The sequence below is a fragment of the Ovis canadensis genome, chromosome 17 (assembly GCF_042477335.2).
Source record: "Ovis canadensis isolate MfBH-ARS-UI-01 breed Bighorn chromosome 17, ARS-UI_OviCan_v2, whole genome shotgun sequence".
Classification (NCBI taxonomy): Eukaryota; Metazoa; Chordata; class Mammalia; order Artiodactyla; family Bovidae; genus Ovis; species Ovis canadensis.
Window position 1 is genome coordinate 49,791,183 of NC_091261.1, and position 144,179 is coordinate 49,935,361.

The 144,179-nt window shown below is 39.5% G+C and overlaps 1 pseudogene; it reads right to left on the reverse strand.

Annotated features, from left to right (window-relative positions):
* Positions 1–44,054: 44,054 nt before the first annotated feature.
* Positions 44,055–45,040, reverse strand: LOC138422510 (guanine nucleotide-binding protein subunit beta-5 pseudogene; annotated as a pseudogene).
* Positions 45,041–144,179: the final 99,139 nt, after the last annotated feature.

The following is a 144,179-nucleotide window of genomic DNA, read 5'->3' on the forward strand; positions in this document are numbered from 1 at the left end:
TCAGCTGTGAAGCCATCTGGACTTGGGGTTTTGTTTGCTGGAAGATTTCTGATTACAGTTTCAATTTCCGTGCTTGTGATGGGTCTGTTAAGATTTTCTATTTCTTCCTGGATCAGTTTTAGAAAGTTGTACTTTTCTAAGAACTTGTCCATTTCTTCCAAGTTGTCCATTTTATTGGCATATAATTGCTGTTAGTAGTGCTGGGAGGGATTGGGGGCAGGAGGAGAAGGGGACGACAGAGGATGAGATGGCTGGATGGCATCATGGACTCAATGAACATGAGTCTGAGTGAACTCTGGAAGATGGTGATGAACAGGGAGGCCTGGTGTGCTGTGATTCATGGGGTCGCAAAGAGTCGGACACGACTGAGCGACTGAACTGAACTGAACTGAGTCTCTTATGATCCTTTGTATTTCTGTGTTGCCTGTTGTGATCTCTCCATTTTCATTTCTAATTTTATTGATTTGATTTTTCTCCCTTTGTTTCTTGATGAGTCTGGCTAATGGTTTGTCAATTTTATTTATCCTCTCAAAGAACCAGCTTTTGGCTTTGTTGATTTTTGCTATGGTCTCTTTTGTTTCTTTTGCATTTATTTCTGCCCTAATTTTTAAGATTTCTTTCCTTCTGCTAATCCTGGGGTTCTTCATTTCTTCCTTTTCTGGTTGGTTTAGGTGTAGAGTTAGGTTATTTATTTGACTTTTTTCTTGTTTCTTGATGTATGCCTGTATTGCTATGAACCTTCCCCTTAGCACTGCTTTTACAGTTTCCCACGGGTTTTGGGTTGCTGTGTTTTCATTTTCTTTCGTTTCTATGCATATTTTTATTTATTTTTTTTCTTCTGTGATTTGTTGGTTATTCAGCAGCATGTTGTTCAGCCTCCATATGTTGGAATTTTTAATAGTTTTTCTCCTGTAATTGAGATCTAATCTTACTGCATTATGGTCAGAAAAGATGCTTGGAATGATTTCAATTTTTTTGAATTTACCAAGGCTTGATTTATGGCCCAGGATGTGATCTATCCTGGGAGAAGTTTCCGTGTGCACTGGAGAAAAAGGTGAAATTCATTGTTTTGGGCTGGAACGTCCTATAGATATCAATTATATCTAACTGGTCTATTGTATCATTTAAAGTTTGTGTTTCCTTGTTAATTTTCTGTTTAGTTGATCTATCCATAGGTGTAAGTGAGGTATTAAAGTCTCCCACTATTACTGTGTTATTGTTAATTTCCCCTTTCATACTTGTTAGCATTTGTCTTACATATTGAGGTGCTCCTATGTTGGGTGCATATATATTTATAATTGTTATGTCTTCTTGGATTGATCCTTTGATCATTATGTAGTATCCTTCTTTGTCTCTTTTCACAGCCTTTGTTTTAAAGTCTATTTTATCTGATATGAGTATTGCTACTCCTGCTTTCTTTTGGTCTCTATTTGCATGGAATATCTTTTTCCAGCCCTTCACTTTCAGTCTGTATGTGTCCCTTGTTTTGAGATGGGTCTCTTGTAGACAACATATATATAGGGGTCTTGTTTTTTTATCCATTCAGCCAGTCTTTGTCTTTTGGTTGAGGCATTCAACCCATTTATGTTTAAGATAATTATTGATAAGTATGATCCCATTTCTATTTACTTTACTGTTTTGGATTCGAGTTTATACACCCTTTTTGTGTTTCCTATCTAGAGAAAATCCTTTAGCATTTGTTGGAGAGCTGGTTTGGTGGTGCTGAATTCTCTCAGCTTTTGCTTGTCTGGAAAGCTTTTGATTTCTCCTTCACATTTGAATGTGATCCTTGCTGGGTACAGTAATCTGGGCTGCAGGTTATTTTCTTTCATCACTTTAAGTATGTCTTGCCATTCCCTCCTGGCCTGAAGAGTTTCTATTGAAAGATCAACTGTTATCCTTATGGGAATCCCCTTGTGTGTTATTTGTTGTTTTCCCTTGCTGCTTTTAATATTTGTTCTTTGTTTTTGATATTTGTTAATTTGATTAATATATGTCTTGGGGTGTTTCACCTTGGGTTTATCCTGTTTGGTACTCTCTGGGTTTCTTGGATTTGGGTGATTATTTCCTTCCCCATTTTAGGGAAGTTTTCAACTATTATCTCCTCAAGTATTTTCTCATGGTCTTTCTTTTTGTCTTCTTCTTCTTCTGGGACTCCTATGATTCGAATGTTGGGGCATTTAACATTGTCCCAGAGGTCTCTGAGATTGTCCTCATTTCTTTTAATCCGTTTTTCTTTTTTCCTCTCTGATTCATTTATTTCTACCATTCTATCTTCTACTTCACTAATCCTATGTTCTGCCTCCATTATTCTACTATTTGTTGCCTCCAGAGTGTTTCTGATCTCATTTATTGCATTATTCATTATATATTGACTCTGTTATTTCTTCTAGGTCCTTGTTAAACCTTTCTTGCATCTTCTCAATCCTTGTCTCCAGGCTATTTATCTGTGATTCCATTTTGTTTTCAAGATTTTGGATCATTTTCACTATCATTATTTGCAATTCTTTATCAGGTAAATTCCCTATCTCTTCCTCTTTTGTTTGGCTTGGTGAGCATTTATCCTGTTCCTTTATCTGCTGGGTAATCCTCTGTCTCTTCATCTTGTTTATATTGCTGTGTTTGGGGTGGCTTTTCTGTATTCTGGCAGTTTGTGGAGTTCTCTTTATTGTGGAGTTTCCTTGCTGTGGGTGGGGTTGTGAAAAGTGAAAGTGAAAGTGAAGTCATGTCCCATTCTTTGTGATTCCATGGAATGTAGCCTACCAGGCTCCTCCTTCCATGGAATTCTCCAGGCAAGAGTACTGGAGTGGGTTTCCGTTTCCTTTTCCAGGGGATCTTCTTGACCCAGGGATCAAACTCTGGTCTCCCACATTCCAGGCAGACGCTTTAACCTCTGAGCCACCAGGGAGTCGTGGTGTTGTACAGGTGGCTTATCAAGGTTTCCTGGTTAGGAAACCTTGTGTCAGTGTTCTGGTGGGTGGGGCTGGACCTCTCTGGAGTGTAATGAAGTGTCCAGTAATGAGTTATGAGATGTCAGTGGGTTTGGATTGACTTTGGGCAGCGTGTATATTGAAGCTCAGGGCTATGTTCCTGTGTTGCTGGAGAATTTGTGTGGTATGTCTTGCTCTGGAACTTGTTGGCTTTTAGGTGGTACTTGGTTTCAGTGTAGGTATGGAGGCATTTGATGACCTCCTGTTGACTAATGTTCGCTGGAGTCAGATTTCTGTGGTGTTCTCAGGATTTGGACTTAAGCCTCCTGCCTCTGGTTTTCAGTATTATTTTTACAGTAGCCTCAAGACTTCTCCATCTATACAGCAACGTTGATAAAACAACTAGGTTAAAGATGAAAAGTTTCTCCACAGTGAGGGACACCCAGAGAGGTTCACAGAGTTACATAGAGAAGAGAAAAGGAAGGAGGGAGATAGAGGTGACCAGGATGAGATGAGGGGGAATCAAAAGAGGAGAGAGCAAGCTAACCAGTAATCACTTCCTTACGTGCACTCAACAGTCTGGACTGCTCAGAGATGTTCATGGAGTTATACAGAGAAGAGAAGAGGGAGGAAGGAGACAGAGGGTGCCAGGAGGATAAAGGGGAGGATCAAAAGGAGAGAGACAGATCCAACCAGTAATCAGTTCCCTATGTGTTCTCCACCATCCAGAACACACAAAGAGATTCACAGAGTTGGGTAGAGAAGAGAAGGGGGAGGGAGGAGATAGAGGCGACTTGCTGTAGAAAAAGGAGAGTCCAAAGTGGAAGAGAGCAGTCAAGCCAGTAATCTCACTCCCAAGGAAAAATGGCTACTGAAGATTGGGTTCTTAAAGGTATAAAATTGATAGCAAATACCAACCTCTAGAGTAGAGGTTGGATTTTCAAAAATAAAATATTAAAGAAAAAGAGGGGGAAAAATCACAAAAATTATAAAGTATATATATATATATGAAGTTTGCTTTTAAAAATAGGGTCTCTCTTTTTTTTTTTTGCAAAGTAATAGTAGGTTATAAAAATGAAAATTAAGGGAGTAATAGAGGACTTAAAATTTTAAAAAATTAAAGAATGATAGTAAAAATAGTAAAAATATATCTAGGACTCTTTCTGGTGTTTTTGCTGGCAGTATGGGGTCAGTTCATTTTTGGATAGTTCCTTGATACAGCTTTTACTTCTCAAGACCTATCCACCCCTTCCTATGTAGTCAGTATGAACTATAGGGTTGTAATCTATTGTAATCTATTGCACCTGTCACTTCCAAGGAGTTTTAGCTTCTTCTGTTTGCTGGTCTCTCCAGTGTCTAATTTCTGCCCTGGCACCAGGGGGGCAAAAAGTGAAGAGGAACTAAAAGGCCTCTTGATGAAATTGAAAGTGGAGAGCGAAAAAAGTTGGCTTAAAGCTCAACATTCAGAAAACAAAGATCCTGGCATCCGATCCCATCACTTCATGGGAAATAGATGGGGAAACAGTGGAAACAGTGTCAGACTTTATTTTGGGGGGAGCTCCAAAATCACTGCAGATGGTGACTGCAGCCATGAAATTAAAAGACGCTTACTCCTTAGAAGAAAAGTTATGACCAACCTAGATAACATATTCAAAAGCAGAAACATTACTTTGCCAACAAAGGTCTGTCTAGTCAAGGCTATGGTTTTTCCAGTGGTCATATATGATGTGAGAGTTAGACTGTGAAGAAAGTTGAGCGCCAAAGAATTGATGCTTTTGAACTGTGGTGTTGGAGAAGCCTCTTGAGAGTCCCTTGGACTGCAAGGAGATCCAGACAGTCCGTTCTGAAGGAGATCAGCCCTGGGATTTCTTTGGAAGGAATGATGCTAAAGCTGAAACTCCAGTACTTTGGCCACCTCATGGGAAGAGTTGACTCATTGGAAAAGACTTTGATGCTGGGAGGGATTGGGGGCAGGAGGAGAAGGGGACGACAGAGGATGAGATGGCTGGATGGCATCACTGACTCGATGGACATGAATCTGAGTGAACTCTGGGAGTTGGTAATGGACAGGGAGGCCTGGTGTGCTGCGATTCATGGGGTCGCAAAGAGTCGGACACGAGTGAGCGACTGAATTGAACTGAACAAGGGGGCGGTGGGGGACACTCTTTTAGGCTCACTTGTTCAGTCGTGCTGTGGGGAGGGAGGGGCGCTGCAAACAAATAACACTGGCATATTCTCGCAGCGTCTCGGCCACACTGGGTTTGCCCCCACTCACGGTGTGTGTGCTTTCCCTGTCTACACTGCTGAGGCTCTAGGTCGCTCTGCCTGGACCTGTCTGAGGCCGGCCCTGGGTTGTATGCACTTCCCAGGTCTAAGCCACTCAGGTTCAGGTACTCGGGTAGTCCTCAGAGGTGCAGACTCAGTTGGGCCTGCATTTTGTGCCCTTCCCAGATCCGAGCAGCTCAGGCCCAGCTGTTTGGCGAGCACAGTTGCTGTGACTTATCACCTCCCCCGTCCCTGCCGCTCAGTTTTCTGGGTGTACAACTGGCACACCTTCACAGGCAGATGTTGACCTTCCAGAATCCCAAGAAGTCTTGGTTAGCAACGAAGCCTGCTTGCAGTTTGGTAGATAATGCCTCTCTAGGGCCGCAATTGCCCCCTTTCAGCTCTGACTGCCCTCGCCTGCTTGTCTCCGGAGGGGGATTGGCCGGCCTGCAGCCGGCTAGCTCTGCTAAGTCCTTTGTTCTGTGAGCGGGCCTGATGGTGTCTTAGGTTATAGCTTTTTGCGTGGTAGTTATCCCACAGTCTGGTTTGCTATCCCAAGTTGGTTCCCTCAGATTGCCCTCAGGGCATTCAGGCCCAGTCCTTACTCTAAGGACCTTACTCTGAGGTCCTTACTCTAAGGTCCTTACTCTAATACAGCCCGCATCTCCCTTCCCAGCCCCCGCTTGCTGGTGATGAATGCAAGCATCTGCGCTGCTTCTCCACTGGGGGAGTTACCACTGGGCACGTAATCTGTGGGGTTTAATTATCTATTTATTTTTCCTCCCGGTTATGTTGCCCTCTGTGGTTCCAAGGCTAGCCACAGACTCGGCAGTGAGAGTGTTTCCTGGGGTTTAGAAACTTCTCTCTTTTTTAAGACACTTCCTGGGACAGAGCTCCATCCCTACCTCTTTTGTCTCTTTATCTTTTATATTTTTTCCTACCTCCTTTTGAAGACAATGGGCTTCTTTTCTGGGTGCCTGATGTCCTCTGCCGGCATTCAGAAGTTGTTTTTTGAAATTTTCTCAGCGTTCAAATGTTCTTTTGATGAATTTGTGGGGGAGAAATTGGTCTCCCCATCCTATTCCTCCATCTTAGGCCATCTTAGGACCGCCTCCCAAGAAATTCATTTTTTAAAAGCCATCTCTTTCTGAAATTCCTAAAGATTCATTGATGGATCAGTGTTAGTTCAGCAAGTACTTATTTAGGACACAGTACAAGTTCTAGGCTCTGCACTCAACATTGGACTGGCTTAACCTGTTGCTGAGGCTCCCTATCTAAAAGCCCACTCAGGAATATATCAGATGAGAGAATTTGCTCACTAGAAGTAAAGCCCCAAGGTCTATAGTGCGTCTATGAGGATCATTTCCACAACCATACTACCAGAGTGAAGTAATTAATTGCAGAACTGGAAAGAATCCATTTCCACTGATTGCTGTGCACCAGGCTTTTACTGTCATCTCCTATATGTAGGAGCATCTCTATTGCCAGGTTAAACCTGCAGGCAAGTCTGCCCTACTGGTCTGGGCAACGCACAGGTTTAGACAGCAACTTGAGGTTTCACAGTGCCATGTATCACATCACATGAATTGCTGAAGTGTTTTTGCATATGGGTCATCTTTTTAATGAAATAAATAAAAATATTTCTGGCTAATTAGCTCATTTGCTCAAAGTCAACCAATAATTCCTTCAAACAGTTTGTTTTCTGGTCAATAACCAGTCTTGTGATATTGTAAGGATCAGTTGTTTTGTTTGTTTGCTTTTCATTTTATTTCTTTTTTTTTAATTTAGGCTTTTTATTTTGTTTTGTTTTTTTTCTTTTTGACTGCACCATGTGGCATGTAGAGTCTTAATTCCCCAACCAGGGACCAAGTCCACACCCTATGCAGTAGAAAAACAGATTCTTAACCTCTGGACCACCAGAGAAGTTCTGGACCACCAGAGAAGTTCCAGGATCAGTTGATTTTTATGTATAGTAGTTTGCATCTGCTAATCCCAAACTCCTAATTTATCATAAGGATCTGTTTTGAACCTCAAATATTTTTTGAATGACCAGTCGCAATTCCAAATCTTTCCTCAATCATGGAATAAGAAAAGCAATAGCAAATCGTTTGTTTCCATGACACAGTCTACAGGCTGGTTTCTGTTAAGGAAGGTAAAAATAGATTGGTATGAAATAGTCAAAAGGTGACCCATATATGGAGAAGTTTTAAAGGGGAACCTTGTTGAGAATACGTGATAAATGTACTTAAAGAAAAGCCATGTGTGCCGTATATGTTTGGCTAAAATGAAAGCGTTCAGAAGTTGGACTTCAGAATGGAATTCATGGGTAGTTTAAATTTTGCTTTAGCAAGTATTAAATAACTTAAAAATGTATAAAATAAGAACTACTTTAGCTACAATTATCTACTTAAGAAAACAAGGGCCAAATACCAAAATTTTAAATTAAACTCAAGTATTGCCCTAGATAAAGACACATCTACACTTAGAATGTTATACAGGCATAGACATAGATACGCAGATATTTAATGCTTGGTGAGAAATTTTTGACACAATATTATGAAAAAAAATCGTGATAAAAATATCTATTTATAGGACAGTTTCAACTATGCTAAAAGGAATGGCATGAAATATACCAGCTTGTTAACAGCCAGTGATAATCTCAGATTAGAAGTATTCAGGGGTTAAAACTATTTTCTCTATCTTAAGGATATTATTTTTATAATGGGGAGGGAGGATAAATGAATTTTATTCAAAAAAACTAAAACAGAAATTATAAATTGGTAAGAAAGAAGTTGAAAAGGGCATGATTATCTTTTTTCAGTTGACTAGGAAATAAAAATCTAAGTAGACTATAATTTTTTAATAAATTTATTTATTTTAATTGGAGGTTAATTACTTTACAATATTGTATTGGTTTTCCCATACATCACCATGTATCTACCGCACGTATACACGTGTTCCCCATCTTGAACCCCCCTCCCTCCTGCCTCCCTGTACCATTCCTCTGGGTCGTCCCAGTGCACCAGCCCCAAGCATCCTGTATCATACATTGAACCTGGGCTGGCATTTCGTTTCATATATGATATTATACATGTTTCAATGCCATTCTCCCAAATCATCCCACCCTCTCCCTCTCCCACAGAGTCCAAAAGACAGTTCTATACATCTGTGTCTCTTTTGCTGTCTCGCATACAGGGTTATCGTTACCATCTTTCTAAATTCCATATATATGCATTAGTATATAAAGCAGATTAGCAGGGCAACGTCATGTTTCAAAATATAACAATGTCACGTAGAGGAATCCAACTACCTTTGAACAAAGTTTCCAGTAGCCCTAACTTCTATCCACCCCTACACCCCACCCCCTGCCTTTCTCCCAAGTTTTAAGACATGGTTAAGAAGTTTTTCTTTGCTCATCTTTCAGTGAAAAAGCATATTAAGAATTTGGTCTTCTAATCCCATCCTAATCAGCAAATTTGCCAAAATAGCCTTCTAATTGGCTCAGCTGGACTTTCCAGAATGGGGTCCAAGGAGTACAAAACCCCCAATTCTCTTAGATTTCTCTCAAGCAAGGGTGAAAAAAGTCTTCACACTGCATTTCATTTTCAAATTTCAACTAAAGAAAGTTATATTAATAAATTTGAATTTAAACTTACTCTCATTTAGATTTCTCCTCTCTGCTTTGTGTGTGCATGTATGCTGAGTCGTTTCAGTCATGTCTGACTCTTTGTGACCCTTTGGACTATAGCCTCCCAGGCTCCTCTGTCCATGGGATTCTCCAGGCAAGAATATTGGAGTGGACTCCCATGCCTTCCTTCAGGAGATCTTCCCAACCCAGGGATCAAACGCACATCTCCTGCATTACAGGTGAATTCTTTAATCGCTGAGCCACCAGAGAACACCTCTGCTTTATAGAACACCCTTAAATGTAACTCATCCCCAAACAATGTTTAATATGTTTAACAATATTCTCAGAGTCTCTGGAAATCTTATCCTAATATTTATGAGTTAGCATGAAGCCATTTAATGTAAATTCATTTAATATTTAAATCAAAAGAGACTATGAATCATACGAATAAAATAGATCTCTTATCAATACTCCGATACTAGCATTAATAATACCTTGGCTAATGTTTAATGTGTTAATAATAAAAATTCATATTAACAAACGTTATCTCCATGTACCAGATGTTCAACTAAAGCTTATCTCAGTCTCTTGCCAGAATCGTTTATGACATCAATATCAATTATTATGGCAAAATTGAGATTACAGGAAATGAGAGTGTTTCTGTGCTGGAGACACTGAGCCCCTCTTAGTAGTGATGATGTGTGTTCTCTGGAGCTATCTTTGAAGGAGGATCAGACTTTGAGTGGAAGATAGCCCAAACACCTGTCTCCCATTTAAGCACTGAAAGTCATTTACATACAGGGAGGCGACTTATCATTAGAATATCCCTGTTTGAGCTGTCAGATGATTGCTTGTTGACAAGGAAAAGTGTTAGCCTAAAGTAGCAGTGTCTACAAGAATACTAAAACCCAAAGTAATTTAAAGGAAAAATGTTTTCCTTTCATTTACATAACGAAAGAAAAATAAAAAGACTTGCAAGAAAACATCACTCAAAATTACTGATTTCTGGGAGAAGAAGTGAGCAAGCAATTTCAAGACAGAAAAGTGCTGTATCAGTCCAAAGTCTGGTGTAGTTTGTAGATTTAAACAAATATCATATCAAATTTATTCCCCTGAGTTCTAACAAGTGCAGCAAAAAATATGTTTTATTAGATATATGTAATTTTTGCTAATGTTCATGTTCAATGATCATGGTCACATTCAAAACTCCCGTAAAGAACAAAAATAAAAATTTTACTGATTAAAATGTGACAGGTTAAATCAATTATATCATAAATGCAAATTATTAATAATATTTGCTGTTTTATACATATGTTTTATAAGCAATCACTTCCACATACACATAATAGCTAATGTAATTTACATTTTCATAAGATATTTAAAAAATATCATGTTTAATGGTCCGAAATTTTTCTCAAGAATAATGTGTCTTCTCACAAAGAAGAGGGATGTGTTCCAGGCAGAAGGGTGTCTTGGACAGGGACTCTAAGACATGAAAGAGTTTTGCTTCCTCATGAAACTTTAGGCATTTTTAGATGACCAGTGTAGCTCAAATGTAGAGAAAAAAATAATAATAACATGTCCTCTGAGAACACTCTCTAGCTCTCCATTATTTATGCTTTACTTTGTCAACAGTTATTTGTTGTGTGTACATAACAATTGGACTTTGCTTGGGTTTAAATTTGCCACTTGCCTCACACGCAGGCCTTTGCCAAAGAATACACCCAATCCAGCCTGTTTGAAGCTGAGTTTGTGCTGTGGGATTCAGTTACCTCAATCACCCTATGTTAGCCTAGTCCAGCCCCTGAACACGTGGGAGATCCCAGCAGAACCCAGAAGAGTCACCTGTTTTACTCATCTATCTCAACTCATGAGAAACAAATGTTTCATACTACACACCTTTGGTCATTTCTTGATCAATTGCTAAGACACAAAACTACTAAAGGAAACCAGTGAACAATACATAGGCTTTAACATCAAATATTAAGGAATTCTTATCTTTCAAAAAATTACAGAGAACAAGAGCTGACTTTTTCTGTGTCCAAAGAAAGAATCTAACATTATCTCCTAAAGAAGAAATATCACTTAAAAGAATTCAATACCTCAATATTACATTTCTGTTACTTTCCAGCTAGCTTCCCTGGTGACTCAGATGGTAAAGAATCTGCCTGCAATGCAGGAGACCTGGATTCAATCCCTGGGTCAGGAAGATCCCCTGGAGAAGGAAATGTCAACTAGAGAACACCATAGACAGAGGAAACTGGTGGGCCACAGTCCATGGTGTTGCAAAGATTTGGACATGACTGAGCAACTCACACTTTAACTTTCCTTTCCAGGTAATCATGTATGACTATTCCCCTCCCAATTTTATTATTCTTTACATTAGTTAAATTAAGGGCCCCTGTGAGGGGAAATATATACAAAAGTAAAGATAACAAACAATATATTGAGTTGACCAAAAAGTTTATTTGGGTTTTTCCTTAATATGTTACAGAAAATCTTGAAAATTTTAGTCTACTCAAATATTTTTCTGTACCTGGATTATAAAAATCTCTGTAATTCCAGGATTATGGTGTATAGTCTAGGAATAATATCAAGGTTCATGATAGCTTGTTTGGTTTTTTTTTATTTATTTTTTATTGATGGATAATTGCTTTACAGAATTTTGTTGTTTTCTGTCAAACTTCATGAATCAGTCATAGGTATACATATATCCCCTCCCTTTTGAACCTCCCTCCAATCTCCTGTCCCATCCCACCCCTTTAGATTGATACACAGCCCCTGTGTGAGTTTCCTGAGCCATACAGCTAATTCCTGTTGGCCATTTATTTTACATATGATAATGTAAGTTTCCATGTTACTCTTTCCGTACATCTCACCCTCTCTTCCCCTCTCCCCATGTCCATAAGTCTATTCTCTATGTCTGTTTCTCCATTGCTACCCTGTAAATAAATTCTTCAGAGCCATTTTTCTAGATTCTCTATATATGTGTAAGAATACGATATTTATCTTCCTATTTCTGACTCACTTCACTCTGTATAATAGGTTCTAGGTTTATCCACCTCATCAGAACTGATTCAAATATGTTCCTTTTTATGGCTGACTACTATTCCACTATGTATATGTACCACAACTTCTTTATCCATTCATCTGTTGATGGACATCTAGGTTGCTTCCATGGTCTAGCTACTTTAAATAGTGCTGCAATGAACAATGGGATACATGTGTCTTTTTCAATTTTTGTTTCCTCAGGGTATACGGCTAGGAGGGGAATTGCTGGATCATATGGCAGTTTTATTCCTAGTTATTTAAAGAATCTCCATACCATCTTCCATAGTGGCTATATCATTTTACATTCCCACCAACAGTGCAAAAGCATTCCCTTTTCTCCACACCCTCTCCAGCATTTACCGTTTGTAGAGTTTTTGATGATGGCCATTCTGACCAGCATGAGGTGCTATCTCATTATAGTTTTGATTTGCATTTCTCTAATAAGGAGCAATGTTGAGCATCTTTTCATGTGTTTGTTAATCATCTGTATGTCTTCTGTGGAGAAATGTCTGTTTAGATCTTTTTCCCATTTTTTGACTGGGTTATTTGTCTTTCTGGCATTGAGTTATATGAGCTGCTTACATATTTTGGAAATTAATCCCTTGTCAGTTGTTTCATTTGCTATTATTTTCTCCCATTCTGAGGGTTGTCTTTTCATCTTGCTTATAGTTTCCTTTGCTGTTCAAAAGCTTTTCAGTTTAATCAGGTCCCACTTGTTTTGTTTTTATTTCCATTATTCCAGGAAGTGGGTCATAGAGGATCTTGCTTTGATTTATGTCATCTAGAGTTCTGCCTATGTTTTCCTCTAAGAGTTTTATAGTTTCTCGTCTTACATTTAGGTCTTTTATCCATTTTGAGTTTATCTTTGTGTATGGTGTCAGAAAACTAAGATCATGCCATCTGGTCCCATCACTTCATGGCAAATAGATGGGGAAACAGTGTAAACAGTGACAGACTTTATTTTGGGGGACTCCAAAATCACTGCGGGTGGTGACTTCAGCTATGAAAATAAAAGACTACTGCTCCTTGAAAAAAAAGCTATGATCAAGCCAGACAGCATATTAAAATGCAGAGACATTACTTTACCAACAAAGATCGATCTAGTCAAAGCTATGATTTTTCCAGTAGTCATGTATTGGTGTGACAGTTGGACTATAAAGAAAGCTGAGTGCTTAAGAATTGTTGCTTTTGAACTGTGCTGTTGGAGAAGACTCTTGAGAGTCCTTTGGATGGCAAGGAAATCCTACCAGTCCTACTAAAGGAAATCAGTCCTGAATATTCATTGGAAGGATTGATACTGAAGCTGAAACTCCAATACTTTGGCCACCTGAGGCAAAGAACTGACTCATTTGAAAAGACCCTGATGCTGGGAAAGATTGAAGGCAGGAAGAGAAGGGGATGACAGAAGATGAGATGGTTGGATGCCATCACCGACTCTAAGCACATGAGTTTGAGTAAACTCTGGGAACTGGCAATGGACAGGGAAGCCTGGCATGCTGCAGTCCATGGGGTCACAAAGAGTTGGACACCACTAAGTGACTGAACTGACTAACTAAGCTTGGTCCAGCGGTTTGTGTAAGTTTTGTATAGCTTGAGATTTGTCTTGAGTTTTTATTTATTCATTTGTTTTTCTTCTGATGAGCAGGCTGAGTGAGATGGTAATCCTGTCTGCTGATGATTGTGTTTGTATTTTTGTTTTGTTTGTTGTTTAGATGAGCCATCCTGCACAGGGTGCTACTGATGGTTGAATGATGCCAGGTCTTGTATTCAAGTGGCTTCCTTTGTGTGAGTTCTCACTATTTTATATTCCCTAAGGTTAGTTCTCTAGTAGTGCAGGGTCTTGGAGTCAGTGCTCCCACTCCAAAGGCTCAGGGCTTGATCTCTGTTCAGGAATGAAAATTCCACAAGCGGTTTGTTGTGGAATTTTCACTTGTTCCACAAGTGAGATTAAAACAAAAACCCAAAAATGAGAAACCAAAAATGAACCCCAGACAAATGGCAGTTACAAAATCAGGCAAATATAATAATTAAAATAATGGAATATGCTCATATACATATACACCCATGAGCAAAGTCAAAACAGTCCAACAAAAATAAAGTACAGTAGATTGACCCAGCAAGAAAGGAAACCAAAAATTATATTTAAGAACAAAATTAACTAAAGCATAAACTGGAAGACAAAACTAAAGCTAGGAGCCAAGTAGGGGAAAAAGCAATGAAAACAAAACTAACAAATAGGTTGAGAGGAAAGGAAAGAAAGTAAAGAAATAAAGAATAGATATCCAAAGTTAAATAGAGGTAGATGAAGATTTATATACATTAAAGATTAACTACAAGGGAGAAAGAATAGTAGGAAAGGCAAACAAAGGAACAAATATAGAAAAAATAAAACAAGTTTTAAAGAACTAAAAATTAAAATTATAAAAAAGAGAACAGAAAAAGAAAGAACAGGGGGCGAGGAGAAAACAAAAAAGTAAAAAAAAAAAAAAAAGAAAAGAAAACTCATAGAACTGTAAAAGTCCAATGTAGAGACAGAGGTTTATAACAACAATAAAAAATGTGATTGAATATACACATATACAAATACACCTATAACCAAATTCAAAACAGTCGAACAAAAATAAAGTAGAATAGATTGACCTGGTGAACAAAGGAAACCAAAAATTATATCTACCATAACAAAACTAAAACATAACAAACTGGAAGACAAAACTAAAGCAAGGCGCCAACTGGGGAATAAAACAATGAAAATAAAACTAACAAATATGATGAGAGAAAAGGAAAGAAAGAATAGATATGCAAAGTTAAATAGAGGTAGATAAAGAAGACATATACATTAAAGATTAACTGCTAGGGGAAAAGAGCAGTAGGAAAAGCCAACAAAGGAATAAATGTGCAAAAAATAATAGTAGATTTTAAAAATTAAAATTAAAAAAAAGAGAGAGAGAGAGAGAGAGAAAAGAAAAAAGGAAAACTCCACAGAACAGCAAAAGCCCAACATAGAGGTAGAGGTTTATAACAACGATAAAAAATGTAACTGAGAAAAAAAAAAGAAAAGTTCAAAAACTTAATTATATTTAATTGTGTCAGTAAAATTGACAACTACAATGGATGGGAGGAGTGGGGAATGGGAAAGAAAAGAAAGAGATTCAAAAGAATCTACAGAACAAATCAAAACGTAAGAATAATAAATGTTTTTCTTGAGTCACTGCTGTCAAAGTCCTTTCCCTCACTTGGAGTCACGGTCCACCTCACCTCCCTAGGATGCCCTCCAACACTGTGCTAATCTCTGGACCTGCTGTGGGGGCAGCTCAGATTCTAATCTGGTCCTACTCCTGTGTGTTCTTGCCTCCAATGTCCACAGCTATCAGAACTAGTGTATTTTCTTTTGTGGGAGCTCTCAATGACATTTTATGTATTCCCTAGACCCAGAGTCTGCCTAGTTGATCATGTGGGTTTAATCTGCAGCTTGTACAGCTGGTGGGAAGCTTTTGAGTCTTCTTCTTTAGCCACACTACCCCCTGGGTTTCAATTGTGGTTTTATTTCCACCTCTGCTTGCAAGTCATCCACTGGGGTTTGCTCCTTAGGCTGCCCTGGAGGACTTGGGTTTGCCCCTGTGAGGGCCAGTTGTGGAGATGGCACAGCTGCTTGGGTTGCAGAGGTTCTGGCAACATCAGGTATTCAGGGGAGTTGGTGGCTAGGGCAGCAGGAAATACAGTGCTTTAGAAAGATATGGCAACCAGTATTGGCCAATACACTCCAGTACTCTTGCCTGGAGAGCCCCTTCCCTGACAGAGAAGCCTGGCAGGCCACAGTCTACAGGGCTGCAAGACACTACCGAAGCAACCCTGTGCACATGGATGCAAGACTTCTTTTGCCTCTGGCAGCTCTGCCCCAGTGAGAGTTGAGCATGAAGGTGGGACAGCTGCTTGGCTTGTGGGGACCCTGGCGGCGCCAAGTGTGCAGGCACACGGACTGCCTCCACTGGAGAAGTTATGGCCCTACCAGAGTCTTTTTTCAAGCCTCTAATAGCTGGCATTCAGAAGGCCTCTTTGGCCAGTTTTTCTCTGTAGCTCCGCCCACTCAGGAACTTAGAAGGCTCCCTTCCCTGAGGTCCTTCTCTGTTGTTGTCGAGTCAGGCGCATAGAGGGGCCCCCCAACTGGGGTCCTACTCTTTAGATCGATGAGTCAGGGTCTTAAAGGGGCACCCTGCGTGGGGTCCTACTCTGTAGCTCAGTGCATCAGGTGTTTGATGGGCCAGCCTCTCTATTGTTCAGCTGCCAATGCTGTCCTGTAGGAAGAGAGAAGCTATGGTGATGGCTCCACCCCCTACACATGACTCAGGAGTATCTCCTTGCTTCCACAGAGCAAGCTTTCCTCCTCAGGCATTTCCCACCACAATCTCCTCCCTCAGATCCCCTCGATCAGTCCCTCTGCAGTCAACAGTAGCTCTCACCCTGGGATTGCTCCACAATCCCTAAACTCCAGCTTCCAGCCGCTGCACTTTTCAGGGGACCTGCGTCCCTGTCTGGGGTATGTATGGCTGTGGCAAGGACTGTCTGATTCTCATTCCATTTAGGCTGCCACAGATCAGTTGTTTCACTCTCAGCCTTAAATGTTTCTCCTCTGACTCAGACAATTGCCCCACTGTGGGGATTGGAACCCTGCTTCAGTTCCCCCACCCGCTGAGGGCAGGTCCAGTCCTACTAACACTCCCGTTTTTCCCCTAGTTCCTTTGTCCTAGTGAGTTTTTATGGTTCTATATATTCTTTTCCACTGGTCAGGTACACCTGTCCACTCTCAGCTGGTGTTCTGCATGCACTTCTGTGTCTGAAGTTGTCTTCCTGATGTATCCATGGAGAGAGATGTACTCCATGTCAACCTATTCCTCCACCATCTTGCTCTCCCCTAGCCTGTTTGTTGAGGTTATAAGCTATGAGACTTACATAGAAAATGCAAGGCTTCTGAATAAATCAAATGTCACAATCCTCTCCTACTTTTTTTGTTACTAAGGTTATCATCGTGATAGAAGAGGAAAGATTTGGTGGGTGGGGGGGATCAGGGTGATATTCATAAATATTTGAGTTAATAAAAGTAACTTATTCAAGTCTAGAGACACAGATAAAGAGACACCAAGGGGCACACCAAGGCGGGAAAAGGAGTTAGTGGGATGAACTGAGACAATAGGATTGACAGTATATACACTACCATGTATAAAATGTCTCCCCTGATGGCTCAGATGGGAAAGGATCTGCCTGCAGTGCAGGAGACACAGGTTCAATTCATGGATTGGGGAGATCCCCTGGAATATAACGTGGCAAACCACTCCAGTATTTTTGCCTGGAGAATCCCATGGACAGAGGAGCTCAGTCGGCTACAGCCTATGGGGTATAAAGAGTCAGACGCAACTGAGCAACTAACACACACACACAAATGTATAGATTGCTAATGAGAACCTGCTGTACAAGACATGGAAATCTGCTCAATGTTCTGTGGCGACATAAATGGGAAAGAAATTCAAAAAAAAAAAGAAGGGGTATATATGTATACATATAGCTGATTCCCTTTGTTGTACAGCAGAAGCAGAGCCTTGTAAAACAACTATACTCCAATTTTAAAAAAAAAAATGTTTTTGAACTCATTCAAGCATCTGAGAGAGGTGTGGGCTGAGATTCCATTTCTCTCCATGGGATGCTAGGAACAGTGTGGTTGATAAAGTTCTCTCCATTTCTGTGTATCAAACATGTACAGGTTTTCTAGATGAGTATGAGTCAAAGAGCCATAGCTGCTGCAGGAATAGGACATGTGAGCAGGTAACAAGTGTGCAAAACTTAGTGGAATACATCAATGTTATATATCATCACCCTGCTTATTTAACTCATATGCAGAGTATGTAATATGAATTGACAGGCTAGATGAATCACAAGCTGGAATCAAGATTACCAGGAGAAATATCAATAATCTCAGATATGCAGATGATACCACCTTAACAGCAGAAAGTGGAGAGTAACTGAAGAGCCTCCTGAGGAGAGTGAAAAAGTTGCCTTAAAACCCAACATTCAAAAAGCTAAGATCATGGCAACCAGTCCCATCACTTTCAGTTCAGTTTAGTTCAGTCGCTTAGTCGTGTCTGACTCTTTGCAACCCCATGAATCGCAGCACGCCAGGCCTCCCTGTCCATCACCAACTCCCGGAGTTCACTCAGACTCACGTCCATTGAGTCAGTGATCCCATCCAGCCATCTCATCCTCTGTCGTCCCCTTCTCCTTCTGCCCCCAATCCCTCCCAGCATCAAAGTCTTTTCCAATGAGTCAACTCTTCACATGAGGTGGTCAAAGTACTAGAGTTTCAGCTTTCGCATCATTCCTTCAAAGAAATCCCAGGGTTGATCTCCTTTACAATGGACTGGTTGGATCTCCTTGCAGTCCAAGGGACTCTCAAGAGTCTTCTCCAACACCACAGTTCTAAAGCATCAATTCCTCAGAGCTCTGCCCTCTTCAAGGTCCAACTCTCACATCCATACATGAACACAGAAAAAACCAGAGCCTTGACTAGACGGATATGAGTCGGCAAAGTAATGTCTCTGCTTTTGAATATACTATCTAGGTTGGTCATAACTGTTCTTCCAAGGAGTAAGTGTCTTTTAATTTCATGGCTGCAGTCACCATCTGCAGTGATTTTGGAGCCCCAAAAAATAAAGTCTGACACTGTTTCCACTGTTTCCCCATCTATTTCCCATGAAGTGATGGGACCGGGTGCCATGATCTTCGTTTTCTGAATGTTGAGCTTTAAGCCAACTTTTTCACTCTCCTCTTTCACTTTCATCAAGAGGCTTTTTAGCTCCTCTTCACTTTCTGCCATAAGGGTGGTGTCATCTGCATATCTGAGGTTATTGATATTTCTCCCGGCAATCTTGATTCCAGCTTGTGTTTCTTCCAGTCCAGCATTTCTCATGATGTACTCTGCATAGAAGTTAAATAAGCAGGGTGACAATATACATCCTTGACATACCCCTTTTCCTATTTGGAACCAGTCTGTTGTTCCAGGTCCAATTCTAATTGTTGCTTTCTGACCTGCATACAGATTTCTCAAGAGGCAGGTCAGGTGGTCTGGTATTCCCATCTCTTTCAGAATTTTCCACAGTTTCTTGTGATCCACATAGTCAAAGGCTTTGGCATAGTCAATAAAACAGAAATAGACGTTTTTCTGGAACTCTCTTGTTTTTTCCATGATCCAGCGGATGTTGGCAATTTGATCTCTGGTTCCTCTGCCTTTTCCAAAACCAGCTTGAACATCTGGAAGTTCACGGTTCACGTATTGCTGAAGCCTGGCTTGGAGAATTATGAGCATTACTTTACTAGCACGTGAGATGAGTGCAATTGTGTGGTAGTTTGAGCATTCTTTGGCATCACTTTACTTCATGGCAAATAGATGGAGAAAAAAAAAAGTGTAAATAGTGGCAGATTTTATTTTCTTGGGCTCCAAATCACTGTGGACAGTGACTGAAGCCATGAAATTGAAAGACGCTTGCTGCTTGGAAGAAAAACTATGACAAACCTAGGAAGCTTATTAAAAAGCACAGACATCACTTTGCTGACAAAAGTCCCTATAGTCAAAGCTATGTTCTTGTTGTTGTTGTTTTCCAGTAGCTATGTACAGATATGAGAGTTGGATCATAAAGAGGCTGACTGCCAAAGAAGATGCTTTCAAATTATGGTGCTGAAGAGGACTCTTGAGAGTCCCTTGGGCCACAAGGAAACCAAATTAGTCACTCCTCAAAGAAATCAACTCTAAATAGTCGTTGGAAGGACTGATGCTGAAGCTGAAGCTCCAGTACTTTGGCCATGTGATGCAAAGAGCCAACTCACTGGAAAAGACTGATGCTGGGAAAGATTGAGGGCAAGAGAAGGGGGCAACAAAGGATGAGAAGATTGGATGGCATCACTGATTCAATGGGCATGAGTTTGAGCAAACTCCAGGAAACAATGAAAGACAGGGAAACCTGGAATGGGGCAGTTCCATGTCCAATTCTAACTCTTGTTTCTTAATCCACATATAGGTTTCTCAGGAGACAGGTATGGTTGTCTGGTATTCCCATCTCTTTAAGAATTAGCCACAGTTTGTTGTGATGCACACAGCCAAAGGTTTTCACATAGTCAATGAAGCAGGCATAGATGTTTTCCTGGAATTCCCCTGCTTTCTCTATGATCCAACAAATGTTGGTGATTTGATTACTGGTTTCTCTGCCTTTTCCAAATCCAGCTTGTACATCTGGAACTTTTCAGTACACATACTGCTAAAGCTTAGCTTGAAGGATTTTGAGCATAACCTTACTAGCATGAGAGGGCTTCCAAGGAGGAAGAATCTGCCTAACAATGCAGGAGACATGGGTTCAAAACCTGGGTCAAGATCTCCTGCAGTAGGAAATGACAGCCCATTCCAGTATTCCTGCCTGGAAAATTCCATGGACAGAGGACCCTGATGTTCTACAGTCCATGGGATCACAAAGTCAGACACAACTGAGCATGCACATAAGCACATTATGGGCATGCGAAATGAGCACAATTTTACAGTAGTTTGAACATTCTTTGGAATTGACCTTCTTTGGGACTGCAATGAAAACCGACCTTTACCCATTCTGTGGCCGCTGCTAAGTTTTCCAAATTTACTGATATATTGAGTGTAGCACTTTAACAGCATCATCCTTTAGTATTTTAAATAGCTCAGCTCAAATGCCAACACTTTGATTAGCTTTGTAGTAATGCTTCCTTAGGCCCACTTGACCTCACACACCAGGCTATCTGGCTCTAGGTGAGTGACCATTGTGGTTAGACTTTTTTGTATAGTTCTGTTTATTATCACCACCTCTTCTTAATCTCTTCTGCTTTAGATCCTTACCATTTCTGTTCTGTACCTTACCCATCCTTACATGGAATGTTCCCTTGATATCTCCAATTTTCTTGAAGATATCTCTAATGTTTCCCATTCTATGCCTTCCTCTATTTCTTTGCATTATTCATTTCAGAAGGCTTTCTTATCTCTCCTTGATATTCTCTGAAACTTTGCATTCAGTTGGGTATATCTTTCCATTTCTCCTGTGCTTTTCACTTCTCCTCTTTCCTCAGCTATTGTAAAGCCTCCTCAACCACTTTGCCTTTTCGCATTTCTTTTTTTATGGATGGTTTTGATCACTGCCTTCTGTTCAGTGTTACCAACTTCCATCCATAGTTCTTCAGGCACTCTGTCTACCATATCTAATCCCTTGAATTTATTATTCTCCTCCAGTGTAAAATTATAAGGGAATTGATTTAGGTCACACCACAATGGCCTGGTTGTTTTATCTACTTTCTTCAATTTAAGCCTGAGTTTTCTAATAAGGAGCTCATGATCTGAGCCACAGTCAGTTCCAGGTCTTGTTTTTGCTGACTGTATTAAGCTTCTCCCTCTTTGGCCACAAAGAATATAATCAATTTGATTTTCTCTTGAACATTTGGTGATGTTCATGTGCCGAGTCATCTCTTGTGTTGTTAGAAAAGTGTGTTTGCTGTGACCAGTGTCAACAAAACTGTGTTAGCCTTTGCTTCATGTTGTACTCCAAAACCAAACTTGCCTATTACTCCAAGTATCTCTTGACCTTCTACTTTTGCATTCCAATCCCCTCTGATTAAGGAGACATCTTTTTCAGTGTTAACTCTAGAAGGTGTTAACCAGTTAACTTCAGCTTCTTTAGAGTCAGTGGTTGGGGCATAGACTTGGATTACAGGAGTTTGGTGGGCTACAGTTCATGTGGTCACAAAAAGTCAGACATGACTGAGCAACTAAGCACAACAACAGCTATAGTGATGTTGGATAATTTGCCTTGGAAACAAATCAAGATTATCTTGTCGTTTTTGAGATTGCACCCAAGTATTGCATTTCAGACTCTTTTGTTGACTATGATGGCTACTCCATTTCTTCTAAGGGATTCTTGCCCACAATAGTAGACATATTGGTCACCTGAATTAAATTCACCCATTCCCATCTATTTTAGTTCACCGATTCCTAAAGACATCAGTGTTCACTCTTGCCATTTCATGCTTGCCGCTAAGTCACTTCAGTCGTGTCCAACTCTGTGCGATCCCATAGATGGCAGCCCACAAGGCTCCCCCATCCCTGGGATTCTCCAGGCAAGAACACTGGAGTGGGTTGCCATTTCCTTCTCCAATGCATGAAAGTGAAAAGTGAAAGTCAAGTCACTCAATCGTATCCAACTCTTAGCGACCCCATGGACTGCAGCCTACCGGGCTCCTCTGCCCATGGGATTTTCCAGGCAAGAGTACTGGAGTGGGATGCCATTGCTTGACCATGTCCAATTTACCTTGATTCATGGACCTAACTTTCTGGATTCCTATGCAATCTTGTTCTTTACAGCGTTGGACTTTACTTTCACCACCAGACACATCCACTACTGAGTGTCATTTCTGCATTGGCCCAGCTGCTACATTTTTTATGAAGCTATTAGTAATTGCCCTTTGCTCTTCCCCAGTAGCACACTATACACCTACTGACATGGGGGCTTATCTTCCAGTTTCACATCTTCTTACCTTTTCATATGGTTCGTGGGGTTCTCACAGCAAGAATACTGGAGTGCTTTGCCATTACCTCCAAATGTTTTGTCAGAATTCTTCACTATGTCCCATCCATCTTAGGTTGCCCTGTGTAGCATGGCTCATAGCTTCACTGAGCTGTGTTCCATGAAGGGGGAATATCCTTTAGGCACTTCAGATTCGGCATATCCAATATAAACTGCTCCTGCCATACCTGTTTCACATTTCTTTTTGTCTACTCATTTGTATTACTGTGTTACTGTCTTTCAGGCACAGAAGCTTCTCTCTTGCCACAATTCCATACCCTTGAAAAGCCACAAATTCCAGGACACTATCTTTCATCCCTTTCCTATAGATCCCTGCCTCTTTATTTCCACTTCTATAGTATTAAGTTGGTGTCTCATCATTTCTTTTTCTTTCACATTAAAAAAAAATTATTGAAATATATATAGTGGATTTACAATGTTTTGTTTGTTTCAGGTGTATGGCGAAGTGATACAGTTATACATACATATTTTTTATATGTATATATATATATATATATATATATATATATATATATATATATATATATATATGCTATCTAGGTTGGTCATAACTTTCCTTCCAAGGAGTAAGCATCTTTTAATTTCATGGCTGCAATCACTATCTGCTGTGATTTTGAAGCCCCCCAAAAATAGTCTGACATTGTTTCTGCTGTTTCCCCATCTATTTCCCATGAAGTGATTGGACCAGATGCCATGATCTTCGTTTTCTGAATGCTGAGTTTTAAGCCAACTTTTTCACTCTCCTTTTTCACTTTCATCAAGAGGCTCTGTAGCTCCTCCTCACTTTCTGCCATAAGTTTGGTGTCATCTGCATATCTGAGGTTATTGATATTTTTCCCAGCAATCTTAATTCCAGCTTGTGCTTCATCCAGTCCAGTGTTTCTCATGATGTACTCTGCATAGAAGTTAAATAAGCAGGGTGACAATATACAGCCTTGACGTACTCCTTTTCCTATTTGAAACCAGTCTGTTTTTCCATGTCCAGTTCTAACTGTTGCTTCCTGACCTGCATACAGATTTCTCAAGAGGCAGGTAAGGTGGTCTGGTATTCCCATCTCTTTCAGAATTTTCCACAGTTTATTGTGATCCACACAGTCAAAGGCTTTGTCATAGTCAATAAAACATCTATGTTTTATTGGATGTTTTTCTGGAACTCTCTTGCTTTTTCCATGATCCAGTGGATGTTGGCAATTTGATCTCTGGTTCCTCTGCCTTTTCTAAAGCCAGATTGAACATCTGGAATTTCATGGTTCACTTATTGCTGAAACCTAGCTTGGAGAATTTTGAGATTTACTTTACTAGTGTGTGAGACGAGTGTAATATGCGGTAGTCTGAGCATTCTTTGGCATTGCCTTTCTTTGGGATTGGAATGAAAACTGACCTTTTCCAGTCCTGTGGCCACTGCTGAGTTTTCCAAATTTGCTGGCATATTGAGTGCAGCACTTTCACAGCATCATCTTTCAGGATTTGTGATGAATCTAGATAGTATATTAAAAGGCAGAGACATTACTTTGCTAGCAAAGGTCCATCTAGTCAAGGCTATGGTTTTTCCATTGGTCGTGTATGGATGTGAGCGTTGGACTGTGAAGAAAGCTGAGCATCAAAGAATTGATGATTTGAACTGTGGTGTTGGAGAAGACTCTTGAGAGTCCTTGGACTGCAAGGAGATCCAACCAGTCCATTCTAAAGGAGATCAGTCCTGGGTGTTCATTGGAAGCACTGATGCTAAAGCTGAAACTCTAATACTTTGGCCACCACATGCAAAGAGTTGACTCATTGAAAAAGACTGTGATGCTGGGAGGAATTGGCGGCAGGAGGAGAAGGGGACAACAAAGGATGAGATGGCTGGATGGCATCACCAATTCGATGGACATAAGTTTGTGTGAACTCCAGGAGTTGGTGATGGGAAGGGAGGCCTGGCGTGCTGCGATTCATGGGATCGCAAAGAATCTGACATGACTGAGCGACTGAACTGAACTGAATATATATATATGCAGCTTTATATATATATATATCTATATATATTATATATTTAGGTTTCTTTCCACTACAGGCTATTACAAGATATTAAGTACAGTTCCCTATTCTATACAGTAGGTCCTTGTTGGTTGTCTATTTTATATATAATAGTGTCTACACTCTAATTTCAAATAATCATCTCTTACATAAAACTCTGCACTGTTTCCAGATTTCCCTGATTATGCTTACCCACCCCTCCCAATCTAGCCCCTACTCTAAATCACAAACATGATCAAGCTATCTGGTCACATTTTTTTAAATCTCTTAACAGCTATGCATGACTTGCCCTTACACTGAAGTTCTTTATAATCTTCTAGTTTGTAGTACACACATAACACTCCCTTGTACCCTTCAGCTCTCCCTTCCCTTCATCCCTGGAAACCATCAACTCCACTATTCTAGTCCTTAGGTGCTTGTCTGTCCACATCCCTTCTGCCTCAAACCATTTTCCCTGCTTTTTTGTCTAACTTCCTACAGTTCCTACTGATCCACCAGAACTGAGCTGAAACATTACCTCCTCCATGGAAACTACCTTATGCATCCTTATTCTTCCTCCATGCTTCCTATGGCATCCTAGAACAATTGTCACATGAAATGGTATCTTTGAATAAACAAATGCTCTGAAGAGTGCAATGTTGCACACAGCTTGCACACAGCATAAAGATGAAATAGCACCATTATTAAAAGCATCATTTGTTATCACAAGGATGTTAGAGCTTAAATAAGTACAGCAAAGAGAGCAACAGAATCTTGAACAGGAACGTGTACTATTTCTCAGGCACTGGGCAAAATGCTTTACATAATTTATTTAATTCTCACAGTATTCCATTGAGTTTTACTGCTATCATCCCCACTTTATAGATGAGAAAATGAAGACTCAGAGAAGTAAATCTGATAATCCATCCAGATATGCAATGCTGATGGCCATTTCCCTAGTAAAAGAGTCATCAGTATTCCCTTTGATGCTCAGGAAGGATAAAAATGTTGGGGTGTGTGTAAGTCAAGTACATCACTCTTCATAAGCAAAAGTCAGATATCATATTTTAGAAGTTTTATTCAGTACTGAAGACCAGGAAGCACTTCTTCTGCTCAGGTTCCAACTGTTTTTCATCAAGGAAAGAATATATTAGTTTAAGAAATATACACATCACATTATAGAATTCACAGCATTTTTTTATCATCAGTTAAGAGTAACTGTATAAGAGGAACTGGGCCTTTGAAAACACGGATAGTACTTCAACAATGTGTGTATAAATATCTTTACAAAATACTAAAAGTAAGTGATGAATTATAGCATTTGGGTCTCTATCATGATCTGAAAAAGATCTTAGTTAAATAGAAGTCTGTGTGGTTGGATTTTTCCAGAAGTTATCTAAAATTCTAAAAACTAACTTTATCTCGAGTTACGTTTTCATTGTCCTGCGCACACACACACACACACACACACCTGAAATTTTCTGACCTTAAACATCACAGCAGACGGTCTCAGCAGGCTGCTTCATGCTACAGGCCATGTACTTGAGCATTGATGCCTCGAGATGAACAAGATAAATGAGGTCTAAAAATTTGCCTCACCTATGCACCTTTATCATCAAAACTATGGATGAGTCTCACCAGGAATTTTGAGTCAGCCTGCCTTTCAGTGAAAATGAATTATGAATGAGTTTATCAGTATCTCAGAATGAAACATAAATCTTTGAATCTAATGCAACCAGTTCTGATAGAAATAGAACAGGATAATTAAATAGATAGTTTAGACATCTCACTAGAGGATTAAAGACAAAAAGAATTATTTAGAGGTTTGGGAGACTGTTGTAAGCTAATGACCACTCAAGAAAATAACCCAGTAACCTAGCAACAATCTACATTATCTTGAAGGAAGACCAGGAGCATTCAAGCACCAACCACACTGAAGTCACCAACCCTGATAGCTAACACAGAAGATAATAGATATGGGGTATGAATCTTGTTACATGAAGTCAGGGAGTTAACAGTCCTTGAAGAGTAGCATTTCTGCATGTAGCCAAGATATGAATACATGTGAAAGGGAAAAGAAACTTGCTGAAAGGGGACATTATACCAAAACCTGAGATGAATTACCATATTTTGATATATGTCATCACCGCTTTGCAAATATACATGTGATTTAAATAGCACATGACAATTCCTATTAGATCATATAGGGTCAAAGGAGAAATTAATGATATAAGCCTTGACATCTGCCCAAAAATGAGGAAGAAAGTGGTATTCTCACCTCCCCCTTTTTCCTTGATTATAAAGATGTAGCCCTCTGGGTTCTCTGGGCTGCACTCCCTTGCCTGCCTGCGTGTATCGCTCTCATACATGTCCTGTGCTAATAAACTCACTCTTTGCCTATTACTTTGCCTCAGGCTGAATTCTGTCTGTACTGAGACAAAGAACCTGAGTTTCAGTCCTGACACCAGGTGAAGCAGTTTCAGTTAAGAGACAGCAGGGGATTCAAATCCCCTCCCAAGTCAGTGATTGTGGGTTCAAGTCCCAGCTTGAAGGGCATAGTTTCAGCTCTGTATTTGTCTTAATGTCAGTTAATATTTCTACAAAGGAACTTGACTACAATATTACAGTTGCTGCTATGTTCAAACATATTTATTTTATTGAGACAAATACACTTTCAGTTTTTTGACAGCTGTCTCTTCCTCTCTTCCTGTGAATAAGTTTAATCAGGAAATCAGAAACCTCTTCAGTTTTATTCAGTTTAGTGAGGCCCTTCCATCTGTTGTGGCTTTAAAATACTCCAAGTGTTTTCTAGCCAAGGTCAAGACATAGCAGAATGATATACCTCAGCCATTCAATTTAAAAAAGAGAGAGAGCAAGAAAGAAACTGCATATCACAGTCCTATTGTCAGAGGCTTTCAGTGTGATGAAAACGTATTGCACACTGGTGAGCTTCAAAAGGTCACCGAACAGAAAGCTTTCTTCTTCCTCTTTGCCTGTTCAGTATGGCATTGCAAGCTCATAGCATTGAAGTTCCAGCAATGGTATTTTATTCATGTACTCCTCTGTTTTTTCTTTCTTTATCATTCATTTCTTTATTCAGAAAATTCCAAACCAGAGTGATCTCAGATCAGCAAATCAGTTCAGTTGGGAGAAGCAAGGCTTCCATCTGAAATACTTGTTTTAAGCAGTCACTACTCACACTTAAGGATCTGAGTTTTAACAAGAGCTCCAGCTCCACAAAAAAAATATCAGCTTAACTTCATCATTGTATTTTTCCTCTCTCTGTGCTCACAGGTCCCAGCTTAATGAAAGACTGGAAATAACAAGGCATTTCATGAGAAAGATAGTTCTCATTTTTGCTTTACATATGAAAGGTTATCCCAGAATGTTGGATCAGCATTTGAGGCTGGAGATGAGCAGAGTGGCTCACGTCATACTTCTGAAGTGCTAACCCAGCCTCAAACATCCTTTGATCCGTCATGGCTCAGAAGTTCCTTGTTCCCTCTTTCTACACTCAGCTGCATTTTATCCAGGCTGCTCTGTGAACTCTTCATCCAACTCTTCTCAATACCTGCTGAAAATGAAAGGCAACAATTGACTTTTCCATGAGTCAAACTCCATCTGGTAAGGGTGCCCCCACCCCGATTAACTCTGCTTAGGAAGACAGGTTCCTGCCTCCTGCTTTCTTCCCCAAGCTTAGCTGGAGGCATTAACTAAACTAAGAGGCTTCATAACTTTAATCTGATAGGCTGCCAGGAGAGAATAGAAAGAGAAAAAGAAAGTGAATAACTGCTTTCCTACACAGCAGGAAAGTGGACAGACTCCAAGTGTGAGAAAACTTCCCCGGTTGGCTGGACCATTCACATCCAACAAGAACAGTTTATAAGCATCCTAAGAACAATTGCCATTGTCATATGCCAAACCATGCATGACAGCCCTATTCTTTTGTTATAAACTCTCTGTTGGCCACATTGTAACTAGGAATTCATCTCTAAATTTCCCCCTTCACTGCAGTCAGCCTCTGTAAAGAGAGGGCCATCTGCCAGGGCAGCTCTGCCTGTGGAGGTAACAGGATCCCCTAGGGGGCAGGAGATGGCATCACCCTACATCCAAGTGCCCTCTGAGGTGACTTTGGCTTTGGGTCTACACTATAAAATCTAACTAACCAATCCTGTTTCTTTCTTTATTTCATTTTCTGAAACACTTAAGGGCTTAGGGGGAGGCATGGTAATTGGGACTGCCAAAGGGCATAAATATTCCATTACAATAAGACAAGTCACAATTCATTTGCCTCATTTCACACATAATAGCTATGAATGTCAATGCATCTCATTGTTTTTATTTTTAGAAACAAAGAATTAAACCTTGTAAAATGCCTAAAGCATGGCCATGACCTCCATATGGATAAAAAGTTAAACATCCTATAGCAGTAGTTCTTTGAGTATCATATACATTTTCCTCTTTCAATAAAACTTATTAACATGACCTGAGAAGGCATTCTGAATTAGTAAAATGTTTAATATTGGCAGACTCTTTCTAGAGAATAATGTGTCTGGAACTAAACTAATAGAAGATTGCCTAATGAATTTTCTGGCTTCATTGAACAGATATGATTTCCTACCAGCATATCTTTTGTCTCAAATGTAAATATTTATTTATAATGTACTTAAGGAAACTTCCAACATTTATTGACACTACATATTCAACAATTACATGGTTAGAGACAGCATCAAGAAAAACTCCAAGATGTGCTCCATCTAATAATTTAAAAATCTGACACAGGGTTTGTGTAAACCAAACTTCTTAACCCACATTTAATGTGAGGAGTAAGCTAAAACTGGAGATGCGAAGAATTATATAAGATAAATCTCTCCAAAAAAGTTTATAATGTAATCTAAGACTGCCACAAAAAAAATACTGCATTACTCAGTGTTCTCTAGAGAAACAGAACTAAAATGATACATATAAAAATAAATAAGTAAATATACATAGATTTATTATAATACATAATTTATATGGTATATATTCCTTTTAATATTATTACAATGTATAATTATTTTGTCACTATAATAATATAATTATTAAATATTAATAACATGTAGTTTTACATGTGTATATATATATATATATATATATATATATATATATATATATAAAAAGAGATTTATTATAAGGAATTGGCTCACATGATTATAGAAACTGAGAAGTCCCACTATCTGTAATCAGCAAAGTTGAAATCCATGAGAGTCAGAGTTCCAGATATAAGCTGAAGTTCTGAGAAACAACAAAACCAATGATGCAGTTTCAGTCCAAGTCCAAACCAAGGGCCAGTGCTGTAAATTCTGGTCTAAATCCAAAGCACTGAGAACCAGGAGAACCCATTATATAAGTCCCAGTCTCAGAGCAAGGGGCTTCCCTGGTGGCTCAGCTGGGAAAGAATCTGCTTGCAATGTGGGACACCTGGATTTGATCCTTGGGTTAAGAAGATCCCCTGGAGAAGGGAACAGCTGTGCACTCCAGTATTCTGGCCTGGAGAATTCCATGGACTGTATAGCCCATAGGGTCACAAAGAGTCAGACATGACTGAATGACTTTCACTTTCACTTTCCAAGGTCAAGAGAAAACCTATGCTCACACTCAAGCTGTCAGACAGAGAGCAAGTGAATTCTTTCTTACTTGGCCTTTTTGTTCTATTTAAGCCCTCAATGGATTGAATGAGGCCCACCCATACTAGGTATACAGTTTCGAGTATTAGTCTCATGCAGAAACACCCTCACAAATACACTCAGAAATGTTTAACCATCTATCCAGGCTCTCCATGACCCAGTCAAGTTGACACACAAAACTAGTCATCACAAATCCACCCTTTGTCAACTTGACACTCAAACACATGTTCTTATTTCCAAATAAAAATAATACCAAAGTCATAATTCTACCTAACATGATACAACAGCGTGCATACAACTAAAAATCACACAAACTCTTTTCCCAGAAGAGGTGGTAAAATAAAAAATGTTTAAACATGACAATATAAAATCAATGTATGTTACATGATAAAGGTATAAAAGAAGAAAACAGAAGTATTGCAAATACATTTGTGTGTGACATATATGTGTGTGTGTGTGTGTGTGTGTGTGTGGAAAAGTATTCATAGTGGAACTACATTCTTCCATTACTCAATTTATGTTCCCTCAGACTTCAGCAAGCATCTCAGGTAGTCATAGTTTTATAACTGGTAAGGTGACCTAAACCTTCCTTCCTGAAGGGTCAGAGCCATTAGCAGTGCTGCCTGACTTGAGTTGTTGTAGTTTTCTGTTGACCTTAATCACAGCGATGGTAACACTAAGAAATGCCCTAAGGGATCTGCTATATTCCTTCTTACTCTCATTGTGTAGCAGTATTCCAATTTCCCCTTGCTAGTCAAGGGCAATCACCCCAACCAGCACACTCATTACCTTCGTTGCTTGTTGATTCAGAGGAATGAGGCGTCCAAATTGGCCATGTAGTCCTAACTTCTTCTTCAATAGAATCATTATGGTGCCTCCTGGTGGAAACATTCTTCCCTCTGAAACTAAGACGTCTAGGTGAGCATTCAGCAGAACATAAAGCTGAGGGGACAGAAATTTTGCTAATGGTGACTATGGGTAATAGTGAGTGTGCCACTCCTAGATTCTCGGACCCCAATAACCTTGGCTACAAGAGAAAGAACACCATATATTGGATGCTGGTTCAGAACATACACAGCCTTCTGAAAAACCTTGCCCAGACCTACAAGGTTTTGCCATCTAGCTGGCACTGTAACCAAGTCTTCAAAAGGCCACTCCACTGTGCTATCAAGGCAGCTGCTTCAGGACTGAAGGAAACATGGTAAGACCAGTGGGTTCCATGAGCATGGGCCCACTGCTGCGCTTTATTTGCTGGGAAGTGAGTTTCATGATTGGAAGCAGTGCTGTGTGGAATGCCATGATGGTAGATAAGACATTCTATAAGTCCACAGATGGCAATTTCGTAGAAGCACTGAGTTCAGGGCTTGCAAAGCTATATTTAGAGTGTCCATTCCAGTAAGAGCAAAACACTGGCCCTTCCACAGTAGAAGGAGTCTGAATTAATCAGTCTGCTACCAGGTAGCTGACTGATCACCCAGGGAATGATGCCTTACTGGGGATTCAGTGTTGGTCTCTGCTGTTTCTGGATTACACTCTCAGCAGTGCCTGGAACCAAGCAGACCTTCCTGAGAAGTCCACGTGCTAGAACCCACACATCACCTCCATCCCTGACACCATGATCACTTTAGTCACGAGCCCACTGGGTGATAACAAGGATGAATGGAGAACAAGGCTGATAAGTATCCATAGAATGGGTCATCTATCCACTTTATTATTAAAACCATCCTCTACTAAGGTCACCTTTGGTGAGCACTCACATGAACACTAATATCTTCACATTTGTTACCCGTTCATGGAGGACTATCTATGTACCTCTTCCCTAAATCTCCTTGTCACCAATTTTCCAATCATGTCTTTTTAAAATCCCTGACTGTCCAACTGGATAACTGGCCATAGATCAGTATTTAATCCCACATCTGGCCATTCCTCAGGGTTGTTTAGGATACTGGAGACTGACAGTGTATGATCATAATCTTAAATAGGTGGTGACTCCAATTATAGCTGCCCTGCCTGATGTGATTTCTTCTTTTTGTTATTTGAATTTCAATTATTTTGCCAATTATCTTTTAAAAATATTATTTTTTATTTTTGGAGGCGCCAAGAGGTACACAGGATAGTAGTTCCCTAATGAGAGATCAAATCGGTGTCCCCTGTGTTGGAAACTCAGAGTCTTAACCACTGGACTACCAAAGAAGTCCCTAATGCAATATCTTGAGTTGGTTATCATATCCCCTGATATAAAAAGGATTTCCCTGGTGGCACAGATGGTAAAGAACCTGCCTGAAATGCAGAAGACCCAGGGTTCAATCCCTGGGTCGGGAAGATCCCCTGGAAAAGAAAATGGCAATCCACTCTAGTATTCTTGCCTGGAAAATCCCATGGACAAAGGAGCCTGACTGGATACAATTCATGGGGTCACAAAGAGTTGGACATGGCTGAGTGACTAATATGCACACACATTCTGGTACCAAAAGTAACAAAACTGGACCCATCGCACTTCCTGATTTCAAACTACATTCAAAACTATAATAATCAAAACTAAAAACTTTTGCATATCAAAAGAAAAATAAACCAAATGAAAAGGCAACTTATACAATTGGAGAAAGTATTTGCAAAGTACACACCTGATAAGGGAATAATGTCCAAAATATACAAGGAATTTATACAACTCAAATAATAAATAATCCAATTTTTAAATGGTCAAAGAATCTGAATAGACATTTTTTCTTTTTTTCTTTCTTTTTTTCATTATTAAATTATGAGGGCTTCCCAGGTGGCTCAGTGGTTTAAAAAAAAAAAAATCCACCTCCCAGTGCAGGAGATACAAGAGACTCGAATTTGATCCCCAGGTCAGAAAGATCCCCTGGATTAGGAAATGGCAACCCACTCTGGTATTATTGCCTGGGAAATTCCATGAACAGAGGAGCCTGGTGGGTTATAGTCCATAGGGTTGCAAAGAGTCGGACACAACTGAATAACTGAGCACACAGTGGCTTCTTTTTCTCTTTTCTATTGTTTAAATCATGAAAGTATGACAACACATTTATAGGAGACTTGGAAAATACAGAACAAAGTTACATATAATTCTACTATAGCAATTTTTAAGAGGATGGTTTAAGATTTTAAAGTTGGGATTTCTACATTAAACTCTCAAAAATTAATAGAATGAATAGACAGAAAAGTAGAAGGATATAGTCAGACCTGAAAAGCAGTATGAGCAACATAATTAAGATTTATACAATTTACACACTATAGTAGTAAACAAATTCTATTCAAGTTCCCACAGATTATAAACCAGAATACACTGAAACATATCTAAAGACATAAAACAAAATGCAAAAATTTCATGGTCAAAAGGTACTGAAATCATACAAAGTCTATTATCACTGTGGAATTATGTGGGAAATCAGCATCAAAAGATATTTGAAAATAACCCACATATTTTAGAGTGTAATGTGACATTACCAAGAGAGATCTTTGACTTAGCCATTGAAGCTTGAAATTTCAAATCCAGTTCTGAGAATATAAAGAAATATTATGTTGTAATAACAACAACAACAAAAAAAACAGGAAATTAACATATAATACAGTATTATTAACAAAAGTCCAGACTTTTTCAGAATTTCACAGACGTTCATGCTAGTGACTGGTATTTGTTTTCAGACCTTATTCAAGATTCCACATCGTATTTAGTTACATTGAGCAGCTTCAGCTGCAAAAATTTCTGATAAATACTCTTTTCATTTTTATTCTGTTACAAATGTTTTCTAATTTTCCTTGCTATAGCTTCTTAGATACACCCACTCATCATTTAAAAGTGGACATTTAATTTCCAAATATACAGATTTTTAAAGTATTTTCAATATTAATTTCGTATTTAAATGCTTTTTTCTCTGCAGTCATCTCAGTGTTTTTTCAATCTTTTAACATTATTGAGTCTTTCAATGAACAGAGATTTTTCTAAAGAGGACATACAAGTGACCAACAGGTAGATAAAGAGGTGTTTAACATCACTATTCTCAGGGAAGTTCAAATCAAAACCAGAAGGTATCACTTCACACATTTTGGAATGACTATTATCAAAAAGACAACAAATGACAAGTTTTTGCTAGGATGTGGAGAAAGCAGAACTTTCATGTACTGATGATGAGGATATAAACTGGTGCAGACACTATGGAAAATAGTATGTACATTCCTCAAAAAAATTAAAAATAGAACCACCATATGATTTGACAATCATATATAATCCTTGGCATAAATCCAAAGGAAACAAAATCACTATCTCAAAAAGATTTTGTACTCCTGTGTTCATTGCAGCATGACTTACAGTCAGTTCAGTTCAGTCACTCAGTCGTGTCAGACTCTCTGCGACCCCATGGACTGCAGCACACTAGGCCTCCCTGTCCATCATAAACCCCAGAGTTTACTCAGACTCATATCCATTGAGTCGGTGATGCCATCCAGCCATCTCATCCTCTGTCGTCCTCTTCTCCTCCTGCCTTCAATCTTTCCCAGCATCAGGGTCTTTTCAAATGAGTCAGTGTTTCGCATCAGGTAGCCAAAGTACTAGACTTTCTGCTTCAGCATCAGTCCTTCCAATGAACACCCATGACTGATCTCCTTTAGGATGGACTGGTTGGATCTCCTTGCAGTCCAAGGGACTCTCAAGAGTCTTCTCCAGCACCACAGTTCAAAAGCATTAATTCTTTGTCGCTCAGCTTTCTTCACAGTCCAACTCTCACATCCATATATGACCACTGGAAAAATCATAGCCTTGACTAGATGGACCTTTGTTGGCATAATAATGTCTCTGCTTGTTTAATATACTGTCTAGGCTGGTCATTGGAGAAGGCAATGGCACCCCACTCCAGTACTCTTGCCTCGGAAATCCCATGGACGGAGGAGCCTGGAAGGCTAAAGTCCATGGGGCCGCTAAAAGTCGGACACGACTGAGCGACTTCACTTTCACTTTTCACTTTCATGTATTGGAGAAGGAAATGGCAACCCACTCCAGTGTTCTTGCCTGGAGAATCCCAGGGACAGAGGAGCCTGGTGGACTTCCGTCTATGGGGTTGCACAGAGTCAGACACGACTGATGTGACTTAGCAGTAGCAGCAGGTTGGCCATAACTTTTTTCCCAAGGAGCAAGCATCTTTTAATTTCATGGCTGCAGTTACCATCAGCAGTGATTTGGAGCTCCCCAAAATAAACTCTATCACTATTTCCACTGCTTCCCCATCTATTTGCCATGAAATGATTGGACCAGATGCCATGATCTTCGTTTTCTGAATTTTGAGTTTTAAACCAACATTTTCACTCTCCTCTTTCACTTTCATCAAGAGGCTTTTTAGTTCTTCTTTACTTTCTGCCATAAGGGTGGTGCCATCTGAATATCTGAGGTTATTGATATTTCACCCTGCAATATTGATTCCAGCTTGTGCTTCATCCAGCCCAGCATTTCTCATGATGTACTCTGCATAGAAGTTAAATAAGTAGGGTGACAATATACAGCCTTGATGTACTCCTTTTCCTATTTGGAACCAGTATGTTGTTCCATGTCCAGTTCTAACTGTTGCTTCCTGACCTGCATGCAGGTTTCTCAAGAGGCAGGTCAGGTGGTCTGGTATTCCCATCTCTTTCAGAATTTTCCACAGTATATTGTAATCCACACAGTCAAAAGCTTTGGCATAGTCAATAAAGCAGAAATAGATGATTTTTTGGAACTCTCTTGCTTTTTTGATGATCCAGCAGATATTGGCAATTTGATCTCTGGTTCCTCTGCCTTTTCTGAAACCAGCTTGAACATCTGGAAGTTCACGGTTCATGTATTGCTGAAGCCTAGCTTGGAGAATTATGAGCATTACTTTACTAGCATGTGCTGCTGCTGCTGCTAAGTCACTTCAGTTGTGTCCGACTCTGTGCAACCCCATAGACAGCAGCCCACCGGGGTCCCCCATCCCTGGGATTCTCCAGGCAAGAATACTGGAGTGGGTTGTCATTTCCTTCTCCAATGCATGAAAGTGAAAAGTGAAAGTGAAGTGAAGTCGCTCAGTCATGTCCGACTCTTAGCGACCCCATGGACTGCAGCCTACCAGGCTCCTCCATCCATGGGATTTTCCAGGCAAGAGTACTGGAGTGGGGTGCCACTGCCTTGAGATGAGTGCAATTGTGTGGCAGTTTGAGCATTCTTTGGCAGTGCCTTTCTTTGAGATTAGAATGAAAACTGACCTTTTCCAGTCCTGTGGCCACTGCTGAGTTTTCCAAATTTGCTGGCATATTGAGTACAGCACTTTCACAGCATCATCCTTTAGGATTTGAAATAGCTCAATTGGAATTTCATCACCTCCACTAGCTTTATTCATAGCGATGCTTCCTAAGGCCCGCTTGACTTCACATTCCAGGATGTCTGGCTTTAGGTGAGTGATCACACCATCATGATCATCTGGGTCATGAAGATCTTTTTTGTACAGTTCTTCTGTGTATTCTTGCACAGAAGAACAAGACTGGGAGCTGACTGTGGCTCAGATCATGAACTCCTTATTGCCAAATTCAGACTTAAATTGAAGAAAGTAGAGAAAACCACTAGGCCAATCAGGTATAACCTAAATCAAATCCCTTATGATTATACAGTGGAAGTGACAAATAGATTTAAGGGACTAGATCTGATAGAGTGCCTGATGAACTATGGACAGTGGTTCATGACATTGTACAGAAGACAGGGATCAAGACCATCCCCAAGAAAAAGAAATGCAGGAAAGCAAAATGGCTGTCTGAGGAGGCCTTACAACTAGCTGTGAAAAGAAGAGAAGCAAACAGCAAAGGAGAAAATGAAAGATATAAGCATCTGAATGCAGAGTTCCAAAGAATAGCAAGGAGAGATAAGAAAGCTTTCCTCAGTGATCAGTGCAAACAAATAGAGGAAAATAATACAATGGGAAAGACTAGAGATCTGTTCAAGAAAATTAGAGATACCAAGGGAACATTTCATGCAGAGATGGGCTCGATAAAGGACAGAAATGGTCTGGACCTAACAGAAGCAGAAGATATTAAGAAGAGGTGGCAAGAATACAGAACTGTACAAAAAAGATCTTCACGACCCAGAGAATCACAATGGTGTATTCACTCACCTAGAGCCGACAGTGATTTACAATAGCCAAGACTAGAATGAACCTAAGAGTTCATTGATGGATGAATGGACAAAGTTGTGGTACATACATACAACTGAATACTATTCAACCTTTTAAAAAAGAAGGAAATCCTGTCATTTGCAAAGACTTAGATGAAGTCTAAAGGCATTATGCTAGGTGAAATAAGTCAGATGGTGAAATAGAAATACTATATGATTTCATGTGGAATCTAAAAAACGAAAGAACAAATTGGTGGTTGCCAGGTGTGGGTGTGTGGGAAATAGGAGAAGGGAGTTATAAGGTATAAATTTCTAAGGATAAAATGAATAAGTTCTGGGGATGAATAAGTAATATAGAGAATGGTAACCACAGTTAACAATATGTTATTGCTTATTTGAAAATACTGAGAAAAGATTTAAAGTTTTTATCACTACCAACAAAAAATTATATCTATGTGAGGCAATGGATTAACTAACCTTACTGTAGTAATTGTTCTGCAATATACACTTATATCAAAACAACTAATGTATACCTTAAACTTACTAATTTTATACTGATATGTCAATTATGTCTCAATAAAGCTGAAGGGGATAAAAAAGTTAAAAATTACCAATATGTCCAAAAACAAGGAATAAATATAATACAAAAATATCTAGTGAAAGACATGTTTACACATGTTGTAATACAAAAAAGGCAGAATACAAAAAACAAAAACTACATGTATAGAATTACCATATATATGTCAATGTGTTTCATATGTTTGCATTTATATCTATGTAAAATATTTAAATGTCTTACTCTGCTACCTAAAAGTACCTGAAATAACAGTGGTTAACTCTTAAAAATAAATTTAAAATAACACAACTAGTAAATAATGGACTTAATTCAAGCCCATAACTATCAGATGTAAAAATCCTTTCTTTAAATGGCATATGCTGATTTTAAACATGAGAGCATGTAATAGAAAGATTCTGTTCAAGTACCTTGCTTAGTCATAAGAAAGATTAGCAGCAGAATCAGACCAAAAGCTGAAAAAATAACAAGAACTTCATGCCAATGCCTATGCCAAACATTTGTCAAAAATGGCTTTTTAATGTTCATCATTCAACTCTTAAAAACTAAGTTGAACTCTTTTGTTGGACTATTATTTATAAATGTGATCAAGTTATTCTTAAAGTTAAATTCATAATTAAAAGATATATTTTCACTTTATAGACATTAGAAAAATTACTAATTTTCTCTCCAGTGCTCTATTGTGTTCTGTTGAAAAACATTTACCTTGTTGTAGTTCATTTGAACATTAGTCTGAAAAAGAGCTCATGGTGTGGAAAGTAATTTCTTCCAATGAACTTGGATCAGTAATTTTTCTTGAAATTAGATAAACCAGCATGAAAATCAAGAGTCAAATTGAGATCAGCTTGTTCAAACTCAGCTTCTCCAAAGCAAATTATGATACAGTAGCAATTTCTTTTCCACCTTATTATATATTTAAATGTAAAATCACCAGTTACATCAGATTCATAGACTGCCCATTTGTTTAGTTGAATTCTGATGAATTAGCTCTTGCTACATCAGTATAAAGTTATTCAAGCTTGAACTGTTACCACCAAACAGAGCTTTTCTTAGTCTGCAAAATTTACCTGACTCTTATAAGAACTAGCCACAGCCTTTTATTATCAGATTAACTATCAGAGAAAACATATTATTTCAACCTAAACAGCCAAGAGCTATTATTATTCTTTTCCTAACAAGAGAAATTTGACCTCCTATCCACAAGTTTCATATCCCAGAGTGAAGCAAGTTTATCATTTAATTTCCAACTAGATAACTTTAATGATCTTCTTGGCAGAGAGTGCAACATTTTCATCAGGTACCTTAATGTTAAGCCTAGAAAAGAGATTTCAGAAAGAGAGAAAGGAGAAAACAACATTTCTCCATGTTTGGTTTGGAACTTGTGATTTGGTACCACCTTGGGGCTGGGGGGCAGAGAGAAAGAGGTGGTGGCAGTTAGGATATTTATAGCTGTTACCATGAGCAATATACTCATATACATTATATTGTTTGGTACTCTCAAACCCACCAAGGTAGCATTATAATTCTTAATTTATAGACAAATAAATTGAGGCTCAAGAGATCAAATGATTTGTTGAAATTCATTCAATAAGTGGCACTGCAAGAATTTCAGTCCTCGCCTGATTCCGCACCTTTGCTATTTCCACTGCTTCATTCTCTCTCTTAAAATACATCTGCTTCTTGCCTCCTATACTCCCTAGGTCCACAAGAACTGACAAAGACTCATTCCCATCTTCTCACAAAGATAAGAACAGCCTTAAGATAATAAAAAGCAAGAATCTAACTATTACAATATCATGAATTACAGAACCTGAAACCAGGAACTTCATACCAAGTTAAGCAGTCTCATGCTTCAGTAATAAAGCTAATTAATTCTCATAAAGATATTAGGCTCTTAGATACTATTTAAGTCCAAGGAGGAATATATTAGAGTTTTATGAGAAATCCTGAATCTTGAGTTAATTAGACTTGACAAAAATTGAGGAATTTTTACTAGAGACTAGTGAAATTATAATAGACTCTAAGCCAAATATGTATATATATATATATAAAAGTTGAGGCAAGATTTGTTTTATTTACTGAAAATCTCCTGTACCTAACATTTTCATAACAATCAAATATTTGTTAAATCAAAGATAAATAGTATCCTTTATGCTAAACCTTTATAACTCTTAAAGATTTTGTTTTATAGTGTTCTAAAGTAAATGACTTCTTTTGGAAGAAATTATTATTGGCTGGAAATAAGATTAGTTCAGGAATTTTTCGGGAGATCTCATCACTAGGAATACTTTAAGATCTCATTACACAGGTACCACTGAATTCAATAGCTCTCTGAGGACAATAATTAACACAACTTAACTAGAAGATTCAGTTGAATATTCATAAAGGGCAAATGTTATAGCCAGATATATTATACAAAAATACAGTATCTTTTCTACTATGACACCACCAATAGCAATGAATACCATTGATTTAATGATATCTCTTTGAGCAAAATGTAATCATTTATTAATTACAGCTAAAAAAAGAAAAAAAAATCATATTACCCAACCATAGAATATTCATAAAATATAAAACTTTATTCATAAATAAAACAGAGCTTGAATCTTAAGATTTCTTCATAATGAACCTTTAGGAATACTTCTGAATGCTTTTCAGCCACTGCAAAAGATTAAAGGCTCCATGTAGTTTTTTATAGCATATGATTAGAATCTCAACCTCCATTAGGACAACTATTAGGGCATTATTGTCATTAAGACAGCCATTAAAATTCTAGGTCTTATAAAATATAACAAGGCTATCATATCCAGTATCAGTAAGCAAGACATTTCAGATTAACCCCGCAACCCCCAAAGAAGTAAAATGTTGGACAAAATTAGAAAAAAACAAAAAAAGCATTAAAGAACTAAAGAGAGAGCTGGAGTTAACTGAACCAAGATACAGGACAATAAGGAAAGAAGCCAATCATAAAGAGTTGATCACGAGATTAAGGAGTATTTTAAAATCTAGGACCCCCTAAAATAAAGAAACCTTGCTGAGACAATTCGCCTCAATTTTTCCTCTTCTGTGGTATTTTATCACCTTAAAATAAGTAGCATATTAAATAAGGAGTTTATAAACCTGCATCCACTATTCGAAACATATTCCTGGTTATTTTCAAGTAAAATGTTTCAAAATATTAAAAGATAATCTCTAGTAGGTCTTTTGAGATTCTCAATATGTTTTAGCCAGTTAGTAATTTTCTTCTGTAGTGCTAAAAAGTCAGTTCCTGACTTACTTTATACTCAGCACTAGAGATGTGGTATATGCTTAAATAAATACTTCCTGCCTATATTGTGCTGCCAAAAATAGAAAATGATAAAAAATTATATTAGATTTTCCTCTGATGCATATTTCAATAAATGTGTTAGGACTTATTCATGAATTTCAAAAATATATTATGCCAGTAAACCTTTTTGCAAAGGCACTTTGTAAAATGCAATTGAAATTTGCAAAAATACTCTACCTTAAACTTTTGATTGCATTATGATCTATTACAACTTTTCCACAGTGTAGGTAATATTAAGATTTTTTTTTCCCTATGGAAATAGTCTCTAGAGTTTGATATCGATCAAAGATAAAGCCTGATACATAAATTATGTCAGTGACTTCAAACATCAAGCTAACATTTCAGACTGGATATGTAAAAACCTCTGGGCTGCCATCTTCTTTCTGAAATCAACCAAAAGCAAGGAAAGAAAGGAAATAAAATGGAAATTTCCTTTTATAACAACAAAAACCCTTGATACTCAAATTCAAAATAAAGGAAAAATGGCTACTGAGTGGAATGCACCTTGGACCAAGGTAATGGAAAAAAGGAAAAAGGAGACAAGGTGTTCACCACTAAAAAGCTCAGGTAGAAAGAGGAAATTAAAACCAACAACCCTAGTTTGGACCACCTACAACAGAAGGGATGGAACCAGTTACAAGAGCTTTCTGCTACCCTGTTGAAAAATGAATTTACAAGGGAAACAGAGCTGAAGAAATAGACACATTCTTTGTAACTACTGCAGCAAGACAGAGAAGAAGCCCTGAGTAAACCACTGTACCTACCATCCCTTGGTCAAGCATAAACATACACACATACAAATACACACACACAATTTTTTATCCTATGGAGTTCCACTGAGAACCAGGGAGATTTCCTGCTAGCCCAGACTAAGTCTGGTTTCTGTTCTATACCATCTGTTCTATAGTAGCTAACTGAAAAGAACTCCAGTCATGAAAAAGTAATAATTAATTTATAATAGCCAGCACTAGAGATAAGCAAAACAACTTTAAACAGGAAGGTCACTATCATATAAGTATGTTTGAGGAGAGGGAATATATGCATATATATGGTTAATTCGTGTTGATGTATGACAGAAGTCAAACCAATATTGTAAACCAATCATCAATCAATTAAAAATAAATTTTTTTTCAAAAAATTGCGCACACACATACATAGCACATATACAACTTTTTAATACTTCTTATAATCCCAAAGAAAACAGGTAAAGACATTCAAATTTCCCATGTGTTCAAGTTTTCTATAAACTCTTGTCCTGACTTTTCTTTCTAACAACAGCAAAAAAAAAAAAAAAAAAAGATCAGTACATAAACTCTATGGTACTCTCAGACAGACCAATGGACCAAGCCCAAAGCAGTCCCACAGATACATAAAAGCTAAACTATTAATAGAAGTGACATTGACAGTATGTGAAAGAGAGGGGAATTATTCAATAAATGGTATGTAAACAATTTTATAGAAGAAAAATGAAATCAGAATCTTGCATAATCTTTCATACAAAGATCAATGCCAGATGAATTAGAGATTTAAACATGAATGTCAAAGTTACAAAATATTTCAGAAGAAAAAGGGAACTATCTCTGTTACCTGGGGGTTAAGAAGAAATTTTTCAAACAAAAAGAAAAATTTCTTTTTTCAGACAAAAAGAAAACAAACTGCAAAGGAAAAGACTAATATATGTCTTCACTGAAATTAAAATTATGCTTATCCAAAATATTATAACGAGTGACTACATAACCCACAAGCTTTCAGAAATTAAATGCACCATAATAATTGAAAAAAAATTAGTGAAGACATAAAGAATGCCTTCAAATCAATGTGAAAATTGAAATTAAACCAGTAGAAAATTTGGGGGAAAATTTAAGTATCGGAAATTCTAGCCACTTATATGAAAAGAAGATAAAAATAGAAATAAAGACTTTAAAGGTGCTCACCTTTATCAACCATCATGCATGCTCAGTTGCTTAGCCATGTCTGACTCTTCATGACCCCATGGACTATAGCCCGCCAGGCTCCTCTGTCCATGGGATTCTCCAGGCAAGAATACTGGAATGGGTTGCCACTTCCTCCTCCAGGGTATCTTCCCAAGCGAGGGATCCAACCAATATCTCCTGCATCTCCTGAATTAGCAGGCATATTCTTTACCACTAGCACCACCTGGGAAGCCCTCATCAATAATCAGGGAAATCCAAACTAGAACCAAAGTTCAGAGTGAGACACCATTTTACTCTGATTATAATCAAAAATTTTTTCTCTTTAATATGATAGCATCAGTGCTGGCAAGACTGTAAGACCCTGAGAACTGGCATGCACTACTGATGAGACTGTAAAAAGACACAACCATTTTGGAAGGCAATTTCACATTCTCTAAAGCCGAGTCCAACTCTTTTGCAACTCCATAGACTGTAGCCTGCCACGCTCCCCTTTCCATGGGATTTCCCAGGCAAGAATACTGGAATGGATTGCCATTTCCTTTTCCAAGGGATCTTCCCAACCTAGGAACTGAGCCTGTGTGTCCTGCAGATTCTTTACCACTGAACAACCAGCGAAGCCTACAGCACCAAAACTGAGTTGAGACTCATATAACTTAGAATAACTTTAAAAATAGATATATTTTTTAAAGAGTTCAAAATAATTAACACTATACTTGAGGATGTTTTCCTAGTGCTGAAGACTTACCTTGGGATCTTTCCAGGGTAATGTTTTGATAGTAATGTTGGAGATGCTTGGTGAACTTTCAGTCATGGAGCTGCTCCTGTAAGCTAAGTTGCAATAAACTCTCAGATCCTATAGAAGCAGGATCTATTTACATGTGATGATTTCAAATTCTATCCTCAGGTACCTATGAGCGCTGTGATCAAGCCCAGGCTCTGAGGGTATGATCTCATGATCCTGAGCAAAAGGCAGCGCCATCAGGGGAAACTCTTAGAGTACTAACATGGTTTTCATGTTCAAACAAGAGGTGACTGGGGACCCCTTGAGGACATCCCAGACTTTGATGGTATAATCATTGTATCCAGCAGGATACACTGAGGAAGAAGTCCAAGCTGGAAGCTGCCCAGAGGCTATATAGGCAACACACAGCATCATCTGATCCCGAAACAAAGGCATCTCCACCCAGGTTAATATCAGACACTGTTGATGTCAGATTCTTGTGTTTGAAAGGCCTGCACACACTGTCCAGGGCACATGTCCCACCCAACGGCTTTCTTGTCACATCTTCCAAACAAAAAGGTGTTCCAGGTCTCTGAGGCGGCCAGGTCCAAACAAAGCACGTCAGTCACATGCCCATAAAAAGCACTGCAGCAGCTGCCTGCTCTCCATGTTCCACAGGCACACGTGCCGTCGCCACTGGCCGTCAGAATCTGCACATCAGAGTTGGTGAAGCTGCAAGCTGACAGATAGTCGGTGTGCATAGCAACGGACTTCTTTTTGGCAGCCATGTTTTCATTTTTGTCAAACGTCGGTAGATACACGAAACACTTATTATCCAAACCACCGCATGCAGTGACACGTCCCGACGGGGCGTATGCACACGCCACCACCCACTTGCAGTTCATCGCGACTGTGCACTCCTTGTTAGTAGTGAAGGAATCCCACACTACCACCTTCCCATCCTGCAAGGAGGTCACCATCCTCCTCTTATTCTTGAACCAGTCCATGCACAGAACCTTGTCCCCACGGCCTGTGAGGGTCCTTCTGGTCTTCATGACAAACTGCTCTGGGGCCTCCATGTGCTTGGCCACCTGGTGCAGCTCCAAGTCGGGCAGCTTGGCCTTCTCCTCCTCAAGTTTGCCCTTGAGGCTCGGCCTCACTCTTGATTGACGCCAGCATCTCGTTTTCATGTAGCCTGTCGCCTGCTGTCTTCACGCGGGAACCCACCTGGAGGGAAACAGGATGCAAGTTAGCAGGCTGCGAAGGCACAGACCACAGCACCGTAGTAGTGGGTCCAGCTGCCTCCCCATCCTCAGGCACATATCCCAGAGCAATGGATTTAACCTTTCCTGCTAACATAGTCCCTTAATATTTTGAAAGTGATAAACCTTCTTGCCAATTTTTAAACTGGCCATCATCTTTCATCAGCAGTGTTTGTAATAGTTCTGAAAGGTGTTAATTCCCAGTTAAATATAAATATGGCATTATTAAATAAAATTGTTACATCTCTCTTTTTACACGTATCTAAGGAATATGAATATAAGAATACATTTTTAACCAAACATCCTTTATTTGAAAAAACTTAATCAAGCTTTTCTTTAGCATTCAGAAATTTAACATCTGTCATGTTTCTCCTTAAACTTGTATCTGTTTCATCTTCCTCAAATAATTTTATCCTAAGGAAATATATTTTATATTCGGAAGTTTATCAGTAAAAAATATATGAATTCAGAAGATAAGAAAATAGTGAAGACAAAGCACTAGTGAGTAAAATGTAAACAAAAAGAAAAACAACAAGGAGACCTCTGTTGCTGGGAAGACAGAATGAACATACTTCTTATTCTTCCCAATAAGGACAATTTATGAAGAAGAAAGGAGAAGAAAGACTGTTTAGGGACCATAGGACCCACAGAATGACACAGTGGTGAGTTCCTTGGAGTATTTTATATCCCAGACATGCAGCCAAAGAAATTGGCAAACTGGAACTACCAATAGGCACATGTAAGAAGAAACTCCAACAAAAGCCTCTCTCTCTAGGCTGGCTCAAGGCACGTGAATCAGAGCAAACTCTGGGAGATAGTGAAGGATAGGGAAGCCTGGTGTGCTACAGTCCATGGAGTCACAGAGAGCTGGACATGACTTAGAGACTGGACAATAACAGCCAAGGGAAGCAGGCAAGGGGCTGCCTAGCAACAGAGAAGACTTTAAATATATATATATATACCTTCTCAATTTCATTCATTCAAACACCAAATAAGGGGGGAGAAAAGGGTGGCTCCACCTGAATCATGCTAGCAAAAACCAAGTGAGGAGCCTATACCTTCATCCTTATAAGACTATAAAAGCTACCCCAATCCCCTCCCTGCCAGGATGGTTTCAGAGATAAGCAAGCAGGCAGACAAGCCTTTCATCTCTCCTGGCTAGTGACAAGCCTACCCTGCAGTGTTAGAGGAGACCACATGGAGAACTGCAAGTCCCAAACTCCTAAGCTTGCCAAGCAATAATGAGGACTCTCCAACCGTGTATCAACAGAGCACACTGTTTTAAGAAACTTGTACTTCTATTTCCAACTGTCAGTGGCAAGGCAAATCTTCTCCTGCTAAGGTAGTGTCAACATAAATCCATCTAAAATAAGTTTAAATATGCTATGGTCTCACAATATCATACAAAAAATGTCCAGGTATCAGTCAAAACTCGCTGCTTATACCAAGAAACAGGAAGATATAAAACTGAATGAAAAAAAGAAGTCAATAGATGCCAACACAAATATGACAAAGTTGTTAGAACTATCTACAAATATTTTAAAGTAGTCATAATTAAAATACTTTAATAAGCAACTATGGAAAACAAATGAAAAAGTAGAAAACCTCAGCAAAGAAATAAAATGTAAGAGAGATTTCTGCATGATAGTAGAGTAAGATGCTCCTTTTTTCTCCTCTTCAATCTAAAAGTAAAAAAATCTACAGCTCCAAAAATGTGCCTCTGCCCAATATACCAGAACACAGGAGAATTCTGCTTATCTGCACACCTACAATGGGTGGACCAGAACACACAGAAGCAGGACTAGGGGAACACTGGAAGCAGTGCCTGAAATCTTGGCTTCCAACCCTATAGCTGAGAGCCTGCAGCCTTATAGAACCTGGTAGAAGCAGGGAAGGTAGCTCACACAACACCAGCCTGCTGGCACAGGCAGTTGGGGAGCAATGGCCGTAAAGTCTCGAACCCCATCCCTTCAGTTGCAAAGTGAAAGTCACTCAGTCATGTTTGACTCTTTGCGACCCCAAGGAATTCTCTAGGCCAGAATACTAGAGTGGGTAGCCTTTCCCTTCTCCAGGGGATCTTCCCAACCCAGAGATTGAACCCAGGTTTCCCACACTGTAGGTGGATTCTTTTCCACCTGAGCCACGAAGGAAGTCCAAGGGCATCAACAATTCCAGTCCTACACCCCCCCAACTGGAAGAAGAAAGATCCATGAATATAACAACACGTGATATGGCAGAAGTACCCATGGCAACAGAGCCTCCTGTACCGAATCCCTCCCGCCAAAGCTACAGAGCCTGCAAATTAGGGGCACAGCAGACGAGTCCGTCATTCCAGTGCTCCAAGCTACAACACAAGCAACACTCGCAGCAGCAAGACATCGACAGACCTGGAGGCTCAAGCACTGATACCAGGAGTACTTGGTGACATCTCTGACAAGGCAGTGAAAGGTCAAAAGTGCCAACTCTCAAATATAATCAGAGACAGATGCCAAAATCAGATATAGACATTACAATAAAGAAAACTTAGCCAATATCTATTATGAATATAGACACAAAAATCTTCAACAAAATGCCAAACCATGCAACTTATGAAAGGGATTATATACCATCACCAAGGGGGACTTGCCTCAAGAATGAAGGTTGGTTCAGCATATGAAAAGCAATCAATGTAATATACCGTATCAGTAAAATCAAGGGGAAAAAAAAAAACACATGATCATCTCAATAACACAGAAAAAGCATATGACAAAATCTAACATCCTGTCAATAACAACAAACTAGGAATGAAAGGAATCTTCCTCAGTCTGATGAAGGGCATCTAGGAAAACTACACTGCTAATAATGAAAGACTGAAGACTTCTACTAAAGATAAGGATCACATGTTTTCATATCTCTTGAGTATATGCCTGGAATTGCTGGGTCATATCCTGCTACTATGTTTATCAAACTAGCAATGTATGGAAATTCCAATTTCTCCAAGTCTTCACCAACATTTATTAGTTTCAATCTTTTAGACCATAGCCATGCTCGTGGTTGTGAAGCAGTATTATACTCTGGTTTTGATTTGCATTTCCCCAGTGGTTATTGAGGTTGATCATCTTATGTATTTAGGTCAATTCTATATCCACTTGACACATTATGTCTTAGTTTAACACAATGTGCATTAATTGTGCATTTGTCAATAAATTTCAAGTGGAAAAAAATGAAAAAGAAAGTCTATTTTGTCTGAAAAAAAATAATCAGAGACAGTGCAGGTAAGAGCAATCAAAAACTTATGTTATAAAACCACCTATTGGAAATAACAGAAGAGAGTCTAATTTCTAACCTGTTGAATCCTTATTTTAAGAAAAAGTGTTACCTTCAGGTGCACCAGCAGGCAAACAAATGATCAAGCACCATGAGGAACCACAATAATACTATACTTTCCCCCAATATGCACACAAAGATAATTCTTCAGAAACCAAACTTGAAGTTAGAGAGAATTCAAAATAGTAGTCATGAAAAAACTCAGAAAGGCAGTTCAGTGAGCTCAAGAGTAAAATTAATGAACAGAGTAAACAGAAGGAATACTTTACCAAAGAAACTGAAACTCTAAAATAGAACTAAGGAGAAAACCTGGAGCTGAAGAACTCAATAACAAGCTGAACAGTGCATTCAAAAGCACTGCAGATAAAGCAAACCTTGAGGAAGAGAGAATTAGTGATCTTGAAGATGGAGGTCCAGAAATGATGCAATTAGAAGAGGAAAGAAAATTAAATTTTTTTAAACAAGGAAATCTATGAGAGCTATTTTATTCTTTTAGGAAAGGTAACATTAAGGTCATGGTTCTCCAGAAGGAGAAGAGCGAGAAAAAGAAGCAGAGAGTTTATTTGAAGAAATAATAGCTGAAAACTTCCCAAATCTGGGAAAAGAACTACACACACAAGTCCATGAACCTGAGAACAGCTTGTTACTGCAAAGCAAAAAGACCTTCTCCAAGATATATTATATTAAAATTGTCAGAAGTCAATGACAAAGACAGAATTTTAAAAGAAGCCATGGAAAAATGGATGGTAACTTACAAAGGAACCCCCATTAGGCTATCGGCAGTTTTCTTATCAGAAATACTACAGCCCTACAGGAAGTAGAATAGCATTTTCAAAATACTAAAAGATAGAAACTGTCAACCATGAATACTCTACCCAGCAAAGTTGCCATTAGATATGAAGAACAAATTAAGGCTTTCCTAAACAAACAAAAGCTGAGGGAGTTCATCACCACTAGACATGCTTTAGAAGAAATGTTGTCCCGAAACAAAAATGCGGAAGTACACAGCACTTTGATTGGGCTCCCCAGTTGTGGAGTCTGACGTTGGGAAGATTAACTCTCTTCGGTGTTTAGCTTGTTTAAAAACCAGTGGACTTATAAGAAGGCTGTAAGAAGCCAATACTCAACTCCTGAAATGTACAGGCACACACTTACTTACTCGTGGGAATGAGGCATGGGCAGCAGATTGGAAATAGCCTGGGGCTCAGGCCGGTTTCCTGTAATCACAGCAGGGTGCACCCCAACGCACACTGGCTGCCTGCTCCAGCCCCTTTTTCTCTAGGACTGCTGCTGCTCTCCACTGGGGCAAAGGTGTCCTTGCCAGGGGAGGACTGCACACATGGAGGAAGCAGAGCCCGCTTACACATGACAATGCTTCTGAATGGGACCATGGCAACTGTTTCCAGGGAGCGTGAGGAGGCAGTGTGTTGGAGACTGCCTGGGGCTCTGACAAGCCTGGTGGGACAGTCCCAGCATGTACCCAAGGCCACACCAGGTGACTGCTGGAGCCCTTTCTGCCTCTGCCCTCCGGGGGGGGGGGGGGGGGGGGGGGGGGGGGTGGCGGGGAAGTGCCCTTGCTGAGAAAGTACACACTTAAAGGGAAAGAAACTACCTAGGACCCAACTCCCAGAGCTTCTGCTCTAGCACCTTGGGCGCTAGTTCTGACCCTGATTAGAGCAGGGAAATGATGGTCCCTGGGCAGAGGAGAAGCCTGGCTCACACCTGGCACCGGCTCTAACCACTCCCTCTCCAGCCCCACCTCCAACCAAGGTGATAGCTGCTAGCACACCCTGGAGGAAGATGCGATCCATGCTCACTTCAGACCCGGTTCTCCCATCAAAACCACTGGGTACACACAACTGCGTAGGAATGCTCACACACTAAGGACACCCCTTCAAGACTGGGGTAAACAATAGTATCACCAAATTTCATAGTGACAGAGAAAGTTAAACAGAATCATAATCAGCAGGAAAAAAAAAAAGAAGGAATATTGCTATATCCAGAAGTAAGAAAGAACCCAGCAAATAGAAATATGGGTGAATACAATAGGCCTTTTTTCTTACTCTAGAGTATTCTGAATCATGTTTGACAGCTGATGCAACAATTATAATATGGTGGTTCTAAATATAGACAGTCATATTTAAAATGATGATATTATTTTAATGATATTACTTTAAATAGATGGTAAAGGGATGTAGAGGATGGAAGAATTGCTATATTCATTTGAACTGATAAAATGATGATACATGTGTATATAATGTAAACCGAAAGAAACCACTAAAAAAGAAAATGCTGAAAACATACTTCAAAAACCCTAAAGGTAAATCAAAATGGATTATTAAAAGTATTAAATAACCCACAAAAAATGCAGCAAAAAGGAAACAAACACCGAGTACAAAAGAAAACAAACTAAAATGGCCAATTTAAGCCTTAAGTCATCAATAATTTCATTCAATATAAATAGTTTAAATACACAAATTAAAAACTAGAGGTTAGCAAAGTGAATTGAAAATTTGAAACTCACTTCAAATATAATGATATATGTAAATTAAAAGAAATAAAATACAAATCTAAAGAAAATATAAATATTTCAGTCATGTGAAAGCATGAATACCTTTTATTCATCTTCTCTGCCCTGAAGTCAACTTTATATTAGATGATTTCAGGGCAAAGACAGTATTTCCACAATTGAGAATTTAACACTCATTTTCTTAACAATTGGTCAGATATCAGAAAATCATCAGGAGCATAAAATAAAGACAATCAATCAATAAAATCTAATCGTCATTTATACAACACTTCACTCAACAGTGGTAGATTTTTTTTTTTTCAAATATCCATGGAATATATACCAAGAGAGATCACATCCTGGGCCATAAAAAATTCTCAGTTAATTAGAAAGAAATCATTTCGTTGTTGTTGTTGTTGTTCAGTCACTAAGTCTGACTCTTTGTGACCCCATACAGCATGCCAGGCCACCCTGTCTTCTACTATTTGCTCAAATTCATGTTCATTGAGTTGATGATGCTAAACATCTCATCCTCTGCTGTCCCCTTCTCCTTTTGCCTTAAATTTTTCCTTCAATCAGTCTTTTTTAATGAGTTTGCTCTTCCCATCTGGTGGCCAAAATATTGAACCTTCAACTTTAGCATCAATCCTTCCAGTGAATAGTTAGGGTTGATTTCCTTTAGGATTACTGACTTGATCTGGTTGCAGTCCAAGGGACTCTTGAGTCTTCTCCAGCACCACAATTTGAAAGAATCAATTCTTTGGCCTTCAGCCTTTTTTAATCTTCTAGCTCTCACATGTGTACACGACTACTAGAAAAACTATAGCTTTGACTCTATGGACCTTTGTCAGCAAAGTGATGTCTCTGCTTTCTAACACAAGGTTCTAGGTTTGTCATAGCTTTTCCTCCAAACGGTCAGTATCTTTTAATTTCATGTCTGCAGTCACCATCTTTAGATCATATGGTTTATATTTTCTGACCAAAATGGAATCAAACTAGAACACAATAATAGTAAAATAAAAGGAAAATTTCCAAACACTTGAAGACTAAGCAGCATACTTTTAAATAACCTATAGGATAAAGAGAATATCACAGAAAAAAAAGTATATTGATGAATGAAAATTCAGCATATGAAAATCTGTGGTTGGCAGATAAAGCACTGCCAAGAGAGAGACTTATAACATTTAAATGTTTATGCTATCAAGAGGATTGTCTCAAATCAAAAGTTTTTCTCCATCTGAGATTCTAGTTGCATGTATTAATATGTTAAAGTTTGATTTTGTCCCCCAGCTCTTGAGTGCCATGATACACTCTGCTCACTTTTATTTTTCTTTGTGGTTCAGTTTGTGTTTCTAGTTATAGCATTTACATTTATTCCTTGTAATTATCTCTCTGCTGAAATCCCTTACACATTAAATGCTATTGTCCACTTTTTTCACTACAGATTTTTAACATGTTAGCCAGTTACATCAAAATCCCTGTCTGACAGTTTCAACATCCAGGTTGTACCTGAGACTGATCCTATTATTTTGTCTCTTGGCCAGATAGCTGTGGGGTTTTCTGTGTTTGCGTGTGTGTGTTTACATCTTATAATTTTTCATTGCATTGCACACATACTACATGGACCAGTGGAGACTCAGGTAAATGATATTTATGCTTGTAATGTGCATGGCTCTTCCTCTGTTAATCTAATGTGAAAAGGTGAGAAGGGGTGAGTCAGTTTGGTCAGGGGTTGACCGGAATTTGTTTTGGCATTGTTATGGTAACTTTCACTGTACCACTTACTTCAACTTGCTTTAGCATGTGTTTGCAGGCAAGAATGGATCAATATTTCCAGTGGGTTTTGTTTTTGCTAGTGTGATTGTTTATGCTAGTTCTCAACTTTCAGTCTTCCATGTTGTTAGGGAAATTAAATGAATAGTCTTTTTTAGGCTTCAAAGATGAAGCAGAGCAGGCCTCTGACCTTGCTTCCAACCTGCCTGGACGCCGCTCTGACTGGGAGTGACTGTGAGTGACTGGTGTAAGTGCAAGACTTGCAGCACCATAGGTAAGATGGGGCAGAAATCTTGAGATTGTGGAGACCCTGGAACAGGTCTGGTCAACCCAGCCCCAGGCTTAACCACATTCCAAGTTTTATACAACAAAGCAAATGGCATTAACAGGAAACCAGGCTTGCAATTTGATCACAGATTGATAATGATATCAATTTGCACCTGTCCTGGGATTATAAGCGGGAACCCTGAACTGCAATCTTGGAAGTCTCACTCACAGATGCACCACTTGGGACCCTTTCCCAGTTGGGACTCCAGATGTGCTGTGACACAGGACTTCCCAGTGCTGTTTAAGTCTGGATGTTGGTCAAAACCCAATTTGGTGATGTACTCTCTGTTCTTTCTATTTCTGTTTTCATTTAATGTTAGTATGTTGAAAGTAAGCTAGATAATTCTCTAATAAATATCTGTAATATTTATTTGTATATGATGAGTGGCTTATTTTGTTAACAAATCCTTTGAACCTGAGATGAAAGTGAAAACTTTTGGCAAAACATCCTGTGTCCTTGTATCACGCAGGAGCTTTTTTCATAAGTCACTGCTATTGCTTGCTACCCAGATGCACAAGGAGACAAGGTATTTCTCTGTGGTCAGTCCAGCCTCATTCTTAGGCAAGCCCAGGGCTTAAGTCTCTGGAGTGGAGCTTTGTTAATAACCATGCTCTTTTTTTCACATGGCAACCATACTCTGACTTGAATATATGGTGAGCCTTGTTTGCAAGAGAGCTTCCTGCCCATTGCCCAAGTATTGTGGATGCATGCCTATTGACTCAGTCATGTCCAGCTGTTTCCATCCCCATAGACTGTAGCCCACCAGGCTCCTCTGTCCATGCATAATTGAGCTAGTGTAGCATCCTAGCACCAGGAATTTTTCTGTCTTTCCCCCTGGGGTAAGAGGGTCCTTTTTTCCTTTTGCCTTTTCCCAGTTGCAGTGGGTCTTCATATGTTCCTTGGGAATGACAGCATTCGTTTTTCTTTCCCTATCATTATAAATTTCTAGGAGGAGCTTCATGTCTTTCTCATAGTCACTGTTTCCCATCTCTGACTCCTGGTTCCTAGTTTTACTCATGAGTACCCACTGGAGGCTTGTGAATAAGAATTTGTGAGTGAATGTAAACTCTCTTTGTGTCTATGATTCCCAGGGTTTCAATACTCTCACTTGGCCTTAAGAAATTCACTAAAAACTTTAGCTCAACAGCATCCACTATCTCTCCTCACCATGTCCTGCCACATAAGTCACTGCTTACACTTCATTTCTCCTTGAAGCAGAATGCCTATGGGTTTTCAGTTGAGCTCCCTTTGACATGAGCTCTCTGATAATCTCAAGTTCTGATTTTGTAATTTATCTGACTTTTTCTTGTCTTTAGGTTGGAAACATTCTTTTCAACTTTTTGCATCCTAGGCAAAAAGTACAAGTCTCAAAATTGTCAATTTATGATTAACATCTTGAATTTTATTCACTAGCTGTGTAATTCCTTCCATAGCACCTCATGTTTTCCTGGTTTTCTGAATGATTTTGTCCTTTCTCATATAATCTTTCTGCAAACTGCTCTCAAGTCAACACATCTCAACTACTGGGTTTTTAAAACTAAAATTTTGATATTCTATATATGATAAGGCTATTTTAGCTATTTCTGTTTCCTTCAGTTTCTTTGGAATTTAAGTTCTTAATTTAACTTATATTGATAATAAAAAGTTAACAGTACTCACAATTATCTTTAAGGTTTTATTTGCTAGACATAAAATAACATTGTTATATCATTTGATGAATTCACTAAATAATAGTCAATATTTTAAGGTTTTCAAAGCTGTAAGAATACAGGTGCATTCGTTACCAACTGAGCTATGAGGGAAGCCCTTTTAAGTTAGGACAAATATTGGGTATAGTTTTCTGTGCCATACGGTAGGTTCTTGTTGGTTATCTATCTTATATATAGGGTGTGTATATGTTTATTCCATCTTCCCAATTTATCCCTTCCCCCTCTTCCCCTTTGGTAACCATAAGTTTATTTTCTATGTCTGTGGATCTATTTCTGTTTTGTAAGTAAGTTCATTTGTATCATTATTTTTTAGATTCTACATATAAGTGATATCACATATTTCTCTTTGTCTGACTTACTTCCCTCAATATGATAATCTGTAAGTGCATTCATGTTGCTGCAAATGACATGATTTTATTCTTTTTTATGTCTGAGTCAGTGCCACTTTTCAACAGCATTTTCTCACTTCATATCTCTGTGTCACATTTTGGTAATTCTTGCAACATTTAAACCTCTGTTATTGTATTTGTCATGATAATCTATGATCAGTGATCTTTGATGTTACTGTTGTACTTGGTAACACCACCAACCATGCCCATATTAGACAGCAAATGTAATTGATAAGTGGCATGTGTGTTCTGACTCCTTACTGATCAGTCATTCTTCTGTCTCTCTTCCTCTCCTTGGGCCTTTGGATTCTTTGAGACACAAAAATATTTAAATTAGGCCAACTAATAACCCTAAAATGGCCTGTAGGTGTTCAAGTGAAAGAGTGAATTTCATATCTCTCTCTTTGCATTAAAAGCTAGGAATGATTAAACATAGTGAGGAAAGCATGTCAAAAGCCAAATAGGCTGAAAGCTAGGCCTCTTGTGCCAAACAGTTATCCAAGCTGTGAATGCAAATAAAAGTTCTCGAAGGAAATCAGAAATGCTACTCCAGTCAACACATGAATAATAAGAAAGCAAAACAGCCTTATTAATGATTCGAGAAAAGTTTGAGTGGTCTGAACAGAAGAAAAACCAGCCACAACATTTCCTTAAGCCAAAACCTAATCCAGAGCCACGCCCTAATTCTTTTCAACTTTCTGAAAGCCAAGAGAGGTGAGAAAACTAGAAGAAAAGTTTAAGCTAGCAGAGGTTGGTTCATGAGGTTTAAGGAAAGAAGCCATATCTATAATATAAAAGTACAAAGAGAAGTAGCAAATTCTGATGTAGTAGCTGCAGCAAGTTATCTAGATTATCTAGCTCAGATAATTAAGGTGGCTACACTAAAAAGCAGACTTTCAAGCAGACAAAAAAAAAAAAAAAGCCTTGTTCCATAGCAAGAGAGAAGTCAATGCCTGGCTTCAAAGCTTCAAAGGACTGATTGACTTGTTAGAAGCTAACACAGCTGGTGACTTAAGTTGAAGCCAATGCTCATTTAGCATTCCAAAAGCCCTGAGGCTCTTGAGAATTATGTTAAGTCTATTCTGCCTGTGCTCTACAAGACCTCAGAAACAAGACCTGGATGACTACCATTCTGTTTACTGAATATTTCAAGGCCACTGTTAAAATACTGCTCAGGAAAAAAGACTCGAAATAGTATTGCTTATCTTTTTTTAAAAAAATCAGTGCAGTAAATGCATTTTTTTGTTTGTTTGTTTGCTGGCTATGCTGAATCTTAGTTATAGCACTCAAGATCTTCGTTGCTGAGTACAGGACCTTCCTTGCAACATGTGGGCTCTTAGTTGTGGCATTTGGGATATACTTCCCCGATCAGGGATCAAACCTGGGCGTCTTGCATTGGGAGCCCTGAGCCTTAGCCACTAGACTATGGAAAGTGCCTATATCTGTGAATAATGGGAAGAGGTCTTGATCCCTGTCTCCTGTACAATGTCACGAACCTCATTCCATAGTTCATCAGGCACTCTATCTATCAGAAGACCATCCCCATGGAAAAGAAATGCAAAAAAGCAAAATGGCTGTCTGGGGAGGCCTTACAAATAACTCTGAAAAGAAGAGAGGCGAAAAGCAAAGGAGAAAAGGAAAGATATAAGCATCTGAATGCAAAGTTCCAAAGAATAGCAAGAAGAGATAAGAAAGCCTTCTTCAGCGATCAATGCAAAGAAATAGAGGAAAACAACATAATAGGAAAGACTAGACATCTCTTCAAGAAAATTAGAGATACCAAGGGAACATTTCATGCACAGATGGGCACAATAAAGGACAGAAATGGTCTGGACCTAACAGAAACAGAAGATATTAAGAAGAGGTGGCAAGAATACATGGAAGAACTGTACAAAAAAGATCTTCACGACCCAGATAATCATGATGATGTGATCACTAATCGGGAGCCAGACATCTTGGAATGTGAAGTCAAGTGGGCCTTAGGAAGCATCACTACGAACAAAGCTAGTGGAGGTGATGGAATTCCAGTTGAGCTGTTTCAAATCCTGAAAGATGATGGTGTGAAAGTGCTGCACTCAATATGCCAGCAAGTTTGGAAAACTCAGCAGTGGCCACAGGACTGGAAAAGGTCAGTTTTCATTCCAATCCCAAAGAAAGGCAATGCCAAAGAATATTCAAACTACCACACAATTGTACTCATCTCATATACTAGTAAAGTAATGCTCAAAATTCTCCAAGCCAGACTTCAGCAATACGTGAACCGTGAACTTCCAGATGTTCAAGCAGGTTTTAGAAAAGGCAGAGGAACCAGAGATCAAATTGCCAACATCTGCTGGATCATCAAAAAAGCAAGAGAGTTCCAGAAAAACATCTCTTTCTGCTTTACTGACTATGCCAAAGCCTTTGACTGTGTGGATCACAATAAACTGTGGAAAATTCTGAAAGAGATGGGAATACCAGACCACCTAACCTGCCTCTTGAGAAATCTGTATGCAGGTCAGGAAGCAACAGTTAGAACCGAACATGGAACAACAGACTGGTTCCAAATAGGAAAAGGAGTACGTCAAGACTGTATATTGTCACCCTGCTTATTTAACTTGTATGCAGAGTACCTCATGAGAAACGCTGGACTGGAAGAAACACAAGCTGGAATCAAGATTGCCGGGAGAAATATTAACCACCTCAGATATGCAGATGACACCATCTTTATGGCAGAAAGTGAAGAGGAGCTAAAAAGCCTCTTGATGAAAGTTAAAGAGAAGAGTGAAAAAGTTGGCTTAAAGCTCAACATTCAGAAAACAAAGATCCTGGCATCTGGTCCCATCACTTCATGGGAAATAGATGGGGAAACAGTGGAAACAGTGTCAGACTTTATTTTTGGGGGCTCCAAAATCACTGCAGATGGTGACTGCAGCCATGAAATTAAAAGACACTTACTATAAAAAACTAAAAAAATAAAATAAAATAAAATAAAATAAAAAAATAAAAGACACTTACTCCTTGGAACAAAAGTTATGACCAACCTAGATGGTATATTCAAAAGCAGAGACATTACTTTGCTGACTCATATCCGTCTAGTCAAGGCTACAGTTTTTCCTGTGGTCATGTATGGATGTGAGAGTTGGACTGTGAAGAAGGCAGAGCACTGAAGAATTGATGCTTTTGAACTGTGGTGTTGGAGAAGACTCTTGAGAGTCCCTTGGACTGCAAGGAGATCCAACCAGTCCATTCTGAAGGAGATCAACCCTGGGACTTCTTTGGAAGGAATGATGCTAAAGCTGAAGCTCCAGTACTTTGGCCACCTCATGCGAAGAGTTGACTCATTGGAAAAGACTCTGATGCCGAGAGGGATTGGGGGCAGGAGAAGAAGGGGACGACCGAGGATGAGATGTCTGGATGGCATCACAGACTCGATGGACGTGAGTCTGCGTGAACTCCGGGAGTTGGTGATGGACAGGGAGGCCTGGTGTGCTGCGATTCATGGGGTCGCAAAGAGTCGGACACAACTGAGCAACTGAACTGAACTGAATGGGAAGAGGTCAAACTATCAACATGAATCAGCATTTGGAAGAAGTTGATTTCAACCATCAGGATAACTATGAGGGGGGCAAGACTTCATGAGAGGAAGTAACTGCAGATGTGGTGGAAATAACAAGAGAACCAGAGTTGGAAGTGGAGCCTAAAAGTGTGACTGAATTGAATCTCATGATAAAACTTCAACAGATGAGGAGTTTCTTGTTATGAATGAGCAAAGAAAGCGGTTTCTTGAGACGGAATCTACTCTTGGTGAAGAGAAGCTGTGAAGACTGTTGAAATGGCAACAGAGGATTTAGGATATTCCATAAACTTAGTTGTAAAATAGCAGCTGGGTTTGAGAGGATCGCCTGCAATTTTAAAAGAAGTTCTACTGCAGGTAAAATGCTGTCAAACAGCATTACCTGCGACAGAGAAATTGTTCCTGAAAAAACATCAATTAGTGAGGCAAACTTCATTATTGTCTTATTTTAAGAAATTGCCACATCCTTAAGCAACCACCACTCTTATCAGTCAGCAGCTGTCAACACGGAATCAAGACCCTCCATCAAGAAGATTAATATTTACTGAAAGTTCAGATGATGGTTAGCCTACTTTAACAATAAAGTATCCTAAAAGTAAGGTAGGTACGTTTTTTAGACATAATGCTATTGCATACTTAATAGGCTACAGTATAGGATAAAAACAGCTTTTATATCCATTGAGAAAACAGGTATGTATGCAACTTCCTTTTTTCACTTTGAGATAGTTACTTTATTGTGGCAGTCTGAAACTGAACCCGCAATGTCCCCAAGGTATCCCTGAATATACTCATTGCTATTTCAGTAGTTTGTAAGCAGTTTTAAGATTCTCTAGCCAATTTCATCAATAACATATCAATCTTATTTTAATTTATTTTAAGAAACTCATGTGTCACCAATCACCAAAATTGAGCCTTCTTATTGTGGTGGTGGTGGTTTAGTCACTAAGTCATGTCCGACTCTTGCAACGCCATGGACTATAGCCTGCCAGGCTCCTCTGTCCATGGGATTCTCCAGGCAAGAATACTGGAGTGGGTTGCCATTTCCTTTAAATCATTTTTGTTAAAACCATCAAAACATTCCTGATAAGACTATGATTGGTAAGTTCATCAAATTAGATATTCTACAAATTGAACTTTACTTTCTGTGAATTGATTTGAAAACTGTATATTAGGTAAATTTTCAATTTTGGAAGATTGAATATTGACCAATTTACCTGCACTCATTAAACTTTCAAACATTAGGAACACCCTAAGCATCCATCAACAGGGATGCATTAAGCACATTATAATATATTCATAGAGCTCAAGTGTCCAAAAGAAAATGGTGCAGTTTCAAGCAAAATGACATGAACAAATCTTCAATAGCTAAGGAACAAAGCCAGTTACTGCCATTAATATAATTCAGTGATTATAAAGGTGTGATTCTAAAAGTGTGATCATCACCACCTGGGAACTTGTTAGAAAAGCAAATTCTCAAATCTCAGTTCTAACCTGCGAATCCGAAACCCTGAGGGGTGCTGTGTTAATGCAAGCTGTGCTTTAACAAGCCCTCAGATGACTGTGAAGCATGCTGAAGTTAGAGAACCACTGATATAATTAAAAGAGAAACAGTGCATATATGCATGCACAGACACACACATATATCCTTTCATATGCAGAGACACATTCTCATCCTTCTGGATGCAGAGACTACCCTCTAAAAGCACACAGGAATCCATAAGAATTGCTCTTTCTAGGCAAGAGAACAGAAGCAGGAGGGACCCAGAGTGAAAACAAAGCTTACTGTTGATATAACCTTGTGTACTATTAGAATTGGTTTTCTGTGAATGTCTTTGACAAGAGTAGATTTTTTCTTTAATCCTCAGGTTTAACGCTAACGAAATGTTCACAGCTATTACTCATGTAAATTTTTTTCATTTAATTTCCGTGTTGAAATAAAGGAAAATAAGAATTCAGGCAGGTGGGAAAGAGAACATTTCTAAATATTTTCTGCCCTTTCTCACAGTAAGCATATTAAGTTTGAGGAAAAGGTTGGGTGGATTCATGTCAATGTATGGCAAAACCAATACAGTATTGTAAAGTAAAATATAGTAAAAATAAAAATTAAAAAAAAGAAAAGGTTGCAGGTTAAAGTCAAGGTATATATTTCATTGTTAGAAATCTGAAACAACTGAAGTAACAAATAGTAACTTTAATTAATAGTCATGCTATTATCCTTCTAAAGGTATAACCACTTGGGCATATTTAGAATATCTACACGAGATAGAAAATTATTTATAAAATTTATCAGAGTAGGAGTCTACAGACCATAACTTTAAATGCAATAAAAGATATCATGTATAATTCATCTCCTTCACACTGTAGTGAACTTGGCAGTAACCTCAGTTGAAGCTTACAGACTCAAGCTTACATTAAATCTCTGAAGGCAAAAATTTGCAATTTTTTTTTCATTCTATATGGTTTTCTGAGTTTGTGTTAAATATTTCAAAATGTTTAAAATATAATCTTATCAGCATATCTTTAAACTTCTATTTTTAAATCAATTCAGGTAATCAACTAATTATAACCATCATTACAAAAAATATTGAGTATTTCCAAAGTCAAGTGTTATTTTCTTTTTTGAGACAGTAAGATATTTTCATTTTTCAGACCACAAATCAGGTAAATTTGTATGTAAAGAAATAATTGAAAGACTGTAAATCCTTGTGATTACTGTAAGTCTTAATTTCTACTTAATAAGTTACATAGTGGTTTAAAAACATGCTTCTGTCCCTCAATCATGTCTGACTCTTTGCAACCCAATGGACTACAACCCACCAGGTTCCTCTGTTCATGAGATTTTCCTGAGAAGAATACAAGAGTAGTTTCTTATTTCCTTCTCTGGGGATCTTCCTGGTTCAAGGATCAAATTTGAGTCTTCTGCGACTCCTCGATTGCAGGTGGATTCTTTACCACTTAAACCACTGGGGAAGCCCCAGTTTTAAAAATATATCCACAATTTTTAAAAATTTTCTCCCTTCAAGAGATGGAACTTTACTCCTTTTCCCTTGAGTGGAACATGCAGAAATGATGTTATTTCATTTCTGATGTTAGGTTACAAAAAGGCTGTAGCTTCCATCATAGATACAAAAAAATCTTTCACTTAGTTCATTCACTCAGGGAATTCAACTCCTATATAGTGAGACCTCTTAGGCAGCTTGGGGAGCCCTACGTGGTGGGAAACTGAAGTTTCCAGTTAACAGCCAGCAAAGAACTGAAATTTGCCAATGAAAAAGGGAGAGGACTTGGAAATGGATCCCACTTGCACATCCCCAGGCAAGTTTTAAGATGACAGTAACCCTGGGCAATCATTCACTGTAACTTTAAGACAGACCCTGAACCACAACCATCTAGCTACAGATGACTCTGACTTAAAAATCCTTGACTCACAGAAACTATAAGCTAATAAATATTTGTTGTCTTAAGCTGCTAAATTTTTGAGTAATCTGTTATGCAGAGATAAATGATTAATCTATGCCCTAAATAGTACTGTTAAATGGAGACCTGGGTTCGACCCCTGGGTCGGGAAGATCCCCTGGAGAAGGAAATGGCAACCCACTCCAGTATTCTTACCTGGAGAATCCCATGGACTGAGGAGCCTGGTGGGCTACAGTCCATAAGGTCGCAAAGAGTCAGACACGACTGAGTGACTTCACTCACTTACAACGTACCTTGCTTTGCATAATCACTCCCTCCCTACAGTAAATAGTTCTACATAATCCATGACATTCCTGGTATGGCTGACTTTTATTCCCTCCTGGGCAAGGAGGCCTGCACCAGCCCAGCAAAGCAGAATACCTCAACCATAGTGACTGCTTCAGAGCTGCACGTGCAAGTTGAACTGGCCAATCAGTTCAATTCAGTCACTCAGTCATAACCGACTCTTTGTGGCCCCATGGACTGCAGCACACCAGGCCTCCCTGTCCATCACCAACTCCCAGAGCTTGCTCAAACTCATGTCTATTGAGTCATTGATGCCATCCAACCATGTCATCCTCTGTCGTCTCCTTCTCCTCCTGCCTTCCATCTTTCCTAGCATCAGTGTCTTTTCCAATGACTCAGGTCTTTGCTTCAGGTAGCCAAAGTATTTCAGTTTCAGCTTCACCATCCATTCTTCCAATGAATATTCAGGACTGATCTCCTTTAGAATTGACTGTGTTGATCTCTTTGCAGTCCAAGGGACTCTCTAGAGTCTTCTCCAACACCACAGTTCTAAAGCATCAGTTCTTCAGTGCTCAGCCTTCTTTATAGGCCAGTTAGAATCCCCTCAAATAATATTAAGAGTTATTTGGAAAAATAACTCCTCTGAGAACAGCAGTCTAAGTGTCACATAAGATTAAAGTGGCCAGACCATGTTTACACTTCATGAAAAAAAAAAAAAGTTTTCTGAAAATGAAGCGAAGATAATACATGAAAGCAAACAGATATGAAGAAAAAAGAAAGGGTTGTTCTCATCATAGTTTTAAACCTCTGTATTGTGAAATCTACATTTTACCTCCCACTTAGGTGAGCTTTTCCACAGATTAGCTATTTCAGGAAGTCAGATAGGGTTTCTGTTTCCAAATGAGTCTGAATGAGTCAACTGAATGAGTCTTGATAAATTTGACTAATTTTATGAACTCAAATTATACCTTAGACTCTTGCTTCTGGCCATGATGAATTAACACAAATCAGTTTTATTCTGTCACCATAAACGTGAACCGTGAACTCCCTGATGTTCAAGTTGGCTTTAGAAAAGGCAGAGGAACCAGAGATCAACTTGCCAACATCTGCTGGATCATCAAAAAAGCAAGAGAGTTCAAGAAAAACATCTATTTCTGCTTTATTGATAATGCCAAAGTCTTTGTGTGGATCACAATAAACTGTGGAAAATTCTGAAAGAGATGGGAATACCAGACCACCTAACCTGCCTCTTGAGAAATCTGTATGCAGGTCAGGAAGCAACAGTTAGAACTGGACATGGAACAACAGACTGGTTTCAAATAGGAAAAGGAGTACATCAAGGCTGTATATTGTCACCCTGCTTATATAACTTATATGCAGAGTACATCATGAGAAACGCTGGACTGGAAGAAACACAAGCTGGACTCAAGATTGCTGGGAGAAATATCAATCACCTCAGAGATGCAGATGACACCACCCTTATGGCAGAAAGTGAAGAGGAGCTAAAACGCCTCTTGATGAAAGTGAAAGTGGAGAGTGAAAAAGTTGGCTTAAAGCTCAACATTCAGAAAACGAAGATCATGGCATCTGGTCCCATCACTTCATGGGAAAGAGATGGGGAAACAGTGTCAGACTTTATTTTGGGGAGCTCCAAAATCACTGCAGATGGTGACTACAGCCATGAAATTAAAAGACGCTTACTCTTGGAAGGAAAGTTATGACCAACCTAGACAGCATATTCAAAAGCAGAGACATTACTTTGCCGACTAAGGTCCATCTAGTCAAGGCTATGGTTGTTCCCGTGGTCATGTATGGATGTGAAAGTTGGACTGTGAAGAAGGCTGGGTGCCGAAGAATTGATGCTTTTGAACTGTGGTGTTGGAGAAGACTCTTGAGAGTCCCTCGGACTGCAAGGAGATCCAACCAGTCCATTCTGAAGGAGATCAGCCTTGAGATTTCTTTGGAAGGAATGATGCTGAAGCTGAAACTCCAATACTTTGGCCACCTCATATGAAGAGTTGACTCGTTGGAAAAGACTCTAATGCTGGGAGAGATTGGAGGCAGGAGGAGAATGGGATGACAGAGGATGAGATGGCTGGATGGCATCACTGACTCAATGGACGTGAGTCTGAGTGAACTCCGGGAGTTGGTGATGGACAGGGAGGCCTGGCGTGCTGCAATTCATGGGGTCGCAAAGAGTCGGACACGACTGAGCAACTGAACTGAACTGAACTGAACTGAATGCTGCTACTGCTGCTAAATTGCTTCAGTCATGTCTGACTCTGCACAACCCCAGAGACGGCAGCCCACCAGGCTCCCCAGTCCCTGGGATTCTCCAGGCAAGAACACTGGAGTGGGTTGCCATTCCTTCTCCAATGCATGAAAGTGAAAAGTGAAAGTGAAGTCACTCAGTCATGCCTGACTCTTAGTAACCCCATGGACTGCAGCCTACCAGGCTCCTCCATCCATGGGATTTATCAGGCAAGAGTTACTGGAGTGGGGTGTCATTTCTTTCCCAGCAATAAGTAATCAAATTAAAATTTTTAAACTGTACCACTTACAATAGAATGAAAAATTTGAAATATATAATAATAAATTTTGACAAATATGTCATACCTGTACACTGAAAACTATAAAATATTGATGACAGAAAATGTAAAGAAGAGGCATCTTCCCAGTTCACATCAATTATTGTTAAGATTTTATTCTACCTGAGTTTATGTACAGGTTTAACACAATCTCAAACAAAATGCCAACAGGTTTTTAATAGGAATAGGCCATCTGACTCTAATAGTTATGTGCAAGTACATAATGAGAGGGTAACATGTAGGAAGGCTAGGGGTCCCCAAGCAGAGGAGATAAACTGCAAGTGGCAGAGGTTTGTGTGTGTGTGTGGGGGGGGGGGGGGGGGGGTTGTGTTTGGGTTTTTTTTTTTCCTTCTCTATACAAAATTAAAAGGAGCTTTCTTTTAAACTCTGTGGTGTCATGACAACATCAGGTTCTGCCTGAACTTAACTTTCTCAAACCTTGAGCTAACCCATGTTAATAAACTATGTATTTGCCTTGGAATCTGCCTTTCTTTAAATCTGTTCTGCCTAAGACTCAAACTTTGAATTGATAATGGCTCAACAAACCAGTAGGTCTTACTCATGGAAATGTTCTCTTAAACTATGTTAATGAAACTATGGATTTGCTAGGAAATCTGCCTTTCTTTAAGAGTCATGTCAATTGTTTTATGGCCCAGGGATGACTCACTATGTGCCAAAGCTATCTCAAAACTCATGTTGTGGGAGATGGACCTGGTGCAACTCTCTTAGTTTTGAGGTTATTCTTTATCTGATTAGCAATTTACTAACAGATATGTAACTCCTTGCTAAAAACTGACAAAAAGGGCACTCTTTCTGCCCCCTTCTGATGTCTATGTCAGAAGCTTCATCTATCCTTTTTATACTTTAATAAAACTTTATTACACAAAAGCTTCAAGTGATCAAGCCTCATCTCTAGCCCTGGATTGAAATCCTCTCCTCCAGAGGTAACAAATTCTGGCATAGCTCACAGCTCATAGCCACAACCTTTCAATAAGACCTAAAGAAACCAAAGTGATCTTTAAAAGTAATGAACAAAATTGGAGGACTTATGCTATCTAATTTTAAAACATATTTCAAGACTGTAATCAAGAAAGTGTGATGTTGACATAAAAATAGACATGTAATTCAATGCAAACTAACAGTGGGTCCAGAAATAGATACACAGGCACCTTGTCAAGGAACTCAACAGAGATGTCAAGGCAACTCAATGGGGAAATGATAGTCCTTTCAACAAATTGGGCTAGAACAATGAGACAATCTTATTTTGAAAAACAAAAGCCTCAACAATTCTCTGACATTATATAAAAACACTAACCATAAGCTGAAATATAGAAGCTTAAATTATCACATTTCTAAAAGACAGCATAGCATAAAAATCTTGGTAACCTTAAGTTTGGCAATGGTGTTTTAATAGTGTACAAAAAGACATCAAAGAAAACAATCAATAAGTTACACTTAATTAAAGTTTAAAACTTTTGTTCTTTATACTATATTGTGAAGAAAATAAAAGGGCAAGTCATAAATTTAGAGAAAATATTTGAAAAACATGTATCTAGTAAAGGACTAACATATAGGTTCTTCAGTTCAGTTCAGTTCAGTCACTCAGTCGTGTCCAGCTCTTTGCGACCCCACGAATCGCAGCATGCCAGGCCTCCCTGTCCATCACCAACTCCCGGAGTTCACTCAGACTCACGTCCATCGAGTCAGTGATGCCATCCAGCCATCTCATCCTCTGTTGTCCCCTTCTCCTCCTGCCCCCAATCCCTCCCAGCATCAGAGTCTTTTCCAATGAGTCAACTCTTCGCATGAGTTGGCCAAAGTACTGGAGCTTCAGCTTTAGGTTCTTACAACTCAATAAAAAGGCAATCTCACTTTGACTAAAATATAATACAAGTGGTACCTTCCTTAGCTCACCCCCTTATCCCTGCCCCATGAAGAGAGAACTGTTTGAAAAACAAAAAATCTCAAATTAGAGGGTAAGCAATGCTATCTCCTTGAAGCATTTCATGTCTAAGAGCAGAACCAGATCCCTAAGAATAGTCAAAAAGAGGATGTGATGGTCAAAATCAAGGAAATGAATAGGTGCTGTCTTCTTAGAATTAGAAGAAGAGTGGAATAAATTAGAGGGCCATGAAACCAGGCCAGAGGAATAAAATAATGTATGAGGTATGGGTAAAATTCAAATAAAAGAAGCACATATAAAACTAAGAATAACATCTAAGAATACTACAATTCTATGCATTTTATCACTAACATTTTCATCTCCACTGATATTTTGACATTATGGCTTTCAGGATATTAAGAAATGTATGGTAGCCATTGAAAATTAAGATTTAAAATAGCCAAATATTGTATATTACCTTATGTAAATTTATGCATTACTTTGGCTATATCTGTGTCTTGTAGATAAGGTTTGAGGTTGTGCTTCATTAAGGTCAAGAATCATACAGTAATAATAATGTGTAAGAACCTAATTTCAAACAACACTATACTGCTCTACTCTTCCAACAGTATCCTAATGTGAGAAAGAGGTAGAAGAAAGGGCCCCCTGAGAAATAGGCAAATTATATGACAAGAACAGAACATTGACTAATAACAACAGTGCTTTCTAATCTGCAAGAAAAATAACTCAATTTGTTCCTAGTTCCCTCCTGTTTGTTCCTAGTTCCCTCCTCTTTATTCCTAGTTAAATAGAAAGCACTGAGTGTATCACTTTTAAGCCTACTGATGGCTACAGTCAAGTCAGATCTGCTTAGTTGAAACACAATTTGCAGGATAAGAAACCAGTCCTTGCTTGGTAGATATAATCTCTCTTGAGAAAGGGAGAAAGATTGCTAGTGAGAACCTCTATCCTTAATCCAAAGTCCTACCACAAAGTTCAGAGGAGGCTCTTAGTGTCCTCCACTTTCATGGGTCAACAACTGAAATTCTTAATAAGCTATATTGTGCTGACCCTGCTCATGTTCTTCTCTCTGTGTTGTATTAGTAGGGAAATGGGTCAAAGAATTAACTCTTCTAGATAAAATTTAAGGGCATAAATATGTCACCAAAATTGTGCCTTCTCAAAGGACAACCTCATTCCATGCCCCACTTGCAGTGGAAAGAAATATTAAAGAAAATCTCTAACTCTAGAACTAGAATTTAAAAAATAAAATACATTATAGGGAAACTAGTATTCCTTAGCTATGACCCTAGTTTTTTTCCTATTCTCAATACCACAGAGCTAATCAGCAATGCCTGGATTTGCATTGTCTACACTCTCCCAACATCCAACACACATACACATATACACAAACTCTCTGCTGGGTTCCATATATTTTAAAATCACAAAAACTTAGGAATTAAACATTTTTAGAAAATAAACTCTTTATTTGAATGTGAATAGCTCAATTCATTGCTCATTTTAGAAAACATTAACCAACTTTCACTGAGCATGTATGTGTCAAGAAGAGTTTGAAATGTTTCCTGCTACCTCACTTAATCCTCATCAAAAGCTTCCATGAGAGAGGGAATGCTGTCACCCTCCATTTTGTGGAAGTGAAAATGAGGTACAGAAAAGTAGAATAGAATCAGACATGTTAAAAAATACTTCAACCCACATTGAAACCCTGATGATCTGACTCCAGAACCCAATTAAACACCAGGTAGCATCACTTCATGGCAAATAGATGGGGAAAAAAATGGAAATAATGACAGACTTTATTTTTTTGGACTCCAAAGTCACTATGGACAGTGATTGCAGGCATGAAATTAAAAGATGATTGTTCCTTGGAAGAAAATCTATGACAAACCTAGACTGCATATTAAAAAGCAGAGATATCACTTTGCCAACAAAGGTCTGTATAGTCAAATCTACCTTTTTTCCAGTAGTCATGTACAGATATGAAAGTTGTACCATAAAGAAGGCTGAGCACTGAGGAATTTATACTTTCAAACTGTGGTGCTGGAAAAGACTCTGGGGAGTCCCCTGGACAGCAAGGAGATCAAACCAATCAATCTTAAAGGAAATCCACCCTAAATATTCATTGGAAAGACTGATGCTGAAGCTGAAGCTGAAGCCCCATTACTTTGGCCACCTGATTTGGAGAGCCAGTTCATTGAAAAAGACACTGATGCAAGGAAAGACTGAGAAGAGGAGGAGAAGGGGACGACAGAGGATGAGATGTTTGCATGGAATCATTGACTCAATGGATGTGAGTTTGAGCAAACTTTGGGAGATAGTGAATGATAGGGAAGCCTGACAGGATGCAGTCCATGGAATAACAAAGAGTAGTGTTGGAAATGCCTAAGTGACTGAACAACAAAGGTTTCCCTCTGCTAAAACTATAACTGAGCAGGACCTTATGGAACCTTCCCATAACAGACTTCTGCCTGCCTTTTGTCTAAAAGTAGTCAAAAATAATTAATCAGAGAAGGTAGAAAATGTAGAAAAAAAGGAAAACAATCAAACAAGTCAAAATAATAATAGTTTCGTCTTAAACAAAGTCAAAGACGATTAGTTCCTTCTCAAGGTCTATAGGTATCATTCTGAGCCATGTCCTTTGAGTTGTTTTGCAAATACTCAACCCCCACCAGATGAAGACGTCAGCTGAATGCTGCCTGCAATCATGTAGAACCCAGACTGGTTGGAACCAGAGTGTTAATGATGTTGACTGCCAATTTCCTCACCACCAAACAATCAGAACAATGTCCACATGCTGATCACACAGCCCACAACTCCCCTTCCTCACCTGTCTTTAAAAACCTTTCCTTAAAAGCTTTCCTACTCCAGTACTCTTGCCTGGAAAATTCCATGGACGGAGGAGCCTGGTAGGCTACCATCTATGGGGTCGCAAAGAGTCGGACATGACTGAGCGACTTCACTTTCACTTTCACTTAAAAGCTTTCAGGGAGTTCAGACCTTTTAAGTACTAGCTGTCTGAACTCCTTGTTTGGTACCTGCAATAAACACTGCACGATCCTTTACCACAAACAAGTATCAGTAGACTGGCTCTACTGCACAGGTAGTTGGACCCAAGTCTGATTCAATAACAGAACAAGTAAGAGTAACTAATGTATTCAAAATCCCCAAACACCAGAAGTGTTCTTAACCCATGTCAGTTGCTTTGACTTTAAAACACAAGGTTAAAATCAAGTGCTACAGGATTATTTTGCCAAATCAAACTTGAATCCACAAAGGAGTGAAAGCCCCTCACAGTGGTGAGCACTTGAACTTCCCTGGGGAATGTCATCCATCGTGGCTACGACAGGACCAGGAGCTACACCCACACCGGCAGGCCCCTCTCCTGAAGCATCCATACTGTCTGAAGGGCTTGGCTGTGACCATGGCAACCCTTGCCTTCCTGCTGTGTCACACCTGCTTTCCATCATGACAAGGGCATCTTCACCCAGCTATGGAGTTGTATATCTCTGCAAATAGTGATTTCAGCTAAACGGTTCATCTCCAGGTTCTATCCAAGCTTTCAGGTGAGCAAATTTAAGCCATTTCTTGACTATCCTTTAGAAAGGAAAGAAGAGAGTAAGAAAAGGAGAGAGACACACTTTCAAAATGACAAAAATGAGACTGAATCTTATTTCTCTGAAGCTCATATAAAGCTTAATCTGAGCATACATGGTTTTGTCCCTTCATATTTTTGTCATTTTTATCAAGTCAGGGGGCAAATAAAAGTATTTTACATATCATTTTTTAAAAAGCTTTTTACACTTCCCAGGGCAATTATCTGAGTGCACATGAAATCCTGCCATTTAGTTATTTACAAAGACGACTCCAAGGTCCTTCCTCCTTAAATAAAGATCTTGATTCTTTGTATATACAGCATTCATAGTAACCAATTTGGACTTTGGTATTACTTTCTTTGACGATTCAAATTTTAATAACACTTTTTTCTCTTTTTAAGTTATTAGTTCTTCAGTATCATTAATTGCCCTCAATGTTCACCTATTTTCCTATTGTTTTATTCAATGTGAAATTCAAATACATTGGCACACACATTTATAGGTAATAGTTCAAAAGTCAGGAATGCAATTATGAGGTCTTCTTGCTTTTCCATTTCAAGGAGATGCTTTCTGTACCTCATCATCCTTTTCTGTGGGATTTACTAGTATGTAAAGAGTTCAGATTGGTCCATTGGCTGTGGAGGGCTTCCTCAGCAGCCTTGGTGGTTGCCATGTTGCAGAGAAGAATGTTGTGGAGACCCAGACACAGATGGGAGAATAGGCTACAATCAAGGACTCTTCTCCACAAAAGAGAGAAGGGATCTAGGGGAGATGGGGCATTGGAAACCTGCCTTGGTCAAGTAGGACCCTCGTAATAAGGCAGGATGTCTTAGAATTAAAGAGCATGGTTTCTGGTATCTGAATTCCACCCCTCAGCTGTGTGATGTTGGCTAATAGACTCCACATCACTAGGCTCCATTTATCGCATATATGCCTAAGAGATGGTAGAGGGACCCACGGAAATGTTGTGAAGGTGAAATGTACTAGCCATAGGACTATATGGAAATGATAGTTATTGTGACCGTTGCTACTGAAGAGAAAGAAGAAGAGAACTTCAAACACCGAAAGTTTTGGCCAAATGAAGTCTGGAAATTATACCATTCATTTTGTCTCACACCTTTCAGCTGCACTCAACAACTCAAGTTGTTGACAAGAACTTCACTTTTTTCAGTTATAAAAAGGACTTCATCTATTCTTAAACTTTAGTCAGGCTTCTTTCGGAGCTCTTTTCAGCTAGGACTTGACTTGTGTCAACTGGGCCTATGTTGAGCAAAGAATCCTATTGAAACTAGTTTTAGCAGTAATCCTACTGAGCCTGTTCAGCAAGAATTCTTTCAACCTTTAATATCCAATCAAGTTCCTCTCATCCTTCCCTCTATATTAAACAAAGTTGCTCTTAGTAGCTTCCATTCAGTAACTCTCTCACCAAACTGGCCTTGTACTCAGGGTTAAGTTCAGTCTTTCCCCCTAATGCAATGGTCTTCACTCCTATTTCAATAGTCTTAAATACAGTCTTCCTTGCCTGTTTAACCCTATCTGGTGCAATTTTCTCTTGACATTAGTCAAGGAAAGATCAACATTTTCTTTGGAAAGTCTCAGGCTAGGGTTAAAGGGAGAGGAAAGGAGACAAGGACATGTAACTCCCAAATTCTCTATGTTATTACTCCTAGACTCTCCCACCCCAACTTGATCGTCTGTGGCCAGCTAAATGATTTCCAATGGGAGTGAATGCAGTGAAGTTCATTTGTAGTAAAGTTTAATCTATCAAACACTGCATTAAAAGAACTTAAAACAGAATAAAAGTAAAGACAGAAAAAACTGGGGCACTGGACCCATGTAAGAGAGGGAGGGGTCTGTCATGAGAAAATGGGAATAAGAAAGGGAAGGTCAAGTATGTGAATCACAAACTGACCATTTGACAGTGTCGTCAAACATGTTTCTGTGATCTTCAGGAACATATGTCATTTTGTGTATCTTTTGTATGAAAGCATAGCAGAAGTTCTGGAGCAGTAAAAAACAGTTGTCTAATATCATCCAGTACATGACATAATCCCTCTATGAATATTTATGTCTTTGTTATCAATAATCTTCCTTCTTCATGTATTTGGCCACTCATCATTTCTGAAAACTGTGATTAGCATTTATTTTCTTTTTACCTCTAATTCTGGCCATAGTATCTTTAAGAGTTTTCCTATCCTACCAGAGTATAAACTCTCTGAGAACAGAAACAAAAATCATATTTGTGTATTTAAGCATACTGAACAGCTAATATGGGTTTTCCAGATGGCTCAGTGGTAAAGGATCTGCCTGTGATGCCTAGGACCCAGGTTCAATCCCTGGGTCAGGAAGATCCCCTGGAGGAGAGAATGGCAACCCACTCCAATATTCTTGCCTGGAAAATCCCATGGACAGACGAGCCCATCAGGCTACAGTCCATAGGGTTACAAAGAGCCAGACATGACTGAAGCAACTTAGCACAATAGGTAATAGTAGTTGAACACATCAAATCATTTATTCGGAGTTCATACATAGCATATAACCCAATGGCCAATTGACCACCTACTGCAGAGAGAGAAGTTTAGAATTCCTCTCACCTGGTCAAAGCAGAGCTTCCAGACGTCTAAAGAACTTCTAGCACAACAAGCACATAAAATTGTGGCATCTCAGCATTCTACTGAAAGTTGAAGAAATGCACAAGAGCAAGAGGCATCATTACACCTGTGATGCTAATTTTATGAGTCAGCCTAAAATTCCCCAGGTGTTGGTTAAACATTGTCTGAGTATATCTATGAGGATGTTTGTGGGTGTGATTAACATTTGAATATGTAAGCTCAATAAAGCATTTTTTCCCCCAGATAAAGATGGGCCTCCACCAGTCTATTAAAAGCCTTACTTCAGTAAGCTGAATAAAAAAGGTTTCTCTCCCTGCCTGACTTTCTTCAACCTGAGACATTGGCTATCTTCTGACTTTTGAATCAGAACTCCTCAGACTCCAACTAACACCGTTGGCTCCTCTGGTTCTCAGGCCCTCAGATTTGAATGGTCATCAGCTGGAAAGAGTGGCATATTTTATTTTCTTGGGTTTCAAAATCACTGAAGACAGTGATTGCAGCCATGAAATTAAAAGACAGTTGCTCCTTGGAAGAGAAGTTATGACAAACCTACACAGTATATTAAAAAGCAGAGACAATACTTTGTCAACAAAGGTCTGAATAGTCAAAGCTATGGTTTTCTTAGTACTCATGTACGAATGTGAGAGTTGCACCATAAAGAAGGCTAAGTGCCAAAGAATTGATGCTTTCTAACTGTGGTGCTAGAGAAGACTCTTTTGCGGGTCCCTTGGACAACAAGGTGATCAAACCAGTCAATCCTAAAGGAACTCAGTCCTGAATATTCATTAGAAGGACTGATGCTGAAGCTAAAGCTTCAGTACTTTGGCCACCTGATTGGAAGAGCCAACTTATTGGAAAAGACCCTGATCCTGAGAAAGGTTGAGGGCAGGAAGAGAAGGGGACAACAGAGAATAAGATGGTTGGATGGCATCACTGAGTTAATGGACATGAGTCTGAGCAAACTCCAGGAGATAGTGAAGGACAGGGAAGATTGGCATACTGCAGTCCATGGGGTCACAAAACATTGGACTCAACTTAGTGACTGAAAACAACAAAAGCTCTCTTACATCTCCAGCTTGGACTTCTCATCCTACAAAATCACATGAGCCAATTTCTTATAATAAATCTCTCTCTTTCTTTCTTATTAGATGATTAGATTGATAAGTAGGTAGGTAGACATCCGACTGCTTTTGTTTCACTGGGAAACCCAGACTAATGCAGCACAATAAACATTTCATTAAAAGCAGTCTCTACTAGTGTTACCAAGTCAAACTAGGGTTCACTCACCCAACACACAGTGCACAGCAAAGCCAATCTACTAACACTGGGTTGCGGTAAAGAAAAGTGCAACATTCATTGCAGGGCCCAGCAAGAAGAATGGGCAGCTCATGCTCAAAAGACCCAAACTCATCAAAAGTTTTCAGGAAAGCATTTCCAAAGGTGGTGTGAAGCAGGGGGCTTTAAGGAAGTGATCAGCTCATGCACAATTCTCTGATTGGTTAATATTGAGATCCCAGTGTGGGTGTTTAGGGAATCTCAACCATCACCTTTCTGATTCCAGCTGGTCTGGAGTCTACATGTTGGTGGTCAGCATGCACATGGTGGGGATTTCAATTTCTGCAAAACTCAAGAATATGATTCAAGATATTATGTATAGCCCTTGAGGAAAAACTAAAGATCCTTGACTTTGTTTTATGGCTAAACACTTATTCTTTTTTCTTGCTTGACCATTTTCCTTTGCTTTTGCATTTTCTCACTTCTCTAAATTTGCCCTTTGGAACTCAAGGAAGGTGAAAGCTTTCTTATAAATAAGAGTCAGGGACACCAGGGCCTGTCCCTGGGAATCCCCCTCAGGTCCTGCTCATATTCAATAGCTTTTTTCCTAATTGCCACCTCCCTGTCTTAATTACCTAGTGTATTTCTGTTCTCTTTTTCTCCTGATATTCTTTTTATTCCTTTCAACTACACATATCCTCTATCATACAGAGCAAAACCTCTCAAATTTTAGTGTGAATAAAAACACTTTGGATTCAAAGACCCTCTTAAAATGTACACTCCTAGGCCCCTTCTCCAAGAAATGGTGCCACTATGTGGTGGCCCTGTATGCAGTTAAACCTGAGAGTACACTTTAAGACTTAGTGGACTTTTAAAAAATGCCTATTATATTTTATAGTAAGCAATAATATTAATAGTTATAAATAAACAATAAAACAAGGTCCAGGCACACATGATTTGAAGTGTTTTTCAATATTTCTTTTTTACTTTTTTAAAATTGAATTATAACTGATTTACAATGTTGTGTTAGTTTCAGGTATACAACAAAGTGATTTAGTTACACACACACACACACACACACACACACAATTTGTCAAATTCTTTTCCATTATAGATTATACAAGGTACTGAATATATTCAATGCACAAGTATTCCTTGTGCTATACAGTAGGTTCTTGTTGGTTATCTATTTTATATGTAGTAGTGTGTACCTGTTAATCCCAAACTCCAAATTTGTTCCTCCCCTTTCTTCCCCTTTGTTAACCATAAGCTTGCTTTCTATGTAAGATGTAGTGTTTTATACCAACTTTCAAAGAACAGGACCCCTACTCCTAGTAGGAAAATTTTAAACCCATCTATTTTTCCCTAGAGCATGGCTCTTGGGGTCTCCTTATGTATCTTAGCAGATTATCAATGTAAAATATAGCTGGAAAATTTTTCTGAACATATAATCAAATATGAAGGGCTCTCTAAGTTTCTTTGGTTTGAACCATAAAGTACTGTTTGAAGAAGACACATTAGCCAAAAGTGACCCCAATCAATACCACTTTGTGATTCATTCTGAGTTACCTGACATTAAAAAAAAGGGGGGGGAGAGATAGAAAAAGAGATTCTCCTTCATAAGAAGAAGATAAACCTCAAATTTAATAATTACTCCTTGGGTATGGATTCACAAGGAACATTGGATGTCACTGTTTACAAATGCTTCAAACAGCCCTTTAGAAAACAAACCAGACTTTCTAGAACATAATTAATGCAAACTAACTGCATATATGTGTGTTTATGGTCTTCCCAGGTGGTATAGAAGTAAAGAATGTGTCTGCCAAAGCATGAGACATAAAGAGACCAAGTTCAGAAGATCCCCTGGAGAAGGGCATGGCAATCAACTCCAGGATTCTTGTCTGGAGAATCCCATGGACAGAGGAGCCATTGGGCTATAGTCCATAGTGCTGCAAAGAGTTGGACATGACTGAAGTGACTTAGCACAGCACAGCACATATGTATTTATACCTATATAGGTGTGTGTACCTGTACACCTATGCTTGTGTGTGTGTGTTTAGTAAATACCATTAAACAGAACAAATTGATTCCTTTCCATCCCATTATAAAAATTAAAAAAAAAAAAGACATAAAATAGTTACATTGTAAAGTTTTCTCACACTCAAAAGAATGGGAAAAAAACATGTCCTTATATTCTGTGAGCAGTAATATTGGCTTGGGATAAAATTTTCTGTGACAGCATCAAACATGAAAAACAGTCCTGTGTTTCAATTTGAGTTTCAAGGTATAGGTCCCTGAAACACTGTTTTAACTGATTCAAAAACATGTCTAATGAAGATAAAATCAGCTACTAAGTATGAGTGGAAAAAGCTCAATAAGTAAGTAGGAAAAATCACTACTTCAAACTAATTCCATATATAATTTCTCAAAAGACAAATAACTAATACTTAGTGAAAGTTTCCTATGGACTATACTCTCCTAGAGTACCATGCAAATTTGGCCTTGGAATACTGAATGAACCAGGGCAAAGGCTAATAGCGTTTTGCCAAGAAAATGCACTGGTCAGAGCAAACACCCTCTTCCAACAACACAAGAGAAGACTCTACACATGGACATCACCAAAAGGTCAACATTAAAATCAGATTGATTATATTCTTTGCAGCCAAAGATGGAGAAGCCCTAGACAGTCAACAAAAACAAGACCAGGAGCTGACTGTGGCTCAGATCATGAACTCCTTATTGCCAAATTCAGACTTAAATTGAAGAAAGTAGGGAAAACCACTAGACCATTCAGGTATAACCAAAATCAAATCCCTTATGACTATACAGTGGAAGTGAGAAATAGATTTAAGGGCCTAGATCTGATAGATAGAGTGCCTGATGAACTATGGAATGAGGTTCGTGACATTGTACAGGAGACAGGGATCAAGACCATGGCCATGGAAAAGAAATGCAAAAAAGCAAAATGGCTGTCCGAGGAGGCCTTACAAATAGCTGTGAAAAGAAGAGATGCAAAAAGCAAAGGAGAAAAGGAAAGATATAAACATCTGAATGCAGAGTTCCAAAGAACAGCAAGCAGAGATAAGAAAGCCTTCCTCAGTGGTCAATGCAAAGAAATAGAGGAAAAGAACAGAATGGGAAAGACTAAAGATATCTTCAAGAAAATTAGAGATACCAAGGGAATATTTCATGCAAAGATGGGCACAATAAAGGACAGAAATGGTCTGGACCTAACAGAAGCAGAAGATATTAAGAAGAGGTGGCAAGAATACACGGAAGAACTATACAAAAAAGATCTTCACGACCAAGATAATCACGATGGTGTAATCACTCACCTACAGCCAAACATCCTGGAATGTGAAGTCAAGTGGGCCTTAGAAAGCATCACTATGAACAAAACTAGTGGAGGTGATGGAATTCCAGTTGAGCTATTTCAAATCCTGATAGATGATGGTGTGAAAGTGCTGCACTCAATATGCCAGCAAATTTGGAAAACTCAGCAGTGGCCATGGGACTGGAAAAGGTCAGTTTTCATTCCAATTCCAAAGAAAGGCAATGCAAAAGAATGCTCAAACTACTGCACAATTGCACTCATCTCACACGCTAGTAAAGTAATGCTCAAAATTCTCCAAGCCAGGCTTCAGCAATACATGAACCGTGAACTTCCAGATGTTCAAGCTGGTTTTAGAAAAGGCAGAGGAACCAGAGATCAAATTGCCAACATCTGCTGGATCATGGGAAAAGGCAAGAGAGTTCCAGAAAAACATCTATTTCTACTCTATTGACTATACCAAAGCCTTTGACTGTGTGGATCACAACAAACTATGGAAAATTCTGAAAGAGATGGGAATACCAGACCATCTGACCTGTCTCTAGAGAAACCTATATGCTGGTCAGGAAGCAACAGTTAGAACTGGACATGGAACAACAGACTGGTTCCAAATCGGAAAAGGAGTACATCAAGGCTGTATATTGTCACCCTGCTTATTTAACTTATATGCAGAGTACATCATGAGAAACGCTGGACTGGAAGAAACACAAGCTGGAATCAAGATTGCTGGGTGAAATATCAATAACCTCAGATATGCAGATGACACCACCCTTATGGCAGAAAGTGAAGAGGAAGTAAAAAGCCTCTTGATGAAAGTGAAAGTGGAGAGTGAAAAAGTTGGCTTAACGCTCAACATTCAGAAAACGAAGATCATGGCATCTGGTCCCATCACTTCATGGGAAATAAATGGGGAAACAGTGGAAACAGTGTCAGACTTTATTTTGGGGGGCTCCAAAATCACTGCAGATGGTGACTGCAGCCATGAAATTAAAAGACGCTTACTCCTTGGGAGAAAAGTTATGACCAAATTTCTTGGTCATAGATAGCATATTGAAAAGCAGAGACATTACTTTGCCAACAAAGGTCCATCTAGTCAAGGCTATGGTTTTTCCAGTGGTCATGTATGCACGTGAGAGTTGGACTGTGAAGAAAGCTGAGCGCAGAAGAATTGATGCTTTTGAACTGTGGTGTTGGAGAAGAGTCTTGAGAGTCCCTTGGACTGCAAGGAGATCCAACCAGTCCATTGTAAAGGAGATCAGCCCTGGGTGTTCTTTGGAAGGAATGATGCTAAAGCTGAAACTCCAGTACTTTGGCCACCTCATGAGAAGAGTTGACTCATTGGAAAAGACTCTGATGCAGGGAGGGATGGGGGCAGGAGGAGAAGGGGATGACAGAGGATGAGATGGCTGGATGGCATCACTGACTCGATGGATGTGAGTTTGAGTGAACTCTGGAAGTTGTTGATGGACCTGGAGGTCTGGCGTGCTGTGATTCATGGGGTCGCAGAGAGTCAGACACGACTGAGTGACTGAAATGAACTGAACTGAGCTGATGCTCTCCTCTTAACACCTCAAGTAATACACATAGTTACTTGTGAAAAAAGCACTGAAAGTCCTTGATTTGCAAATGATAAAATGGAAGTACAGAGAACTAGTAGTTTACCAGAGTGTTTTCACAAGGATGAAGCAGAGCTAGCATTAAAACCCAGACACCTGGTGTGCAGCTATACTAGGCTCTCATTGCTCAGCTAGAACTGTTTTTCTAATCTGTCCAGGCAGAGAGGACATTTTTTCCTAATTTGCACAAAGTGCTATGTAGACCATTAGTCCTGAGAGTAAGTGCACACACACACACATCAAAAGTTATTAATAAATTCAATATATTAATGTGGTATACTCAATTTTGCCACATTCCCAAAAAGTTATATACTCCCATCAACCAAGTAAAATTTTTTAGAGCTTGTCATCAGGAAAATGAGAGAAAGTAGAACATTTACAACATTTTCTCCATGAGGCGAATCTTGCTCAATGAGAATATTCTTGGATCAGCCGTTAAGCAAATTTCTACCCACATCTTTTTAAGAAAAATATCTGATAAAGGAAATACAGAAAGCATAAGCAGAAAATTGGTTTTAATCATTTTTAACACTTAATTTGATCCAATTCCTCTCAGATGTGTTGCTGATTGATATATTTTGAAGAGTCAGATCCCATTTGGGAATTTGCACCATCTGTTTCCTGTCTCCAATACAAGAGGTTGTCAAGTACAGTTTAAATAGACTTTGGATCTGGATTGCCTGGATTCTAGTCTGATTCTACTGCTGAGGTGAGCAATGCCAAGCAGGTTACTTAACCTGCCAAGTTCCTCATGAGTAAAATGGAAATAGTAATAATAATTTCCCACAGACTCAGTGTGTTAAATGAATTAAAAGTGCCTAACACATAGGAAGCACTATGTGAGTGTAAATTAATGTGCATATACAGCCCAAAGAGGCCATAGTATTATCTTCATTCCCACTATGTCTTTAAAAGTCAAAAATTCAACAAAAATGTTATTTACCTTCTTTCTCTCCCTTTATTTACAGTGTGAAGCAATTTCTATCTAAAAGAAAAGCACTTTGCCAGTTAATGTTTTCCAACAGGTATTTGCCCTGAGTTATCTGAAGGTGCTCATGGACTTGGAAGAAGTCTTTCCCTCTATTATGGGTAATTATCCATTTAAAAAAACAAAGTTATAAAAATTTCTTCATCTTTCTTTTTCAGTATACTGTTATAAGAAAATAAATAACCAACTTCATAAGATACCTTTCCAAAGACAAAAATTGGTTCTCACATCACGGAAATCATATTAACAAAGTTACATATTAAACACATCACATACTCAAATCATTCACTTATTGGATATCATTATCCATCAAAAATAACTATCTAGTACCTTGATTATCAATCTCTTTGGTTATGCTTTCAAGTTTATCTTTAATAAATGCTTTAGTCTTATCCATTTTCAGGAAAAAGAATTTTAAGCTCCTACTTAACTTTTTTTTTTTTAATTTGGTCCAAATTCTCAACTGATTTGTGTAATTTTTCTGATACTTTTCTTGGCTATATCAGTTCAGTTCGGTCGCTCACTCGTGTCCGACTCTCTGCGACCCCATGAATTGCAGCACGCCAGGCCTCCCTGTCCATCACCAACTCCCGGAGTTCACTCAGACTCACGTCCATCGAGTCCATGATGCCATCCAGCCATCTCATCCTCGGTCATCCCCTTCTCCTCCTGCCCTCAATCCCTCCCAGCATCAGAGTCTTTTTCCAATGAGTCAACTCTTCTCATGAGATGGCCAAAGTACTGGAGCTTCAGCTTTAGCATCATTCCTTCCAAAGAAATCCCAGGGTTGATCTCCTTCAGAATGGACTGGTTGGATCTCCTTGCAGGCCAAGGGACTCTCAAGAGTCTTCTCCAACACCACAGTTCAAAAGCATCAATTCTTCTGTGCTCAGCCTTCTTCACAGTCCAACTCTCACATCCATACATGACCACAGGAAAAACCAGAGCCTTGACTAGATGGACCTTAGTCGGCAAAGTAATGTCTCTGCTTTTGAATATGCTATCTAGGTTGGTCATAACTTTTCTCCCAAGGAGTAAGCGTCTTTTAATTTCATGGCTGCAGTCACCATCTGCAGTGATTTTGGAGCTCCCCAAAATAAAGTCTGACACTGTTTCCACTGTTTCCCCATTTATTTCCCATGAAGTGATGGGACTGGATGCCATGATCTTCGTTTTCTGAATGTTGCGCTTTAAGCCAACTTTTTTGCTCTCCTCTTTCACTTTCATCAAGAGGCTTTTAGTTCCTCTTCACTTTCTGCCATAAGGGTGGTGTCAGCTGCATATCTGAGGTTATTGATATTTCTGCCAGCAGTCTTGATTCCAGCTTGTGTTTCTTCCAGTCCAGCGTTTCTCATAAGGTACTCTGCATAGAAGTTAAATAAGCAGAGTTACAATATACAGCCTTGATGTACTCCTTTTCCTATTTGGAACCAGTCTGTTGCTCCATGTCCAGTTCTAACTGTTGCTTCCTGACCTGCATACAGATTTCTCAAGAGGCAGGTTAGGTGGTCTGGTAGGTATTCCCATCTCTTTCAGAATTTTCCACAGTTTATTGTGATCCACATAGTCAAAGGCTTTGGCATAGTCAATAGAGCAGAAATAGATGCTTTTATGGAACTCTCTTGCTTTTTCCATGATCCAGTGGATGTTGGCAATTTAATCTCTGTTGCTCTGCCTTTTCTAAAACCTGCTTGAACATCAGGGAGTTCATGGTTCACGTATTGCTGAAGCCTGGCTTGGAGAATTTTGAGCATTACTTTACTAGCACGTGAGATGAGTACAACTGTGCAGTAGTTTGAGCATTCTTTGGCATTGCCTTTCTTTGGGATTGGAATGAAAACTGACCTTTTCCAGTCCTGTGGCCACTGCTGAGTTTTCCAAATTTGCTGGCATATTGAGTGCAGCACTTTCACAGCATCATCTTTCAGGATTTGAAACAGCTCCACTGGAATTCCATTACCTCCACTAGCTTTGTTTATAGTGATGCTTTCTAAGGCCCACTTGATTTCACATTCCAACATGTCAGGCTCTAGATTAGTGATCGCATCATCATGATTATCAGGGTCGTGAAGATCTTTTTTGTACAGTTCTTCCATGTATTCTTGCCACCTCTTCTTAATATCTTCTGCTTCTGTTAGGTCCAGACCATTTCTGTCCTTTATTGAGCCCATCTTTGCATGAAATGTTCCCTTGGTATCTCTAACTTTCTTGAAGAGATCTCTAGTCTTTCCTATTCTGTTCTTTTCCTCTATTTCTTTGCATTGATCACTGAGGAAGGCTTTCTTATCTCTTCTTGCTATTTTTTGGAACTCTGTGCTCAGATATTTATATCTTTCCTTTTCTCCTTTGCTTTTTGCGTCTCTTCTTTTCACAGCTATTTGTAAGGTCTCCCCAGACAGCCATTTTGCTTTTTTGCATTTCTTTTCCATGGGCATGGTCTTGATCCCTGTCTCCTGTACAATGTCACAAACCTCATTCCATAGTTCATCAGGCACTCTGTCTATCAGATCTAGGCCCTTAAATCTATTTCTCACTTCCACTGTATAATCATAGGGATTTGATTTTGGTTATACCTGAATGGTCTAGTGGTTTTCCCTACTTTCTTCAATTTGAGTCCTAATTTGGTAATAAAGAGTTCATGATCTGAGCCACAGTCAGCTCCCAGTCTTGTTTTGGTTGACTGTATACAGATTCTCCATCTTTGGCTGCAAAGAATGTAATCAATCTGATTTCAGTGTTGACCATCTGGTGATGTCCATGTGTAGAGTCTTCTCTTGTGTTGTTGGAAGAGGGTGTTTGCTATGACCAGTGCATTTTCTTGGCAAAAAGCTTTTAGTCTTTGCCCTGCTTCATTCCACATTCCAAAGCCAAATTTGCCTGTTACTCCAGGTGTTTCTTGACTTCCTACTTTTGCGTTCCAGTCCCCTATAATGAAAAGGGCATCTTTTTTAGATGTTAGTTCTAAAAGGTCTTGTAGGTCTTCATAAAACCGTTCAACTTCAGTTTCTTCAGCATTACTGGTTGGGGCATAGACTTGGACAACTGTGATATTGAATGGTTTGCCTTGGAGACGAACAGAGATCATTCTGTCATTTTTGAGATTGCATCCAAGTACTGCATTTTGGACTCTTTTGTTGACCATGATGGCTACTCCATTTCTTCTGAGAGATTCCTGCCCACAGTAATAGATATAATGGTCATCTGAATTAAATTCACCCATTCCAGTCCATTTTACTTCACTGATTCCTAGAATGTTGATGTTCACCCTTGCCATCTCTTGTTTGACCACTTCCAATTTGCCTTGATTCATGGACCTGACATTCCAGGTTCCTATGCAATATTGCTCTTTACAGCATCAGATCTTGCTTCTATCACCAGTCACATCCACAACTGGGGTGTTTTTTTTTTTGCTTTGACTCCATCCTTTCATTCTTTCTGGAGTTATTTCTCCACTGATCTCCAGTAGCATATTGGGCACCTAATGACCTGGGGAGTTCCTCCTTTGGTATCCTATCATTTTGCCTTTTCATACTGTTCATGGGGTTCTCAAGGCAAGAATACTGAAGTGGCTTGCCATTCCCTTCTCCAGTGGACCACATTCTGTCAGACCTCTCCACCATGACCTGCCCATCTTGGGTTGCCCCACAGGCATGGCTTGGTTTCACTGAGTTAGACAAGGCTGTGGTCCTAGTGTGATTAGATTGACTAGTTTTCTGTGAGTAAGGTTTCAGTGTGTCTGCCCTCTGATGCCCTCTTGCAACACCTACCATCTTTCTTGGGTTTCTCTTACCTTGGACGTGTGGTATCTCTTCACGGCTGCTCCAGCAAAGCACAGCTGCTGCTCCTTACCTTGGATGAGGGGTATCTCCTTACCACCACTGTTCCTGACCTTCAACGTGGGATAGCTCCTCTAGGCCCTCCTGTGCTTGTGCAGCCACCGCTCCTCAGGTGGCTCCTCAGGGTCACTGCCCCTGGCCTCGGACACATGGTGGCTTTTCCTGGCCGCCCCTGACCTCGGACGCGGGGTGTCTCCTCCCGGCCACCACTGGCCTTGGACGTGGGGTGTATATTCCTCCTTTAGAGTCCTTTCTATCACCTCTCTACTGATGTAATACTCTTATAGGAATCAGCCAATCACCTTTCAGCTCAAACGCAAGCTCTTTTTTCATTCTTATTTCTGCTATTTACTGGAGACCCCTTTATCTTCTCTCCTGACATCTCCTAGTGCTCCTTCACTCTTTGCAAAGCTTCCATTATAGCCCCTACCCCTTCTGTCTGTGTCTGCTCCTTCAGAAAAAAATGACATTATCAGAGCTTTAATATCATTGCTATGCTGGCTGACTTTCAAGTCAATCTTCCAGGGGCACATCGTCACTTGAATTACAATCACCACCTCAAATCCTAAATATCTAAACTCAACAACTTCCTCCATCCATAGGGCCCACTGCCTTCTCTCCCCCTATTTATTTCCACTGGTTTCATTCCAGTGGTATCATTTGAACCTGAACTTCAAATTTGAGAAAACCATCATAATTATCAAAGCAAAGATTACAACTGAACAAAATTAAACAAAGGAAAACTTTGTTAACTATGGCAATAGAAAAGAGAGGCAAGAAATCAGTCTGAGCTCAGTTCTGTTGAAACAAAGTTTGAGAGGGCTTTCAAGTCCTAGCATGAGCTCATATGTCCTGGCATGGCTTCTCTGAGACCTCAGATGATAAAAAGAATCTGCCTGCAATGCAAGAGAATCAAGTTTGATCCCTGGGTCAGGAAGATCCCCTGAGGAAGGGAATGGGTACCTGCTCCAGTTTCCTTGCCTGGAGGATATCATGGCCAGGGGGCCTAGCAGGCTACAGTCCATGGATTGGGAAGAGTCAGAGATGACTAAGTACAACTAAGTACAGCATGAGCTCATGGAAAAGCACATTAGTGGAGGGCATTGGGAAGATATTATGTCAAATGTGTCTTATACATGGCTTTATCCCATGACAAAATAAACAGGAGTTATTTATACAACTTGAAGCAAGTCCCCTAACCAAGTCAGATATTTACCATCCCACAGAGCCTGGAGATGGGGCTGCTGATAACTTTTCAAAGGGTCCTTGAGAGAATACTCCTGGGTTGTAAAACTGGCAACAAGCTTTTAAAAAGATTGACTTCTCAAGGGAACAGAGAAAGAATTTACAATTACAACTACAAATTTCTAAAATAAATGCACTAAGAGAAAGGAATTCAGGACCCAAGAGTCAGAAGGAAGTCTGTCTGAAGTTTAGTCACACTGCAGAGAATGTTAAGACCCCCTCGTCATTGTCATCATCCACCAACAATTATAGAGAGCTTGTCACAAGCACAGTCCTGCGTCAAGAGATGTAGGTGCCTTGTCTCTATATTTTTCCTCCATTGTGTTTATCCCATAACTTACCAATACTATTCTGTCAATTCTAAAGCTCAGAAATAGCTTAGATAAATAGATAAGCTGTTATACCCCTATGATTATAAGAGTCTTAAGAATAAAGGAAACTTACATAGAAAATACAATATATATATGCATAAAAGGGAACAAAATTGTGCCATTTGCAGAGTCATGGATAAGAGAGATTTTCATACAGAATGAAGTAAGTCAAAATGAGAAAAACAAATATGTATATCGCTCATATATGGAATCTAGAAAATTAATACATGTGAACTTATTTACAACGCAGAAATGGAGACAAAGATATAGAGAACATATGTATGGAATTCAAAGTGGGGAGGGAGGTGGGATGCCTTGAAGATGAGGATTGACATATACACAGCACTATGTATAAAATAGAAAACTAATGAAAACCTACTGTGCAGCACAGAGAACTCTACTCAGTGCTCTGTGGTGACCTAATGGGAAGGAAATCCAAAAAGAGGGGGATGCATGTTTATGTATATAGCTGACTCTATTTGCTGCAAAGCAGAAATTAACACAACATTTTAAAGCAACTATATTCTGATAAAAATTTATAATAAAATAATAAAGCATTTTTTTGGATTCCTATTTATCCAAAAATTGTTTGAAGGATTACCAATACATTTTGAGGTACAGAGACCAAAAGCAAGTAAAATGTAATCCCTACATACAAGTTTTTCATCCTTGTAGCTGGTGATCTTGACTGAGTCAGGCAGCCTTTGAATTTAGCAAAACTGCTCTTAGAGCCTCTTTGTATGCTTGAGCAAACAATGCTCCTAAATATCATACCATTTTGTGGAAACTTCACAAATTGTGAAGTGACCTTGGAACATGATCTTAATCAATTAAATTAGGGGCAAAGGATAGAGGCTAGAAGGCAGAAATTAAATGACAAGGAGTTTTGGCATGTGGGGATGTGTTTGACATGTTGGAGAACCTCAAGGAAAAGTGCCCTCCAAGGGAGAGACTGAGCTTGTTCTTTAAGGGAACAAAATAATGAAGATTGAGCATCAGGTTGCATTCAGTACCCTGGACAATCCTTGACCTGGGTGTCCTAAATCTGGGAGCGTAAATCTGTATAGGAGAATACCTTCTCAAAGAGCTGATTGTGGAGGATGGCAGATGCTTTCCTGCTCACCAGAGAGGGAGCAGAATGGGAGGCGTTGGCTGTCCAGTGTTGCTAAGCAGCAGAGTGGCTGTTGTCACAGTGGATAAAAGTGGGTGGCTTAGGGGAAGCCAGCAGCAGCAAGGGCAGGTGTGAACTGCCCTGAAGATTCACAGCCCAGCAGGACAAGCAGCAGCAGAGGCAGTGGCCAACAGACTGAGGGTGGTCAGTGTGGAAAAAGAGCTGGAGACCAACAGGCAGCAGCAGAAGGAATGGAATCCAGTGCTGCAGAATCTGTTTCTAAAAAAAAAAAAAAATGTGAAACTCTGTCCTCTTCCTGGGGGTCCCACCTCCCACAGGAAAACGATGTTACCCAGATCCTCAGTTGATGGAACATAAGAGACCATTTGGCTACACAGATGAGGATTTATTTTTAGCATTTAGGGAAGCAGATTTCCTGGGAGGAAAAGACTGATTTCTTTCTCTTCAAGAAATTGGAGCATGGGCCATCAAGATTTAAATATTCCTGCAAATGTAACAAGTTTTTACCTGCTAGAAACTGAGTCCCAGAATGGGAAATTTCAAGTCTAAATTATTAGAATTATTATTTCAGTTTTCAGTTAAGAGAGCTCAGCACAGTGCTGAGCATGATTGGTTTTCTGACTGTGGATGTATTTTATGTTTCCCTCTCTGCCTGTCTCTATTTTTGTCAAGCAAATTCAGACACAAACATCACCATAGACTCTGTGAGTGACCCAAGTTTACCCCTATGGGACTATAAGAATCAATTTCAGCATTCCCTATGAGAAAACACTGGACATGAAACATTCAAAGTTGGAAGAGTGTCCCGTACAGAACTTTTTGTCCAAATGATAACAGGGAAGAAATCTGGGCAAGATTTTTTAAATGTATCCCTTTAGATGTGTTTTCATATCTTTAACTTTGGCATTATCTTTATCTTTGGAGTTGTAGAGAACTACCTTGGCTTAAATTCGAGAGAAAGAGATTTTGGTTGCCACTGATGATATGTTTAAATTTTAGGGTTATTTTGTTGTTTTGATTTGATTTGATTTCTGCACCTCTGTTTAGATACTGCAGTAAGTGGGTGTGATAATAAACTTAGCATTTAGTTGTGTGTGATCCACGTTTAAGCTGGTTTCTTCTACTTATTGCTATGATTCCAAAAGTGGCCCAGAATCAATGGATGCTGCTTAGAAAGAGGATGTCTTTGCCACAACCCAAATAACAAAAGCAACGGGAATCTGAGCAGCAGAGAAAGAATATAGCTTTGGAAACTGAAACATTTTCTACAGGTATGAGTCACAGGGTTCTCTGAAAGTCACAGTTTCAGAGACGAGAACACACTATCAAAATAAACTCATTCACCAGACACCATGGAGAAAGCCGTATGCCCAAGACTAAGGCGGCATTTTGTCTATCCCTTGAGTCCTACGCAAAGTCCCTGAGGTGGCTTACAGCAGGTGAGAATCAAAGGCATCATGTCAAAGACCCCAAACAGCATTTTACTAATTTGCATAAATGGAAATACACAGTCTTCAACAATCGGAACCCAAACATCTATTTAGCCCTATCTCCTGCTTTTCACCAAACCCTCAATTCTAGCACAGGTTTTTCACTGCTAACCCTTCCCTGTTCTTTTCTACCTTCATTTCTTTGTTCAGGACTTACTTTCCTGATATACCTGCCATCTTTCACCTAAATCCCACCCATTTTCAAGGCACTGCTGACATGCCACTTTGGATAAAATCTTCCTCTACTACTGAGTCTGGAAAATACTCCTTTCTCCACAAAATTCCTGGAAAATTTTGCTGTTAATCTTAGAAAAGTTTCCTTTTGTATTGTCTTGAATAGTTATGTAAATAGAGGCATATCTAACTCTCTAGTGCTTTTTAATGTGTCTTGTAAACTTGTCTCATAAAATATAACTTCTGCATTTAAAAGCTTGATAATAAACAAGCTCCTTGGTGTCAGAAGCCAAGCTTCACACTTTCATGCCTACCATTCTTGTTTAGTCTTTTGATGCCTTGAGACTACATCAGATGATGTATCACCTTCTGGGAGTGGCAAATGTTAATAATAAAACCTGAAAATCCATTCCTCCCTCAAACTCAATACCCAATTCATTTTAGACAGATGAAGATCAATCAGATTTTTTAAGATTTCCCAAAGGTGAATTTTCAAAGCCTCTTCTGATCTTTGCTATTCATTTGAAAATTACTTCCCCATAGTTGACCTGACTTCACTGCACAATTCCCAGCATACCCAGGCTAAATTTTTGCAAATTCCCCTGGCTTAGAATTCTCAAATGGGAGCAATTTTGTCTCCTCTGCTCCCCACCCACACATTCATGCTGGAAGGTAGTTGGTAAACTCTGGAAACATTTTGATTTTTACAACTAGAGGCTGAGCTACATGCATCTAGTTGGTGGAGGCCAGAAATGCTGCTAAACCTCCTACAAGGACAAGGCAACCTCATAGAAAAGAATTATCCATCTCAAGAAGTCAACAGTGCCAAGACTGAAACCCCTCGCTCTAGCTAAAGCTCTCCTTCCTTAATCTCTCCTTTTAAATGCCTGAGTTACTTTGTCCCTCACTTCTTTATGGAAACTACAGATTTTTACTTTGTAACTTGATGAGAATTGGGTCATGCCTCTATCACCTTATGTTCCTGCTCTTGATCCTTAGCACCCCCTTGTCTTATGCTTCTGTCTAGTTCCAAAGACCACAAACAGCCTCCGGGACAGTAATGGCAGACCCTCAGAATATTGTTAATACCTAACCTAACATTTATTAAGTGTTTGCTCTCTTCCAAATACCCTAAGTGCCAAATAAAGATTATCTTAAATGATCCTCCAACAACTCTATGTGACAAACACTGTTATTTTATAGCTGGGAAAACCAAAGAGGTGGAGAAGTTACCTTGCTCAAAGTCATACAATTAAGAAATTAAAGATCCAAGATTCAAACACAAGCATTTGGACTCCAATGACCATCTTCTTAAGCAAAGAAACGTGCCATTTTCACTCTACTAAATTTGAGCCATAATCCTCAAGTACAGACCTTAGAGTTTTTGGTTACAAGATTAGGAAAAGTATACTTTCAAGTAAAAGCAAACAAAGCAGGAAAACAGGTTATTTTCCCTATACATTACCCAGATAAACAGTGTCAAAAATAAAACTTGTTTCTGATAAGTTGCACCAATCATATGCCTTTCACTTTCGAGAAAACATGCAAAGCTCTGCATCTATAAAGATGAATAGACATAGCCCTTGACTCAAAGAACTCATGGTGTATAAGAAGAGAGAAGAGATTTAACAATTCCAACCCTTGGAGGCCAGTACCCTAGTAGACCTGTGAGCAAGGTATTATGGGGAACAGAAACGGAGAAATGTGTCTTACCAGCTCCTACAGGGCAGCCTGCACAGTCCCACGTGCCCACCTGCCCAGTGCAGCTTCACTGGAAATGGCCGAGGACTTTTATTTATGTTAGCTCTCAAGGCCATGAAATGCTACTGTTCCATCTAAAGGTACATTAATGTTTAGTTTCTCTTTTGGAAATTCTTTAATTTGCAGGTTAAGAACTGACACACTTTTGGTTATTGTTTTCCTCAAGCAGTTCATATGCATGAGTAACATTCATGTAGAGAGAGTATATGTGAGTCACAGAATTCTACATCAGCGAGCAGGTTATATGGTAATGTAGTAGTTTGGAGCTGTCTCATATAAACCTCTCATAATAACACCAGGAATAGTCCTGTTCTTATTTTGGATGCACAAAGAAGAGAGTAAACCCAGGTAAAGAGCCTTGAATTTGTAGACTCTACCTAACTTCTTGAAGTGGGAAGAGAGCCCTAGATGTTCCTGACTGATCAGTGGAAGAGCTCAACTTTAGGCATTGTTTTCTGCAACACAAAAAGAGTATTCAAAGAAAAAGGAAGCTTCTGTATTTTTATTCCATTGCTTTCAGTTCAACAAAACAGTTGTTGCATCTGCACCTAAAGTGTATGGCACAATTTCTTAAGAACTAGGGGAATAACGGGCCTAAAATATATAAGGCTGTTTCAGTTCCTTTCAATAATTGCTGGGTTTTTCTTTGTTTTATTTTCTAAAAAGGTTGAAGAAGGAAGAGGTGATAAAGAAGAAAGCAACACCACTCACTTTTTAAAAAAGAAATGGTGTATATATGTGTGTGTGTGTGTGTGTGTTTGTATGTGTATGTATTCTATGTATTATTTTGTTATCATTTAAGTTATCTTCTTTCCACCAAAGTCTGCAAAAATATTAACTCCTGAAGGTACATTCTGGATCTTTTAAATTAGTCAGTGTTATATTGTAGGAGACTGTCATGGGAGAGGACTCAGTTTACTTTTAACATTTTCACAAGGGAACCATTTAAAACAACCTATTCAGCAGAAGACACCTTTAACCCTTTAATAATAACCCTTTAATAATCTCAAGCCTTGATGAGAAAACTATATTTATATTTATAAATATATTTATATATATATAATAATTATTATATAAAAATTATATATAAATTATTATATAAATAATTATATTTATATTTAACTACGGTTAAATGGAGAAAATTAAGTTCTGTAAGATAAATACGGAGTTGGACTGTGAAGAAAGCTGAGCACTGAAGAATTGATGCTTTTGAACTGTGGTATTGGAGAAGACTCTTGAGAATCCCTTGGATTGCAAGGAGATCCAACCAGTCCATTCTGAAGGAGGTCAGCCCTGGGATTTCTTTGGAAGAAATGATGCTAAAGCTGAAACTCCAGTACTTTGGCCACCTCATGCAAAGAGTTGACTCATTGAAAAAGACTCTGATGCTGGGAGGGATTAGGGGCAGGAAGAGAAGGGGACGACAGAGGATGAGATGGCTGGATGGCATCATTGACTCAATGAACATGAATCTGAGTGAACTCCGGGAGTTGGTGATAGACAGGGAGGCCTGGCATGCTGCGATTCGTGGGGTCGCAAAGAGTCAGACACGACTGAGTGAACTGAACTGAACTGAACTGAACCGAAGATACATACAAGCTCCACTAACTTCTGATATCTGGTTTATTGTAGCATTACATAATATGTTGATCTTATAGTCTGCTTTCATCCAAATAAGATGCAGCAGTATTAACATCACCTTCTGAACACTGGCCTAAATATGTCTTTTTTTGTAATGAAATCTGATGTATGTTATTTATAGTGACAGGTGCTTTTATTTTCTCATCAGAAAACTAAATGGTAATTGCATTTTACATTAGCTCCCAATGGCTCAGCAGGTAAAGAATCCGCCTGCAATGCAAGAGACACAGGAGACTTGGGTTCGATCCCTGAACTAGGAGGATCCCCTGGAGGAGGAAATGGCAATCCACTCCAGTATTCTTGCCTGGAAAATTCTATGGACAGAGGAGCCTGGCAGGCTTCACTCCATGGGGTCACAAACAGTCGGACACAACTGAGAGACTAACACTTTTATCAACACTTAGTACTTAGCATATATTAAAGCTTTGAACCAAATGTGTTAAAGCTTATGCTTTGCCATGTAAATTTCCCAGAAGTTGTTGAGCTCAAATGTATCTTACACCCACATGTAGTAATGTGTCAGATATTGTTTAATTTCTGTATGTACTTGTACTGTTTAATTCTAGCTACTGTGCTGAACAGTATTCAAGCTACCATACAATATGGCTTTACACAAGGAAATGTGTGACTTTTGTTTTGTAGTTTGGACATATAGAACTTCCTGTGTCTTCTTATTTAAGTGAATTAATTAATAAAACTGAGGCAGGGGGCAGAAAGTGGAGAAACGCAACCTAGCTCAGCCTGGAAGGTAACACTATAGTCAAGTCTTAATGGAAGAGTACACCATGTGGAGGTGATGTCAGCAAAGTGGGAAACCGAAAAGCCGGCCCTATGGATGCCCCTGTTCTTAATGAAACTACAAGTATGTAACTCATCTGGCTAAGCAGATAGTTAACTGTAAAGATATGTAACTCATCTGGCTAAGCAGAAAGTTAAGTATAAAGCAGCAACAAGATAAAAAAAATATGAAAAGAAGAAAGTGAAATTATGATGCTTTTTTTTTTTTTTTTTTTTTTTGGTGAAGCTGATTGTAATCCTCAGGGAAAGGACTGAGGATTCTTAAGCAGGAGAATGGCCTGGTCGGAGTTGCCCTTTTAAAAGGTCACTTGGGCCCCAGAGTGGAATACATATTCAAAGAGAATAAGATTAAAGGGGGGAAACCCATATAGGCAGTCACTGTAGCAATCCAGGGAAAAAACAGTAAGTACTAAACAAAACAGTTTCAGCAGAGGTAACCAGAAGGTCCCTAGCAATAAACAGACAGTCCTTACATGAGTTATTTCCTAAAATTTACAACCCAGTACACATAACCACCAGAACAGAGTCCTTATGCCCCATCATAAATATCTCGCTCTTCAACTAAACATCCAGCATTTCTGTGATTGCCCTTGAGTTTTCAGACAAAAAGTCTGGATTTTACTCTCTAAAACTCCCAAACCAACATTGAGAGATGCTAAAGAATTTAACAGTGAACAAGATTCTCATTTGTCAAAGAATAATGATAGATGGACAAGAAATCCTAAATTCCCCACATACATCCAGCCTATGGTAGACCTTCAATAACATGAAACAAACCATTTAAGGACTTCTTCCTGGAAGTTCCTGATAACATATAATCTAAGTTCTTCACGGTATACTGAGAGTTCATTTTGTCTTGTTTTGTATCATTTCCTCATATTTTAGAGGTTGCACACGTATTTATCTACCTCGATTTTACCTTTTTTGCAGCACATTACTTATTTTTAACCCCAAATTAAAAATTTTCCCCTCTGAAAGTTTAAGCCTTAAAAAAGAAACTAATTTGCTTTGAAATCTAAAAATGCTACATGTGCTCAGATATATCTAACAGAAATAAGTGCTAAAACGCATGAACTACTTAAACAGGATAGGACAACATAGCGCTCTTTCTGCCTCCAATGGTCTAAAATAGATGAAAGGACCTGTTAAAGCTACTGTGTCCTTTCTACAGATCTAAGTGTACATCATTTCCTTAGGGGAGCCTTTCACAGCCCTCCAGATAAAGTTAGGTACCTCTGCTGATGTTCTCCAGTAGTCTCTCCTGCCTTTACATTTGTTACCGAAATTAGGTGCAGCTGCTTGCTGTTGGAAAACCAATACTTGAGAAGCAAGTATTAGTTGGAAAGGACAGTTTGCTTTATTCAGGAGGCTGGCAATCAGAGGAGAAGGCAGAGTCCTGTCCATGAACCCAATTCCAAAGATTCAGCTCAACCATTAAAATTTTTAAAGGGAGAAAGAGAAAGTTAATCGAACTTAATCAGTTAGGGAGGGGATCAAAGTCTTCATTATCTTCACTATGTGCATACTTTCTTCTGATTGGTTGGTGGGGGTCAGAGGGTGGTGCTCCAGGAATTCTGTGCTCAGCCTGAGGTTTCCACCCTTCACTTGGCTGGTGGTGCTAATTCCTGCAGAACTCAAAGATATTATTATGTGTATTCCTTGAGGAGGAGCCAGGACACTCCCCCATGGCTGCACCATTGTTTCTTTGCTGCTTCTCTTTCATTTTTACATCCCTCACTTCCCTGATAAACAACTGTTTGAACCTGCCTTTTGGAACTCAATGAAGGTCAAGGAGGCTGAATGAAACCTATTTCTTACAAACAAGAAAAGAGGGACACAGAAAGGATTTGTAACTGGAAGCCCCACAGGATCTGTTCAGTTTCACCTTAATACTGCTCACATTTAGAAAAATACTTATTTAATCACTGCTACTCTTTCCCCCTTACCTTCATTGAGGGAATTGTCTTTAGTGGCCCTTTACATAACTTCATTCCCAGAAACACCAAACATAATGCCAGACATACAGGATGTGCTCAATAAACATTTAATGTATGTTTAATATGTGACATAATCTGCTCCATCATCCATCTAAGCTATTCATGAGATTTGAGGTGGAAAAATGAACATGAATTATTGCCACTGAAGAGGGAAACTATATTCTAAATAGAGAGAAAGACTTACTCTCTCTGTACATTGATTTGGCATTGTTCTGACTGTGATATTGTTTGAAAGTTATTTTTATATGTGAAGACTTTTTCATTTAAAATTCTGAAAGTTTTTAAATTTAATAATAAATGGGTTTCTTGTTTTCTATTTAACTGGCCTCTGAGAAAGAAAACATAGTTGGAAAATAGAACATTTATTGATTCATAAATACTAAGAACCTCTTTATTCCCTAAGTATAATTAGACATAATTGTTAAAAAAAATATTTCTTCCTTGAAGATATTTCCATTCTAGAACTATTACAGCAGTCATTTCAATTCTCCAGTGTTCCTGAAGTAGACATTCATTTTGCATTACTAAACGGAATAGGTGGCAGGAAAAGCATTATCTTAAATTGCATTGCTTCATTGAAAATTCTTTCTAATACACCTTGTCTATATAAGTAATCAAAACTTTTCCACACCCATCAGCATCTGAGGATATTTTTCTCAATCAAATCAAAAGTAACTAAATATTTCCTCAGTATCTGATAATTGGTTAAAGCTTAAATTGCTACTCTTTTTCTAACAAAATAGAAATTTACAATTCTATCACTATCAGTTCAGTTCAGTCACTCAGTCATTTCTGACTCTTTGCGACCCCATGAATCACAGCACCCCAGGCCTCCCTGTCCATCACCAACACCCAGAGTTCACTCAGACTCACGTCCATCGAGTCAGTGATGCCATCCAGCCATCTCATCCTCTGTCGTCCCCTTCTCCTCCTGCCCTCAATCCCTCCCAGCATCAGAGTCTTTTCCAATGAGTCAACTCTTCGCATCAGGTGGCCAAAGTACTGGAGTTTCAGCTTTATCATCATTCCTTCCAAAGAAATCCCAGGGCTGATCTCCTTCAGAATGGACTGGTTTGATCTCCTTGCAGTCCAAGGGACTCTCAAGAGTCTTCTCCAATACCACAGTTTAAAAGCATCAATTCTTCAGTGCTCAGCTTTCTTCATGGTCCAACTCTCACATACATACATGACCATTGGAAAAACCATAGCCTTGACTAGACGGACCTTTATTGGCAAAGTAATGTCTCTGCTTTTGAATATGTTATCTAGGTTGGTCATAACTTTCCTTCCAAGGAGTAAGTGTCTTTTAATTTCATGGCTTCAATCACCATCTGCAGTGTTTTGGGGGCCCAAAAAAATAAAGTCTGACACTGTTTCCACTGTTTCCCCATCTATTTCCCATGAAGTGATGGGACCAGATGCTATGACCTTAGTTTTCTGAATGTTGAGCTTTAAGCCAACTTTTTCACTTTCATCTTTTACTTTCATCAAGAGGCTTTTTAGTTCCTCTTCACTTTCTGCCATAAGGGTGGTGTCATCTGCATATCTATCACTATAAATGTCCCTTATTAAGAAACCATTCTGTAAGAGTAACCGCATGCACTTGAAGTAACAGAAGACCTATTAAAACTCCTTTAGGTATAAATATTTCTTACACTTCATATAGCGAGAAATTGGAGGCAGGGTGTTTTTGTGAATGGACTTTTCTATGACTCTTTTCCTATTTCTCCTCTGCTACCTTCAGCATGTTGGTTGTTCATCTCAAGGCCCCAAAATGACTTCAGAAGATCTATACATCATATATTTAGTCAACAACCTTCAAATCCATAAAAGAGCAGTTTCTTTTCTTTGCTGGGGTAACTTTCCAGGTCCAAGATGGAGCCATTCCCTCCCAGGGAATCATATTGACAAACCAAGACTTAGATCATTTTTGTGTCTCTGTAAATGGTTCATTTGACCAGAAATATGGTATATCCAGTCAGCCAATCCCCAAACACTAAGCCAACTCTGAGCTCTATACTTATTTCCTATTCCTTCTCACCCCAAGCAAGGTCAACTGTGTGACCCCAGCCAATCAGATATTTTCTATTTTTCTCACCCTTGTTCTTCTTTTTATAAAAGCCTCCTGCTCTCCACCCCATTTTGCAACTCTCTAAACTAAAACTGCTCACTTCATGAAGTACTAAATAATGTTTGTTTGTATCTCTAAATTAGTTTCTTTAATCATTTTTAACACCTTGGACCTCTTTTCTTAAGAGAAATGGAAACTTCCACAGAGCATTCCAACAGCGCTCCCCAGTCATACTCATTCCTGAGTCACTGGCAAAGGGAACAGAACCACCAGGGTTGTCTTCAATTAATCAGGATGTTGCTTGGTGCTGAGGAGAGAACAACTTCTCCTCCCCCAGGCAAATGAATGCCTGGAAAATTTCAAAGATCTGTGGTTAGGAATCAGAGTCAAAGAGAACTTGATAGTCAACCAAATGAAATCAATCCTATGAGTACTTTTTCTCCAATTTGTCCATTTAAAGAATAGAATAGTGATTATAATTGATGGTAGAAGTCTACTCAGATTAGGTAATTTTCATTAGTAAGAGAAAAAGTTTGTTTTTTCATTTGTTAATTTAGTCAATGCACTAAAAATGAGCTAGGTGCTAGAATAACATAAATCATGGTCCCTGCTCTCAGAGAGTTTCCACTATAGTAGGAGAGACTGACAAAATGTTAGCTAATAAAGATAACACAAACATAACTGAGATGAGTGTGATAGAAATGAAACCATAAGTTGTAAGAGGATAATATGTGGAGGAAGCTCCTGAAGTCAGTGGTTCTAACTTACTGGGGAGCTGATGATGAAAGGAAGTTGGATGGAAAACAGTACCCTGGGCAGAAGAAAAAGCATGAGAAGTTCCTGACACAGGACAGAAGCTGTCATGTATGGAACAGACACTTTTGTTGTGGTCTGTGTGCAGGTTGGAAAAGAACTTCCAGACATGAGGGAGAATGACAAGAGAAAAGAGTTTATTAGTGTGAGAGACACTGTTAAAACAGTGGGCCAGCTCAAGGGAGAGCTGATGCCTTTAGCAGGCTAGTAGCCAATTTTTATAGCCTCGAGACAAAGAAAATTCCTGCTGGAAGGGTGGTATCAAGTGATTGGTTAGGATACAATAGGGTGGAAAATAGGATGGGTATTTTATCTAATATGGATTTGTGGAACTGGACAGGTCAGATCAGGAGGCTCATGGTAACAGCAGCTATGGGGCTCATTCAGTTTCAGAGATTTTGGTCCTGTGACCTTGGTACAAGGTTCTACAGTACAAGGTCCTGTGCCCTTGGTATAGGGCTCCACAACTGCCTCCTCTGACTCAAGAAAGAACAAAGCAAGGGCGTTTCCAGATGCAGAAAAGTAGCAACAAGCTGAGGGATTCCCCTTATGTAGTGTTGGAGAAGAAAACATTTCTCTTCTTCCCTTCTACGATCTCTGGCTGGTCTGGTATTTTAATTGACAGAAGACAGATTAACAGCCAAAAAATAAGTTTAACTATGTATGTATTAGAGTCCCACAAAAACATGAAATTCAGTGGTAATCAGCAACTAATGTACCATCCTGAGCCAAGGAAAAAAGGGGACAGGGTCCTGGGACTTCAAAAGGAGGAAGAAAAATAGAGCAATGTGAGAAGAGCAAATGTTTGGTAAACCAATGTGTGTCCTGCCACACGGATGAGTCTTTATGAAGTAAGAAATTATCTCTGGCAATGGCTCTCTTTCTAGTAATAGGCACCCTGTCTAAATTCTTTCAGGCAGTTAAGTTTTCCTGAGTCTGCTGTGTCTTGATTCCCTTCAGCTCACAACAGTCCGCATGCCAACATGGCACTGTTTAAGGTGGCATATTCTGCTTCCCCTCAACAGATCCTATCTCTTTAGTAAAGATATTGGACAATTGGCCTTAATATACTGCCATTAACAGAAGCCAAGACAAACACAGTTTAAAAGAAGTATTGAAAAACTCTCTGTTGGAGGAAAATATCTTTTCCACTATTTTTTTTTTCAGTTCTCTACTGGGAATCCTATAATATGAGACAGATTAACAGTATGTATTCATGTATGTATGCATGATTAAGTCACTTTAGTCATGTCTGACCTTTTGCAACACTATGGACCATAGCTCTCCAGGCTCCTCCGTCCATGAGATTCTCCAGGCAAGAATACTGGAGTGGGTTGCCATGCCCTCCTCTAGGAATCTTCTCAACCCAGAAATCAAACCAGCATCTCCTGCTTCTCCTGCATTGGCAGGACGGTTCTTTACCACTAGCACCACCTGGGAAACCTACTTAACACTACACAAATTTATTTAATGTAAGAGAAAATAATAAAAATTTATTTAATATAAGTTTTACATGACATGGGAGTGTTACCAAATCCAAGTTTGGTCTGTTCAACACATGACAGGCCAATAATTGGGAGACAAGATGTTGAGACAAGGAATAGTAAATTTATTCAGAAAGCCAAGTATCCAAAACGATGGTGGGCTAGTATCCCAGAGTACCATCTTTTCAAGGTGTGGATGCCATTTTCCTTTATAGAGCAGAGAGGCAGGGGAGGTGAGAAAGAAAATTAAAAAGCCATAAATCTTGCAAAATATCTCCTGACCTGGTTAGTATCAGGGAGGAGATGTGCTTGATTTTTCTGGTCTGCAACCATTCACAGGTGAGCAAGGTCAGAATGTCTCCCTGTGAGCTGAACAAAGTCACTTTAACATTTATGCAGAGGGATAGGTTTTCCTGAGGCAGGCCATTATGTATGCTCACAAGTACAGACAGTATTCAGTATCCTTTCAGTGATTAAAAAAAGCAATGAAAATCAGAGATCAGAGTAAAACAAACAGATCCAACATGGAGTCAGGTTTTGCTCTTCCCTGTTTATCAGTCAGTTCAGTCCCTCAGTCATGCCTGACTCTCTCTGATCCCATGGACAGCAGCATGCCAGGCTTCCCTGTCCGTCACCCACTCCCAGAGCTTGCACACACTCATGACCATTGAGTCAGTGATGCCATCCAACCATCTCATCCTCTGTTGTCCCCTTCTCCTTCTGCCTTCAATCTTTCCCAGCATCAGGACATTTTCTAATGAGTCAGCTCTTCACATGTGGTGGCCAAAATATTGCAGATTCAACATCAGTCCTTCAAAGGCATATTCAGGACTGATTTCCTTTAGGGTTGACTGGTTTGATCTCCTTGAAGTCCACGGGACTCTCAAGAGTCCAACACCACAGTTCAAAAGCATCAGTTCTTCCATGCTCAGATTTCATTATTGTTCAACTCTCACAAGCATACATGACTACCAGAAAAACCATAGCTTTGACTAGTCTGACCTTTGTTGGCAAAGTAACGTCTCTGCTTTTTAATATGCTGTCTAGATTAGTCGCAGCTTTTCTTTCAAGGAACAGGCGACTTTTAATTTCACGGCTGCAGTCACCATCTGCAGTGATTTTGGGGACCCAGGAAAGTAAAATCTGTCACTGCTTCCATTGTTTCCCCGTTTATTTGCCATGAAATGATGAGACTGGATGCCATGATCTTCATTTTTGAATGCTGAGTTTTAAGCCAGCTTTTTCACTCTCCTGTTTCACCTTCAACAAGAGGCTTCTTAGTTCTTCTTTACTTTCTGCCATAAGGGTGGTGTCATCCGCATATCTAAGATTATTGATATTTCTCCCAGCAATCTGATTCCAGCATGTGCTTCATCCAGTCCAGCATTTCCCATGATGTACTCTGCATATAAGTTAAATAAGCAGGGTGACAATATACAATCTTGACATATTCCTTTCCCAATTTGGAACAAGTCTGTTGTTCCATGTTCGGTTCTAACTTTTGCTTCTTGACCTGCATGTAGATTTCTCAGAAGGCAGGTCAGGTGGGCTGATATTCCCATTTCTTTAAGAATTTTCCAAAGTTTGTTGTGATCCATACAGTCAAAGGCTTTAGGATAGTCAATGAAGCAGAAGTAGATGTTTATAGACATTTTCAAAATGAGATGAAGACACGAAGAAAAAGTTAAACCTGAGTTTCTCATGCTAGGCTTGATAAAAAGTGGAAAGTCATGGAATATCTTTCCATGGTAGAGCAAAACTGAGCTGAGTATGATAAACTGGGGAAAAGCTAGCATGGCCTGTTGGTTCAGATCCTGTTACTGAACATAAGCTCATGTGTCAAATGCAGAATGAGGCCAAACAAACTAGAACATCAGAGTTTGGACCAGAGAAAGGTTTTGTTGCAGAGCCATGAAAGGAGAATGTGTGGCTCATGCTCAAAACTACCAAACTCCCCAATGGTTTTTGGGGAAAAGGTTTTACAGGCAAACTTTAGGGTGGGGCTGCAGCATGTGTGATTTTCTTCTGATTGGTTGGTGATGAGGTAGCAGGGTGATGCTCCAGAAATGTTGAGCCCAGACTAAAGTTAACATCCTCTACCAGGGTAGGGGCCTTAGTTCCTGCAGAAGAACTCAAAGATAACCTTACATATATTCTTTGAGAAGGAACCAGAATCCTGCTTTAATGGCTGCATTATAGTTTCCTGGTTGCTTCTCCTTTGTTTCTGCATTCCCTTACGCCCCTGATTAGTAACAGCTTCAGTCTTCTCTTTGGTATTCAGGAAGGTCTAAGAGGCTGAACCCTTTGTCCTGCAAATAAGAAACTGGGGACACAGAAAAGCTTTTGTGCTCAAGAGGACCCCACAGGGTCCTGCTTGGCTTTAATCCCTCTGTAAGCTCCTTCCCTTCTTCAGGGATCAAGGTGCTCCTTTCCTCCAAACATAGGAAGGGACCTCTCACTTGAATCTTTCATAATCTGACTCAGGGAAATGTCAGAAAGTCCTTCCCGTACCTGCCGTTTCCCAAACTCTTTGAGCTTGAAACAGTCAATAGGCCAATTGTCGTGATCTGTGTGGGGATTGGAAAAGAATTTCCAGACATAAGGTAGAATGAGAAAGTAAAAGAGAATAAAGTTTACTAGAGTGGGAGATGCTGTTTGATCAGCAGGCCACTCAACAGAGAGCAGATGCCCTTAGTGGGCTGGTAGCCAATTTTTATAACCTCAAGACAAAATTCCTACTGGAATGGTGGCATTGGGTGATTGGTTAAGATGTGATAGGGTGGGTAATAAGATATATATTTTACCTAATATGGGGTCAGGAAACTGGCCAGTTTAGATCCAGAAGCTTATGGTATCAGTTGCTATGAGGCTTGGTCAGTTCCAGAGATTTTGTCATGTGACCTTGGAACAGGGCTCCACACCTGTGACTTCAGCATGGAGCTCTACATCAATGTGCCATACTTTAGGGTAATGTTGATCTCAGGTGACCTCAGCCTGTAACCACTTGAAGCAGGGCTTGGGATCCAAGCCAGAGACTTAGGCTGGGTCACAGCAGTAAGAGCACCAAATTCTAGACACTAGACCAGTGGTCAGTGACAAGGTCTCAGGCCCTCTGGCTTTGCAGTAAAGAATTTCCACAAAGACAGAAAATAGTGAAGTAGGTAAAGTATTTATGAAGAGGAAAAAGAGTACAGTACATGTGGATAGACATGTCAGGCGAATGTATGCTCCTCAGTTTTTGTCTCCTCATAACAAAGATTTGGAGTGACGGACATTAAAGCCCCCTCGGCATGTCACAGCTCTCAGGTCTTGGACAGACCATGTTATAGCTCTTAGACAAGTCAGTGTTACAGCTGAGTGTTACAGCTCTATTTTATTTAGAAGATAGCAGGAAAATCCATCTTTGAGGTGTGAGGACAGGTCGATCCAAAGACGCAAAGAGAAGAGCCCCCCAGTGCAAGGGAGAAAGAGAGAAAGAGCCCTTTGGCTCCTCTTTTTATATGTTTTTTTCTTCCCCCTGGGCCTGCCCTATGCATATTTTACATGGCCAGGAGTGCTGAGACTTCTACCTGAAGTCCTCACTCCGGTCCTTGGACCTTCCTTTGTTCTATTTTCATGAGCTTTTCCCTTCCTTGTCTTTTAGCCGCTGCCATTTTGGACTCCTGTTTTCTATTCTAACTACCCAACATTCCCCCCTCAAGAGATAGGAGACCCAATTCTTTGGGAATAGGGGTGTCGAGATCTTTCTGGCTACTTCCTGCTAAACTGGGATGGTGAGGGGTATTGGGCCTCTCCCTCTTGCTAGTCTCAAGCCTCAGAGTCCTTATAGCAGTGTCTACCTAAGGATGAGTGATATTTCCCATGGTTGGCTGTAGTTTTATATCTTTGTTGAACTGGCACTGCCTTATAACTTGTTGACCTGAGCAGAGACAAAACAAGTTAGACAATTGATAATGCATGGAACAATCATAAGCAGCATCAATATGGTGTAACAAGGACTAGTAGGGGCATTAGTCAGTTTTAAATTCCCATCACCAGAATGTCTCAAGTCTCTCTTTGTTCAGGGATCAGAAGATCTATCCCCTGTACGTTTTGGAGTACAATCTCTGCCAAGCTGTGTTGGTTCTTTAGAGCTATCCTGAGAAATATTATCCCCAGAAACCAGATTTTGGGGGTGTTCATTAGGATGGCACTCATTTGTAGTTCTGAATAGGTGTCTGAGATCTCCCAGGGGCTCACAGGTGTATTGAGAGTCTTCTTTTATTTTCTTCCATGACTCGACACGTGAGTAGTGAATCCAGGAGTCACGTCCTGGTACCTTGACTGCTGTGGGGGTAGAAAGTACTACAGGGTAGGGGCCCTTCCATGTGGGCTGGAGTTGAGCCTTTGGGGACCCATCTTTCCAGACTTTAATTAGGACTTGTGTCCCTGGAGCATATAGTGGTGACTTCTTAGATTCTTCTCGGTCCTGGTTCATACCCTACAAGCGTATATCCTGTTGGAATTGCCCAATGGTCATGGTATAAGACTGAAGGGTCTGAACTTCTGGACCTAGGAAGAAGTCATTGACTTAAACAAAAGGTCTCCCATATAGCATCTCAGAAGAACTAAGACCAAACTGTTCCTTAGGGGCAATACGGGTGCAGAGGAGAGCTATTGGTAAAGCCTCCTTCCATCCCAAGGAGGTTTCCTGGGTTATCTTTTTTATTGCTGATTTTAAGAATTGGTTGGCTCTTTCTACTTTTCTTGAAGACTGTGGCCTCCAATCACAATGGAGATAATAAGTAATGCCCAATGCTTTAGAGACCCTTTGGGTGGCCTTAGAAGTAAATGATGTCCCACTGTCACTTTGTAATGACATGGGCAGACCAAATCTTGGAATGATTTCATGGAGCATTTTTTTTTTTTACCACCTCCTCAGCCTTCTCAGTCCGGGTGGGAAAGCCTTCAATCCATCTTATGAATGTATCTATCATGACAAATAGGTATTTATACCCTTGAGAAACTGGCATCTCAGTGAAGTCCATCTGCCAGTCCTCTCCTGGGTAGGCCCCACATCATTGGACAGGTTAGGCCAGCTGGGGTCTTCGTGCTCCTTGGGGGTTGTTTAATTGGCAAGTGGGACAAGAAGAGACCACTTTTCTTATAGTTGTTTGGAGGCCTGTTCCTCTGAAGGACCTTTCTAGTAATCTTTGGAGGGCCTTTTTCCCTAAATGAGTGGTGGCATGTAAGGAGTTAACCAACTTCCATTGGAGGTTCCCAGGCAGAAAAAGGAGTCCCTCCTTTTGGAACCACCCCATATAATCTTCTTGAAAGCCCTCACTCTTAGCTTTAAGAGTCTCACCTTCAGTATATGAAGGAGTTTTTGGCAAATTAGTCTGTGGAACTAAGGTGGCAACCCCTATTAGGTCATGGTTTTGTAATGTTGCTCTCTTAGGTGCCTGATCAGCTGCTTGGTTCCCTCATGCCACTTCTATGTTCCCTTTTTGGTGTCCTTTACAGTGGGAGACTAAAACCTCAGTGGGCAGATGGACTGCCTCCAAGAGTCTAAGAATATGACCACCATATTTGATTGGGGACCCTTGGGTGGTCAAGTGGCCCCTTTCTTTCCAAATAGCAGCATGTGCATGTAGCACCAGAAAGGCATACTTGGAGTCAGTGTAGATGGCTATGCTTCTTCCTTTTCCCAGCTCTAAAAGCTCGAGTCAGGGCTATGAGCTCAGCTAATTTGGCTGAAGTACCTGGTGGCAGAGGCTTAGCCTCTATGGTCTCAAAATTGGAGACTACTGCATATCCAGCTCTTCTTTTTCCATCCAAGACAAAGCTGCTTCCATCAGTGTACCAAATTTCCTCAGGATTGGTCAGAGGATCTTCTGACAATCCCTCTCGGGGTTTTGTCCAGTGGTCCAAGGTTTCTAGACAAGAGTGAAAGGGGAGAGAGCCCTCGGGGGTAGGCAGGAGGGTCTCTGGGTTAAGAACCTTACAAGGGGATATAGTAATGCCTGGATTTTCCATCTGCATTACTTGATACCTGAGGACTCTTTGATCAGACATCCATATATGGCCTCTCCCATTTAGGAGTTGTTTTACTTGGTGGCTGGTAAAAATATTTAGCCCCCAAAGGAGAGTTTTAAAGCATCTTCTATCATGATTGCAATAGCTGCAAAATTTCGAAGGCAGGGGGGCCAGCCTCAGGTGGTTGGATCGAGTCTCTTGGATAAGTAAGCTACAGGCTGGGGCTCAGATCCCAACGTTTGAGTTAACACTCCCAAGGCTATTCCCTCTCTTTTATGGACATAGAGTTGGAATGCTTTTTCTGGGTCTGGCAACCTCAAGGCAGGTGCCTGAGTTAAGTCCTGGTTTAGTTTAGCCTGTGCCTTCTTTTGAGGAGTTCCCCACATCAGTGGGATCGAATCATCCTGTCCCTTTAAACTTTAACATAAGGGCTGGGCAATTAGACCATAGTTGGGTATCCAGATTCTACAATACCCAGTTAGCCCCAGGAAATCTCGCAATTGTTTTCGAGTCGTGGGGATTCCTGTACCCCATCAGAAGATAGCTTCCTAGAACAGTGTGTAATCTGAACTCCCAGGTAAGTGACTTTTGTCTCTACCATCTGAGCCTTAGCACGAGAGACTTTATATCCCCTTTCTGCCAAAAAGTTTAGAACCTGAATTGCATGTTGTTGGGCATTTTCCTCATCTGGAGAGCAGATTAGTAGGTCATCTATCTACATATTGTAATATTTTCCCATTAGGTCCCAAGTCAAGATCTAGGAAATCTCAGCTAAGGGCCTGTCCAAACAAGTGGGGGTTGTCTCTGAAGCCCTGAGGTAATAGTGTCCAAATCATCTGTTGGTGTTTTTCTCCTAGGGTCTCCCACTCGAAGACAAAAAGATACTGGGATTCTTTAGCCAATGGTAATATTTCTGTTTTATTGACTATGCCAAAGCCTTTGACTGTGTGGATCACAATCAACTGTGGAAAATTCTGAAAGAGATGGGAATACCAGACCACCTGACCTTTCTCTTGAGAAATCTGTATGCAGGTCAGGAAGCAACAGTTAGAACTGGACATGGAACAACAGACGGGCTCCAAATAGGAAAAGGAGTATGTCAAGGCTGTATATTGTCACCCTGCTTATTTAACTTATATGCAGAGTACATCATGAGAAACGCTGGGCTGGAAGAAACACAAGCTGGAATCAAGATTGCCAGGAGAAATATCAATAACCTCAGATATGCAGATGACACCACCCTTATGGCAGAAAGTGAACAGGAACTAAAAAGCCTCTTGATGAAAGTGAAAGTGGAGAGCGAAAAAGTTGGCTTAACGCTCAACATTCAGAAAATAAAGATCATGCATCCGGTCCCATCACTTCATGGCAAATAGATGGGGAAACAGTGGAAACAGTGTCAGACTTTATTTTGGGGGCTCCAAAATCACTGCAGATGGTGATTTCAGCCATGAAATTAAAAGATGCTTACTCCTTGGAAGAAAAGCTATGATCAACCTATATAGCATATTCAAAAGCAGAGACATTACTTTGCCGACTAAGGTCCGTCTAGTCAAGGCAATGGTTTTTCCAGTAGTCATGTATGGATGTGAGAGTTGGACTGTGAAGAAGGCTGAGCACCGAAGAATTGATGCTTTTGACCTGTGGTGTTGGAGAAGACTCTTGAGAGTCCCTTGGCCTGCAAGGAGATCCAACCAGTCCATTCTGAAGGAGATCAGCCCTGGGGTTTCTTTGGAAGGAATGATGCTAAAGCTGAAGCTCCAGTACTTTGGCTACCTCATACGAAGAGTTGACTCATCGGAAAAGACTCTGATGCTGGGAGGGATTGGGGGCAGGAGGAGAAGGGGACGACCAAGGATGAGATGGCTGGATGGCATCACTGACTCGATGGATGTGAGTCTGAGTGAACTCTGGGAGTTAGTGATGGACAGGGAGGCCTGGGGTTCTGTGGTTCATGGGGTCGCAAAGAGTCGGACACGACTGAGTGACTGAACTGAACTGAACTGATATTCAGGGTCAGATAAAGTTTAACTAAATATGATCATGATGTCCTTCCACGTCAAGTCAAAGGCCAAGGTAATATGTTGGAACATATCTATATATTTGCCTAGGTCATCTGTATAGCTTCCCAGATCTTGTTTGATCTGTCCTAGTTCTAAGAGGGAGAAGGGCTTTTGAACTCTGGTTGGTCCGAATTCTCCTCCAGTTTCAACTAAGGGACATACTTGAGCTGGCTTTTGTGGAGGGGGTGCTCCCAGATATGGGGGCACGTTTGGATACAAGGAAGAAGCACCAGACAATTCGGGAGCTATGGGAGGCTCCAGTCTCTTTGGGAGCATGGGAGGTAAGCCTTTTTGGGGCGAGGGTTCCTCCTCTTGGTTGCCTGTGCCTAACACCATCTGACTAGTAGGCTCACTTTTAGGGCATGTAACAATCCCATACTTAAGACATAGTTCCTTCATATCTTAGTCAAAAGAAAATTTGGAAAATTTTGTAAAATTTGGAAAATCTCCGTCCATTTTCCTTGTCTTTTGCAGAATAATTCTAGCTGCAGGAGTTTAATTGTAATTTAAATTCCCATCCTCAGGCCAGTGTTCCTCATCTCCCAGTGGATATTGTGGCCACGCAGTGGCACAAAAGAATTTTAAGCAACTCCCCCTCAGAGTTAGAGGATCGAACAGCTTCCAGTTATCAAGGATGCATCTCAAGGGCATCTGCCGGGAAGTGGATTGGTTATTTTCCATCTGAAAGACAGTCATGACAAGGAGGAAAAGGAAAAGAAAAACTGATAGGCTTCCTTCACTTTCCATGGGTGGACTTCCTTAGGGGTGAGTCTTTCTGAAGTTTTTCCTACCCAGAACTGTTGCAACCTCAGAGCCAGGCATCCTGGGTCAGGGCACAGATCCTCAGGCAGGCTGAGGCATGACAACCTCCTAGAGATCAAATCCCCGGGCAGGTCGAGGCATGACGGCAGAGAATTGAGTCCCTGGGTAGGTCGAGGCATGATGACGTCCTGGGACCCCTGGGACTGGGGGATCCCTGAGCAGGTTGAGGCATGACAACCTTTTGAGGACCAGATCCCTAGGCAGGTCAAGGCAGGTTGACCTCCTGGGACCCCCAGACTGGAGTTTGGGTGTCCCCAAGGTCTCCAGTGTGACCAGTGCTGGGTAGCATTAAAGGGTTGGATATTATACAGTATTTCCCTCCCAAGGCCAGTTATTTTCTGGTTGTCCCTCCAGAAGATTGTAGAGGCAACATTCTGGGCCCAGATAGGGCTGAGGAAAGGAGCATGAAACAGGAGGGAAGGAGGCAGAGCACAACCTTTGAAAGAATGACATAGTACAAGGCCATTATGTAAACCAATTAAAATCAATCGGGTCCAAGATGACAAGTCAAAGTCAAGTAAACCTTAATCCCCAATCTGTAAGCAAAAAGGCACACCCAGAGGTGGCAGGACAGCTCTAAGGCACTGTCAAAAGATGGAGGAATGGGTGGTTCCCCAATGGCTGTGATGATCCTCCCACTCATTAGCATATGAATTCACTCCACTCCCAAAACCTAATCAGACCACATTCCATGACCAGAGCCCTTGTCTTCAGCAATGGTCCACACCCTGAAGCATGGCTTCTCTCTGAATCCTAACAAATCCACCTCTTACTTTTTGGCTGGGCTTGAGTCCCAGGATAGAGGTGAAGGACAGGGGGAAAAAGCAGTGGGAACCATGTGCCAAGGAATCCCCTTCATAGCCTGGTGGAAAATCTGCTAAATTTCTGACCTGTGCTCACAGTTTTCATTGGTCTGATTCTTGGCACAGAGAAAAGTAAGGACAGAAGAACGCCCACCAGCTTGGATAACAGCTACTGGGGCCACCAGATAGTTCCTTTGGGACATACTGAAGAGTAGCCTCTCCAGAGTCCCTCAGTTGTGCCCACTGCTACCTGCCTGTTCGAGGGGGATTCAAGGAAACAAGAAATGAGACACTGTAAAGGAATTAACAATCCTTACAAATACCTGTGGAAAGAAGAGAAGTGAAAAGCAAAGAAGAAAAGGAAAGATATAAGCATATGAATGCAGAGTTCCAAAGAATAGCAAGAAGAGATGAGAAAGCTTTCCTCAGTGATCAATTCAAAGAAATAGAGAAAAACATCAGATTAGGAAAGATTAGAGATCTCTTCAAGAAAATTAGAGATACCAAGGGAACATTTCTTGCAAAGATAGGCACAATAAAGGACAGAAATTGTATGGACCTAAGAGAAGCAGAAGATATTAAGAAGAGGTGGCAAGAATACACGGAAGAACTGTACAAAAAAGATCTTCAAGACCAAGATAATCACGATGGTGTGATCACTCACCTAGAGCCAGACATCCTGGAATGTGAAGTCAAATAGGGCTTAGAAAGCATCACTATGAACAAAGCTAGTGGAGGTGATGGAATTCTAGTGGAGCTCTTTCAAATCTTGAAAGATAATGCTGTGAAAGTGCTGCACTCAATATGCCAGCAAATTTGGAAAACTCAGCAGTGGCCACAGGACTGGAAAAGGTCAGTTTTCATTCCAATCCCAAAAAAGGCAATGCCAAAGAATGCTCAAACTACTGCACAATTGCACTCATCTCACATGCTAGTAAAGTAATGCTCAAAATTTTCCAAGCCAGGCTTCAACAATATGTAAACCATGAAATTCCAGATGTTCAAGCTGGTTTTCAAAAAGGCAGAGGAACCAGAGATCAAATTGCCAACATCCGCTGGATCATCGAAAAAGCAAGAGAGTTGCAGAAAAACATCTATTTCTGCTTTATTGACTATGCCAAAGCCTTTGACTGTGTGGCTCACAATCAACTGTGGAGAATTCTGAAAGAGATGGGAATACCAGACCACCTGACCTGCCTCTTGAGAAACCTATATGCAGGTCAGGAAGCAACAGTTAGAACTGGACATGGAACAATAGACTGGTTCCAAATAGGAAAAGGAGTACATCAAGGCTGTATATTGTCACCCTGCTTATTTAACTTATATGCAGAGTACATCATGAGAAATGCTGGGCTGGAAGAAGCACAAGCTGGAATCAAGATTGACAGAAGAAATATCAATAACCTCAGATATGCAGATGACACCACCCTTATGGCAGAAAGTGAGTGAAGAGGAGCTAAAGAGCCTCTTGATGAAAGTGAAAGTGGAGAGTGAAAAAGTTAGCTTAAAGCTCAACATTCAGAAAACTAAGGTCATGGCATCTGGTCCCATCACTTCATGGGAAATAGATGGGGGAGCAGTGGAAACTGTCAGACTTTAGTTTTGGGGGCTCCAAAATCACTGCAGATGGTGACTGCAGCCATGAAATTAAAAGACGCTTACTCTGGAAGAAAAGTTATGACCAACCTAGATAGCATATTCAAAAGCAGAGACATTACTTTGCCAACAAAGGTCCATCTAGTCAAGGCTATGGTTTTTCCAGTGGTCATGTATGGATGCGAGAGTTGGACCGTGAAGAAGGCTGAGCACCGAAGAATTGATGCTTTTGAACTGTGGTGTTGGAGAAGACCCTTGAGAGTCCCTTGGACTGCAAGGAGAGCCAACCAGTCCATTCTGAAGGATATCAGCCCTGGGTATTCTTTGGAAGGAATGATGCTAAAGCTGAAACTCGAATACTTTGGCCACCTCATATGAAGAGTTGACTCATTGGAAGACTCTGATGCTGGGAGGGATTGAGGGCAGGAGGAGAAGGGGATGGCTGGATGGCATCACCAACTCCATAGACGTGAGTTTGATTGAACTCTGGGAATTGGTGATGGGCAGGGAGGCCTGGCATGCTGCGATTCATGGGGTCGCAAAGAGTCAGACACGACTGAGCAACTGAACTGAACTGAACTGAACTGAATTGAACTGAATGGAATTAAGATTTTGTCAGGCATGTCTCTCCAGCCATAGGAATGAGGACCTCCTACCTTAACCGGAGGTTTTCTGGAATCTGAGGCTGAGCTGCGTAAGCTTTCTGCTGAGTTCTTTTTTCACTGTCCTGGTTTCCAGCGCTGAGTTTTCTTCACATTCTGCTTCTACCATGGGAGCTTTGCTGAGTTGGGCTTCTGCTGTGCTTGGCCTCTACGCGCGGAGGTTGTTTCAGCCAGGTTAAATCCGAGTCACGGCACCATAGATGTCAGGCGAGTGTATGCACCTCAGTTTTTGTCTTGTCACAACAAAGATTTGCAGTGACGGACATTAAAGCCCCCTCGGCTTGTCACAGACAGACCGTGTTATAGCTCTTAGACAAATCAGTGTTACAACTCAGTGTTACAGGTCTCTTTTATTTAGAAGAGAGCAGGAAAATCCATCTTCGAGGCATGAGGGCAGGTTGATCCAAAGACACGAAGAGAAGAGCGCCCCAGCTCACAGGAAAAAGAGAGAGATAGCCCTTTGGCTCCTCTTTTTACATGTTTTTTCTTCCCCCTGGGCCTGCCCTATTCAAATTGGGCTTGGCCAGGAGTGCTGTTCTGCCTGAAGTCCTCACTCCGATCCTCAGACCTTCCTTTGTTCTATTTTTGCGGGCTTTTCCCTTTCTTGTCTTTTAGCCACAGCCATTTTGGACTCCTGTTTTCTATTCTAACTACCTAACAGACACATGGGTGGACTCAGAGAGTTTTACCCTTAGGGTAGTTTAAATCACATATGGGTTTAAATCACTCAGGGTAGTTTAAATCACTTCTGGGTTTCCTTTGCCCAGACATTTTAATTTGCCATGTCCACAGTCCACATGGGGTAAATCTCAGGATCCTCCTATGTGTGTACAGCATCTCTTAGCCAAGATGGATTCTACTGAAGAGGCATATGGGCAGAACATCTTTTGACATCACTCCCCTTTGATCTCCAAGGAGAATTTCTGAGCATGTGTAGTCAAGAAGATCTCCTGACTTTGAGAATGAGAAATATGTGGTCTAAGCAGGGCCAACCCCCCTCTTAATTGTCCTGCTATTCTCATCTTGGAGTTTCAGTCCATGATGAATAAATCTCCAATTGCTTTACCCTGTGCAGGAGGCAGGGCAGACAGAGATGACATCTATCTGCTGCCTCAATGTGTCCTAAATCCCATATCTCCTGTGGTAGCCACAGATGAGAAGTACTACAGGAAAGCAGGGCAGCGCTGAGGACCTCTGCGACTAGAGCCAGGAATTTTCTATGTATTAAAATAGAGGAAAACAATAGAATGGGAAAGACTAGAGATCTCTTCAAGAAAATTAGAGATACCAAGGGAACATTTCTTGCAAAGATGGGCACAATAAAGGACAGAAATTGTATGGACCTAAGAGAAGCAGAAGATGTTAAGAAGAGGTGGCAAGAATACACGGAAGAACTGTACAAAAAAGATCTTCAAGACCAAGATAATCACGATGGTGTGATCACTCACCTAGAGCCAGACATCTTGGAATGTGAAGTCAAGTGGGCCTTAGAAAGCATCACTACGAACAAAGCTAGTGGAGGTGATGAAATTCCAGTTGAGCTGTCTCAAATCCTGAAAGATGATGCTGTGAAAGTGCTGCACTCAATATGCCAGCAAATTTGGAAAACTCAGCAGTGGCCACAGGACTGGAAAAGGTCAGTTTTCATTCCAGTCCCAAAGAAAGGCAATGCCAAGGAATGCTCAAACTACTGCACAATTGCACTCATCTCACATGCTAGTAAAGTAATGCTCAAAATTCTCCAAGCCAGGCTTCAGCAATATGTAAATTGTGAAATTCCAGATGTTCAAGCTGGTTTTCAAAAAGGCAGAAGAACCAGAGATCAAATTGCCAACATCCGCTGGATCATGGAAAAAGCAAGAGAGTTCCAGAAAAACATCTATTTCTGCTTTATTGACTATGCCAAAGCCTTTGACTGTGTGGATCACAATCAACTGTGGAAAATTCTGAAAGACATGGGAATACCAGACCACCTGACTTTCCTCTTGAGAAACCTATATGCAGGTCAGGAAGCAACAGTTAGAACTGGACATGGAACAACAGACTGGTTCCAAATAGGAAAAGGAGTACATCAAGGCTGTATATTGTCACCCTGCTTATTTAACTTCTATGCAGAGTACATCATGAGAAATCCTGGGCTGGAAGAAACACAAGCTGGAATCAAGATTGCTGGGAGAAATATCAATCACCTCAGATATGCAGCTGACACCACTCTTATGGCAGAAAGTGAAGAGGAACTAAAAAGCCTCTTGATGAAAGTGAAAGAGGAGAGTGAAAAAGTTAGCTTAAAGCTCAACATTCAGAAAACGAAGATCATGGCATCTGGTCTCATCACTTCATGGGAAATAGATGGGGAAGCAGTGGAAACAGTGTCAGACTTTATTTTGGGGGGCTCCAAAATCACTGAAGATGGTGATTGCAGCCATGAAATTAAAAGACGCTTACTCCTTGGAAGGAAAGTTATGACCAACTTAGATAGCGTGTTGAAAAGCAGAGACATTACTTTGCCAACAAAGGTCCATCTAGTCAAGGCTATGGTTTTTCCAGTGGTCATGTATGGATGTGAGGGTTGGACTGTGAAGAAAGCTGAGCACTGAAGAATTGATGCTTTTGAACTGTGGTGTTGGAGAAGACTCTTGAGAATCTCTTGGACTGCAAGGACGTCCAACCAGTCCATCCTAAAGGAGATGAGTCCTGGGTGTTTATTGGAAAGACTGATGCTGAAGCTGAAACTCCAATAGTCTGGCCACCTCATGAGAAGAGTTGACTCATTGGAAAATACCCTGATGCTCAGAGGGATTGGGGGCAGGAGGAGAAGGGGACAACAGAGGATAAGATGACTGGATGGCATCACCAACTCAATGAACATGAGTTTGAGTAGATTCCAGGATTTGGTGATGGACAGGGAGGCTTGGCGTGTTGCGATTCATGGGGTCTCAAAGAGTCGGACACGACTGAGCTACTGAACTGAACTGAACTGAAGATTCTCTTGGGCTAGCCTAACCCTGGGCATCAGCCTCATCTCTCAGGCTTTCTCCTTGTAAAAAGTGACAATGATGGAGACACCTCTGCAGGCAAAATCTTGTAATCTCACAAAAGAGATGAAATGGATAATTCCCCATCACTTTCTTCCAAAAACCAATGTAACTTGGTGCATCCCTGAATCAATCTCTGTGGCCAAGAATATGGACCACTGATCCTGACTCACTGTGTCACTGTGTCATGTAGAGTGTTGTTGTCACCCAAAAGGAGAGAAGGGGGTCAATTACAAGCAACCTCTTCCAAGAAACAACTCAATGTGATTGATAACTATGCAAAATATTTTTTAATTATTTACAATTCACTTATGTCAATAAACAACAAATCATCTACAATTCCAGTACTGAAGCTCTAAGCCACCACACAGAGGAATAATCAATAAAGCATTAAGTCAGTCTCAGGTTGAATAAAAAGATTCTTTCACTGTGCCAGTTCTATGATGCTGATTTGTCTCATCTTGTGTTCCAGTTGATTCCATATCCCACACCAGACCTTATGCAGATTTTCCTTCCCTGTGTCTATCTGCAAATGCTCAAAATTTCACACTTGGCTCTTTACTGTAGTGATTGCTTCTCTTTATTGTCTACTCCAGAAATTTTTGCAAAAATAGAATAGGACAAATTTACACATACAATTATGGAAACGGTCAGCCTTGATCTTTATCACATACAAATCACACAATCTACATTCAACTTGCTTAGTTTTGAAAGTGTTAATAGCTTTCCTAATAGAGAAAGGCCTTGTGACTAACTATAAAATTCAATTTCAATTCAGATAGCACCACCTGCAGAGTCTTTATGAGATGATGCAATTCAAAACACCAAGCAAGCATAGCATTTCCTTGGAAGAGTCAGAGACAGACTATGAGGTCAGATTCTCACAAGTTATGTTTTTTTCCAGCCTTACTTTTACCCACTGAATTGCAGTTTTCTACAAACATATTTTCCAGAAAATTTCGATGTCTAGTGCTTCAACATTTCAAATATATTCATAAGCCCTGTAAGATAAAGACGTACCTTAAAAATGTAGACTAGAACCTAAAGATATTAAGATAGTTTACAACTCTCCTCTTAAGTGTCAATGAAAAATTAATCAGTCAATCTAAGAAAGAAATGGAAAATTTTATTCGACCCAGACTTGAGGATTGTATCCTGGGAAGAGCATCTCAGAAAGTTCTGAGAATCTCAGAAATCTCCAAGGCACAGGTGTATAAGTTTTTGGAGATAGAAGGCTATACATCAAATGATGTGTTAATGTCAGTTTACATCATCCAGACCTAATTATCATCGTGGTAGCGGTCATCAAATGACCGCTTACAAGAGCAAGAAGTAATGTTATCTTCTAAGGAACTGTTTTGTTGATGATAAGAGAATGTTGCTCTTTATGTTGAGCAAAGGGCAAAGAGGCTTCCCAGGTATCACTAGTGGTAAATAGCCCACTGCCAATGCAAGAGACACAGGAGGTGCTGGTTCAATCCCTGGGTTGGGAAAAACCCCTGGAGCAAAGCATGGCAACCACTCCAGTACTCTTGCCTGGAGAATCCCATGGACAGAGGAGCCTGGTGGGCTACAATCCACAGGGCTGCAAGCAGTCTGACATGGCTGAAGTGACTTAGCATGCATGCAAAGGACAGAGAAACATTTTTAATGTTAAAATTTTTTGTCATGACATAAAATATGAATTTTATTTCCCATATGCTGCATGACTTTCTTTAAAAGTTGACAGAAGTATTGCACATTTGGAAAAATGTCCAACAAAACTTGAGCAGTGAACATTTAACTACATTCTAAAATGGGAAAAGGAAAAAAAAAAAAAAGGCTTTTCTTCCAAGTTATTGCAAATTCATGATGTAGCTGCATCCAGTCTCCAGGAATGGTTAAATCTTTTGGTTAAAGGAAATATTTATTGGTCATTCTCTACAACACATTAAAAATGGTTCCCTACACCTTTAACTGTTAATTAGCTCAAATATTTGGTTCAGAAACCACAGCCCTGTTTAGTGTGACCTCACTGGTATGGCATCTGGGCAATTATCTTTGAGATAATGAGCCTTTTCATCCATAACAGAACAACAGCCTCTCACTTGGATTGCAAAAGATCAGAGCCAATCTGCTGCACACCAGGGTGCCTGCCATCCCCTTTGTATCATACCTTATTTTCAAACTAACCTTTCACATTCTGAATTAATTAAAGTGTTTTCAGATTAAAAATTAATGAATTCACTTTAGCATCATTTGGGGGGATAATAGGCACAAAATATCATCCAAACAATGTTATGGATCCTAATATTACACTCTAAAAGAGAAGGAAAACCACATTGCTTACGGCATTTTCTGACACATGCCCTAGCCTCGCCAAGTCCTGATTTGGGTTACTCAGAAAAGTAAAGTCTCAGGAAAGATTTGATAGAGTGTGCTAAATGCTCAGTTGGCATTTTGATGTAGTCTCATTTTGTTCCAAAATTAATTCAGAGGTTACCAAGTTTTTATCAGGTTGTGATAATAAAACCCTTAACCTTTGCCATCAACCACTCCTCTTTAATCATTCCTGTAAGGCAAGTGCAGAGAAAAAGAGAGTGAGCCAGGCAGTCAGGCAAGAAAAAGAAAATTTATTAGAGGGAAAAGAGAGGGTGACTGGCTCTTAAGGAGAACCAGCATTCTCCCTTTCTGATAGAGTCCTTCTTATACTCCCCAATGAAAAATTCTCTGAAGGGATGGTCACATAGCTGGAGGTCTGGAATCTGGTGGTCTTGCAGCTTTGAGAAGATAAGCGCCAGTGAGATAACAGGATGCCATTTGGGCAATTCGGTCATTGTGATTTTATTCTTCGTTTGCAAAGCCGACATAACAGCCATCTTATAAGTGAGACCCCATGTGGGCCCTATCAATTTCCTGCCTTGCCATCTCACCTATTCTTCAACATTGAATGGGTCTTCCCTTCTTAATAACACTACAAGAATATGAAGCCCTTTTCTCAAAGGGTCAAGCACTCCTTCTCAGAGATTTGTTGGAAACTCATTTCTTTAAAAGACTTCATGAAGAAGTTTGAGATGAGCATAGTCCATGTAGGTAGTGGTTTTAAAAATAAGTATTTAGATACTTATTTAAAAACAGCAAGAAAAACTTTATTGCAAGTGAAAGTTGCTCAGTCATGTCTGACTCTTTGCGACCCCATGGACTATACAGTCCATGGAATTCTCCGGACCAAAATACTGGAGTGGGTAGCCATTCTCTTCTCCAGGGGATCTTCCCAACCCAGGGATTGAACTCAGGTCTGCCGCACTGCAAGCAGATTCCTTACCAGCTGAGCCACCAGGAAAACCAAGAGGATCCTGCAAAGGTAGTCCTGCAGTAAGGGGATATTACCAGAAAGGAACCGCTTCTAGGACCCAAGAATGGGCTCTTGTCTAACACCCAGAAAAGAATTGTCTGAGGAGACACACATACTAACAAAGCAAAAGATTTCACTGGGAGCCTAGGAGGAGAGTAGCAGGGTAAAGGAACACAGAACTGCTTGCCACATAACTCGCAGCAGTCTCAGGTGTTATGATAATGGGATTAGCTTTCCAGGTTGCCTCTGGCCAATCATCTTGCCTGTGCCCAAGTTTGTTCTGACTCAAGAACCTTCCTGGCAAAGCACACATCTCTCAGTCAAGATGGTTTCCACCTGTGAGGGTTTCTGAGAGAGTGGCAGGACATATTGTCTCCTCCCTTCTTTGGGCCCCTCCGAAATCCTCCCAGTTAGTTTTTGGCAGCAGCATCATGTTCCTTATCAGGACTTTCTGTTGTGAGACAACTCATGTAAGTAATTATTCTTATGCCTGGGCAAGGTGGGCAGTTTTGATCAATGATTCCCTAACAGAGAGAAATTGGGCTCAACTCTGAATAGAACAAGAGCAAGAGAAGACTTATCCACGGAACAATGTAGGGCCAGTGGATGGAAAATTATCAAGAGGAAATATCTAGGCTAGAGAGATTCTTACTAGATTGACTCAGCTTTCTTATTGAAGGTAGACCAGAGTGATGAAGCACCCAGGGTGGGGGTAAGGGGTTTTATCAGATACAGAGGGTGAGGAATTTTTGATAATCTGATTTAACAGGATTCTTGATGAACTTAAATCATCTAAGGACAAAGCCCAAGTTCATGGCCTTATCTGTTGAGGGCTCAGAGAATCATGACTCAAGCTGAGTGAGAGAATTTTTGTCAATACTAGAACATCTTCATATAACATTGAAATACTACAACAATCAGTCCTCTGACTGTTTTATGTTTGACTTGACTTAATAAGGAGGAATGCCAAAAAGAGGGATGCAAACCATTCTGCCACCATTCCCTGTGTCTTAGTCAAGTTGCTTTTAGTTGTAAAACACAGAAATCCACTCAAATTAGTTCAGTCACAAAGGAGGAATTTTTTTAAGCATCACCTACTCAAGGGACATGAATTTGAGCAAACTCCAGGAGATAGTGCAGGACAGAGGAGCCTGGTGTGTTGCAGTCCATGGGATTGCAAATAGTCAGGCACAACTTAGCAACTGAACAACAACACAAATGTAACCAAGCCTCATGAAGAACTAGATCTAAGATGTGGGGGGGGGGGGGGGGGGGGGATCAGAATGTAAAACCTCTCTCTCTCTCTCACCACACCTGCTACATACAGATACACAGACACAGACACACACACAGACACACACACACACACACACACACATTGTTTTCTACAGGCTTGTTTTTGTCTCTAAGAGCAAATCTAATTTAACCACTTTGGCTTGCTATTCATTACTGCCCTGAGCTACTTTTGCAAAGGAAAATAACAGCATGGTATCAAGATGCTTGTTGTGGTCAATATCTATGAGCAGGAAGATATGGACTGCTTCTCTGAAAAGGGAACATGGCACCAAAACAAGCTGGTTCACTGCAAATGTACATTGTACTGGCCAGCACTGAATGCCTGTGAAACATGGCACTCAGCTCGCAGATCCAACATAAAATATGAAAATTCAGGTCTGCCAGAAGGCAAAACACTAACAAGGGACCATATATATGGCCTCAACTAATATACGTTTATGCCACATCTAAATTTCTTTCCTACATCCAAACTAGAAAAACATCTAGTATTCATTTTGCCATTGATAAGCTTTAAATTTCCTAAGGAAGGAAACAGGAAAGAGGAAAAGAAGAGAATTTTTCTCTCTCCATATCAAAAAGAGACATATTGCTCTTAGTTCCATGCATGCAAGTAGGAATTAGGAGTTCAATTCAGCCAGAATAATGATAAAGCATCCTTAAAAAATCACACCCAGAAATCTGGCTGATTAAGTCACATAAAATTCAAGTAACTCCTTTGCCCTTTTAAGAAAACTTGTTTCTGTCATCAGCTAATCTAATAAAAAGGTTTTTGCTCACATTAGAAGTTATTTATATGCTTATTTTATAATTCTAAAACATGTGGCAGTAAAGTACACGCATAAAATAAAATAACTAGAAAATGTTAATAGTTGATTAACCATTGAATCTAAAAAGAGCCATGAAACATAGATTCCATTTTAATGCAGTCAATTTAGAGACTGAAGTTTCATTTCATTCTGTTTCATTTCTTCTTTTTTAACAATAAATTCCTGCTTTTGGCTATTCCATTTAAAGACTGTTAAGTTGAACCTTGCACAGGTTATAAGTTGGCATTTTATGACTTTTCCTAGAAGGGCGTCAAAGGACAGGAATTCATGCTTCACTCACCCCCCAAGAAGCTAGGCAGTAAAGGAAAAATACACAATGAAGTCTCAGGAAATTCAAGATCCCCGTCTGGAAGCCATATGCAAGAGATACAGGGAACAAGACTATGTCTGTTTTATATGTGATACTAAATTTTCCTACAAGTAACTTTAGCTTTTACAGAAAAAAATTGATTCCATGCAATATTAAGTCAGATTAATATGAATTCTGTGACATTTCCACAGTGGGAGACATTGCACACTTTTTCCCTTCCCGTCTCCTACAGTTCTTCTACAAACCTCCCAGAAAACCTTGGGCTTTGAAGTCCATGACACGTGAATCCCTCCAAAATGAAGACCCCATGGTCATGGATAAAAATCACAGGGTACAATATCACACTATGAAGCCAATTCTTGTGGTTAACAAATAATTGATACTGTACTTACACTTCCTGGCTTCAATACAGTGCTCACCAGGAATTGTAAGTCATTATTTTCCAACTGCTAGATGCTGGGTTTGTGTGAGTGTGTGACTCTGTTGAATAAGCCATAAGTGCCACATACCTACTCTTTCTCACACCAGTCCAGGAACCTCAGCAAGGCCCCAGGCCTGCTCCCTGGTGCCCAAATGTATGTCTTCTCCCCACTGTCAGCACCCTGGTCCCAGCCCATCACTTCCCCCAGAACTATTACAAAGGCTTCTGCTCTGGCTCCTCACCCTTCTGTGTTTCATTATCTGGATGCTGGAATGATAATCTATCCTCATTGACCTGGAAGAAAGTCCAGCCTCTCCAAAGCTGTTGACATCATTTCCTGTTTCCTTACTTCCCTGAGAGTTTCTTTTTCAAAAAATAACCCATTGTTAAAATCAATGAATATATCTACTCCTTTTAATCTGGAAGAGCTTACAAGTACCCCACAGTAAAGAGAGGTCCTTCTTCAGCTAAAGACTACTGAAATTACCCTCCTTGTACAAGCGTTCTCATTAATCCACTGGCATTTCACTCAGAGAGTCCACACAGATGGACTTTTTTGGCAGACTATGATGACATTTGTTTTTTTCTTATTGCACTAGATATCTTTGCCAGAAAGGGGTCTCTGCATTTCATTGAGTGGGGTCTGAGAAAAGTGCAATTCTGCTATAATAAAAATGGCAACTTTGGACAGTAGCATATCATATGCTTAATAAAGGCTATCACAATGTTGTCAGGGTCACACTCCCTCAGAAGGCTCTAGGGGAGAATCTTTTCTAATCTCTTCCAAGTTCTAGTGCCTCCAAGTATTTGTTCATTCATAGCAGCTTGACTCCAGTTTCTGCCTCTGGCTTCACATGGCTTTCTGTGTGTTTTTTCCTGTCTTCTCTTTTTTTATAAGAACACTTGTCATTGAATTTAGAGTCTGGACAGTTATCTGGAATGATCTCATGAGCCTTAATTTAAGTACGGCATATCCCCTGGAGAAGGAAATGGCAGTCCACTCCAGCATTCTTGCCTGGACAATCCCATGGTCAGAGAGGCCTCAGACTATAGACTGTGGGGTCACAAAGAGCCCTCAGAAACAACTGAAGCGACAGCACACACATACACATACAATATTATGGCTTCCCAAGTGGCTCAGTGGATGTAGAGTCCACCTGCAATGCAGGAGACATGGATTTGATCCCTGAGTCGGGAAGATACCCTGGAGAAGGAAATGGCAGTATTCTTGCCTGGAGAATCCCATAGACAGAGGAGCCTGGAGGGCTACAGTCTGTGGGGTCGCAAAGAGTCAGACACAACTGAAGCGGCTGAGCAGGCACATGCAACCTTAATGTAGACATTTGACATTGATAAAATTAAAATATCTGAAGCTCTGGAAAACCTCTTAACTTGGGGAAGAATTTTTTTAATCTTTTTGGCATTCTTGGTGCAATCAGTGTTTCAGATTTCCTTTATCCACTGTGTTACTTATTCCAAAGAAGGGTGATCATTTTTGTTTGTTTGTTTGTTTGCTTTGTAGTCTTTTAACTAGTCAAATAAGTAGCTAATTTATATTAGTTGCCCCCCACAGGCATTTCATTACCACATTGAAAAGGTGAGAAAATAAGACATTAATATGCATAGACACTTTGCTTAAGCAATTTAGAAGGGTATATACAACAGGAATTCTTTCCAGATCTCCGCCATCTCAAAGCTAAAAAATTATATTGAAATTCAGCTATTTAACCTTCATAAATGAAGTAACCCACATAGCTAACATTAAATGTTTGATTTAATTTACTGGTGCAGGTAACTCACTGAGAAGGCATTTAACCTTAAAGTTAATGATATCAGATCTATTCCACAGTGTATGTGCCTCCAATTGCTTTCTACAGCACTGCACAAACTAATATTACATTCTCATTTTAGTAGTATCTGTGGGCAGGGGAGAGACATTATCCTCAACTATAACCTGTATAGCACGTTTGTCAACTTCAGCTGCCTTCAGTTTCAAGAGCTGTGGGTGAGGAAAGAAGGGGCAGGACCAGATGACCTCAGAGAGTGGATTCAAGGAGAAACCTCTGAGAGCCTAGTGGGAGGGTCTGCTTCAGTTGTGTCTATGCCAGAGAAGCTTCCTTTTTTCTTTCTATATTTATACAAATGCCACCTTTAGGATGTGCAGGGATTTTTTTGCTGGTGTATGGAGATGTGTTTCTAAGGGGGATGGGGAAGACTACAGAAGTACTAGACATCTTTGGAGAATTTACCATCATCTCAGAGGGGGAAGTCCTTTCTAATCATAGCTTTTAAAGTCCTAAATTTTTAAATGGATAAATTTAGCTACCTACACAGTAAATAACTGCATGGCAAAATTCAACAAGAAAAGTGAAAACATGAAAAACTGGAAGAAAAATGCAACCATGTCTTAAAGATTTATCTCTCATTTAACATACAGAGCTTCCACAAATCAGCTTCAAAAGTCTAATAACAATTAGAAAAATGGCAAAAAATATGAGCGCACAGTTCACTTTCAAAAAGTAAATATCCCTCTTAAATAAATGAAATAATGCCCAAGTTCATTCATAATGGAAGTATGATGATACCAAGATACCAGTATTTATTATCAGACTAGCAGGGACCCAGAGATTTAATAACATGCTGTAGGTGACATAGAGCAACAGACACTGGCATACAATTGCTGATGAGTCCACAGTTTCAAAACTTATGTGGGAGATAATCTCAATATATCACAGATTTACATATGTATACATCCAGAAATGTCACTTCCAAGAATATATCCTATAGATACACTCATGCACTTAGAAAAAGACATTCACTGTAAGTAACCTCTTTTTTAAGAACAAATTGAGCAAGCAACCTAAAAGTTCACATAAAGTGGATTTGTTAAATTAAGGCACATACATAAGGGAATACTATACTGTCATTTAGAATACAGTTCTTTGTATATTCAAATAAGCTGACCATCAAGATACACCACCAGGTTGAAAAAAAACACAAAGTGTGGAGCAGTATGTGTAGTATGTGGATGTTTTTGTAAAAAAAATAGGGAAAATATGAAATAATAAAGTTAACCAAGAATAAATAAATGACACATAAGGAACTGATAATATTGGTTTGCTACACTGAGAATTGTATGCCTGAGGTAGAGAAATGGAGGAAAAATCTATGATGAATATCCTTGGTATTCTTGCATTTTGAAGCATATAATTACTATCTATACAGGAAACAATTTCTAAAAGTCAAAAGAAGGCTTCCATCACTATTTTACACAATAAGACATGTAGAAGATCTATGAATTTCATCTGTTAAAAGTCTCTTTAACTCTTATCGCAACAGACAAAGATAATCGAAATTATTTTTTGAGGGGGAAAAAAAAAAGGAGGAATGCTCTTTTGTTTGAGCTGCTCCTAGAAATTGTCCTTTCTGCAGAATCCTAAGTGCTTTTTCCACACTCTCCCACTCCATCCCTCATCTTCTCTCAGAATGAGACATCATTGGATAGCTTGTCTAGAAATACAGGTAAGGACATCCAGCCTTTGCCCAAGGTCTGTGTGGAATTAACTCAGGCCTGCTCAATATCAAGTTGTAAGCCTTACTGGGACATAATTACTGTATCTCTCTTCACATAGAGGATCTGGTCTAACATACGGTCTGACACTGGAATAGAACATTTTATTTTTGAAATGTTTATTTATTTTGACTGTGCTGGGTCAGCATGTGGGATCTTCCATCTTAGTTGCAGTAAATGGGATCTGGTTCCCTGAGCAGGTATTGAATCTGGGCCCCCTGCATTGGGAGTACTGAGATTTAGCCACTGGACCACCAGGGAATTCCTGGGATAGAATGTTTTAAATGGGGCCATGTGGAAAACTGGGGACATAAAATGAAAGAATCTTTTAACATCAGGTTAGAAATTTTAAGTGAAATTAAATATTCTTAGTTTCCTATTTTCTTTATGGTTAATTTTTATTTTTTGATTGTTTGCTTGTTTTAATATGGAAGCTCTTTAGTTATGACCAGAGGAAAATGTTCAGTTCTAACTCAAAAAGCCATGGATTCATCCCCAAGGTTAAGCCCAGGAGGAAGTTGGCTGGCAGGAGGGGGCAGGAGCTGATAGCAAAGATAAGTATAAATGAGGCAGGTGTGTGATTATGTCTATGTTGAGTGTGGCCCAGAGATGAAGGGTGTCTAGGATAATGGGAAATAAAATATAACCCTAATTACTACTAAAAAAAAATTATTGCTAAACTGCTTGCTTATTTTTGAAAACTAAAGTTATCTCCAGTCCAACAGGATGGCAAAATGTTTGTTATCATAATTGAAAATAGGTAGTTTTTTAAATACGACCTGCAATAGCAATGCCCAGTAAGCTGGGAGTGTTCAGTGAAACAGTCAGCTACACAAGAGAGGAGATACCAATAAAAATTAAAACTCAGCCAGAGAGATAATTCTCCATTTTCATTTTTGTAGTTAACAAGAATTTTCCCTCTGGCACAAACTCTTTTCTGTGAACCTGGGTATATGTTCCTTCTCTCTTCTTTATTTTGCCTCCTGGCTCAAGGTTTGACTTTGGCTTGTTGTCATTAGCATCACCTTCAACAAATCATCTTCATTTGTCCAATTACAGACAACATAAAAATGCCTGTCTGCCATGTTTCTTATTTCAACACCAGACTTTACATCACACTCCTCTAAATCACAGAAGACACGTGTCAGTTTCTAAGACTTCAAGTTAATTTTCACTCAGCTCTCTTGTCTGATTTCACAGTGAAAATGATGGTTGAAGAGCTTCTCTCCTTCAGACCCCTCCCTACCCCATTACAGATTTATACCACACTTGTCTTCAGGGAATTTTAGTACAGCTCTCCCTTCCACTCAACAATAAAAGAGAAAGACTAGTTTGATAAACTGGTATAGAGATTCTCTTTTGAAATTAACTTTTATTGGTGTATAGTTGCTTTACAATGTTGTGTTAGTGTCTACTGTACAGCAAAATTATTTGTGCATACATATACAGATATCTCTTTCCCTTTGGACATCTCTCCATTCAGGTCACCAGTGCATTTAGCAGAGTTCCCTGTGCTATACAGTAGGTCCTCATTAGTTATCTATTTTATACATAGTATCAATCTTCTTACACCCTTGAGGGACCAAGTCCCTTCCTATATGTCCATGTGTCCTCAGTTGCTTCAGTCATGTCCAACTCTGTGCAACCCTATGGACTAAATCCTGCCAGATTCCTCTGTCCATGGGATTCTCCAGGCAAGAATACTGGAGTGGGTTGCTGTGCCCTCCACCAGGGGATCCTCCCAACTGAGGGATCAAACCCATGTCTCACGTCTCCTGCATTGGTGGGTGGGTTCTTTACCACTGAGCAACCTGGGAAACTCCCTTCCCTTACACCATGATGGAAAGAGCTACAACCATCAGTGAAGAAAATGGAGCAATTGATGTCTTAAGAAGGAATTTGTGAACATTTCTGCTCATTTCATTCTGCTGCTCCTAAAACCAGCTTATGCACTTACAAAAGCCAGCTACCTCTGTGACTGCATCCAGGTTGCGACACATCTGCATTACCAAATTGGGGAAGTAAGCGATCACTCTCCTTTCAATTTGAAGAAAAACATTTTAGTAAAATGGAGACATGCTAAGTAACTTAAATTTCACTAAAGTGTTTTATCCTTATTTTCTGCCTAAAAGAAGCAACATGGGTAAGTACTCCCAGAAGAAAACAAACTAACAAAAAAGTTTGTGTATTTTGTCTCAATGTATATTATCTTGGCCTCTTTTTATATCACTGTCTTTTTTTTTTTTCAGACTTTCATTTCCCTTTTTATTTTTTTGGCCCCCTTTCAGCTTGCCGGGAGAAATATCAATAACCTCAGATATGCAGATGACACCACCCGTATGGCAGAGAGTGAAGAGGAACTAAAAAGCCTCCTGATGAAAGTGAAAGAGGAGAGTGAAAAAGTTGGCTTAAAGCTCAACATTCAGAAAACAAAGATCATGGCATCTGGTCCCATCACTTCATGGAAAATAGATGGGGAAACAGTGGAAACAGTGTCAGACTTTATTTTGGGGGGCTCCAAAATCACTGCAGATGGTGACTGCAGCCATGAAATTAAAAGACACTTACTCCTTGGAAGAAAAGTTATGACCAACCTAGATAACATATTCAAAAGCAGAGACATTACTTTGCCGACTAAGATCCATCTAGTCAAGGCTATGGTTTTTCCTGTTGTCATGTATGGATGTGAGAGCTGGACTGTGAAGGAGGCTGAGCACCGAAGAATTGATGCTTTTGAACTGTGGTGTTGGAGAAGACTCTTGAGAGTCCCCTGGGCTGCAAGGAGATCCAACCAGTCCATTCTGAAGGAGATCAGCCCTGGGATTTCTTTGGAAGGAATGATGCTAAAGCTGAAACTCCAGTACTTTGGCCACCTCAGGTGAAGAGTTGACTCATTGGGAAAGACTCTGATGCTGGGAGGGATTGGGGGCAGGAGAAGAAGGGGACGACAGAGGATGAGATGGCTGGATAGCATCACGGACTCGATGGACGTGAGTCTGAGCGAACTCCGGGAGTTGGTGATGGACAGGGAGGCCTGGCGTGCTGCTATTCATGGGGTTGCAAAGAGTCGGACACAACTGAGTGACTGAACTGAACTGAAGGTTTTAAAATGTCTGACTTGCAGTACACACTTGAAGATTTCCATGGGAACCAAGACTTACCGTGAAATGTAATGTTATAACCAGTGTTCTGAAACACCTCTGGGACTCCCATGTGTAGGGCTGCTCAAGCCATTATTGTTGGGTTTTTTAAAGGTGATTTCCTAGATACCTGAATATGTGAGTGTCTTGAAGATGAAACATCCTTCACTACCAATGTTTCCTGCCTGTGTGTACTTTATCTTTGAGCTTGTATGTTTCTATGTTACTTTCTTAAAGAAAAAAAAGTCATTACACTTTAGGCTCCAGGAATATACTTCCAATTCAGTTTATGCTACTCTAAAATCTAAACTTCAGCTATTTTCTTAAATCTAGAAAATACTCATCAGAGATAATAAGGCATTAGTCCCCAACACTATCTCAACTATAAATGGCTTTTATAATTTATTAATTAACTGCAACACCTTCACCAAATCATTGACTTGAATAGTTTCATTTTAACATTGATTGCTATGCTGGGAAAACTAGCATGCATTGATTTAAGGGAAAAAACTTTTTAATGTTTTACTGAGATTAGAGGGAAGTCCTTTTATTGAATAGATGCTATCTAATCCCACATTTGTGCTACAGTGTTTAATATCAGCCTCCTGTCTTAAAGGAGCCTGTGCTGTTCAAAGCTGTAGCCAACAATCACATGCATGTATTGAGCAGTAGAAATGTGGCCAGTCAGAACTGGGATGTGCTAAAAATGTAAAACACACATTAGATTTTAAAGACAGGGTGCATTCACACCAAAAAAGAAAAAAAGTAACAATATGAGGTGATGGATGTGTTTTAATTTATTATTCTGTGAGGAAATCTTTCCTAAATTTTTATGTATATCAAATCATCACATTGGATACTCAAAATATCTTACAATTTTATTTGTCAATTATACTTCAATATAACTATAAACTAAAATTAACTGTAAAAAAAGAATGCAAATATCTCATCAATAATTTTATATAAATTATACATGGAAATGATAAAATTGTGGATGTATTGGACCAAATAAAATACTTTATCAAAATTAATTTTACCTGTTTCTTTTTTATATATAAATAAAAAATGTTTATATTTGACATATATTATACTGATATATATATCATGTGAGAGCAATGATATAGACATTTTAATGGTATCAAACAAGGAAGGCATAGCACATGCTTTAAATGCCCCAAGTCTCTGGCTAATGTATGTGCTCAGTAAGAATTAATTAAATAAAATGACAAATGAGAGTGAAAACAATTATCTATCCAAGGAATCTTGTCCACAGGAATCAAAATGCTCCATTAGCATTCAGAAATGAATAATTTGCATGTTTGAGACCTAAAGGAAGCAAGTGCCAAGGGAAATATATTTGGTAAGTAAAGAAATTGTGATTAAAACAGAGTAGGTATTGGTTAAAGTTGCAAAACCAAAGGCAAAGAAGGAAGATATATTTATAAGATGTAATGATCGTGAAAAAGAACTGATGTATATTGTTCATAAGCAAGGTAGCAATGTAACTGAAAAATCAACATAATTAATGTGAAATTTGAGCCACTTATTTCATGAGTAATTTATGCAAAGTCATGATTTAAGTAGGTTAAATCAAAATTCAACTCTAGTAAAGTTAATAGTTTCTAAAAAGTTATATGAAAAAAAATAAAAAAAGATGTTTAAAGGAGCTATAATGGTGACTAGTGGCATCATACCTTAACTAGTTAGGCTTCCCTGGTGGTTCATATGCTAAAGAATCTGCTTGCCATGCAGGAGACCTGGGTTTAATCCCTGGGTTGTGAAGATGCCTTGGAGAAGGGAATGGCTATCCATTCACTATGTATTCTTGCCAGGAGAATTCCTTGGACAGAGGAGCCCAGTGGGCTACAGTCCATGGGATCACAAAGAATTGGACACAATTGAAAGAATAACATTTTCACTTTATTTCGCACAAAGTTTCCCTTTGTTTCCAATTCTAACTAGAAATAGATATCCATCAGTTTTACCATATATTAGAATTAAGCTGAAAGTGAATTACTTATCATAGAAGGAAATTCTAAATGTTGGAAAACAAAAGTGGCAATTTGAAAAATTTGAAAACTATTTAATAAGCAATAAATCGCTCAAGTTATTTTTGATTGTGACACTCAATATCTAAAAGGGAGCAACAATATTATTAGCTGACATCAATAAGGTGTTTAATATACTCTGCTACTACTGCTAAGTCGCTTCAGTTGTTTCCGACTCTGTGCGACCCCAGAGATGGCAGCCCACCAGGCTACCCCGTCCCTGGGATTCTCCAGGCAAGAACACTGGAGTGGGTTGCCATTTACTTCTCCAATATTAATATGCTCTAGGCACTGCCTTTAGAAATTACATAAGTTAACTCATTCAATTTTCACAAGAATTTCATTATTATCCCTACTTTACAGATAAGAAAAGTGAAATGAGATATTAACCTGTGTGTCCAAGGTCACACAGTTGAGTGGCATAGCTTGACTGCAAACACAGGCAGTCTGGTTTGGTATCTTGCTGCTAATCTCTCGGCTATACTTTTATGAGCACCTGTCGTGAGACAGATTATTTAAATTTATCATGTAATCTTTATAGAATCCTACAAGAAGGGGAAATTGTTACCAGTTTAAAAAGCTAGGAGATCAGGGCTCCAAAAGGTTAAGTGACTTGTCCAAATGGGACCAGAAATCAAGTGAGTATCAGAATCAAGATTTGAATATAGATCCAAAGTCTGATTCCAAAGTCTTTTCTACCACCAGCCATATTCTGCTAAATAAATAGAGCCTAAAAATGACTGAATAAACCTCTTGTATCTATGCAGGTATTAATTACTCTGTTCAATTATGCTGGATTTGGATTATCTGTACCGAATATTCTGAAGCACTTTCTCTTCTGAAAATAGAACAATTTCCAATCAAGTAGAAACTGGTTATTTTCCCTTAAAACTTTGCTCTGAAACTTCACAGACCTGTACTCTACTATTGACTATGTTTTAACTTGCAAATTTTATTTTATTTGCCAAACTTTTATAAAGCAGGATATACAAAGCTATGAACAGTACACGGATAGAGCATCAGGACCTTGGAGAGCTCCGCCAACTTTCTACAGGCCTCCTCCAAAGAAAAATCACTGGGTTTTTGTCTGCAAGCTGCAGAAAGCTCTTCTCCCAAACAAGGGAAATTTTCTACCTTACTTGCAACCTGACCCACAAATGTATAAGTCCAAAAGGTCAGTGAACAGTTAAAACAGGGAGATATGTGGTCATCTCATTTTTTTTTTCCTTTGAGAAATAAAATAAGGGGAAAGGGAAGAGAAGGCTAATGCTAATTGTACTGAAGAATTAGAATGCAGGAAAGTTAGAAATGAAAAGTTATGTTTCCCCTAGTAACTATAACTTGGCATATTCTATATAAGGGCATAAATATAACAGCAAATACAGTACATAAAATACTATCATGTGTGCAAGGAATGAATAACAATAGTTGGGAGGATCATAATTTTGACTTTCTTGACTTTTATGAGTTTAAATTCTCAGCCACAATGTTGCATTAATACATACAAGTTGGATTTTTTTTCAAGTCAACCTTAACTTAATTTTTGCCTCTCTGCAATTGACTTCCATTTTTTCTTGGCACTATGCAGGCTAAAGCAGTAACATTTGAACACTGACCTTACAAATCTGATTCTGATTCAAGTCTTGACCTTTAAGGGAAAAATGGGAGGAGAGAGTGTTTTATCTTAGGTCTCATTAAACAAGGGAAAGAAAGTGAAGGCAAAGCTTTCAGCTATGCATGATTGTTAAACAGTGGGGGAATGCAGAAACTGCTAAATAAAACAAGTCACGCATTGGGCCAGAAAAAAAGCTGAAGCAATCGTTTAAACCTGCACACTGCTGTTTTTTATTTAATGCTGAGGGATGTTTACAATGCTGTGATTGCTGGAGAAAGGTTAATCCAGATGAGTAAAAGAGAAGCAGTAAATGAGACTGTTTCACACCAGCTCTTTGCAGTGAATATTTTAGTAACCATTGTGAATCCATGTCAGCAGTGCAACCATCGAATGAAAGAGGGAAAAAAGCAAATACGACCCTAAAGAATGAATTTTCATTTAAAATAGAGAGAGAGGCATTTTCATTGCCCTCTGCCATAGTGATGATGGGCTGGGAAACAGTTTTCATCAGAGGAAAGTGCTCTTTTTGAGCTCCTGTATTCTCAACTCACCATCCTATTTGTGAACTTGAGAAGTAGGGAGGAGTAAAAACCTCTACTCATTCTCCTTCCAACTTTCATTTAGTTTCTTTTTTCCCCATGAGCTTCACACTGTAGTAGCAATTCTCTCCTTGGAGAGTAATGCCTTGCCTCTGACTCAAGTTATGTCAAAAACTATTCAATATTCTAAGCAGTTCCACCAGGGCACATGTTCCTATTTCCTTCCCTGAAAAGTATCAGTATTGATCTCTCTAAAACCTTGAGGCCAAATGAAAATAGCAGGAGAGGCTTTTTATAGGGGAAATGCAGATTTGTACTGTCCCCTCCATTTTTTCTTTCTTTCTTTCCAGAGTATCCATGCAGACAGAGCAATATTGGAAATTTAACATTAATTTCTTTCTTTCTTCTTCCCCAAGCCTGTGTTAATAACAACCATTTGTGTTCCTGCCTTTAAAACTTCAGGACCAAAGATGAGAGTCCTTGTTTCAGCTTTTTCCTTTGAAAGAACCACTGCCCAACCCATATATAAAATGCAGATTTCTTCCTCTGCTGTTCAGTAATTTCTGTGAATAATAGTAATTATTGTTGTATTATTGCTATAGCACTATTGCTGAAGTATTGCTGAAATATCAGCAATTCAAATTTGAGTTCAATCTTTTGTGACTACTTCATGATCTTAAACTCTATACAGAAAAAAAAATATTCAGACAATTGTTAAAGATGGCAAGGAGGGTTAATACAGTGGGTTTTGTAGTAGAGGAAAGAGATTAAGTTCAACTCAGGAGGTTTATAACCGAGGAGCAGGGTGGGAATCAATGATGGAAATTTACTGAGGAAACCTCAAGTCTGGGGGGTTAGGGCTGAGCCAACTTGATAGGAATTTTGCAGAAGGCAGGTAAAGATGACAGGATACCAGGGAGGGGCTAGGGAATTTGATCAGATAATGGGGGATTTTTGGTAAAGTGACCCAGCAGGATTCTTTCTAAAACCTGACTAAATAAGTCAAGGAGAGAGTAAGTCAAAAAGAGGACTCAGAAGAGCCCAAATCATGTTTGGTCAAAAGAGAGAGTCTTCATCAACTCACTTTTTTAAATGACTGCATATTTTAGAAAAGAAAAGGAAACTATAACTAGCATGTTCAATATAACATACTACACTCTGATGGTAACATGCATTGCAAGCAAATGTGTTTTTAATACTATAATCTCTATGTCCATGATTATATTCAAAACACATTTTATTACTAAAAGCAATTCAATATTTTGTACATAAAGCAATGCCAAAATGCCAGGGAAAGAAACAAAGTCCCTAAGCAAATTGGATAATTGGCTTATTATCTGAATTATAAATTAATAAAAGTTTATACTTATTAAGTATTTTTAAGTTATTTTCACATACTTAAATACTGCTAATAACTTTACCACTGGGTGTTAATAATTGTCAGGTCCCCTACTGAACACTAACTATAAGTATTCAGTATGACCAACCTTTTTTTTTTTTAATATGCACTATTACTGAGGTTCCCAGGTGGCACTACTGGTAAAGAATCTGCCTGCCAGTGCAGGAGACAGAAAAGACTCGCATTGGGCTCCTAGCTCAGGAAAATCCCCTGGAGGAGGGCCTGGCAACCTACTCCAGTATACTTGCCTGGAGAATCCCAAGGACAGAGGAGCCTGGCTGGCTGCAGTCCATAGGATCACAAAGAGTCAGACATAACTGAAGTGACTTAGCACACGTGCATGCACTGTCATTACATTCACTCAGAGAAAACTGAAGCTAAGAGTATTACAGAAATATTATGCTAGATATTGAGCCAGACTTGCCTGTGAGTGTCCAGGAGTCTCTGGCAGAGGTGTGGGTCGACAGTGGCCTGCCACAGACTCAGGGGCTCTGACTACAATAGTCATGGGACACACTCTGTGCTGGCATAAGTCCTTTTGAAGGAGATCACTATTACTGTCATTACCCTCAGTTTGGCCAAACTACAGGGAGGGAACACAGCCCCACCAATCAGCAGAACATTGGACTGAAGATTTACTAAGCATGGCCCTCCCCACCAGAGCAGAATAAAACCCAATTTTAGCCACAGCCAATTTCCCCCATCAGGAAGCTTCCGTAAGTCTCTTATCTTCATCCATCAGAGGGTAGACAGAATGAAAACCACAATCACAGAAAACTAACCAAACTAATCACATGTATCCCAACCTTGTTTATTTTTTTTTATGAAATTTTTATTTTTACTTTATTTTACTTTACAATGCTGTATTGGTTTTGCCATACATTGACATGAATCCACCACGGGTGTACATGAGATCCCAAACATGAACCCCCCTCCCACCTCCCTCCCCATAACATCCCTCTGGGTCATCCCCGTGCACCAGCCCCAAGCATGCTGTATCCTGCATCAGACATAGACTGGTGATTCGATTCTTATATGATAGTATACATGTTTCAATGCCATTCTCCCAAATCATCCGACCCTCTCCCTCTCCCTCTGAGTCCAAAAGTCCACTCTACACATCTGTGTCTTTTTTGCTGTCTTGCATACAGGGTCATCATTGCCATCTTTCTAAATTCCATATATATATGTTAGTATACTGTATTGGTGTCTTTCTTTCTGGCTTACTTCACTCTGTATAATCGGCTCCAGTTTCATCCATCTCATCAGAACTGATTCAAATGTATTCTTTTTAATGGCTGAGTAATACTCCATCGTGTATATATACCACAGCTTTCTTATCCATTCATCTGCTGATAGACATCTAGGTTGTTTCCATGTCCTGGCTATTATAAACAGTGCTGCGATGAACATTGGGGTACATGTGTCTCTTTCAATTCTGGTTTCCTCGGTGTGTATGCCCAGCGGTGGGATTGCTGGGTCATAAGGCAGTTCTATTTGCAATTTTTTAAGGAATCTCCACACTGTTCTCCATAGTGGCTGTACTAGTTTGCATTCCCACCAACAGTGTAGGAGGGTTCCCTTTTCTCCACACCCTCACCAGCATTTATTGCTTGCAGATTTTTGGATCGCAGACATTCCGACTGGTGTGAAGTGGCACCTCATTGTGGTTTTGATTTGCATTTCTCTAATAATGAGTGATGCTGAGCATCTTTTCATGTGTTTGTTAGCCATCCGTATGTCTTCTTTGGAGAAATGTCTATTTAGTTCTTTGGCCCATTTTTTGATTGGGTCGTTTATTTTTCTGGAATTGAGCTGCAGAAGTTGCTTGTATATTTTTGAGATTAGTTGTTTGTCAGTTGCTTCATTTTTTATTATTTTCTCCCATTCCAAAGGCTGTCTTTTCACCTTGCTTATAGTTTCCTTTGTTGTGCAGAAGCTTTTAATTTTAATTAGGTCCCATTTGTTTATTTTTGCTTTTATTTCCAGAATTCTGGGAGGTGAATCATAGAGGATCCTGCTGTGATTTATGTCAGAGAGTGTTTTGCCTAGGTTCTCCTCTAGGAGTTTTATAGTTTCTGGTCTTACGTTAAGATCTTTAATCCATTTTGAGTTTATTTTCGTGTGCAGTGTTAGAAAGTGATCTAGTTTCATTCTTTTACAAGTGGTTGACCAGTTTTCCCAGCACCACTTGTTAAAGAGATTGTCTTTACTCCATTGTATATTCTTGCCTCCTTTGTCAAAGATAAGGTGTCCATATGTGTGTGGATTTATCTCTGGGCTTTCTATTTTGTTCCATTGATCTATATTTCTGTCTTTGTGCCAATACCATACTGTCTTGATGACTGTGGCTTTGTAGTAGAGCCTGAAGTCAGGCAAGTTGATTCCTCCAGTTCCATTCTTCTTTCTCAAGATTGCTTTGGCTATTCGAGGTTTTTTGTATTTCCATACAATTCTTGAAATTATTTGTTCTAGTTCTGTGAAAAATATCGCTGGTAGCTTGATAGGGATTGCATTGAATTTGTAAATTGCTTTGGGTAGTATACTCATTTTCACTATATTGATTCTTCTGATCCATGAACATGGTATATTTCTCCATCTATTAGTGTCCTCTTTGATTTCTTTCATCAGTGTTTTATAGTTTTCTATATATAGGTCTTTAGTTTCTTTAGGTAGATATATTCCTAAGTATTTTATTCTTTTCGTTGCAATGGTGAAGGGAATTGTTTCCTTAATTTCTTTTTCTACTTTCTCATTATTCGTGTATAGGAATGCAAGGGATTTCTGTGTGTTGATTTTATATCCTGCAACTTTACTATATTCATTGATTAGCTCTAGTAATTTTCTGGTGGAGTCTTTAGGGTTTTCCATGTAGAGGATCATGTTATCTGCAAACAGTGAGAGTTTTACTTCTTCTTTTCCAATTTGGATTCCTTTTATTTCTTTTTCTGCTCTGATTGCTGTGGCCAAAACTTCCAGAACTATGTTGAATAGTAGCGGTGAAAGTGGTCACCCTTGTCTTGTTCCTGACTTTAGGGGAAATGCTTTCAATTTTTCACCATTGAGGATAATGTTTGCTGTGGGTTTGTCATAGATAGCTTTTATTATGTTGAGGTATGTTCCTTCTATTCCTGCTTTCTGGAGAGTTTTTATCATAAATGGATGTTTAATTTTGTCAAAGGCCTTCTCTGCATCTATTGAGATAATCGTATGGCTTTTATTTTTCAATTTGTTAATGTGGTGAATTACATTGATTGATTTGAGGATATTGAAGAATCCTTGCATCCCTGGGATAAAGCCCACTTGGTCATGGTGTATGATCTTTTTAATGTGTTGTTGGATTCTGATTGCTAGAATTTTATTGAGGATTTTTGCATCTATGTTCATCAGTGATATTGGCCTGTAGTTTTCTTTTTTTGTAATATCTTTGTCAGGTTTTGGTATTAGGGTGATGGTGGCCTCATAGAATGAGCTTGGAAATTTACCTTCCTCTGCAATTTTCTGGAAGAGTTTGAGTAGGATAGGTGTTAGCTCTTCTCGAAATTTTTGGTAGAATTCAGCTGTGAAGCCGTCTGGACCTGGGCTTTTGTTTGCTGGAAGATTTCTGATTACAGTTTCAATTTCCGTGCTTGTGATGGGTCTGTTAAGATTTTCTATTTCTTCCTGGTTCAGTTTTGGAAAATTGTACTTTTCTAAGAATTTGTCCATTTCTTCCACGTTGTCCATTTTATTGGCATATAATTGCTGATAGTAGTCTCTTATGATCCTTTGTATTTCTGTGTTGTCTGTTGTGATCTCTCCATTTTCATTTCTAATTTTATTGATTTGATTTTTCTCTCTTTGCTTCTTGATGAGTCTGGCTAATGGTTTGTCAATTTTATTTATCCTTTCAAAGAACCAGCTTTTGGCTTTGCTGATTTTTGCTATGGTCTCTTTTGTTTCTTTTGCATTTATTTCTGCCCTAATTTTTAAGATTTCTTTCCTTCTACTAATTCTGGGGTTCTCCAATTCTTCCTTTTCTATTGCTTTAGTTGTAGAGTTAGGTTATTTATTTGACTTTTTTCTTGTTTCTTGAGGTATGCCTGTATTGCTATGAACTTTCCTCTTAGCACTGCTTTTATAGTGTCCCACAGGTTTTGGATTGTTGTGTTTTCATTTTCATTAGTTTCTATGCATATTTTGATTTCTTTTTTGATTTCTTCTGTGATTTGTTGGTTATTCAGAAGTGTGTTGTTCAACCTCCATATGTTGGAATTTTTAATAGTTTTTCTTCTGTAATTGAGATCTAATCTTACTGCATTATGGTCAGAAAAGATGGTTGGAGTGATTTCGATTTTTTTAAACTTATCAAGGTTAGATTTATGGCCCAGGATGTGATCTATCCTGGAGAATGTTCCATGAGCACTTGAGAAAAAGGTGAAATTCATTGTTTTGGGGTGAAATGTCCTATAGATATCAATTAGGTCTAACTGGTCTAATGTATCATTTAAAGTTTGCGATTCTTTGTTAATTTTCTGTTTAGTTGATCTGTCCATAGGTGTGAGTGGGGTATTAAAATCTCCCGCTATTATTGTGTTATTGTTAATTTCCCCTTTCATACTTGTTAGCATTTGTCTTACATATTGCTGTGCTCCTATATTGGGTGCATATATATTTATCATTGTTATATCTTCTTCTTGGATTAATCCTTTGATCATTATGTAGTGGCCTTGTTTATCTCTTTTCACAGCCTTTGTTTTAAAGTCTATTTTATCAGATATGAGTATTACCACTCCTCCTTTCTTTTGGTCTCTATTTGCGTGGAATATCTTTTTCCAGCCCTTCACTTTCAGTCTGTATGCGTCTCTTGTTTTGAGGTGGGTCTCTTGTAAGCAGCGTATAGAGGGGTCTTGTTTTTTTATCCATTCGGCCAATCTTTGTCTTTTGGTTGGAGCATTCAACCCACTTACGTTTAAGGTTATTATTGATAAGTATGACCCCATTACCATTTACTTTATTGTTTTGGGTTCAGGTTTATACGCCCTTTTTGTGTTTCCTGTCCAACCTTGTTTAATTCAATCAAACTATGAGCCATGCCATGTAAGGCCATCCGACATGGAAAGGTCATGATGGAAAGTTTGGACAAAACGTGATGCACTGGAGAAGGGAATGGCAAACCATTTCAGTATTCTTGCCTTGAGAAACCAATGAACTGTATGAAAAGGCAAAAGAATATGACACTGAAAGATGAACTTCCCAGGCTGCTAGGTACCCAATATGCTACTGGAGAAGAGCGGAGAAATGGCTCCAGAAGGAAAGAAGAGGCTGAGCCAAAGCAGAAACAACACCTAGTTGTGGATGCATCTTGTGGTGAAAGTAAAATCTGATGCTGTAAAGAGAAATATTGTATAGGAACCTGGAATGTTAGGTCCATGAATCTAGATAAATTGAAAATGGTCAAATAGAAGATAGCAAGAGTAAACATCTACATTTTAGGAATCAGTGAACTAAAATGGACCGCAATGGGTGAATTTAGTTCTGATGACAGTTATATCTTCTACTGTGGGCAATAATACCTTAGAAGAAATGGAGTGATCCTCATAGTCAACAAAAGAGTCTGAAATGCAGTACTTGGCTGCAATCTCAAAAACGACAGAATGGTCTCTGTTCATTTCCAAGGCAAATCATTCCATATCACAGTAATCCAAGTCTATGCCCCAATCACTAATGCCAAAGAAGCTAAAGTTGAACAATTCTATGAAGACCTACAAAACCTTCTAGAACTAACACACACACACACACAAAAAAAAGATGTCCTTTTCCTCATAGGGGACTGGAATGCAAAAGTAGGAAATCAAGAGATACCTCGAGTAATAAGAAAGTTTGGCCTTGGAGTACAAAATGAAGCAGGGCAAAGGCTAACAGAGTTTTGACAAGAGAACATACTGGTCATAGCAAACACCCTCTTCCAACAACACAAGAGAATACTCTACACTCTACACATGGATATCACCAGATAGTCAATGTTGAACTCAGACTGATTATATTTTTTGCAGTCAAAGATGGAGAAGCTCTATAAAGTCAGCAAGAACAAGACAAGGAGCTGACTGTGGCTCAGTTCATGAACTCCTTATTGCCAAATTCAGACTTTAATTGAAGAAAGTAGGGAAAACCACTAGGCCATTCAGTTATGACCTATATCAAATCTTTTACAATTATTCAGCAGAAGTGACAAATAGGTTCAAGGGTGTAGATCTGATAGACAGAGTGCCTGAAGAACTATGGGCAGAGGTTCATGACATTAAACAGGAGGTGGTGATCAAAATCATGCCCAAGAGAAAGAAATGCAAAAAGGCAAAATGGTTGTCTGAAGAGGCCTTACAAATAGCTGAGAAAAGAAAAGAAAAGAAGCAAAAGGCAAAGAAGAAAAGGAAAGATATACCCAACTGAATGCAGAGTTCCAAAGAAGAGCAAGGAGAGAGAAGAAAATCTCCTAAGTGAACAATGCAAAGAAATCAGTCAGTTCAGTTCAGTAAGTGTCTTTTAATTTCATGGCTGCAATCACCATCTGCAGTGATTTTGGAGCCCCCCAAAATAAAGTCTGATGCTGTTTCCACTGTTTCCTCATCTATTTCCCATGAAGTGATGGGACCAGATTACATGATCTTCGTTTTCTGAATGTTGAGCTTTAAGCCAACTTTTTCACTCTCCTCTTTCACTTTCATCAAGAGGCTTTTCGTTCCTCTTCACTTTCTGCCATAAGGGTGATGTCATCTGCATATCTGAGGTTATTGATATTTCTGCTGGCAATCTTGATTCTAGCTTGTGCTTCTTCTAGCCCAGCGTTTCTCATGATGTACTCTGCATATAAGTTAAATAAGCAGGGTGACAATATACAGCCTTGACGTACTCCTTTTCCTATTTGGAACCAGTCTGTTGTTCCATGTCCAGTTCTAACTGCTGCTTCTTGACATGCAAAGAAATAGAGGGAAGGAATAGAATGGGAAAGACTAGAGATCCCCTCAAGAAAATTAGAGGTGCAAAGGGAACATTTCATACAAAGATGGGCACGATAAAGGACAGAAATGATATGGACCTAGCAGAAGCAGAAGATATTAAGAGGTGGCAAGAATACACAGAAGAACTACACACAAAAAAAATCTTAATGACTCAGGTAGCCATGATAGTGTGATCACTCACCTAGAGCCAGATGTCTTGGAGTGCAAATTCAAGTGGGCCTTAGGAAGCATCTATGAATAAATCTAGTGGAGATGATGGAATTCCAGCTGAGCTATTTCAAATCCTTAAAGATGATGCGAATAAAGTGCTGCACACAATACACCAGTAAATATGGAAAATTCAGCAGTGGCCACAGGACTGGAAAAGGTCAGTTTTCATTCCAATCCCAAAGAAAGCTAATGCTAAAGAATGTTCAAACTACCACACAATTGCACTCATCTCACATGCTAGCGAAGTAATGCTCAAAATTCTCCAAGCCAGGCTTCAACAGTATGTAAACCAAAAACTTCCAGTTATTCAAGCTGGATTTAGGAAAGTCAATGGAATCAGAGATCAAATTGCAAACATTCATGGGATCATAGAAAAAGGGAAAACATCTACTCTGCTTCATTGACTATGCTAAAGCCTTTTACTGTGGGGATCACAACAAACTGTGGGAAATTCTTAAAGAGATGGTGATAGGTTACAGTGAATGGTGTCAGATTCTTGATCTCCAAAGTAAATTTAGCGTCGGGACCAGGGACCAAGCTTGATCACTCAAGAGCTTTTGTGTAGCAGAGCTTTATTAAAATATAAAAAGGGATAGAGAATGCTTCCAACATAGACATCAGAACGGAGATGGAGAGTGCCGCAATCCCTAGTCTTAGGAAGGCAATTATATACTTTTTAATTGGTTATTGCAATAGATCAAAAGAATGTCTCAAGGTTGGAAAGATCTTAGTAGATCCACTCTCATAATATCCATTGTAAGATAACAGGATTTATCAGAAGGTTTTCAGGAAAGAGAAATATGTCCTCAAGCAGATTTACCTTATTGTTATATAATCCTTACTAAGGAATGTAGGAAAAAAGCTTGTTGTTTCCTCCTCCTTCAGAATTCCAGATTCCTATCTCCTCTTGAAGGGCCCCAGACCCCCATCTCCTCGCTGGGAACCCAGGACTTCCTATCAACCTGCTTAGAAATTGACTCTCTCAATGGGAACACCAGACACCTTAACTGCTTCCTGAGAAAACTGTATGCAGGTCAAGAAGCAACAGTTAGAACCAGAAATGGAACAGGCTGATTCCAAATTGGGAAAGGAGTACATCAAGGCTGCATATTGTCACCCTGCTTATTTAACTTCTATGCAGAGTACATTATGGGAAAAGCTGGGCTGAATGAAGCACAAGATGGAATCAAGATTGCAGGGAGAAATATCGATAACCTCAGATATGCAGATGACACCACCCTTATGGCAGAAAGCAAAGAAGAAGTAAGGAGCCTCTTGATAAAAGTGAGAGAGGAGAGTGAAAACGCTGGCTTAAAACTCTGTCTTCAGAAACGAAGATCCTGGCATCCAGTTCCATCATTTCATGGCAAGTAGATGGAGAAACAATGGAAACAGTGAAAGACTTTATTTTCTTGGGTTCCAAAATCACTGCAGATGGTGACTGCAGCCATGAAATTAAAAGATGGTTGCTCCTTAGAAGAAAAACTATGACATACCTGCTGCTGCTAAGTCGCTTCAGTCGTGTTCGACTCTGTGTGACCCCAGACGACAGCCCACCAGCCTCCCCCGTCCCTGGGATTCCCCAGGCAAGAACACTGGAGTGGGTTGCCATTTCCTTCTCTAATGCATGAAAATGAAAAGTGAAAGTGAAGTAGCTCAGTCTTGTCCTACCCTCAGTGACCCCATGGACTATGTATTAAAAAGCTGAGATATTACTTTGCTGACCTAGGTCTATCTAGTCAAAGCAATGGTTTTTCCAGTAGTCAGGTATGGATGTGATCGTTGGACCCTGAAGAAAGCTGAATGCCAAAGAATTGAAACTTTTGAGTTATGGTGTTGGAGAAGACTCTTAAGAGTCTCCTGGACTGCAGGGAACTCAAACTGGTCAATCCTAAAGGAAATCGATCCTGAATATTCATTAGAAGAACTGCTGCTGAAGCTGAAGCTCCAATACTTTGGCCACCTGATGCAGAGAGCTGACTTGTTAGAAAAGACCCTGATGCTGAGAAAGATTGAAGGTAGGAGCCAAAGGTGATGGCAGAGGATGAGACCGTTGGATAGTATCACTGATTCAATAGATATTAGTTTGAGTGATATTGATGGTGAAGCTCTGGGTGACGGTGAAGAGAAAGGAAGCCTGGTGTGTTGCAGTCCATGGGTTCACAAAGAGTTAGGCCCAGCTGAGCAACTGAAAAACAACACAATCAAAGGCTTGAGCATAGTCAATGAAGCAGAATAGATGTTTTTCTGGAATTCCCTTGCTTTCTCTATCATCCAACAAATGTTGGCAATATGATCCCTGGTTCCTCTGTCTTTTCTAAACCCAGGTTTTACATCTGCAAGTTCTCAGATCACATACTGCTGAAGCTTAGCATTAAGGATTTTGAACATAACTTTATTAGCATATGAAAAGAGCACACTTGTATGGTAGTTTGAACATTCTTTGGCATTGCCATTCTTTGGGATTGGAATAAAAACTGACCTTTTCCAGTCCTGCGGCCACTGCTTAAGGTACATTAGTTGGCATAAGCAAATTACTACATTTACTTTTAACAGAATAAGAGTGGCCATAATTCTTTGCTGCTTTTCCCACTTAGAAGTGATTTGTTTCTCAGAAAACCTGGCTTTTGTCAATGAAAGTTTTGGCCTTGAAGAATGTTGTCTTTCCTACTTTCCTATATGGGATTCAAAGGCATATTTGGGGACTTAAAACTAAAAATTTGACTTTCCTTGGCTCAACCATCTCTCCTCCATGAAAAGAATAAAGAGATAAGAAAGCCTAAAGGAAAGTAGTCTCAGTTAATATCTCAAAACTTTAACTAATTCCATAGTCACAATTCTTCCTTGAAAGAAAAACTATGACAAATCCAGACAGTGCATTAAAAAGTAGAGACATCACTTTGCCAGCAAAGGTCTGTATAGTCAAAGCTATAGTTTTTCCAGTAGTCATGTACAGATGTGAGAGTTGGACCATAAAGAAGGCTGAGCACCAAAGAATTGATGCTTTCAAACTGTGGTGCTGGAGAAGCCTCTTGAGAATCCCTTGGACAGTAAGGAGATCAACCTGTCAATCCTAAAGGAAATCCACTCTGAATATTCATTGGAAGGACTGATGCTGAAGCTGAAGCTCTGATACTTTGACTATCTAATGTGAAGAGCCAACACACTGGAAAAGAACATGATGCTGGGAAAATCTGCTGGCAGAAGGAGAAGGGGACAACCTTCTCCTTGAAGGATGAGGTGGTTGGATGGCATCATTAAAACAATGGACGTGAGTTTGAGCAAGCTCCAGGAGATGGTGAAGGACAGGGAAGCCTGATGTGCTGCAGTTCACTGGGTCACAAAGAGTTGGACGTGACTTAGCTACTGAATAACAATGACAACAGTTATGAAAGACGCAAATTAAAGCCTGATATCAATACTAAAAGAAAAAAACAAAACAAAAACTACAAAACTTATGAACAAATTTTTCTTTGCAATTCTGATGACACGTTATTACTTCCTGAATAGCAGAGAAATGTGGCCTGGGAAAATGTTACTATCTCAGTCAAGTCTTTCTTCTATTTTTGAAGAGGGTGGCTTCTATTACTCGTATTCATATTGGCTTGAAAAAGCATTCGTATTTGTTGCTTTCCTTCTATTTTCCATAAGATACTGATCTTTCCAGGAATATTGCCAATATCTATGTTTTTCAGGAATGTAAACTCCGAACTGTTAGGAATTAAACTGATCACATATCTGTCTCAATCACTAGATCATGTTTCTCTAAGGCAGGATCTTTTTTTTTTTTTTCATATCCTATTCATCCTTAAATCCACACTCTATTAGAATGCCTGCTGCAAAAATTGCTTAGAAATGTTTTATGAAAAAATGTCAAGCTTTTGAGTGGTTTTACTTTGGTAAAATAATATGGAAACTTTTTCATGTGTTTTGTGTGTGTGTACATGCAGGTGTATAAAATGCACAAATGTGAATGAGTTTAAGAGAACTGAACCTGCTGCTTTCAGTTTGACAGTTCTCACTAGAAAGAAGTTAGTTTTATACTCATATTTTTCTGGTGTATAAAAATGAAAGTAAAACTCTTTCCAAATTACTCAGAGCTGAGTTTGAGCAGGGTTGCCTTTATGAGGAGTCAAAAGAAAACCATCTTACCAATATCCTGTTTAAAAATTGCAACATCTATCTTAGTACTACTTATGCTTTTTAACTCCTTCTAATGGTGTACTTAAAATCTCATTTTGACTCAATATTTTCAACAGATTATTTGGTTCACAGTCACGACTTTTCTATTCTTTAAAACAAATTTCAAATGAACATGCATGTGGTTACATCGAACACTTAGGGAAAACCATTTATCTACACAGATATCT